The sequence below is a fragment of the Capra hircus genome, chromosome 9 (assembly GCF_001704415.2).
Source record: "Capra hircus breed San Clemente chromosome 9, ASM170441v1, whole genome shotgun sequence".
Taxonomy (NCBI): domain Eukaryota; kingdom Metazoa; phylum Chordata; class Mammalia; order Artiodactyla; family Bovidae; genus Capra; species Capra hircus.
Window position 1 is genome coordinate 21,857,173 of NC_030816.1, and position 144,179 is coordinate 22,001,351.

Here is a 144,179-nt window from a genome sequence, read left to right on the forward strand (position 1 = left end):
AAAAATTACTTTGGCAAAAACTGACAAAGTAATTCCAAAGGAGGTGTGGGGTTTTTATTCAGGCCTCAAAATGCAGGCAGGAGTCTACTGAGAAGGGAAGGAACACCAAGCAAAAGAATGGAAACAGAATCAGAGATGGGAATGAACAAGACCTATTGGAGATACAGTAAGTCTATTTGGCTGAATAGAAGGGTTAATCTAAGGCAGTAATAGAAGGCGGATATTGAAAGAGTACATCTGATAAAGACCGAATAAAGAACAAATTCTTTAGTCTTGAATTCCAAGCTGTATTTTCCAGGCAATGAGGAACTGTTGAAGGTTATTGTGCAGGAGAGTGATTTAAGAAGACTGATGTGGTGGCAGTGTGCTGTAAGGATGAGAAGAGAGTGGTTGTGCAAAGAGGTTTAAGAGGCTGGCAAAGGACTCTAACATTCGGGAGACGATGCATGGAAAGGAGGGGACTAAAAGGCAGCCAAAGCAATCTTGAGAAAGAAGAATGGAACTGGAGGAATCAAGCTGCCTGACTTCAGGCTCTACTACAAAGCCACAGTCATCAAGACAGTATGGTACTGGCACAAAGACAGAAATATAGATCAATGGAACAAAATAGAAAGCCCAGAGATTGGATACCTTATCTTCAACAAAGGAGGCAAGAATATACAGTGGATTAAAGACAATCTCTTTAACAAGTGGTGCTGGGAAAACTGGTCAACAACCACTTGTAAAAGAATGAAACTAGAACACTTTCTAACACCATTCACAAAAATAAACTCAAAATGGATTAAAGAGCTAAACGTAAGACCAGAAACTATAAAACTCCTAGAGGAGAACATAGGCAAAACACTCTCCAACATAAATCACAGCAGGATCCTCTATGACCCACCTCCCAGAATACTAGATATAAAAGCAAAAATAAACAAATGGGATCTAATTAAAATTAAAAGCTTCTGCACAACAAAGGAAACTATAAGCAAGGTGAAAAGACAGCCTTCAGAATGGGAGAAAATAATAGCAAATGAAGCAACTGACAAACAACTAATCTCAAAAATATACAAGCAACTTATGCAGCTCAATTACAGAAAAATAAACGACCCAATCAAAACATAGGCCAAAGAACTAAATAGACATTTCTCCAAAAAAGACATACAGATGGCTAACAAACACATGAAAAGATGCTCAACATCTCTCATTATCAGAGAAATGCAAATCAAAACCACAATGAGGTACCACTTCACACCAGTCAGAATGGCTGCAATCCAAAAGTCTACAAGCAATAAATGCTGGGTGTGGAGAAAAGGGAACCCTCTACACTGTTGGTGGGGATGCAAACTAGTACAGGCACTATGGAGAACAGTGTGGAGATTCCTTTAAAAACTGGAAATAGAACTGCCTTATGACCCAGCAATCCCACTGCTGGGCATACACACCATGGAAACCAGAAATGAAAGAGACACGTATACCCCAGTGTTCATCGCAACACTGTTTATAATAGCCAGGACATGGAAGCAACCTCGATGTCCATCAGCAGATGAATGGATAAGAAAGCTGTGGTACATATACACAATGGAGTATTACTCAGCCATTAAAAATAATACATTTGAATCAGTTCTAATGAGGTGGATGAAACTGGAGCCGATTATACAGAGTGAAGTAAGCCAGAAAGAAAAACACCAATACAGTATACTAACACATATATATGGAATTTAGAAAGATGGTAACGATAACCCTGTATGCGAGATAGCAAAAGAGACACAGATGTATAGAACAGTCTTTTGGATTCTGTGGGAGAGGGAGAGGGTGGGATGATTTGGGAGAATGGCATTGAAACATGTATAATATCATATAAGAAATGAATCGCCAGTCTAGGTTCGATGCAGGATACAGGATGCTCGGGGCTGGTGCACTGGGATGACCCAGAGGGACAGTACAGGGAGGGAGGTGGGAGGGGGTATTCAGGATTGGGAACACATGTACACCCATGGCGGATTCATGTTGATGTATGGCAAAACCAATACAGTATTGTAAAGTAAAAAAATAACAATAATAAAATCCTAAAAGAAAAAAAAAAAAGAAGAAGAAAGTCACTAACGTTCATGCTCCCAGCTCTTTCCACACCCTGGGCTCTCATTTGTGAATACTTGTCAAAGTGTTCATTTTACCACAATGGGTCCTTCCTTGTCCTTTCCTTCCTTCCTTCTTTACCCTCCCCTCTCCCCCACCCCTCTTCCCTCCCTTCTCTCCCTCCCTCCCTCTTTCTTCTTTCCTTCCCTCCTTTCTTTCTACAAATACTTACTGAATATTTACTACTTACAAACTGGACATTGTATAAGGCACTGAAGATTCAGAGAAGGAAAATTCATTCCCTTGGGGAATGCAAACAAGTAAGGAAATCAAGTGGAATTTAATAGGGGATCAGGTAGAAGTGTGTGTGCCAGCTTTTAAGGGCACAGAGAGTAGGGTCCTCTAATCTATTACGGCAGAGAAGATGATACTTTAACTTGCCTGGAAAAATCACCAGGGAAGCAGGTAGAAGAGGGAGCAAAGACGCAGCAGGAAAGGGGACCCTGGGCCTCAGGGGCAGCTGGTGGCTTGGTGAACCTGATCACAGTGTGCCGGAGCAAAGGACCGTGGGGTTCAAGAAATTGCCAGAATCTTGTGTGTTCTGCTAAAGACATTAGATTCTATTCCAAACATGTTTTGGAATAGGATTTTACAAAGAAGATTAGCTTTTTAAAGAGTCATTGAAGGGGCTTCCCAGGTGGTGCAGTGGTAAAGAATTTGCCTGCCAATGCAGGAGACACAGAGACGCAGGAGACGTGTGTTCAATCCCTGGGTCAGGAAGATTCCCCGGAGGAGGAAATGGCAACCCACTGCAGTATTCTTGCCTGGAAAATTCCATGGACAGAGTCTGGCGGGCTACAGTCCATGGGGTCACAAAGAGTCCAACATGACTTAGCAACAAAGCATGCAGGCAAAGAGTCATTGAAACAAAGGAGTTAAAATTTCAGGGCTGGAGTCAGATTGAGACCAGGGTGTTACTCGTGGTTCAGCTACTTGGGGACTGTGTGACCTTGGGCGAGTAACTTAACCTCTCTGCTCTTCATTAAAAAAAGAAAAGAAAAAAGAAAACGCAACAAAAACTACCTTCCTCACAGGTTTTTTTTTTCTTTTTTCTGATAGTTAAATGAATCACCATTTGTAATATTTTTAGCACAGTGCCTGGGGCTGAGAAAGCCCTCAAAACTGATAGCTACTTTTACTAGTACTCATATCGCCTCTGGCATCGTTACTACTACAATAACTGTTCTGGGAGCGGTGTGGAAGATGAGATAAGCTGGAGGAAGGGAGATTTGTCAGGAGGCCTCTGCAATGATCTAGGGAAGAATATTTGTTTTATCCAATACCTAAGTGTCATTCAGAAGGCATACAAAATGTAGAATAAATGAAAAGACGGACAAGTAGAATTTAGTGACTGATTAGCTCAAAGAAACCAAGGAAAGAGTAAAAGATGACTGCAAGGTTTCAAGCTCAGGTGACTGTAGAATTCTGATACTATCTGCACAAGGAAGCTCTTCCTCTTCCCACCATTCCCTCAAGTTTCTCAGGCCACTGCTCGCCTGACATCTTTGGATGGCCAGTTCCTTTTTCAGTTTCATTCACTAGGTCTGTGACTGCTGTGCAGGTCTGCCACTCTGCCTTTTTCTGGAATGCCTTGTCAAAGTCATAACGAAGGCATATTTGAATTTAGAACCTTCAGATTTCCGAAGTGTTAAATTCCACTTAGAAATTGGTTTTGAATAAGGCTTTCTATGCCTGTGTCCTAAGTCGCTTCAGTTGTGTCTGACTCTCTGTGACCCTATGGACTGTAGCTTGCCAGGCTCCTCTGTCCATGGGATTCTCCAGGCAAGAACACTGGAGTAGGTTGCCATGCCCTCCTCCAGGGGGCCTTCCCGACCTAGGGATTGAACCCGTGTTTAATAGACCTCCTGCACTGGCAGCCAGGTTCTTTACCACTAGCGCCACCTGGGAAGCCCATAGATCTCCCTATATATGAGCCCATATATCTCTTTAGTTGCTTCCAAATCTTATTTCATATTCTAGATCATATGTTTCATATTCTAGATATTCTAGATCATGTAACTATCTCTAGAAAGACTTTAACATCTGTGCCTCTGTTTAGAAGCATTAATAGAATTCTATACTTTTTACAATTTACATTGTGTTTGGAACAAAATTTTATTATGGCTTCTTAATATTATATACTCTTTATTTTCTCTTCTGTTTTATATTGGAATTATATTTTTGGTCCCATATCACAAATAAAAAAGCAATCAAACCTGGCTTGGCTTTTGGCTTTTCTCTTTCTGCCAAGTTAGTACTTCTGCTCTGACTCTGAGGGCTTGCCTGGTGGCTCAGTGGTAAAGAACCTACCTGCAAAAAAAAAAAAAAAAAAGAACCTACCTGCAACGCAGGAGACAGGGGTTCAATCCCTAGGTCAGGGAGATCCTCTGGAGTGGGAAATGGCAATCCACTCCAGTATTTTTGCCTGGAAAATTCCACGGACAGACAGCCTGATGGGCTACAGTCCATGCAGTTGCAAACAGTTGGACACAACTGAGCGACTAAGACACAAACACTTATACACACAATCTGACTCTGAAGACAATTGGAGGAATCTGGAAGTATGACATGAGATCTCGTTTTAACCAAATGATCTGTTCATCATGAATGCCTGATTTCGATACAAGGAAATAGGAAGGGAGACTAAGGCCACAGTTTTTTGCTTTCTTTTCTTCTTTGTTCCTCTTTTTCTTGAGTTCAGTTATTCTGATTACTAAAAATGCTTTGCTGTTTGACAAAGAACAGAAATTCTGAGTTTGGATGGGGTTCAGGGATCCAGTAACATTCAGAGAAATTGTTTTTAAGAGAGAAACTTTAAAATAAATGCCTTATACAAAAATAAGTAACACAGCCTAAACAAGTTGGCAGAGTTCTCTGCTAGTGAAAATGGCCTTGTGTTGATCTGTCTAAACTCTCTGCTTAGGTTTCCTGGGATCCAGGGCACCTATCTGTGAGACAGCTGTCCTGAACTAGGGGAAGTAGAACAAAACTCACTGCCTATTGGAATCTCTGTCCAAGATCTTGCCTTCCTTAGTTTCTGAGTTCCTGCCAATGAAGTTAGCAAGAATTAGTGCAGGCTTAGAGGTCAGAGTTCAACAGCAAGCACCTCCACACCAGTTCATATGCAACCCTTGTACTCTTTCTCTCCACTTGTCACCTAGTCTGTGTGTGTGTGTGTGTGTGTGTGTGTGTGTGTGTGTGTATGTGCCCCCGTGTTTCAGAAATAGTACATGAAGGATGGGAAATTGTCTCTGTGGGAAAATGTAGTATTTTGGGTTCTCAGCATTTTAGTCATCTGCTCTTGTATTTTTCCAGACTGTGAACTTATTTTGAGGCTATTAAAATCTATTCACGGTGATTAAAAAAAAGGTAGGGACTCACTGACTCTTTCCCAATTGCCGTTTTGTCTAGCAGCGAATACCCAAATGCTTTGATTTTCCTATTTCCCTTAGTGGTGGCAAAACAATCCTACTCATCTTTAGGAAAGGACCTATCTCTGCCTTTATTTTCTGTGCTGGTAGATCAGCAGGGCAAAACAGTCCCTGGGCTAGCCTGTCTGTCCAGAAGTGAGGATTTTGGCAGCTGCTTCAGGAATTGGCTCCCTGGTGAGGGCGCTGGTCTCCCTTGGGTGTGGGAGAAGAGAGAGGTAGAAGGGACCGGAATCCCATTAAGATCACAGGCACAAAGGAACCAGGAAGTAAGAGGAAATTATTACAGTCTGTTCATTGCTCAGGATGTTAAAGGCAATAGCCTGGGCTGGTTGGTTAGTCATTAGCAGAAAAGAAAGAGCAGTGAGGGTCAGGACTGGTCAAACCTCTGAGACGGACTTGAGGCGGGGAGAGAGCTGCTGGCAAAGGCAAGATGTGGAGACAGACTTACTTGGAGTTCACCTGCTTCTCTTGGTAACTTTTTCCTGGGACAAGAACCAAGATGCCTCTTTTCTGTTCTCAGGCGTTTGTCTAAATAAAGCGTTCTCAAATTTCTTTTTGTGGTGGGAATCCTGAGAAACCTTCCCACCGATCAGCTGCCCACTTTCCACCTGGTTTTGCCTTGGAGCTGGTGAGTCTCTGCAAGCAGGTTGGCCGGACAGCTGTGAACAGGGCTTTGTACACTCTCCCAGAGCCGGCAGGACTGGTGCGGATTGCAAAGTTTCCGGGTGGAGGAAGAGAAAGTGGACCTGCAGAGAGTGAGGGGAGAGGGAGAAGGCCCTCTCCCCCACTCCCCCCGGGGGCGCCATGGGTAACCTCTGCCTGAGGCTCCGGACCTACCTGGATCGTTGTCCCCCCTGCTGGTGGTCTGAGGAGGCGGACAAGCCCGGGGTGATTCAGAACTCATGGGCTGACTGCCCTCCTGATCCTCCCCAGCCGCCGGCTCCAGAGCCCGAGAGAAGCCAGGGCCAGTTCTTTGTGGCTCTATTTGATTACCAGGCTCGGACAGCCGAGGACCTGAGCTTCCACGTGGGTGACAAGCTCCAAGTCCTAGACAAGTCCCACGAGGGCTGGTGGCTGGCCAGGCACTTGGAGAAAAGGGCCGACAGCGCCGGCCAGCAGCTGCAGGGCTACATTCCTTCCAACTACGTGGCTGAAGACAGGAGCCTCCAGGCAGAGCCGTGAGTATCACACACACTGTTTCTCAACTCTCTGAGGGCGGGTAATGGGTTTTTCTTTCTTACGTAGCTGCAAACCCATTAATTTTCAAAGAGCTGCTTAGAAAGTTATGAGGAAGTACTGGAAAGATCCTTCTAATTGAAACCCACCTCCCCTGAGAGGTGAGAGTGAAACTGGAAGGTAATTGTTGAAGTGACTTCCGTTACAGTGGCATACTCCACCTGTCCTAGGGGCAGTTACATCAATGTAAACAAATGGTGTATTTAATACTGTCTCTTTTCTTTGGCTGTAAAAGAAGTCAGGGCTTCCCTGGTGGCTCAGATGGTAAAGAATATGCCTGCAACAGTGCAGGAAACCGGGGCTTGATCCCTGGTTGGGGCCTCTGGAGAAGAGGATGGCAACCCACTCCAGTATTCTTGCCTGGAAAACCCCACGGACGGAGGAGCCTGGCAGGCTACAGTTCACAGGGTCACAAAGAGTCGGATACGACTGAGTAACTAAGCACAAAAGAAGTCATGCCTCACATTAACATAGAACTGGATTTCTTTAGCAGATAGCTCAGTCGGTTAAGAAACTGCCTGCAGTGCAGGAGACCTGGGTTTGATTCTCGGGTTGGGAAGATCCCCTGGAGAAGGGAATGGCAACCCACTCCAGTATTCTTGCCTGGAGAGTCCCATGGACAGAGGAGCCTGGTGGGCTACAGTCCATGCGGTCCAAGAGTCGGACACGACTTAGTGACTCAACCACCACCACCAGCAGTAGCTGTATCATAGGTCTCCCTTAAACCACACTTTCAAACCTCAAGTCCAGCTCTCTCTTTTTCTAAACTCTGAAGCATCAACTCCAGTCCTGATAGACACACAAAGGCTAACGAACGAATTAATAGAAGGTCACATTTAGAAGATGTCACCTTTTCCTAGTAAAATCATGACTGGATGGTCTTCTTTGAATCCCATTTGGTTTTTATTATAATTGGAAATTAGCCAGCTACAGATATTCAAGAGGTTTTAACAAGGAAAATAATGACGTTATTTCTCCAGAGAAGGGGATAGGCTTTACCCTGATATTTGAATAAATCCTATGACTTATAGTGGAACCAAGGAAGAAAATTTTATGTACTTAGGCACTTATCCATCCATCTGTGCACCTATCCATCCATCCATGCAAGTGGCAGGTGGAGTAGTGGCATGGGGAGTTGGGGGAAAGGCAAGGTTATGCTAATGGTGGTTTGAATATAAAATAGAGCAAGGTCTTGACAATGGATACTTGGGGTGTGGTGAGTTGAGAAGCAGGCTCTGACTGTTACTTGCCCAAACTGTTTCTACCTCGTTCCAATGAAACCCAAGACTGGGAATGTTTCTCAGGACTCATTTTAGAGAGTGTATTCTTAGTAGAGGCACCTCTGGGGACTCACTCATTTTCTTATATGTTTTCTCTTTTGATGTGAACTGCAGCATTTTTTTACTGGCCTGGGGAAAAATATTGTAGAAAGAGCTATGGTGCATTGTTGCTGCTTTCCAAACTCAAATTCAAATACAGAGAGGGTTAGGGGACTTTGAGATTTTTTTTCCAACATCAGGGGTCTATGAATGTTAAGCGCCTTATTTTAAGCCTAAATAGAAATGAATTGAAATCTAGACTTCTGACAAATGGAACTGAACTGTTCTCAGATGAGAAAATCACCTATATGAACATTTATTTCTGTGATAATCTATATGAAATGTCTTTATTCACTGAGTACTTAGTTATATGCATTTATAATATGATTTTTTCTACTACATGATTTCCATGTAAGGTATGGCATTATATGTTTTATATTCAGTGTAACATAATATTAATGCTAGTGCTTTGAATTCATAATATACTAGTTTATATATATTCAATTCATTTAACTGGTTAAGGCTCCGTTTCCTCATCTGTAAGTTCTCTGGGGTCTCCTAGACCTCTAGATTTCTCTATTATATAGGAACATGACCTCTTATGTTTCAAATGTAGTGGTTCAACTACATTCATACTTGACAGAACAATAGATGCTGAAGACAGCAAGTGAATTGAAATCAGCATTTCAAAAGCAATAATGTTTTGGGTTAACAGGATCAAACACAGCAGCCTTACTTCTTTAGATTCTTTTTGCCTAACAAAGTAAGACAGTTACATTACCATGGCTGTTTTTCGATTCTCAGGGGTTGTCTGTAGCCAAGAATACTTTTTTCCCTCTGTACGTAACTCCTGACCTTTCCTCTTGGAATTAGTTCTCAGCAGTGTTCCCATGTGTTACTACCATCCTGTATCTTTGTGGTAGGATTTTCTTGGGATCTTCACATCCACTGGCATAAAAACTTGATGCCCAAGAATAGAGACGCAGATGTAGAGAACGAAACTGTGACACAGGGGCAGAAAGAGGGTGGGACAAACTGAGAGTGTAACATTGACATGTATACACTACCATGTGTAAAGTAGCTAGCTAGCAGGAAGCTGCTGCGTAGCACGGGGAGTTCAGCTTGGTGCTCTGTGATGACCTAGAGGGGTGGGGTGAGAGTGGGTGTGCGGGAGGGAGGCTGAAGAGGGAGGAGATACATGTATACATATAGCTGATTCACATTGCCATATGGTAGAAACTAACACAACATTGCAAAGCAATTATACTCCAGTTAGAAAATAATTGAAAAACAAAAACAAAAACAAAAAAACCCTTTGATGCTCAGATACTGCTCTCATGCCTCCTGGTCAGCATGAGCCACTTGTTTCAAGTGTACACCATGACTTTCACCTGTGAACCCAGGTTGCTAATGAGGTTCTTGCAACCAAACAGCTAAATTGCTTCAATGCTTTTTATGCAGGTGGCTGTAGCCTCTAGAATTTCACCCCATTTCAAGTAGAAGCAATTTTAACTTAGTCTTCTAAGTGAAGGTATCCAAGTGACCCACAGTGCCTTAATACCCCAGGGAATTATTATTTTTTTAAAAGCTTATTTTAGTAACTTTCTTATGTGAGTTTTTAAACTTGTATTCCTTATGAATAAATAAATAAACTTCCTCCTTTTCCTTATGATTTCTACGAAAGTTAATGTTTATTTTACAAGGAGCTCAGTATATAGCATTAAGTAAAGATTATTATCTTCACATGTGTGAAATGAGAGGCAGTGGGAAATCAATGAAATTTATCATCCAGTTCCTTTTTAGACTGGTTTAGTGCAATACATTTTAGTATTTATTGTTACTGTCTTAATCCTTGACTTGCATTAATAAGAAGACAGTGCAAATACTTTCGGAGTAATCAGTGGCAGGGCATGTCAGTTAAGTTTCAGTGTTGGTTTGTTCCTTTGTTTAACATTAGGAAATAAAGACGTTAGAAAAAGAACTAGACTAATATTAAAAGACAAACTAATATAATAATTGATGACTAAATTCCACCTAGAAATGCTTTACCTTTTCTGAATACTTTACATTAAATGATATAATAAATTCATTCTTAATGATTTATTTTGTTTCTAGGAAGAATCACTGTTTTATCTTCAATTTTAATTCCTAGATCCTTTCATAGATGAGTGTTTTTCTTCCACATCTTCAACATGGAATCCCTCAAAAATCTTACTCTTAGGCTCTGATTACGCAGAACTCACTGCACCCTTTTAAAATTCAATGTTCTTAGAGACATAGTTAATGTTCTCCCAGAAAATAATGGTATGGAAATTACCTATGAATCTTGAAGCCAAGAACAATGGCTTTAAATTCCATTGCTAAAAAAATTCAAGTGATGAAATATATTGATGAAAAGCAAAAAGATCAGTAATTGTATAATTTCCACAAAGCATCATTCTTCTATGGAGTTTAAAAGTTGTTTCCCTAATTGTTTCTGTGCTTTTGGTGGTTCCCACCTTTGATGTTAAACTGGACTAGACTCAGAAGTACTTTGTGAAAAGATTTTCCTACTCTTATTGCCGTGTAAAGGTAGATTGGGCTTCCTTCATGGCTCAGTGGGAAAGAATCTTCCTGCAGTGCAGGAGATGGGTTTAATTTCTGGGTTGGAAAGATCCCCTGGAGAAGGAAATGGCAACCTACACCAGTATTCTTGCCTGGGAAACCCCATGGGCAGAGGTGCCTGGTGGACTACAGTCCATGGGGTTGCAGAAGAGTTGGACATCGACTTAAGGACCAAACAATAACAACAAAAGGTATATTGTTTACAATTCCTCTCCTATTCACCATGATATAGACGGCCTTGAAAAAGAGCACAAGAATAAATATTTGTGACTTGTAAATTTATTGTTAGTTTATGCTTGTCAGATAAAAGTGTTAGAATTTCATAAAGTTTTAAGATAATAGAATTTCTATTTGTTTAAGGAATATTTTTCTAATCATGCTCCTCTTTAATGTGTCAGACTAAAATTCTGTCAAGATTTTATCTAACTTAAAGTCATTGCTAAGGTCTGAAGAAAGTCATTGCTAAGTCATTGCTCAGGCTTGAAGAAAGTAGCATGGGGAAATAAACTAGAATATGCTCAAAAAGTGAATTCTCTTACACCACTATCTAAAAATACAATTGCAACTTTGCTACTTGGTTATTTGAATACTGTTGAATTTAATAATAATTATCCAATATAAGTTGTACACAATGTTCCTAGTTGTTTTCAGCCTAGATGTCAGTAGATGTCTTTCTCTGCTAGGATATGAAGCCTGCATTTGAATCTTAAAGAGAGAGGAACAATGTGTTTTAAACATTATTTACCATCAATAAATAAAGAAAGAAAAAAGGCATCAGGATATTCACAAATCAATCTAACATATCTACTTTAAGTAGTTGAAATCATTAGAAAGTCACCGATGGGTAAGCAGTTGCATAAATATTCTTAATCCACATCATTTATTTCTTTTCCTTTGTTCTAGTTTTCAGGGAAGACTAAATGCATATGGGTAGAATTGGAAAATAACATATTTTCAATTTCTCTCCTTGAAGACAAAGTATTCTTAGATCTATAGTTTAAAAACGAAGTAAAATGTTTATTTTTATATAAAAGTAAAATGCATTATAAGAATACATGTGGTTATTTATCAAATTAAATGTTTTGGATAATCTCAAGATAAGAATTTGCAGACATAATTTAAATCAACAAAAGCATACTTCTATGCTGAGATTAACTGGAAAACTCTGTAATTAAATGACTGCATTTCTTATAAAATTATGATATAATCTTATTTCTTTATCCTTTGATATAAAATAACAGTGTGATAAATTTATTGCTCAAATACTTTGTAAAAAATTAAAACCCAGCAAAGCCAGAAATAAATAAAATTTAAAAAAAAGAAGTAAAATAGGTACTTTTAAAATTTATTAAAAAATTACATTTCAGGTATAGTATTACATGATTTTTCATATTAATATAATTGTACTACATTTATGTTTATATAACTGTGTTTATGTCCATTATTTACTGCATTATGTATAATTTTCATCATTTTTAAGGAAAATGATAATTAACTGCTACATTAAATACATTTTATAAGAACAATGGCAAAATTACAGAAATGAGGAAAAGAGAAATCAGCAGAACTTCATTAGAATCAAAGTAAAAGTATAAGTGTAATTAATAACAGTTAAAATAGTTGATTAATAGCAGTAAAACTTGATTATAGGCATCTCAAAATATTATTCCTTTGAGAAGCAATGAAGTACCATAGTATGGAATTATTAAAATAAGTCAGGAGTCAGTCATTTAATTGGTAAACTTAATTTGGAAGTTTCAGCTGCAATATGCCATTCAGAACCACTCTCTCTTAATAAAAGTATGGGTTATTTTTTCCTTCTCAGGTTTTCAACAAATTTTTAGTAAGGGGAAACATTATATGTGCGTGGAATATTAATAACTCATACACTACTGTGCTTCAGTCCTAAAGATTAGAACTTAAATTCTAGCTTGATTGAATTCATTCTTTGAAAAAGAAGAAAGATTCTATTGGTTTTTTTTTTTTAAACTGGTTTGATTTTGTTCAAGTGAATTTATTTGAAGGTTTGGTTTGTCTCTGTAGATAGATCCTAGTATTACTTTTTCAAGCATTTCACCAAACTGATATGAAAGTAGACGCAACCTTCTATAGTAAAGTAGGACCATTGTTAAGCAAACACTGTGTCCTATGGACTAGGTCCTGAGGCTTCCCAAAGAGAAGCCTACAAGACTTTGCCTCAACTAAGTGTCTGATTTTCAGCTCAGAAAACTTTGTATTTCGCAACTACCTATACCACAGTGAGAATTTATACAGTAAATAAAAATCAGAGACATTTTTTAGTTCTTCTGGTGGATATTTTAACTTGGTCCCTATGTTAATGGCATAGAATTTTGATTGAGGTATAATGCTGGTTACCCTTTTTGATCTGGCCTGTGGTGTGCTTAAAAACCAGGCTATGGGTCCCAAAGATCTGAATTTGAATCTGGCTCTGTCATGACCAAGCCATGTGACTTTGAGCAACTTACAGTACATAGGAATAAAAATGACCCCTATCTCATTGGATCAACATGTGACATAAATTAATTAGGTTGTCGTGCAGAAAGCATGCACCATAGAGAACCTGACACATAGTCAGGGCTTAAGAAATGTCATCTGTTACTTAGCTGGCCAGCTTTTCCTTTACCTCTGCCTAAATGGATGACACTTTGCACACCCCACTCCAGCCTCAACCCACAATATTCTTTCCCTATTTCAGCATCCACACGATGAGCATCTTTCCATCTTTCTCCCACACTCTCCTTTCCCTGTGGTCTTGAGCTTCCTGGGTGTGCGTGCTCGGTTGCTCAGTCACGTCCGACTCTCTGCGACTCCATGGACTGTGGCCTGTCAGGTTCCTCTGTCCAAGGGATTTTCCAGGCAAGAATACTGGGGTGGGTTGCCATTTCCTTCTGCAGGGGATCTTCCCAACTTATGGACTGAACCTGGGTCTTTTGCATCTTCTGCCTTCTTTACCCCTGCGCAACCTGGGAAACCCCAGGAGTGGGTTATTGCGCTTGCAAACTCTCCCTCTTTTTTTTTCCTGACCAGTTCTCATTCATCCCTCAGGTCTTACCTTGTTTGTTTCTCTCTCCCTGAAGGCTTGGTCTTCCTGCTCAGAGCCTTTATCAGCTTTCATTATTGTTATTTTCTCTAAGGCTCCAAGCTCTGTTTGTGGGAGGTGGGGAGATGAGCTATTGCCTTGGGCTCTGAAACTTCATGTAGTGCCTGTGCAGAATAAACACTCATAAGTGTTGGTTAAGTAAATGAATAATTAAATAGTGATTGCTTATCTATAAATCTCAAGGCTTTTATTGAAATAAGAAGCAGCTGTTTTATGGAAATAAGAATCACCTCTTTTCTTTGACTTTTTCTCTCTGAGTTGCTTTTTTTTAACCTACCAAGAAAATCTACTGAGTTTCCTCATTTTAGGGATAGGCCATTTTGCACTTTTTTCTCAATGAATTGTCCATGCCTTAATTTCTGGTTATACTCTTAGTCATAATAGCATAACTTCCAGGCTCCTAGAAATTTGTGGCTTCATTCTGCCCCTAAGGGAAAAATATTTAGGGGGTTATAGACTGATTTGAATATTCTTTGTAATGTAGAATGAATACCTAAAAGGTATGTATATATGTTGTTTTTAGATATCATTTCAGTGAGATTCACAATCAGTTCCTGGTTTGGTATTCATTGCGACTAAACTGAACTGAACTGAAACTATACTGTGGTTAATTTAAAGTGATCACTGGCCTGAGCTTTTAATGGATGGAAAAGCAAAACCCAATTTACAAAATTAATGTTGTGGGACCAGAGTTATAATTTCAGTTTTATGCTGAACATATACAACTTCAAATTATTATGTGTATGAAATATTTTTCAGTTTGTGCATGCTGAAAGTTTGACTTTTTTTTTTTATACTGAATATTAGGATTGTCACCATTACCTTCTAAAACATTACCAAACAAAATAATTACATCTTTTTTTTTTACTAGCTTTCTTGCTAATTAGCCGTTAATTTCTCTGCAGCATTCTCTGACTCCCAGTTCTTAGAATATCATAGCACTGGAAGGACTTTCTGGGGAAGGTAGTTGTGCAGATTAATTGCAGCTTGAATAATATTTCAGACATCCTAAGGCTATTTCCCTGAAGACTGCAACTTCAGCAGTTAGTCTATGTGGATGTTTCTTTGAAGATGAACATAACAGAAGAATTTTTCTAAAATGCATAGATTCAAACATAGAACATATGATCTGTATTATCCAAATTATTGCTCATTTGGTGAATTTCAGATACTACAATAAACTACCCTTGTGTAATATCTTTGTCATGTCATTTTTTCCCACAAAGTTTTTCAGTTAGATTTTTTTCTATTTAAAAACTGAACTAACTTTAGTGTTAGCCTTTAATTTTTTTCATGTTTTCTTTTTTATTTATATGACATTATTTTATACAGACTTTAAATTCAGAATAAATTTCTCAATTAGAGTTTTTATCCATTAATTTTGTGCCTTCTTAAGGGTAAAGTGAAAATACAATTCAAGAAATATTATTGCTGAGAACTTTTGAACTTTACGAAAAGTGAAAGTGTTGGTTGCTCAGTTATATCTGACTTTGCAACCCATAGACTGTAGCCTGCCAGGATCCTCTGTCCATGGAATTTTCCAGGCAAGAATATTGGAGTGGGTAGTCATTCCCTTCTCCAGGGGCTCCTCTTGACCCAGGGACTGAATCTGGGTCTCCTCTATGGCAGGTGGATTTTTTTTTTTTAACCACTGAACCACTAGGGAAACCCTTGAACTTTATATTAGGTTTCTAATGTGAAGAACATTTAGAATTTTATTTTAAAATAAATCTTTCCACTAACACAAATGTTGCATAACACACTGGCAGTTGATTTGGATGATTCAGGAAAATCCTATATGTGTGCTCAGTTGCTTAGTCATGTTGGACTCTTTATGACCCCACAGACTATAGCCTGCCAGGCTCCTCTGTCCATGGACTCTTCAGGCAAGAATACTGGAGTGGGTTGCCATTTCCGTCTCCAGGGGATCTTCCCAACCCAGGGATTGAACCCAGTCTCTTGTATCTCCTGCACTGACAGGTGGATTCTTTACCACTAATGTCACCTGGGAAGCCTACATAGTTCCAGGGAAAGGCCAGTAATTCGATAGACTACAGTCACTCCAGTATCACATATATCTTTTAGCCATTTCTGAAAATTAGTTACAACATACCAAGATTCCCATAAGGGACACTACTGCAAGCTCCAGAATTGTGCTCCTTGCAAAGTCGCTGCCAGAATGTCATCTCTGGAGGTGCCTATGTTATTTCTGTGAAGTTGGACTCAGGATACTTTCTGCAAATCTTTTCAGCATTTCTAGTCATTGAAGATAGAGTCTACCAGATTCATGTATCCATTGAATACACCTTTTGTGTATATTTACCATGTTAAAGGCATTGTTTTTTGAGATAACAAAATGAATAAGACAGTGCTTTTTCTCCAGATAATTTTACAGTTTCTGGAGGTAAGACTATTAAACCAAGAATGTATGTCAATGCCTATTAGACAAAGACTACCAAGAACATACCTATAGTAGTTTGCTATTCATTACAAGGAAAGAGATGCAACCCATGGACAAGAGTGGAGCATCTCAGTAGGAGTATTAGAACACACGAGAGGATTTGGGGCATTGACTTTGGGGAGAGTTTAGGAAGCAAGACTGCTCTGGATGGATTACTGTCAGGAAGCAGGGTAACGTATGATTTTGTACCTTAGTTAATCTTCTTGAGAAAGAGGGAAAACTCGATCAAGATTAAAGTTATGGTTGGTAAAGAAAGAGCAGTCACTTATGTTAACCAAGATAGGTGGATGCTTGGTCACTTTTGTGCTTGGACAATGTCCATTTTTCTGGTGAGTGTCCAGATATGGTTAAGAGTGAGCTGATCTTGTTTTTGCCTTGATCCGTCATGGTCACAGAGTGGCCTTGTCTGCTGTTGGTGTTTATGTTCAACAGGAGAACTCCCAGGCCTAGTCTGAAGTGCCAGGTAAACTCTTGGGTACCAGGGCTGCTTTTCTCTCTCAGACAGCATAGGGCAGATGCTGATAAATGCCAGACAGTAGCACAACTGTCTGTCACATAGCTTGCACTTCACAATAGTATTTTAAAGGATGTTGAGGAACCAAATACATGGATGAATATGTGCAGAGGTAGAAGAGAGAAATTCTGGTTTTGGGAAAATCACACCTTTCTTCCAGGGTTCCGCTCTCTTGACCCCCTCCCAAGAGTCTTTTTCTAACCTTTATAGAAATAATTCATAGTTTGTTTTCCCCATAATCTCGTATAACTTGTTAGTAGAACAATAATAAATAATGTGAATGCTAAGTCTCTTCAGTTGTGTCTCTTTGTGACCCTACGGACTGTAGTGCCCACACACGTTTCTGTCCATGGGGATTCTCCAAGCAAGAATAACAAAGTGGGTTGCCATGCCCGCCTCCAGAATAATAATTAATAACTGATATTTATTGAGACTTTATCATTATGCTACTCAAAAAATACAAAGTAATTGCACTTGTATTACCTTATATATTACAATCTGCTGAGGTAGCTACTTCCCCTGGTGGCTCAGAAGGTAAAGAATCTGCCGCAATGCAGGAGACCTGGGTTTGATCCCTGGGTTAGGAAGATCCCTTGGAGAAGGGAATGGCAAACCACTCCAGTATTCCTGCCTGGAGAATTCCATGGACAGAGGAGGCCAGCCAGGTATAGTTCATGACGTCATAAAGAATCGGACACAACGGAGTGACTAGCACTACACTTCACAGATGAAGAAATTGAAGCTAGGAGAATTTAAGCAAACTGCTCAAAGCCCACTCCAGTACTCTTGCCTGGAAACTCCCATGGATGGAGGAGCCTGGTGGGCTGCAGTCCATGGGGTCACGAAGAGTCAGACATGACTGAACGACTTCACTTTCACTTTTCACTTTCATGCATTGGAGAAGGAAATGGCAACCCACTCCAGCGTTCTTGCCTGGAGAATCCCAAGGACAGAGGAGCCTGGTGGGCTGCCGTCTATGGGGTCGTCTACTCTGTAGTCGGACATGACTGAAGCAACTTAGCCGCAGCAGCAGCAGCTCAAAGCTACACAGCTAATAAATGATGAAACTGAGGTTTACCTGCCTCCATCCTGCCTCTGGACTCTTTACTTTTATCATATGATGGCTAGTTGCATAACTTATGTCTTTCATATGAGACTGTGAAGTCTTTAGTTCAGTTCAGTTCAGTTGCTCAGTCGTGTCCGACTCTTTGCGACCCCATGAATCGCAGCACGCCAGGCCTCACTGTCCATCACCAACTCCCGAAGTTCACTCAGACTCACGTCCATTGAGTCAGTGATGCCATCCAGCCATCTCATCCTCTGTCGTCCCCTTTTCCTCCTGCCCCCAATCCCTCCCAGCATCAGAGTCTTTTCCAATGAGTCAACTCTTCGCATGAGGTGGCCAAAGTATTGGAGTTTCAGCTTTAGCATCATTCCTTCCAAAGAAATCCCAAGGTTGATCTCCTTCAGAATGGACTGGTTGGATCTCCTTGCAGTCCAAGGGACTCTCAAGAGTCTTCTCCAACACCACAGTTCAAAAGCATCAATTCTTCGGCGCTCAACCTTGTTCACAGTCCAACTCTCACATCCATACATGACCACTGGAAAAACCATAGCCTTGACTAGACAGACCTTAGTCGGCAAACTAATGTCTCTGCTTTTGAATATGCTATCTAGGTTGGTCATAACTTTTCTTCCAAGGAGTAAGCATCTTTTAATTTCATGGCTGCAATCACCATCTGCAGTGATTTTGGAGCCCCCCAAAATAAAGTCTGACACTGTTTCCACTGTTTCCCCTTTTTCCCCATCTATTTCCCATGAAGTGATGGGACTGGATGCCATGATCTTTGTTTTCTTAGAGGGCAGGAAACTTACATTTCCTGCATCATGACTGGAAAACTGTTTAAGACAATGTCTGTGCTCCAGACAATTTGTAATCCCAGGAAGTGAGACTCTCTACTGTGTCCTGAAATTGTAAATTCCCTGTAGTAGAGGCACTGTCTGATTTAATTTTACTCAATGCTTATCCATGAGACAATTCAGTACAAATTGTTGAACTTGGGGGAAAAGAAGTAAAAGTATATTCAGGGAATGGGAAGTTGTATAATTTAACTGAAGTATTTATGGAGACAGCTATGAGAAATAAATCTGGAAAAAGAGGTTGGGACAAGGTTTTGGAAAAGACCGTGTGTGCCAGGTTAAAGACTTTGGGTTTTGTCTGATAAACAGATGAAAAGTCATGCTTTAAAAAGACAGTGATGATGTGGAAATAAAATGGAGAAGAGACAGGCTAGGTGGCGATAGAGAGAAGCTGTACCCAATGTTTCCAGCATGAGTTTATCAGGGTTTAATTTCTAACTGTGGTACTGTTAAAAAAGGAAGAGTAGGAATATAGGAATTTCATGAGTGAAAAATCAAGAGGACTTAGGGGAAGAGAAATAATTAACATTTTTAAGTATCTCTGATGTACTGAACACACAAAACTGTATACATGCGCTAATTTAATCTTTGTAATAGTCCGCAAGGCAAATTTTCTTATCACTGCTTTTAGGACAAGAAAACTGAAACTCAGATTTAAATCAATGCAAGAGCATTCTTATCTGGTAAATACTAGAGGCAAAACAAATTAGAAGAAAAAGAGAGAGGATTTAAAAATATGTTTTTGAGACCACGTGAAATATTAAGAGAAATATACATTTCATAAAGTCCTCTTTTTATCGGGGGCATGGTTGAAACAGTAAGAAAGACAATTCACTTTTAAGAATGTTGAATGTGAAGTACTAATGAGTCATGTCAGTGAAAATGTCCAGGAGAAATGCAGAAATACAAAAATATGGGCAAAAAGAGATCTATTTTATAAAGATAAATATTTGAAGGCATTCACTCCGAGGTGTTATAGATGTTACAGGAATATGAAAACTGCAGGCATTGTAGATTTCAGAACTATAGTGTGAGAGGCTAAGAAACAGGAGAAAGAGTCAAAGATTAACTCTTTAGAAATGCCCATAGTTTAGGTGAGTAGACGTGGTGAGTAGATTGTAATAAAAACTCTGTTGTTCACACCTCCTTGTTACACACTCTTGGGTAATCTCCTCCCATACAAACTCTCAGTTGGCCAAGAAACTTGCTTTGTCCAGTGGAATAGAGATCGAAAAGGGCTTACACATTGGGGCTTGCTTTCTTATTGTCCTTGGAGTTCTGCAACTACTATGAAAAAGCTCAAGCAACCTCCTAGAGGAGGAGGAAGGCTATGTGAAGAGAGGCTCTGTTTGTCCCAGGTGACTCACAAGCTGAGTGGAGACTCATGATCAAGCCCAGCTAAGATCAGTTGAACTCCAAATTGCTCACTTTTAGATTCCTGAGTTAACCAAATATAGTCAGGTCTTCATATCTGCAGATTCTATATCTGTGTATTGGGGTCTCAAAGAGTTGGACAAGACTGAGCAACTGAACTGAACTGAACTGAACTGATTCAACTAAATATGATAGAAAATATTTGGAAAAAAATTTCCAAAAAACTAAACTTGAATTTGTCACATGTTGGCAACAGTTTACATAACCTTTATGTTGTATTAGGTATTATAAACAATCCAGAGATGATTTAAAGCATCTCTAAAGGATATGTGTAGATTGTATGCAAATAATATATGATTTTATAAATATGGGAGACTTGAGCATCCACAGATATTGGTATTCTGGAACCAACCCTCTCCGATAAGGAGGGAAGACTAGCTGTTAGAAAGCAAAACCTAACTAAGAAAGGGAAGAAGAATTCCTGAAGGAAACTGAAGAATTCAAAAAGTAGAAGAAAAACAAACAGCATCTGATCAAAATAAGAAAATGGAATGTCAAGAGGGAGGTTTTGGGTCAAATGCTAAACGAAGGTCAGAGTAATGAGGAAGAAGTAAAGATCATTAGATTTACTGGAAGATTACTGGTGACACTAAAAAGCAGTTTTATCATGTAATTATGGATGATATCATGCAGTGAAGAGTGTAAGCGAGTTATAACAAGGAACTTCATGCTCTGACTGGGACTCTGCACTGGGAGGTATAGGCTGGGTTGAGCCCTAGAGGTTTTGTATGATTGGGCTCTACTCATGGGACTTGGGTCCATCCTGAGAATCAGAGCTGAGGAAAGACAAAATCAAAAAAAGCAGTGGAACTTAGCTGCCTCCATCTCTGAGCAGAGTATTCAGGGCCTTAAGGACTATGTTTGATTGGGATTTTCCAAAAGTTTCACCCTGTTTAGGGCATCAGAGTTGGCGGCTTTGCAACATCCTTCGGTGAGTTAGATATTTGGATTTGGAAGTTAAGGCAGAATGAGGATAAATAAAGGGTTCAGCCTTAGTGCAGTTTGGGCTTCCCAAAACTGTTGGAGAAATTAAAGAATTTTCTCTCAGGTGCTATACTCTCAAGTTTTAGGGTCATGTGGAAAGACTGAGCTTAGTTCAAGGTCTTAAAGTAGAAGCAGCAAATACATAAATAACTTTTAAAGAAGTTTGTCTGTGAAGGAAAAGAAGCATATAGGAAAATAAAGATGGTCCCTAACTTTCAATGGTTTGACTTACGACTTTTCAACTTTATGATGGTGTAAAACCAATCTGCATTTGGCAGAAATCATAATTTGAATTTTGAATTTTTACCTTTTCCTGGGCTAGCGTTACAGGGTCCTATGCTCACTCATGATGTTGGACTGTGGCAGTGAGCCTTGGTTCCCAGTCAGCCATGCAATGGTGAGTTTTTAAACAATCCGTACTCTTAAAATCATCCTGTACCCATACTCCCATCCTGTTTTTCACTTTCAGTACATTATTCAATAAATTACATGAGATATTCATCACTTCATTATAAAATAGCCTTCTATTAGATGGTTTTGCTCAACCGTAGGCTGATGTAAGTGTTGTGAGCACATAAAATGTAGGCTATGCTAAGCTATGATGTTCAGAAGGTTAAGCGTAATAAATGAATTTTTGACTTACAATATTTTCAACTTATGATAAGTTTATTGGGACATAACCTCTATCCTAAGTCTAGGAAGATCTGTGTATTAAATAGGCTTGATGATCAAAACTTAGTTGGAAATACTTAGTCACTTTAAAAGCTCTTTGAAAATACTTCATACTTTATTATAAATCTTCATCTACATTTTTAATCCTTCTTTTTTATGGTATAGCTGTAGTACTATTTTACAAAATAAAAAGAATGAACTCAGATACTCCTGTTGCAGAACAAAAAGGCACTATGTAGTCCTCTGAATAAAAAGGCAATATATAGCCCTAAGCATTTTCTTAGAAGACAAATAGGGCATCTGTTAGGTAAGCCCTGATTATCTCCTATTATGCTGCTGCTGCAGCTAAGTCACTTCAGTTGTGTCCGACTCTATGTGACCCCATAGATGGCAGCCCACCAGGCCCTCCCGTCCCTGGGATTCTCCAGGCAAGAACACTGGAGTGGCTTGCCATTTCCTTCTCCAATGCATGAAAGTGAAAAGTGAAAGTGAAGCCGCTCGGTCATGTCCAACTCTTAGTGACCCCATGGACTGCAGCCCACCAGGCAGACAAGAGTACTGGAGTGGGGTGCCATTGCCTTCTCCGTCTTCTGTTATATACTATAGTTATAGGATACTCCTGGTTTAACTTCAGGGTACTATCATAGAGAGAATAGAATAATGTTTCAGATAAAAACAGTACAAAAGTGATTCAGTTTCTTATATCTGTGTTATGTAATAGTTTATAGGCACCTATTGGTTTTGACGCGAATTACTCTGAACTCTGTATTATCTCTTATCAAAAACTTTACTTTAACAAGCTTTAAGAAAATGGAAAGTCATGCTATTGATTTTGTAGGTCCTGGTAAAGCAGTAGAAAGTGAAACAGTTACATGAGAAATAATGGACATCAAAGGATCTCAATAGATGATTTTTCTCTTATGATAGTTTTGGTGCTTAGTGAAACCACTGATAACTTTTAAAGCATCACGGTTCACTTTATGAAAAATTTAATATTACAAAATATTCCAGTTTACCAATGGCTTTCAAAAAGTTTTATTTAAAAAACACATTTTATAAATACAAAAGAATGTGTGAAACTTAAGGTAAGATTTAAAGCATGATGAATAATGAACATCCATTTTACCAGCCAGCTCATGACCTTGACTGTTACTAACAAATAATCTATGAGTTCTTCCCCTCCCCCTTCTCCATGGTAAATTTAACCTTTTCCTAGGAAATGTAGATAGCAATTCAATTTCTAACAGTGAAAGACTGGAATCAATCCAAATGTCCATTATAAGAGAGGGATAAACTGTGGTTTATTTATTCAATGAAATCTTATACATTAGTGACAATGATGAATTGAGTGGCATGCAACAACATGGGTATGTTTTCAAAGTATAATGTTGAGTGGAAAGAAAATTTTAAGAGATTGCATATAATATGATTCTATTTTCTGAAGTCTTCAAATAAAATCAAATAATATATTGTTTGGGCATATATGTTAGTAAACTATAAAATAAGGTAAGGGAATGACAAACAGCTGTTGGATTTGCTTATCTGAGTGTTGTAGAGTCTATGCTTCTGTTGAACATTTAAAGAAATGAGTAGAAGAGTGATTTTCATGCATCAATCAGGAAAATTAAAGGTAACAATGCTGGCCAAAAGGTCAAATGTAGATATTGTGATTAATCTTATATTGTTCATGACTCTGCCTTTCTCACAATATGGTTTTCACTGAATTATATTGTCCTCCTAATATAAGACAGACCTAAAAATAGAGCTTTTGCAATTACTGTTTTCTTTATCCACTATGACTTTTAAGACAATCCTCCAAACTTTGGTGACAATAATTCTTAACCTATAGACTGTGGATTCCTAAAGGTTCCAGAGAGGGGCTTGAGAGAATTCATGAGCTCTGTGAAGTGGCAGATAAAATTTGTGTGATATGTATTTGTGCATTTTTTAGAACAAGGTGTTATAGGTTTTATCATGTTCTAAAAGGAATCATGTTTTAAAAATATAAGAACCTGCCATTAAATTAGCACACATAGTTTGTTTCTCTTGAGAAACTGATTTACTTCCTTATAGCAGATAGTAAATTCTTAATTTATTACACATCACATTTTTATTCTTAGCTATGAGGAAGCTCAGAGTCCAGTTAAATGCGTGTTCATAATAATTGGACTTGACCTTAAGTCTAACTTATTTTCTTCCTTCTCTTTCTGTTTTTGAATTCTTTTTCTATTTCTACTCTCAAGAACATATATTGAGTTTTGTAGGAGTCTGTAGAAGTCTAGACATGTTTAATGTTTTAGGATCTTGAATTATAAAGAAAATAATTTTATGTCTTAATCTACTCACTGATTAAAGAGTACTTTAAAACACTGTCTTTTTTTGATCTTTGTTGAGAGACTAATTCTAAGCCAAACTAACAGATTGCTTGATAGAATACAATTAAAGTGAAGTCGCTCAGTCGTGTCTGACTCTTTGTGGCCCTGCGGGCTGTAGCCTACCAGGCTCCTCCGTCCATATAATTTTCCAGGCAAGAGTACTAGAGTGGGTAGCCATTTCCTTCTCCAGAGGATCTTCACAACCCAGGGATGAAACCCGGGTCTCCATCATTGTAGGTAGATGCTTTACGGTCTGAGCCACCAACCTTCCACTGCTCCCGTATCTTGCTCCCACTTTGCGTTTCTGGGTCTAACACTAGTTGGTGCTGTCTCTCCTCCCTCATTCTTGTTTGTTTCATTTCTTTTCAGTTTCAACCAGGGGCACATATCTTTGCTGGAGAATTTGACGCAACCTCCCGGCCCTTTCTCCTTGTTTCCAGGATAGCAGTCAGTGTGTTTGTGCACGTGTGTAGGATTCATTCTGGTTATCTCTTGATCAGTAAGGCAAGGCAGAAAAGTGCCCTCCCTAGAGGCTTTAGCCTTCTGTGAGGCCCACATGCTTTAGAGGAGAAACGTACAAAGAGCCAAGAACAAAAGGGAAGGAAGGCACGCAGTGGTTTAAAATGTGGGTAAAAAGGCAGATGATTTTTTTTTTCAACTTCTTATTTTACATTGGGGTATAGCCAATTAACAAACAATGTTGTGACAGTTTTCAGGTGAACAGCAAAGGGACTCAGAAAAAGGGGATGAATTTTTAATAAACCCCATCAGAAGAAACTGAAGATCTCATAAGCTAAAATAAAAGAATATAAAGTAAAACTAATGTTTAAGAAAGACGAAGTGAGAATGTGAGGGATTAGAGAGAATGGGAAAGGGGATTGATGAGTAGACAGGCAATAGCTTGGCTTCCTTTGTAGTTGAGGAAAGACTGGTAAGGATACTTAGTATCTCCCTGCTAAGAATGGAAGGCAGACAAATGTGTGCAAGCAGGGAAGTCCATAATTCTAGGCTTATAGTATGTTAACTGTATTAAAAAATATCCCTGGAGTTTTTGCATTTGTGCTACATAAGTGTTTATACTATGGAGACTATAACCAGGTGTAACATTTCAAAGGCAGGCTTTCTGTTGGGTCCTATAGTGAAGAAAATAAAATGCTAATCGTTGTCTCTGAAAGTGAGTTACATCCTTTTCTTCCCTCATTCTACCTTTTTCTACCATCCAAATGATATGTTACATTTTAGTGCTGATCATCTTTCACAATGTAAAAAGAAAAGAACCCACAAAAATATTCATCATACTGAGAATGAAACGAAATGATTGACTTCAGTGATCCAAGAATGAATGGACCTCCTGCCTTGACTGTGGACAGTTTGGATTAAAGCAACTCAGTAGTGATATAAGAGGTCTTTTGCATTCACTGATGGAAAATTGGCTGTATGGGCCAAGTAGTAAAACAGAAGACTTCTGCAGGGACTTAGAGGAATTAATAGCCTTGCTCATTCCCACTGATTGAGAAGGTCTCACAAAGAAAGTCTGACTGTCTCCATTTAGGCAAACAAGAAGGATTTGTTTGCTGATTTAATAGTCAAATAGTATGTTCATAATAGTAAAACCACTTTTGTTCTGATGACATGTTCACATATAGACTCCAAAATCTCCTTTTGAGGATTTAAAAGAATAGATGGTTGAATATTTATCAGGTCAGGTTTACATAAGCTTCTGCACAATTCCAATGATGACTTTTCACTTTTCATTTACTTTGTTCACCTTACCTATACATTTACATTTGCAGTTAAGACTCATATTTATCTTATAAAGCTAGTTCATTTATATAATGGACAAAATAGTATTTTTTTCCTTTCTGGAACTTTTTCAGTTAATTTGACTTTGAAATTAACTTAATAGAAGCTAATCTTCAAATGCAAAGGAAGAACATCTCCCAGGAATTTTTGCTCAACAGTTCTGGGAATATACAATATTTAGAAAGCATTTTGTTTTAGCATTGTAACTGCATTGTTGCAGCTGATGGAGGTCACTGATTTAGTTTTGTACAGAGGGTATTGCGAGAAGAGTGATCCCAAGTTGTTTTTCAAACCTACGTTCTTATTCATTTGGCATATGTCAGCAACTTGTGGTTGCTACAGTTTTGGGCCATTGTAAAAAAAAGATAGGAGTATAAATAACATATGGTTTAGTTTGATCCAGCAGAAAGTAAGTATATTTGCTAAGTGTAACCCAAGTAATTGGCAAGGTTACTGCATTCCTGGAGTTTACCTTATCTGCTGGATCTTAGTCCCTGCTGAAAGAGGGGAGCAAGCTAATCGTATCACTGGAGGATTTGTCATGAGAGAAGCTTTGTCCAAGCAAAGAAAGTACCTGTTATTACTCCTTAAATTGCAGAGCTATTTTAGAAACCAAGTATTTTGTAAGACAAACTTATTTTAAAAAAAGGCAGATGGATCTCCTACTGCATGTCCCTTTTTCTGTACAGACAATTTTCCTAGAATAAAAAATTGAAATGAAATCATGTTTAATGGAGCCTAGAGGTAGTGGACATTGAGAAAGAGAGTCAGATGAAGAGAAAGAAAATGGAATGAAGATACGATGGAAGAGATGAAGGAGAGGATAAGAAGGCAATACTTAAATTTCTATGACAGAGGAAAGTAACATGTCAAACAACCATTGTGCATGTTCTTCTGTACTGTAAACAGAAACCACAGAAACAGATGTTCACCTGCTCACTATTTATCTGTTAGAAGTTGTTGCAACACAAAAACTCATTACCTGTTAGTTTAGCCACCAATATTGAAAAAAAGTCAGTACAGTGGAGTATTAAGGAAAATCTTTAATAATAACTCTATTAAGAGGTCAATGAGTTGGAAAGCTTGATTGTAAAGAGTGGCTACACAATTTAAATGACAATTTCTTTTGTTTCTACCATTTTTGATTCAGTCATTTGTTACATTTAATTCAAATGAATTAACTATCATGCACAATACTTCGCTAACCAAATACGTTAGCAGATCATAACTTTGAATTTTCAATCAATGTTATTAGGTAGAAGGTTTCTGACAGTATGTTTTTGGTGAATGGATAGGAGTGAATAATGGCTGTGGGCATATTAGAAAAGAATTAGCAAGTTTAGAATGTGCTTGAATCTTCAGCATTCTGTAGGTTCAACTGAAATTGAATCTATGGATATTGATTTCTTATAAAAATTCTAGACCTCTCTTAAGTTCACCGCTATAATTTACATCCCAGTTAGTAAAGAATTAAATTATCTTTCGGAACTAATTTCCTCTTGGAAAGCCATGCAGCAGCAAGCAAATAAAATCAACATTCTTAAATCTTAAAAGCAACCCTTCACTCCTCTCCGCCTCTGGCTATTGCACATTAATCTCCTCTCCTGTACAGCAAACTTTTGAAAAGTTGCCTTTACTTGGAGTCTTTTTCTTTTTCTCTCTCTCAACCATGCTCCTCTTTTAAATGTTTTTACATAGAAAATTTCAAACATTTACAAAGCTATAGAAAACTGTATCGCATGTCTCATCACTCAGCTTCAACAAATTTGTTGATAATCCTTCTTCCAACTCCTACTCCCACCCTACCAATGGTTATTTTGAAGCAAATACTAGGCATCATGGGCTTCCCTGGTGGCTTAAGTGGTAAAGAATCTGCCTACAATGCAGGAGCCACAGGAGACGCAGGTTCAATCCCTGGGTCAGGAGGATCCACTGGAGGAGGAAATGGCAACCCACTCCAGTATTCTTGCCTGGAGAATCCCATGGACAGAGGAGCCTGGTGAGCTACAGTCTATGGGGTCGCAAAGAGTGGGACATGACTGAAGTGACTTAGTATGCACACAGTAGGCATCATATAATTGTATCCATAAATTCTTTTGTAACTATCTCTGAAATATAACACACAAAATACTTTTAAGAAACAAGAAACCAAACATAATTACAATATAATGATCAGTCCTAAAAATATTAAATAACCCTAACATCATCAACTATCCTGTTAATGTGAAACTTCCCAGGTTTATAAATGTATTTTTAATACTTTGAATCTAAATTTTCATGGATTTACTTTGTGATTTGTTCATCAATCCATTTAAAGCCCACATATTACAATTGGTTTATCTCTTTTAATATCTCTTAACATGGATTCTTCTTCTATGTCTATTCCTTGGTATGTATTTCTTTTGCTTCTCAAACTGGATTTTGCTGACTGACTCTTTCTTGGACTGACTGCAGTTAGACTTTTATCGCTCGGGAAGCTGCTCTTATTAAAGTCCAACTCACCCAGAAAGTCCATTGGTCAGGTCTTAGTCCTCAGTTTAGGTATCTTATCAATACTGTTTTTAAAAATTAATTTATTTTAATTGGAGGCTAATTGCTTTACAATATTGTAGTGGTTTTGCCATACATTGACATGAATCAGCCATGGGTGTACATGTGTTCCCCATCCTGAACTCCCCTCCCACCTCTTTCCCCATCCCATCCCTCAGGGTCATCCCAGTGCACCAGCCCTGAGCACCCTGTCTCATGCATCGAACCTGGACTGGCGATCTATTTCACATATGATAATATACATGTTTCAATGCCATTCTCCCATATCATCCCACCTCGCCTTCTCCCATAGAGTCCAAAAGACTGTTCTATACATCTGTGTCTCTTTTGCTGTCTCACATATAGGGTTATCGTTACCATCTTTCTAAATTCCATATATATATGCATTAGTATACTGTATTGGCGTTTTTCTTTCTGGCTTACTTTACTCTGTATAATAGGCTCCAATTTCATCCACCTCATTAGAACTGATTCATATGTATTCTTTTCAACGGCTGAGTAATATTCCATTGTGTATATGTACCATAACTTTCTTATCCATTCATCTGCTGATGGACATCTAGGTTGCTTCCATGTCTTGGCTATTGTAAACAGTGCTGCGATGAACATTGGGGTACACGTGTCTCTTTCATTTCTGGTTCTCTTGATGTGTATGCCCAGCAGTGGGATTTCTGGGTCATATGGCAGTTCTATTTCCAGTTTTTTAAGGAATCTCCACTTGTAAAAGAATGAAACTAGAACACTTTCTAACACCATACACAAAAATAAACTGAAAATGGATTAAAGATCTAAATGTAAGACTAGAAACTGTAAAACTCTTAGAGGAAAAGATAGGCAAAACACTCTGACATAAATCACAGCAGGATCCTCTATGACCCACCTCCCAGAGTAATGGAAATAAAAGCAAAAATAAACAAATGGGACCTAATTAAACTTAAAAGCTTTTGCACAATGAAGGAAACTATAAGCAAGGTGAAAAGACAGCCTTCAGAATGGGAGAAATAATAGCAAACAAAGCAACTGACAAATAATTAATCTCATAAATATACAAGCAATTCCTGCAGCTCAATTCCAGAAAAATAAACGACCCAATTAAAAAGTGGGCCAAAGAACTAAATAGACATTTCTCCAAAGAAGACATACAGATGGCTAACAAACACATGAAAAGATGCTCAACATCACTCATTATCAAAGAAATGCAAATCAAAACCACAATGAGGTACCATTTCACACCGGTCAGAATGGCTGCTATCCAAAAGTCTACAAGCAATAAATGCTGGAGAGGGTGTGGAGAAAAGGGAACCCTCTTACACTGTTGGTGGGAATGCAAACTTATCAATACTATTTAACGCACTTGATAATTCCACTATCTTTGATACATTTCTTTTAATTGATCACAAGGACACCCACTCACCTGGCACCTGGTTGACTCCTGCGTCACTGCCTGAGACATTTGTGCTGGCCCCTTTTCTTCTTCCTGACCACTAAATAGAGGAGTGCTCAGTCCTTTAACTTTGATCTTCTTCTCAATCTGGCCTCATTTTCTGTATCAGCTCATTCAACCTGATGCATGTATATTCAGTGATCTACTTGACATCACTATATCCTCATGGAAGTTTCCAAATTCCAGGCATTTCCAACATTCCAACGTTTCCAAAACTGAGCTTCTGTGTTTCTCCTATGAACCTATCCCACTGTCTTCCCCAGCTCTGTCAACAGCAATCTCTCCATTTACTCAGGCCAAATATCTTGGAATCAATGACTGCCATTTTCCTTTCAGTTCTCACTTCTAGTTAGTCAGAATGTCATTATGCCTCCATCCTCAAGAAATATCCACAAATCAGTACCTCACCAGCCTCTGCCATTATCTGGTCCCACTCACCTTGATCTTTCAGTCTGGCTTACTGTGATAGCATCCTAACTGCCCTCTCTGATTTGACTGTTGCCTTAAATATAGTCTGTGCCCAACCCAGAAGGCAGAGTGACTGTTAAAATGCCAAAAGTTAAAATAACTTCCCTGCTTGAAACTCTCCAGCAATGTCCTATCTCACTCAGAGCTAGTGACCCCAAGTTTCCTTGAAGTGACCCCCCCATGTCCACCTTTGCTTCTCTGACTTCACTCTTCATTTCTCTCCCTTTGGCTTATACTTCTGCCACATGACTTTTTTGGGCCAGTGCGGGCAGGGCGAGTATGGGTCTAGCTGAAAATAATTTTGTAAAGTTTTGTTTACAGGCTGGAATTTGAATTAGTATTGCTCATTAAACCTGTAAGAAATAGGGAAAAATGAAGAACTTTGTAGATGGTCTCACAGATGCAATGTCTTGCTCTACCCTGAGCCGTCGATATGCAAGGTGTGGCTAAATTACTCCCAAATTGTTTGATATTAAGGGAGACATCTTTCTTGGTATTCCATGAATATGTACATTCATCCTAAGAATATTGGAGAACATAACCAGTTTCAGTTGTATTAATTCATGTAGGAAAGATTATTATTTTCACTTAGATTTTCAGAATTGAAGAGTGGCCTTTTAATTAGCTTGTGCTGATGTTTCATCTGTATTTGGCATTTCAAACTGACTCTTATTAATAAGGGGCAGCCTGTAGGCCATTGTACAGTTTTGAGAGCATACTCTTTCTTGTCTGTGGATGCTGAGGGCAAAAAGGGAAAATCTGGGAGTTGAACAAATTGATCCCTTGTACTTCTAACATCAGTGAAAGGCTGTGTTATTAATAAATGGTTATCTAGATTTCAGTCCTAGGCATTTCAAAACCTTTCCTATTGCATTTGCTCTTCTCTTATTTATGTCTTTTATAAGAGAATTTTTCTTAATGGATTCAATGCAATGTATGCACATCTAAAAATAGCTCAACACAAAAATACTATGAGTAATTCTGTGTTGTCATCATGTAAAATTATCCTGCGCATTTCAAATATGTTTCTCCGTCCCCTAAGAAATTAAAGACAGACATGAAATATAAATATGTGTTGGCTGTAATGCTACTTGACATTTTAGTTGTAATTAACAGGACTTCAAATATTAGCCAACATTAATTAACAATGTAAAATACCTTAAACATGAAGAGTTGTAACAATGCTGAGTAGATTAGGCACATTCATCAACATACCTCATGGTTATTAAAGATTTGTTTCTGAGTACTGCATTATTAAACAGGTTTATTATGTCTCCCACATGAATCTTTGGTTTCTGTTGGATTTGTTCTGTAGATATTGCTCCTTCCTGAGGCTATTGTGGTGTTGAGTACAGGCTCCATGGTCTGCGTATGCAGGGTGAGAGGCTGATTTGAGGTGTGGTTTTGGGAGAAGCAAAGCTGCCTTCTGTTTTTGATTTTGATTATGTTAGTATTTTATATTTGTTAAGTCTCAAAGTGAGCGGGGCATGGGAGGGGAGAGCAGAAAGCAGAGAGAATGACCCTTCAGGTGTCCCACAAATGCTATTTCTTTGGGTGTGGTATGCCCAGCCTCTCTATGATAGTGTAAACTTACTTCCAATGAATCCAAGAACTCAGATAAAAGCATTTCCCAGGTGGTGCTACTTGTGGATTCTATTCACTCATAACGTCAATACCATTAGTTTTCATTCAAGGAGCGTGTGTCTAGAATGGCTTTGTGCCTTAGTCACCCATCGTCTCGTGACATTATGTTGCACAGTCCCCGCCTTGGACATTTTTTATGAATATTACAATGATTTTCACTTTACCTTTCTTGTAGATACTGGCTGGCTTCTCCCTTGAGCCCTGATCCTACTTCTGAATAGTTCTTTTTGATTAGTGTCTCCAACTACCATGCCTTACTGCTGTGTGTGTGTGTGTGTGTGTGTGTGTGTGTGTGTGTATAAAGTTGCTCAGTCATGTCCAACTCTTTGCAACCCCATGGACTGTAGCCCAGTAGGCTCCTCTGTCCATGGGATTCTCAGGCAAGAATACTGGAATGCGCTGCCATTTCCTTCTCAAGGGGATCTTCCCAACCGAGGGATTGAACCAGAGTTTCTTAAGTCTCTTGTACTGTCAGGCAAGTTCTTTACCTCTGCGCCCCCTGCCAAGCCCTCTTGCTCCTGTACATTAGCGTGAAAAAAAAAGTCTGAAAGTTCTTGTTTCACTTTTCTTCTAATTGATCTCAATCTTTTTAATCATGTTTTTTTTTCTTCTTTAAGCCATTAACATATTTTTGTTTATTGAATCTGCTGTAGACCTATAATACTGGATTAAAAATCTCCTGTTTTTGCTTTTAATTTCAAATAGTTCTTGCTTTATATTATTTTGATTTATCCTATTATACATATGAACATATTTTAATTTTAACTATAATTTTTTATCAATGATAATGACTTTATTTTGATGCTATTAGAAAACTCCAAACTCTTTTTCTAAATTAATGTTGTCTTTTTGAAATTAAAAAATTTAAGTGGATAAGCATCTAACATTTGACTTTTTATTATTTCTAGGTCTTTCTATCTTTGGTGCCCCAAACAATAAATCATGCAGTTAGGTCTGGTCTTTTAAACTAGTCTAAAATTCTATGACTTGAAGGACCATTTAGGCTGTTTTTATCCATTATTCATTAAATAATATTGATTTGCTTGTATAATATTTATTGTCACTTATCATTCTATTTGACACTTTAAAAATTATAGCTCCTTTTCTTGAGGGTCTTTATTTGAGACTGTTTTATGTTGCTGTACTAACACGATGGATGGAAGTTATTTCATCTTAAAGAATAGAAGTGTTTAAACACTGCTAGATGATTTAAATATGTTTTCTCATTAGTCCCTTTATCATGTGGAGTCATTAATACTTATTATCTTTAACACAGCAGTCAGTTTAGGATGCCCCATGGCCAGCTCTTTAAGGCCTGATCCGAACCCTGCTGTGAGCATATCACTCCGCATAAAGCAAATATGATGGCCATGTGCAATACGTTTTGAGATTTATTACTCCTTATTACCCCTTCCCTGATCCATACCCTTATTTCTTGCCCCATTTGACACATCTCTTCAGGTCCCAAGTCATGCTTCATTTATTATAGGATATGTTTCCCTTCTTCTGGTAAATCAGTTGTAAAGATTCTCTTTCTAATAACTCAGCTTTTGTCTTCTCAAAACCTTTTCTTTCCTGATTACTCTTCTTGGAAGAGTAGCCAGCTTTCTCTAACTTAAGTCCTTAAGAACTTGGCTCCTTGAAGGATGTATTATTCACATTCTCGACACTTTTTCAGTAGTGAAAACAAATCTGATTTCTATTTATTGATCTATCATCTATTAATATTACTTTCTTATACTAACTGATGTTTGATCTACTTTGGCCCCTTTACTGTCTCTGTTATGCTTTTACCATGAATGTGGTAACTATCTAAAGACCAGTAATAACAACACCGAGCTTCCCTGATAGCTCAGTTGGTAAAGAATCTGCCTGCAATGCAGGAGACCCCAGTTTGATTCCTGGGTCAGGAAGATCACCTGGAGAAGGGATTGGCTACCCACTCCAGGATTCTTGGGCTTCCCTTGTGGCTCAGCTGGTAAAGAATCCACCTGCAGTACAGGAGGACCTCAGTTTGATCCCTGGGTTGGGAAGACCCCTGGAGAAGGGAAATGCTACCCACTCCAGTATTCTGGCCTGGAGATTCCATGGACTGTATAGTCCATGGGGTTGCAAAGAATCGGACAAAACTGAGTGACTTTCACTTTCAATTCACTTTCAATAACGTCAAATTTTGGGGCTCTATTACTCAAGAATTGCTCTAGGTACATCTCTTCTTCAATCACTTAGAATTTTCTTACTAATCAATAGGTCTTGTTCATCATCTCACTGACTTCAAACATTTAACTGGAAAACTGGAGCGCAGGAATTGGTGCCCTGTGGCTTTTTCCTTGTCATCTTTCTAGAAGTGGATGTTTATCTTCTCATTGTTTTTTTCTTTACTTTTTTTTTTCCTCTATCGATATATGTTATTTTTGTTTGCTGTTCCAATTTGGTTCATTGAGAACAGTAGCAGATCGATTACAATTAATACTAATAATTTGGATATTTTAAACACAAGACACAGTTGATATTTCAACATCTTGTGCCACAGTAATTTGTAATTGCTACAACTACTCATGCCTGTGGCACAGATGAAATAAACCTGTTTCTTCTTTCTATTAATTTTATTAATTAAACAATTTTATTTATTAAACAATAAAGCACATTGAATTATAAGCAAGTGGGATAACTGATTGCACTCTGAGTTTTAAGAAACTGGGCGATCTGTAAGCATCAGTTTATTTTTTTTAAATTGAAGGATAGTTGATTTACAAGTTGTGCTAATCGCTGCTATACAGTAAAGTGACTCAGTTCTACACATATACACATTAAAAAATATTATTTTCCATTATGGTTTATTCCAGGGGCTTCCCTGGTAGCTCAAGTGGTTAGGAATCTGCCTACAATGCGGGAGACCTGGGTTCAATCCCTGGGTTAGGGAAGATCCCCTGAAAAAGGAAATGGCAATCCACTCCAGTATTCTTTCCTTGAAAATCCCATGGACAGAGGAACTTGGTGCGCTACAGTCCATGGGGTTGCAAAGAGTCAGACATGACTAAATGACTAACACTTTACTTTTTATGGTTTATTCTAGGAGATTGGATATAGTTCCGTGTTCTAACAGTAGGACTTTATTGTTTATCCATTCTAAATGTAGTAGCTATAAATATCAGCTTTTGAGTTAATCATTTTATTCTGAGAGAATGGTAAGCTCATGCGGAGTTGATAGAAGTTATACAGAGATATTTGGTATATCTTTTGCCCTCTTTTCCCTAATGGTAACATTTTTCAAAATTGTACTGTTGGGATTCCCTGGTGGCTCACTGGTAAAGAATCTGCCTATACCAATGTAGGAGACACAGGTTCGATCTCTGATCCAGGAAGATCCCATGAACCTCAGAGCAACTAAGCCCATGAGCCTCAACTGTTGAGTCTGTGCTCTTAGCCCGGGAGATGCAACCACTGAGCCCACATGCTGCCACTGCTGAAACACATGCACCCTAGAGCCCGTGCTCTACAAGAGATGCCACCAGTGGGAAACTTGCACACCACAGTGAACAGTACCTCCACTCACCGCAACTAGAGAAATGCCTGCATAGCCAAGGAAGACTCAGTGCAGTAAAAAAAAAACAAAAACAAAAACAACAAAAACCACCCAAAAAACTGTACTGTTATGTCAGGACCAAGAAATTGATATGGATGCTGTCAAGATTCAGGCAGTTCCCTCACCACAAGAATCCCTCTTACTCTTTTGTGTCTACCACTGCCCTGCTTCTCACCAGTCGTGGCCCTTCCAGCCCCTGGCCCCAACCCCTGAAAGCTATTAACCTCCATTTCCTTAATTTTACTTCAAGAATCTTACATAACTGAAGTTAGACATTTTGAGATTGGATTTTTTTCCTGCCCAGTATAGTTGCCTGGCAATGCATGTAGGTTGTTGCGGGTATTAGTGGTTTGTTCTGTTTCATTACTGAATAGTATTCCATGACGTGGATGCACACAGTTTGTTTAACCATTCACCCACTGAAGGGCATTTGAGTTATTTTCGTATTTTGGCTATTATAAGTAAAGCTTCTATAAACATTCTTGTTCAGGTTTTTGTGAATATAAGTTTTCATTCCTCTAGGAGGCATGCCCAACAGTACAATTGCTAAGCCTATGGTAACTGCATTTTGTCGTTCAGTTGCTAAGTCATGTCTGACCCTTTGTGACCCCATGGACTGCAGCACACCAGGCTTCCCTTCCTTCACTGTTTCCTGAAGTTTCCTCAAACTCATGTCCATCGAGTTGGTGATGCCATCCCACCATCTCATCCTCTATCATCCCCTTCTCCTTCTGCCCTCAATCTTTCCCAGAATCAGGGTCTTTTCCAATGAGTCCGTTCCTCGCATCAGGTGGCCAAAGTATTGGAGCTTCAGCCTTAGCATCAGTCCTTCCAATGAATATTCACTATTGATTTCCTTTAGGATTGACTGGTTTGATCTCCTTGCTGTCCAACCTGCATTTCAGTTTTGCACAAATCAGCCAAACGATTGTCCAGAGTGGCTGTGCCACTTTATGTTCCCACCAGCAATGTATCCAGCTGCTCTGCATCTTCACCAGCATTTAATATTGTCATTACCTTTTATTTCAGCCATTTTGAAAAGTAGTAATATCTTTTGATTTTATTTTGCATTTCCCTAGTGGTTAATGATGTTGAACATCTTTTACTGTGTTTATTTACCCTTTGTATATCCTCTTCCATGAAGTGTCTCTTTATGTGTTTTGCTCATTTCCTTGAGGAACTTTTGTCTACTATTGATTTTAAAGAATTCTTTATACATTCTAGACACTAATCTTTTGTCAGATACAAAGTTTGCCTATATCACACACATTTTCTTTCAGTCTGTAAATTGTCTCCTATCTCCTTAATGGGATCTTTCACAGAGCAAGAGTTTTTAATTTTGCTGAGGTTAATTTTAATATGTGTCATGCTTTTGCTGGAAAGTTTAAGATCTCTTTGTGTAGCCCTAGATTCTGAAGATTTTGTGTTTGATTTTACCTTGAAGTAGTGAAGTAAGTCACTCAGTCGTGTCCAACTCTTTGCAACCCCATGGACACCAGGCTCCTCCGTCTGTGGGATTTTCTAGGCAAGAGTACTGGAGTGGGTTGCCATTTCCTTCTCCAGGGAACTTCCCAACCCAGGGATCGAACCCAGGTCTCCCACATTGTAGAGAGATGCTTTACCATCTGAGCCACCAGGGAAGTTACCTTAAGATTTTACCCTACTGCATTTTAATTGGAGACTTACTTGCTACACATTTCTGAACTGAAATCAGTAGTCTTGATTCCAAAGTCATAAACTATGTAAATGAATACATGGATGAATTAGCCATAGTCTCTATGTTTGCTGGAGTCTTTAAAATATATTTTTGATGGCTCTAGCATTGTAAAGAAATACAGAGTGCCTCAACTGTAGGTATTGTCATGAAGGAAGAAGAGCATGGAAAGTTAGGACCCTTGCTCTCCATGCCTTATAGTGCTATTAGTAGATTACCAGAATAAGGGACATCCAATTGAAATGTTGAGAAGGAAGCTGAGGTCAGAGGTCATACAGCATGTAGAACATATTTATATCCAGAGATTAAATGGAAGACTTTGGACTCCAGCATCAATGGAGAACTTTTAGCTTGTTCTCCTGAGTGTTTACCATCCTGGATTATGAAATCCACATAACATGACTCATAGTATTGACAAAGGATTATGACACATGAATGGTTAGTAATAGCTGAGAACATTGCTGAGAAATAGACTATCAGAGAAAGATGTCATCACATTCGTTGAGTGTTTGGGCCTTCTTATAAGCCTGGTCTTCCCAAAGGTCAAAATTATAAAGGTGTGGCTTGCAGCTTCATTATTTCTAAAAAGGGCTTGATTACTTTGAAAATATGTTTGTGGTTCAGGCATAAGTTTACAATGACATCATCAGTAGGGGTGGTTTCCTTTTAGAACCAAAATTTAAAGTACTTTTTTATAGTTAAATAAACATAGAGTCCATGTATAGATTTTCATATGAAACCTATGGTCATTTTTCAAAGAGTGACAGCAAACGTGTTTTTGTTTACTTCTTGTCCTTGATATTTCCTTTCTAAGAAAAACTAGCTAACCAGAAGCGCAGCTTTGTATGACATATTGAAGATTAGATACCTGCTTTCCTGTCTTCTGGCTTTAAACCCCAGTTTAGTCCCCTGAAAATGTATGTCTATATTGTCATAATCAAAGAAGCGGTGGCAGTCTATGTGGTATCACTTGGCAGATGTTATGAGGCTGCACTAATCCCAACTTTCCTTTACATGGAACCTGGAATTTTTGCTATCCTTTGAATTAAAGCCTTCTTTCCAGAAGACTTTTTTTTTTAACAAAGGAAAATAACTTACCAGGGAAGGAGATATTAATATCTTCAAGAGATTCACATAGCCATACCCAGCCATTTCCCTGAGAATATGACCCTCAGGAAGCACAAGCCAGGACAGTTATATTCATGTGGGGCATCTAAAAAGCGGGGGTTTCTAGAAAGCTGAGCGCTGAAGAATTGATGCTGTTGAACTGTGGTGTTGGAGAAGACTCTTGAGAGTCCCTTGGACTGCAAGGAGTTCCAACCAAGTCTAACCGACTAATGCTGAAGCTGAAACCCAATACTTTGGCCACCTGATGTGAAGAACTGACTCACTAGAAAAGACCCTGATGCTGGGGAAGATTGAAGGCAGGAGGAGAGGGGACAACAGAGGATGAGATGGTTGGATGGCATCACTGACTCAATGGACATGCGTCTGAGTAAGCTCCAGGAGTTTGTGATGGACAGGGAGGCCTGGCATGCTGCAGTCCCTGGCGATGCAAACAGTCGGACACAACTGAGCGGCTGAACTGAACTGAACTGATGGTAGCAAAGGTATACTTTATTAAAGGGAGATTTCTGAGAAGCTCAGACTTTCCAAGTGAATCTTTTTCACAAATGCCAACCTATGTATTTTCAAGTTGAATTAAGGAAGTATTGGCATTATAAAAACTAAATAGTATTGGCTTTTAAAAAAGTAAGTTCTACGAAGTACAGAGTACACACCACAAAATGCACATATCCTAAACTTCAATGAACTTTAATACATGTGTACTTATGCCTGTTCAAACGACACAGCAATTAAGATGTAGAATGTTCCCCTCACCTGAGAAAGACCCCTCATAGTCCTTTTCCAGACAGCTCCCTTCTTTTGTCTCTGGACAAACACTGTTGTGATTTCTTCATTTTGCTGCCTCTTCTGGTCCTCCACATAAATGGAGTCCTATAACCCTTGATTTTTGGGTTCTTGCTTCTTTTGCTCAAGATGATGGTTCTGGGACTCAGCCCTGTTGTTGCATGTATCATTAGTTTGCTTTCTAGCATTAAGTACTAGTTCACTGTATGACTGTACCACAGTGTGCTTTTTCATCCTCTTCTTGATGGATGTTTGGGCTGTTTCCCATCTTTGCCCATTACAAGTAAAACTGCTCTCAGTATGGCCTGTTTATGACCATGTTTTCATTTTTCTAAAGTAAACACCCAAGAGTGGAATGGCTGTGTCATAGGTTTACCCTATGTATGTTTAACTTTATAAGATATTGCCAAATAGGTCTCCAAAGGGTTGTACTCTTACAACAACAGGTGAGAGATGCTTTGTTTCTTGCCTGTGTTTGATATTCTTGGTCTTTTTTTAAAATTTTAGTCTTTCTACTTGTTAGAAATATCTCATGCTAAGTTGCTTCAGTTGTGTCCGGTTCTGTGTGACCCTATGGACTGCAGCCAACCAAGCTCCTCTGTCCACAGAATTCTCCAGGCAAGGATACTGGAGTGGGTTGCCGTTTCCTTCTCCAGGGGATCTTCCCAACCCAGGGATCAAACCTGGGTCTCTTATGTCTCCTGCATTGGCAGCAGGGTTCCTTATTACTAGTATCACTTGAGAAGCCCATGTAGTTGAAATAATCTTCCCGCTCATTAGTAGTAGAAGCGGTAGTGTTAGTTGCTCAGTTGTCTGTGACTCTTTGAGATCACACAGTCTGTAGCCCACCAGGCTCCTCTGTCCATGGGATCCTCCAGGCAAGAATACTGAATTTGGTTGCCATTCCCTTTTCCAGAGGATCTTGCTGACCCAGGGATCAAACTCCGGTCTCCTGCATTGCAGGCAGACTCTTTACAGTCTGAGCTACGGGGAAGCCCCACTCACTGTTGTTTAAATTTGCATTTCCTTAATGACTAATGATGTTGAGCACATTTTCTTGTGTGTGTTGGCCAGTCTTATACCTCCTTTTGTGAAGTGTCTGTTCTTTTTGTCCATTTTTTTTTAACCCAGTATCTAGGCCTACTTGGAGTTCATTTCTATTGACTGCATTTTTTTTTTCTTGAGCGTGAATCACACTTTCCTGTTTCTTTGCAGTACTGCTAACTTTTGAATGAATACAGGACATCCTTGTAGCTACTCCAGATTCTGTCACATTCTTCTGAGAATTAGTGGCATTCTATTTTAGTAGGTAGCTAAACTGACTGGGCTCTAGAGGTAAACTTTGTCTCCTACAAGAAATATAACTGCTTGTATCTTTATTCTGTAAGATATATCTTACTACCACATGGGGTTTATACATAACTACGTAACCTAACCTAATATTGAAGTCCATGGTAAAATCAAAGTGTATATATATATATATATATATATATATATATGAATATATTCTTGGAATTATTTTACCAATATATTTTAAAGGTCCTGCATCTGAGCTAATGAGAAACATTTTTCTTGAAATGTCTTTGATTTTAATACCAGATAATTCTGATCTCATAAAATAAATTGGAAAATATTCTTGTATTTTCTGAAAGGGTTTGTGTATAAGATTGATGTTATTTCTTCCTTAAATTTTCACAGAATTCACCTGAAAGCCTTGGGGATACGGAGTTTTCTTTGTGGGAAGGTTTTAAATTACAAACACAATTTCTTTAATGAATATAAGGTTATTAAGATTTTATGTCTCCTTGCGTTTGTTGGGTAAGATGTTTTTTTATCAAAGGACATGTCTATTTCATCCAAATTGTCAAATTTATTGACATATAGTTGTTAACAATATTCCTTTATTGTTATTTTAATGTCTGTGGGAATTTGTGGTGGTTCCTTCTTTAATTATAGATATTGATAATCTGTTTTTGATTGTTTTCTTGAGCGATATTGCTAGAGGCTTATACCTTTTATTAATCTTTGCAAAAAATCAATTTTTGTCTTGTGAATTTTTTCTATTTTTTGTTTTTCCTACCATTGTTTTTATTATTTCTTTCTGACTGTCTCTTAGGTTTACTTTTTTTTTCTATTATTTTTAAAGTGACTATTTGGTATGATTTTGAAAAAGCACTAGAGAGATATGTATATGTATGCTTAGGAAATTTGTTAAACAGTTTTGCAATCTTATTCTTGTTATCAGGGATTTCTTTTCAAGTGACCTAATTATTGCTGTAAATTTAATTTTAATTAATTAATACAATAGACATGAATATTTACAATAGAGAAATAATAAGGCATAGAGAAATAATAAGGCAGAAAAGGCTTGTGTTTTGTTTGTCAAATCAAACTCCTAAAAATAGCGCTTTAATTTGAAAGTAGGAATATAGTTATGTATTTCAAGCAAGTATACTGCATAGGTCTTTTTTTTTTTCATAGACTCTGCCTTATCAGCCATTATATGTGAAATTTTGTCTGCACCATTGATGTATTGATCATACATGTCACATTATGAAGCACTTTCCCACAATACATTTCTTTTAAGATGTATTTCTCCAATTATCTGACATCACAATGATGTATGATATGGTTAGGTAGCACATATTTTTTGACTTTTTGTCTTTTCATACTGGTATACATGTATGTTTTTCCAGTTATTATGTAAACTTGTAAGTAAGCCTAGTCTTAAAGTAGGTCTCAGTAAATATTTATTGTAATGTTTTTCATTTTAGAGAATTCTCAATGTTTAAAACATTTTAATATCTGCTTGTTTAGTTTCTAAAGAACAAGCAGAATCTGATTTTAAATGTTAGTGGATCATAAAACATCATTTTTAAAAACTAACATAACACCATTGAAGTTTTTGTAGTTATTTTTTTCACTATAATTTTCTTACCGAATTTTGGAAACCATTTGTACTCATATCAGTTAGACATATACAGGCATGTGCAGTGTTGTGCTTAGTCGCTCAGTCGTGTCTGACTCTTTGTGACCCCATGGATTGCAGCCTGCCAGGCTCCTCTGTCCATGGGAGTTCTCCAGGCAAGAATACTGGAGTGGGTTGCCATGGCCTCCTCCAGGGGATCTTTCCAACCCAGGGATTGAACCCAGGTCTCCTGATTTGCAGGCCGATTCCTTACTCACTGAGCCGCTAGGGAAGCCCAAGAATACTGGAGTCGGTAGCCTATCCCTTCTCCAGGGTCTCCAGCATTGCAGGCGGATTCTTTACCAGCTGAGCTACCAGGGAAGCCCCATATACAGGCATACCTTGTTTAAATTTGCTTTGCTTTATTGCATTTTTCACAAATTAGAGTAAGTCTGCTAGGGCCATTTTCCCAACACCTTTTGTTCATTTTATGTCTTTGTCACATTTTTGTAATTCATGCTGTATTTCAAACTTTATTTTTATTAATACATTTGTTATACTGATCTGTGATCAGTGAGCTTTGATGTTACTATTATAATTGTTTTGAGACTCCATGTACCACATACAAAACAGAGAACTTAATTGATAAATATTGGGTGTGTTCTGACAACTTCGCCAATGGGCTTTTCCCTCATCTTCCTGCCTCTCCTCCAGCAGAAACACAACTATAATGAAGTTAACTATAATGAAGTTAAGCCAATTAATGTCCCTACAGTAATCTCTAAGTGTTCAAGTGAAAGGAAGAGGTATATGTCTCTTGCTTTAAGTAAAAAGCTAGAAATGATTAAGCTTAGTGAGGAAAGCATGTTGAAAGCCAAGATAAGCTGAAAGCTGGCCCTCTTGTGCCAAACAGTTAGCCAAGCTATGAACAGAAAGAAAAAGTTCTTGAAGGAAATTAAAAGTACTGCTTCAGTGAGCACATGAATGATAAGGAAACAAAACAGCCTTACTATTCATATGGAGAAAGCTTTAGTGGTCTGGTTGGAAGATCAAACGAGCCACATTTCCTTAAACCAAAGCCTAACTCGGAGCAATGTGCTAACTCTCTTCACTTCTAGAAGGCTGAAAGAGGTGAGGAAGCTGCAGAAGAAACTTTGAAGCTAGCACACGTTAATTCAGGAAGCTTAAGGAAAGAAGTCGTCCATCAGTGTGGCAAGATTTATTGTTGTCTTATTTTAAGAAATTGCCACAACTACCTTCAGTAACCACTGCCGTGATCAGTCAGCAGCCATCAGCATCGTGGCAAGAACTTCCACCAGCAAAAAGATTACAACTCCCTGAAGGCTCAGATGATAGTTAGCATTTTAAAGCAATAAAGTGTTTTTAAATTAAGGAATGTAAATTGTCTTAATTAGGCACAATGCTTATTCTATCCTTTATTGTTGTTTAGTCACTAAGTCATGTCCTACTCTTTCAAGACCCCATGGGCTGCAGCCTGCCAGACTTCTCTGTCCATGGAATTTCCCATGCAAAAATACTGGAGTGGGTTGCCATTTCCTTTTCCAAGGGATCTTCCTGACCCGGGAATCGAACCCATGTCTCCTGCATTGCAGCTGGAGTCTTTACCACTGAGCCGCTAAGGAAGCCCATCACATACTTAATAGGCTACAGTATGTGTAGACATAATTTTATATGCCCTGGGAAATTTAAAAATTCATGTGATTCACTTTATTATTGCAATGAGTGAGTGAGTGAAATTCGCTGTCAGTCCATGGAATTCCCCAGGCCAGAATACTGGAGTGATGGTAGCCTTTCCCTTCTCCAGGGGATCTTCCTGACCCAGTGATCGAACCTAGGTCTCCCACATTGCAGGTGGATTCTTTACCAGCTGAGCCACAAGGGAAGCCCAAGAATACTGGAGTGGATAGCCAATTCCTTCTCCAGGGGATCTTCCCAACCCAGGAATTGAACTGGAGTCTCCTGTGTTGCAGGCAGATTCTTTATTATTGTACGTACACTTTATTATCGTATATACTCTTATTATACACACTTTATTTTGATGGTCTGAAGCCATTGAAAATGCTCAGTGTCTCCAAGGTTTGCCTGCCCTACAAAAACTAAGACTTCAAAAATGTTGATAAAGTTGACAATTGGGTAAAATTAAGTCATTAAACTATTGTTTCTACTTTGAAATATGTCTGAAAATTGCTATAATACTAAGCTTAAAAATTTGTTATGAGTATGAAACCGAAGGAAATGGGAAGCTTGTGTCTTATTGAGATTTTTTTAGAGGAGGAGGTTCTCTTTAAAAAAAGAATTAAGCTCTTCATGTGAAAATGATTTTATAATACCATTTTCTATAGAAATAATAAGTAATAATTTAGTTTTATTTTTGAAATGTCTAATCAGTTTTTTGGGTTGGTAGTATGGAAAATCTGCTTTAAGCTTCATAATTCATTATCTGCAATATCATCTATAATTTTAAGGCTGTTTTACTTATTTAAATATTTATTTGAATCTTATTTTGCTTTCCATTTTCAAATTTTGATCTTTGTGCAGCCAAGTTTACCTCTGAACAACAAACAGGAATTAGTGTTTAACTTTTTAAAAGTATATTCTGTATTCTATGAGAACATTTTTAATAAGTTGATTCATAGTAAGTCTAGGCTATTAAAATTGAACAGTCCTTTGTGTTGTATGTAGTATTTTTTTAGGCAGGATGTCAAAGAAAATAAAAGGTAGATATCCTCATGTGATTTTCTTTTTTTGTAGGAAATCAGTGAAGTTGAAGAGAAATGTAAAAAATGAAAAACAAAAATACATGACTTGTTACTATAGTCCAGTGCGATGGTTCACTCTGTTTAGCACTCTCTCTGGAAGACAGCGTAAGAGATTATGTACTCACAATGAAAGGGATGTATCCCTAAATATCCTGTTTTTTACTAAGACCATATTATGGGGGCAATTTTCTACAAACTTAGGTAAAAATTTTAAAATATCTTTTTATAATATTTTTAACCCCTTTATGCAATCATTTCTTTTTATTTCTGACCCACTCTGTAGAGTAAAATTTTGATTTGTGGACATGTTTCTTACTCTACATTCTGCACAGTATTAGGGAAATTGCACCGAAGTGCTTTGCACATCTGCCAGCACTCTGGCACTGCCTGTTACCTCCATGACTTGACCAGCTTATGCTGTTTCTCTTGGCTCTAGTTTTCTCCTCCACACAATGAGGATATTGAAGCACCTGCTTTGACTCCCCCAAGATTTGCCATGAGAATGAGTGCCATGATGTAGGTTTGATGACACAGTGACTTGTGAAGTGAAATCCAGGTGCTGTCCTTGTGGTGATTGTTGTTATTGTCCCCTTATTTGTAGGGCTGTGATCATCTGATTGGCTATGAGAATGTTAATGACTGATAAAAATCTGACTTACGCTTTTGTTCTCTGTTCAAAACCTTCAGATGATTCTCTCTATATTAATGTCTTATTTTAAAAAGTTATTTGGTTAGTTTTAACTTTGTAGGACTCACTTTAACTCGGTAAGACTCACATCCCCAAATAATCATTTGTTCATTCATTCATGGTCTGTACTGATAGTATGTTTAATACCAGGTGTTGTGGTAGGCTCTGAGCATTGGGGGGATGAGCAGAAAAATAGGGTTTTGCTCTCTTGGCACTTACAAGTATGGTAGGGAAGTGAGAATTAATCAAAAAATATTTTTTTAAAAACCACAAGGAAAGGAATGTGGTGCTCCTATTCACCTGGCTTGCAGACAAGGATTTCTTAGCCTGAGATACTTAAGCTACAATCCAAAGGAAGAGTAGGAGTGAAGTGGGAAGGAGGGGTCTTATATAATAAATCCACCATCACTCAGCCGGGTAAAAACCTCATGCCTATTGAGAGTTCCAATCTTGAAGCTCTTGAGTGTTCCTGTCCTGTGTTGTCATTCCAATAGCAGGTCTTTTCAAATCTATAAGGTTTAAAAATCTTTTCTGTAGCCCTGAAACATATACATTACCGTATGTGAAATAGTAGGTAGTGGAAAGTTGCTGGATAACACAGGAAGCTCAACCTGGTGTTCTGTGATAAAAACTTAGAGGATGGGATGGAGGTTGGGAAGGAGGCTCAAGAGGGAGGGGACATATGTATACTTATAGCTGACTCACACTGTTGTATGACAGAAACCAGGACAACATTGTAAAGCAATTATCCTCCAATTAAAAAAAAAAAATCTCTTTTCTGGGATACAACTGACAGGTCAGAGTTTACTATACTATATATTTCACTGAGTTCTTTAATTAATCCCAGGCTACTAGTGTTTTAGTAGGTGGGAAAATCTTTGTATCACGAAAAGTATGAAATGAAATCTTACTGAATTACAGTTGGTTAATTAGTAAGGTGGCCATCCATGCAGGGCATAGTTCAGCTTCTTAGAACACATGCCAATTTACCAGTGTGTGTGTGCTCACTTGTATTGGACTCTGTGACACCATGGACTGTAGCTTGCCCGTATTCCTCTGTCCATAGAGTTTTCCAGGCAAGAATACTGGAGTGGGTTGCCATTTCCTTCTCCAGGGGATCTTCCCGACCCAGGGATCAAACCTGCACCTCTTTTATCTCCTACCTTGACAGGTGGACTCTTCAACACTGACGCCACCTGGGAACTTGTATACAAAGAGCTTATATGCTATTTATAAATAATATTACATTGTGTATCATTGGAATGTATCCCCTTATTAAGACACTTTGAGAGAGCAAATATTTTAACCTAATTCAAGAAATCCGTTATTTTAATAAAATTGCATTATTTAAAGGATAATTGTAACTGGAAGAAACTCTGCCCCTTCACCCCTAAGCCTGGGTGGGTCCTTGCCCTTGACACAAGAATATGCATAATTACGTGGCCATGCTCTGATATGGCCAGTGGTGGGAGAGCTGCTTGCCTAAGGATTTGATGTGTTGAAGAGAATTCTATTTTCAAAACTCTCACTGTTGGTGTTGATGAGAATCAAGATCTGAAGTGCATAGACCTTTACTGAAAGAATAATTTGATGTCTGTTGGAATCTCCAGGAGGCCCAGACCAAACTGCCTTGCCTACAGTAGCGGGGGGTATTTTATTGAAAAAACTCTGTAAAAGTAGGGCCCTGGATCTGAAGGAAAAGAAGGTGTTGGCAAATTTTCTCTTTAGGGGAAAGGATATTAAAATTTTAAGAACAGAGATTTCTGGTATGTGTGAACTTGCTTTCTATTTTAGATTGTCTCTAAATATTTGCTTTAAATTTATGACTTGTTGGAGGGGTTGAAAATAAGAGAGTGCAGTCCAACATGGAGCAGAGTGGACCACAGAGAACAAAGATTTGAGGTCGAAGATACAGATGTAAGAGAAAGGCTGTCTCCTCAAAGCACAGAGCTGAGCACTGAGCTGAGCTCCCTGTGTTTTATAACAGCTTCCCACTAGCTGTCTATTTTACATGTGTATATAAAGGCTATGGCTTTTCCTGTGGTCATGTATGGATGTGAGAATTGGACTGTGAAGAAGGCTGAGCGCCGAAGAATTGATGCTTTTGAACTGTGGTGTTAGAGAAGACTCTTGAGAGTCCCTTGGACTGCAAGGAGATCCAACCAGTCCATTCTAAAGGAGATCAGCCCTGGGATTTCTTTGGAAGGAATGATGCTAAAGCTGAAGCTCCAGTACTTTGGCCACCTCATGCGAAGAGTTGACTCATTGGAAAAGACTCTGATGCTGGGAGGGATTGGGGGCAGGAGGAGAAGGGGACGACCGAGGATGAGATGGCTGGATGGCATCACTGACTTGATGGACATGAGTCTGAGTGAACTCCAGGAGTTGGTGATGGACAGGGAGGCCTGGCATGCTGCGATTCATGAGGTTGCAAAGAGTCGGACATGACTGAGTGAACTGAACTGAACTGATACATGTCAAGTTGAAACTCCAATACTTTGGCCACCTCATGCAAAGAACTGACTCATTTGAAAAGACCCTGAGGCTGGGAAAGATTGAAGACAGGAGGAGAAGGGGATGACAGAGGATGAGATGGCTGGATGGCATCACCGACTCAATGGACATGAGTTTGAGTGAACTCTGGGAGTTGGTGATGGACAGGGAGGCCTGGTGTGCTGCGGTCCATGGGGTCACAAAAGGTCAGACACGACTGAGCAACTGAACTGAACTGAACTGAGACATGTCATTGCTGCTCTCTCAATTTGTCCCCTCTCCCCCATCCCCCATCCCATGTCCACAAGTTTGTTCTGAAAATTAAAAACCAAAACCTAAACAAGGCTGTAATTTTCAGACCCTAGGTACTTGGCTTCCTGCCTCTGAATTGTGTGCTGCACTTGGGAACTTTCAGCATCCTCAGCTCCACCTCAGCCTGGGGGCATTCGTCTGGTACCTGCTCTGCCTGGCATTCTTATGCAGACTTAGGGGGTTGGAAACTGAGGCCCTGGAGGAAGTTAGGTGGTGCTGGTTGGTGTGTGTGTAGCAGAGTGGGTGTTGAGTGACAGCTTTCATTCTCTCAGACAGCCTTTCCTCCTAACAGTTCCCAGGAGTGAGGTTTTAATACACTTTTGCAACCACCGTTTTCTCTAACTCTAAGCAAAAACAGGCAGAAAACCAATTTTCAGGTTCAGAAACATCCACCAGGGCTGGCGTAGCCTTCCTTTTGTTTCCTGACAAACAGCTTGTTGACACTGAAAACAAAAGGTGTATTTTCTGGCACTGCTTCTGGCTTTCCTTTTGACAAGAACCAGCTGCTGCATGGACTGTTCAGCTTCTAGCATTTCAAAGTCCAGTGGGTGGCATTTATGAAGGTTATAAGCATCAGTTATTTATGCTAGGGTTATTATTGGTAATTGTTAATTATATTCAATTTTAGTGGGTAGCTGGGTACACAGGGTCAGATTATGGAAAGAAAAAGGAAAAGCAATGTTTTTTCTGACCTTTACTGAATTCTTTGTCTCACTCCTTGTCTGCCTGGGAACACCTGTTTCATTTAAATCCCTAAAATGGCAGAGCAATTAGTGCACACCTGATTAATGGTAGCTGCAGACAGATTTCCCCCCCCCACCCACATATTTACACATCCTTTTCCACACATATGTGTGTGTCTTTGTGCCATATATGGGTTAAGACTAGACAGAGATTTAGTTCTTCATTGTATATTTGCCAAATGTGAAAGATAATTTCATTTAAATAGTTTGATTTTATATGGCTTTAAGAGATGTCTATGAATGAATACTACTTTATTCTAGTATAATCAGAAATAGTATTTCTATCTTATGTATAGTTATTTTTCATAAAACAATACTCTTCCCATTAAACAGGTTGCTCACTTTTCTTTGGCTAAAGAGCCACTGCTTCCCAGGAGACCCTTGGGAAGGACCCTTAGCCAAGGACCCTTAGCCAAGGACCCTTAGCCAAGGACCCCAACCAGTTTTTGTGAAAACCTTATATACCCTAAGTGTATGTGCCCAAACCCACCTCCCCAAATTCCCTGAAACTAGTCTGAACAAAGGAAGAGAAAGATACAATCAAAGTTAACCTGTGATTCATATGCCTTAAGCCTAGGTAGTTAACAGTGGACAATTATCAATAGGCCTGTGGTCATACCCCAATAAGCATAGCTCCTGGTGTTTTACATTTTCATAAATGTCACTGATAAACATGAGTGAAGTTGATGGGCATTGTTTGTTCTTTAATTAGAAAAAAAAAATCTGCTAACAGATCTTAGCCAAATTGCAGTTGAAAAATCTGGATATTGGCTTTAGTCCTAGAGTAGATTATGATCCTCACTCGTTTACTCCTCTCAAAGATGCAATTCAGTGTTTCTCCACATCTCCATTTATTTTGATTACTCTGAGTTTAGAAACGCAAGCAAAACCCTCTGGAATTCCACCTGCCACATACTGCTGCCTACTAAGAGTGATTCTAAAAATGCAATCTCCCTCTTCCTTCCTTTGCTTCTTTTTCTTTCTCTTTTGCACATATCGCCTTTGAACACTGTATAATTACTCATGTATTTTGTTTGTTGCTGTCCTTCCCCATTAGTATGCAAGATCCACAGAGGCAGTGTTGTAGCCACACGTTCCAGGAAACAAACTCACTCAGGACAATGCAGATGGTGGAGTGCAGTTTATTACACCGGTGGGCCCAAGGCAGAGTCTCCTCTTAGCCAAGGACCCCAACCAGTTTTTGTGAAAACTTTATATACCCTAAGTGTATGTGCCCAAACCCACCTCTCCAAATTCCCTGAAACTAGTCTGAACAAAGGAAGAGAAAGATACAATCAAAGTTAGCCTGTGATTCATATGCCTTAAGCCTAGGTAGTTAACAGTGGACAATTATCAATAGGCCTGCGGTCATACTCCAATAAGCATAATAGAATTTATGATTCTATTCAGTTACACAGATAATTAGGGTATTCTTTTAGGCAATGGAGAGTCTAGGTATGAGCCCTGGGGTTCTTCCATCCAGGGGGCCTGGTTTACCAGTTGGTATGTCATTTCCATAGATACTGGGCATTTAGCTCAAAGTCCACAGTCTGGCCCTAGATGGAGTCCTGCTTTCGAGATGGAGCCTGCTCTGTCTGTTTCCTCCTTCAGCAGGATTTCATGTTCCTTCCATTCTCAGCTGTAATTCTACCAGCCTGAACTGTGCATGCACAGAGTAGGTGTTTAGATGAATCCTTGTCACTGTTGAGTGAAAAATGAATGAGTGGATGAATTTTATGCTGGTAGACTGTAGCTATAGCTTTGTCAGCAGTTCTTGTGTGAACCTGAAAAAAACCACCTAAACTTATTAAGGAAGATGAGTATTTTCTATCATAGGTATCATGGAGAATTTAAAGAAACGATGGATTCATGTCCCAGAAAAATGCATATATTCATTAAAACACGTTTACAGTGAAGTTCAAAGATTTACTCGTGGACCCACGTAAAAATTTCTTTGCAGCTCTGAACTTCTGATCCACTTTCCTGTGTTCCTCCCACAGAAGAATTCCGTCTTGCTTCCACACTCCATGTTGTCATCTCTTAAATTTGTTCACTAAATAATTTTTAAAGTACAAATCAAAATTTTCTGCCATTTTGCCTCAAACTTAATACTATCTCCCATTTAAAATTTTAAGTGGAATATCTTACCCTCCTAATGAACTTTTAAAATTTTGCTGATGATCTCCCATTGAGTTAGTAGTTTCCACCTGCAATTACCTATAAACATCAAAGAACTGGTTTTCTTGTTTCTTCCTTTAATGGTCCCTCCCCCCTCACTGTTGCCAACCAAACCAACCTGCTCACAGACACCTTGCTGGTTCTTCTGTCGTGCACATGCCCTTGCCCTTCATGTCTTCGGATTTCTCATCTTTCCCAAACCTGTATTCAAAGTGTGTTTTCTTTAAGAAGGCTTCCATCAGTGACTCACTGTTAATTGCTCATATCTCTGACAGCACCCCTTGGTGATTCTATGCTCTTTCGGTTTGATCACTTTCTTTTTGAGTTATTACCCAGTTAAAATGATCTTGTGCCCCTCTGTTGATACTCTAAATTCTCAAAGGAAAAGGAATGCACTCTTTTCCAATTTTGCTTGCATTCATCTGTTCTTCATATGCTTATGAAGTAAATATAACTGATATATTTCAGCATATAAGCGTATAGAAAATTATATCAATATTACCCTGTATGGTAACGAGAAGGTAAAGATACTTTAAAGGTGTTTCCTATCTTTTATATGGAATAAAGAATTCAGTGAAAGTGAGGGATGACACAGCGCATCATTTAGTGTTGAAATGATAAGTACCATGGTTGAAAGTCAAACATGAGCCTCTGGTTTTGCTGGTGTCTGTTCTAATAATGGGTACCTGTGCTGTATCAGTCACAAAATATTTTGAATATAATCTCTGACATTTATAAAAAGGATATATATGCTCCTTTTTTTTTTTTTTTTTTTCTTTTTGTATGAGAAACTTGTTATCCAGAAAATTCAGACTGGCCTGCCAAATCCAATACATGGCTGTATGAACCCATCCAGAGCAGGCGCACACAGGGACCACCCACTGATTAGACTCAAACCTTAGGTCTTGTTTTTTTCCATGAAGATGGTTCTCAAAGAAAAAGTTATTTTGTAGCTTTTTAAAGAATACTCAATGGTTTAAATAAAGTGGGTTGAGATAAATATCATTCATGACACTGGAAATTAAAATTCTATAAAGTTAAGTGAATTAAAAAGTTCCTTGTAGCTTTCTGTCTTGGAGTGAGAAAGAAAATGATTCATGAAGGAAGGTAACTATTTTTGAGGGGTAGGAAACTAAGTCACTCTGAAATTAGTGACCCATATAACCATTAAAAAGAAACCTTAGCACCTCAAAGCTTATTCATGTAAGAAAGAAATGGGAATGAACATGTGTGATGTTTTGTGAAGTAAAGCATTTCCCCAGGAATTACAAAATCAGTTTACTTTCTTTGGGTGTGACAAAGATAGAAACCATTTAATGTTTAATGCTTTCAACTCTAACCCATATTCCTCTAGTTTCTAGGACAAGCATTATCACAAATGTACAAAAACAGAGTACATAGATTAAATTTTTCACTTTTATTTCAGGCTTGATGATTGGAAACACCATCATATATGTACACATTTTGTTTTTATTTTAAAAATATTAACTTTTATTTCCTTTTACTGGAAATGGTTGGGAAGCAAAAACAGTGTGCCTTGAGACTGAAGGCTTGTCTAAACTTTGTTGTATTCTTCCCAAACTTTTTGTGAGGCATTGTGTACTTTTGATGACTAGACTCAGGGAAGTGGATTCAGGTTACAGTCAGATGCTTTCATAAACACGTGGTACTGTACCTTTCTCAGTAGGGAAAGTACCAATTAGTTAACCTTACTTCCTGAGAAAATTCTTTCAAAAGTCCCCTTTCATGATGACTACAAAGGTGAACAATAGCAACAACAAAGCTTTATCAAATGATCCATACAAGGAATTTCCTGGTTTTTCTGTGACTGCAAGTCCTACCTCAGATACCGGATGTGACATTGTGACTTTATCACACACTCTTTTCCTGTGTGCAGCCCTGATATCCCTGAGTTTTGGAGGACAGAAAAGTCAGCTTCATTTTTGGTCTCTACATTCACACAGAACTGTTCCCTTTGGCAGAAGAGAGTGGTTAGATTGAAATCTGTGGTCTTAGCCCAATTAACATTCGAATCTGTGCTGCGACTGGCCCAGAGCAGATAAGGTTTCTTCCTTAAATGCTTTGCCCTCCACGCTCTTTGGCAAGAACAAATAAAAGATTACGTGAAACACAGGCATTAAGTCCAACATTCAGTATAAATCAAAAGACTATATAAAATGCCCACACTGAGATACAATGTGTTAACGGCTTCATCAGCAAGTATTTATTTAACTGTTCCAAAAAGCATATCTGGTGTTATCAGACTCAGTCTTTATGCCAGGGAGGTCTACAGCCTCAGGTGAACACAGGGACTAATCTCAAAAGAAAAAGTAATACTGTGCAGCACTAGCTTTTGTGTGTGTCTTGCCAAACCAGAGGAGTAGTGGCTGAGCGCTGAAGGAACGCTAGGGAGGCAGGTTTTAAGTGATGCTACCACCAATAGTGGGAAGAGGATATATTTAGCTGGAGCAGAATTGATATAGGGAAGATAAGGCTGAAGAACTGGCTAGTGGCCACATGGAGGTGAGTTAATAAAGGTTTCACTCCATGAGCAAAGGGAAGCCTTAAAACATTTTTTACGTGTATGTACTGGTGAGAGGTACCAGGTCGTGTTTTCTGATGGTTAATCTAGTGGTGGTGGTGAGCAAGTGGGAGAGAGACTGAGCTGATGCACATAAACTTGTAGCCACGGTGCTTGGCTCCTTGTGTGTGATCTGGAAGCAGAAGCTATTAAGATTAAAGGTAGCAGTGAAACATTGCCATAGTCCAAATGGTGATGATGCATGGGACAAAGGCTGTGGTGGCGGAAATGGAAAGGAGGGAAAACTAAGAGAATACATTATCAGTATTATTATTATCTTTTTGTCCTTACCATAATAGGAGAGTGGGGAAAAGTGATAGGGTTAATTACTACAAGCCAAGAGGGATGCTGAGCCAAAGGGAAGGGAAGGGGAGGGAAGGGGAAAGGACGTGAAAATTACCTGGACCATAGGGAACTTTGATAGAGGCTTTCCTGGCAATGTTACTGAAGCACAGATTAGTGCAGGCAAGTCATATAGAACCTCCATAGCTTAAGGGGTCATGATTCCAAGCCTTAGGCACCATAAATGGCTAAATGTGATTATGAATGTACCCTGCAAACTGTAGGTATTCTGCAAAAATGTTAGTCTCGCTGACTCTCCCAAACCACACTGGTAGGGACAATGCTGCTGCTGCTGAGTCGCTTCAGTCGTGTCCGACTCTGTGCGACCCCAGAGACGGCAGCCCACCAGGCTCCCCCGTCCCTGGGATTCTCCATCATGAACACTGCAGTGGGTTGTCATTTCCTTCTCCGGTGGGGACAGTAGGTGGTTTTGTATCTATAAAAACCTGTGTTACCGTGATGACAGCAATAAAAACATCCCTAACCTGCATTTCTCCAGGGGAGTCATCCCCGTGTACTTTCCCATTGGTGGCTATGCCAAGTTGATCTACCCACTTTCTTTTTTGCTATTTTTGGGGAGGATACAAGTATTGGTATTAGAAATCTATTTTTTTAGAGTCTAGCTAGCTGTCTTTAGGAGAGGCCAACGGCACCCCACTCCAGTACTCTTGCCATGGACAGAGGAGCCTGGTGGGCTGCAGTCCATGGGGTCGCTAAGAGTCGGACACGACTGAGCGACTTCCCTTTCACTTTTCACTTTCACGCATTGGAGAAGGAAATGGCAACCCACTCCAGTGTTCTTGCCTGGAGAATCCCAGGGATGGCAGAGCCTGGTGGGCTGCCGTCTATGGGGTCGCACAGAGTTGGACACGACTGAAGCAACTTAGCAGCAGCAGCAGCCGTCTTTAGAGTTTAAGGCTAGCCATCTTAGTTGTTAGGGAGACATTGGGAAAAGAAATTATTTGTTGAATTTCTAAACATTAGCCAGAAGTTACTGAGGATGAGTGTCCCCTTTTATAAAGACAGGAGGAAATAACCTCCATCTTATTGGAGTTATGAGTGTCTACTTTGTGCCAGTCCGTGAGGCAGCAGAGTGAATAGAATAAGGCTCTAGTGAATGAAATAAGGAAACATTAATGGAGATACCACAAGTATCCACAGGTTTATTTTCCTAAATTTTGATTGATATCTATGTTATTTAGGTGTTAGTTTTCAGTAGCACTGCATACATTTTGTTTTTTTTTAAAAGATACTTTCTGTCTTTTTTGTAAAATATAGTCCAGTTAATCACACTATAGCTTTAGTTAGCTTTATATATATTTATATAGCTAGCTTTATATATATATATATATATATATATATATATATATAGTTATTGCTTTACTTTCATGTAAAGGTGGGTGCAATAAAGGACAGAAATGGTACGGACCTAACTGAAGCAGAAGATACTAAGAAGAGGTGGCAAGAATATATGGAACTATACAAAAAAGATCTTCATGACCCAGGTAACTATGATGGTGTGATCACTCACCTAGAGCCAGACATCCTGGAATGTGAAGTCAAGTGGCCCTTAGGAAGCATCACTATGAACAAAACTAGTGGAGGTGATGGAATTCCAGTTGAGCTGTTTCAAATCCTGAAAGATGATGCTGTCAAAGTGCTGCACTCACTATGCCAGCAAATCGGGGAAACTCAGCAGTGGCCACAGGACTGAAAAAGGTCAGTTTTCATTCCAGTCCCAAAGAAAGGCAATGCCAAAGAATGTTCAAACTACTGCACAATTGCACTCATCTCACATGCTAGTAAAGTAATGCTCAAAATTCTCCAAGTGAGTCAACAGTATGTGAACCAAGAACTTCCAGATGTTCAAGCTGGATTTAGAAAAGGCAGAGGAACCAGAGATCAAATTGCCAACATCCGCTGGATCATCGAGAAAGCAAGAGAATTCCAGAAAAACATCTACTTCTGCTTCACTGACTACACTAAAGCCTTTGACTGTGTGGATCACAACAAACTGTGGAAAATTCTGAAAGAGATGGAAATACCAGACCACCTTATCTGCTTCCTGAGAAATCTGTTAGGTCAAGAAGCTACAGTTAGAATTGGACATGGACTAATAGACTGGTTCCAAATTGGGAAAGGAGTACATCAAGGCTGTATATTGTCAACCTGCTTATTTAACTCATATACAGAGTACATCATGCAAAATGCCAGACTGGAGGAAGCACAAACTGTAATCAGATATACAGATGACACTACCCTTATGGCAGAAAGTGAAGAAGAACTAAAGAGCTTCTTGATGAAAGTGAAAGAGGAGAGTGAAAAAGCTGGCCTAAAACTCAGCATTTTAAAAACGAAGATCATGGCATCCGGTTCCATCACTTCATGGCAAATAGATGGGGAAGCAATGGAAACAGTGAGAGACTTTATTATCTTGGGCTGTGAAATCACTGCAGATGGTGATGGGAGCCTTAAAATTAAAAAGATGCTTGGTCCTTGGAAGAAAAGCTTTGACAAACCTAGCCAGCATATTAAAAAGCAGAGACATTACTTTGCAGACAAAGCTGCATCTAGTCAAAACTATGGTTTTTCAGTAGTCATGTATGGATGTGAGACTTGGACCATAAAGAAGGCTGAGCACCAAAGAACTGATGCTTTTGAACTGTGTTGGAGTTGGAGTTGGTGTTGGAGAAGACTCTTGAGAGTCTCTTGGCCTGTAAGGAGATCCAACCAATCGTAAAGGAAATCAGTGCTGAATATTCATTGGAAGGACTGATGCTGAAACTGAAGTTCCAATACTTTGGTCACCTGATCTAAGAACTGACTCATTGGAAAAGACCCTGATGCTGGGAAAGATTGAAGGCAGGAGGAGAGGGGACAACACAGGATGAGTTGGTTGGATGGCATCATCGACTCGATGGACATGAATTTGAGCAAGCTCTGGGAGTTGGTGATGGACAGGGAATTCTGGCGTGCTGCAGTCTATGGGGTTGGAAAGAGTCAGACACAACTGAGCAACTGAACTGAACTGAACTGATTGCTGTAGTTCGCTTTTCTGGATTAGTGAAATGGACTACTGCCACCTGGTGGCGGCGTGGCCTAGTTAAGACTGGACAGGCAGACAGAGAAGTCAGTTCAGACCGAGACCTAAGCTCACGTTCACATATCCACTTGTGTTCTATCATTTCCTCCAAGCCACCACGTCTAAAAGCAAATATATAGCTTGTCCCTTCAATCAGTTCTCTTAAAGTAAGTGCTATTTATTAAGTGTGAATGTGGCCAGGCATTGATCACTTTACACACATGATTATCCTTAATCTCAAAACAAGACTGCAGGCTAATGATTATTAGTCCCAGGTACAAATGAGGAAATACAGGCATAACTTCGCAGTGAGATGCTGTAGCTCTTACTTCTCACCACATTCTGCCTTCTGATGTGCTGCGGAGTACGTTGTCCTTCTGTGACGCAGTTTTGATAGCCTGGTGTCATGTGTGATTTTCTGTCTGTTTCACTCTCATCCACTTTCACTCATTCCATACTCCTTTGAGATTTTTCTTGTAGCTTTCAATTTTAACGGCCCAAATTTCTAGTCCAGATCTTTATAACGTGCAGTTTTTTGGTAGTATGTACCTGATTGACTTCTTTCAACATTTTTTGTAAATTAATTGTGAAATGATATAACTGCATCTTATTATAAACATCCAAATGACAAAGAAGAATGCAGAATAAAAATAGAAAGTTCTTTGTCATCATTTTTTATCTGTCCCTAATCTTCAAAGAAGTAAGCACATGTAATTTTTGACTTGTTGGCTTTTGGAATATAAATAAAATTATAATATTCCTAGTACTTTGTAATTTACCCTTTTGTATCCAGCAATATGTCTTACAGATCTTTCTATATCAGGGCTATATAATTTACACACAATAGACACTCAGATGTTTGCAAAATAAATCTTGGATTTCAACTACCTACTCCTTTTGTTTAAAAAAATATTGTATTTTTTCCTCCATTTTCATCTAATTGAAGCATTTTTCTCCAAGGTTATAGGTTACTACGGAGCTCCTCTTCTTTTTGGTTAGTCTTAATCAAGGTCTCTTTCATGGTGGATAAAGCATAGTAATAAAGGTTATTTTCATTAACTATCAATAAAATGCCTATATGTGTGTGTGTAGCGTCATTTTACTGGATAGTTATTCACATGTAAGTGCCAAATCTAGCTTATTCTCGATGGCTTATGTAAATTTCTAACCTCTTTCCTGTTCCTGTACCGCAGTAGTTCTGCCTTTGGTGTGCCTCAGATTTACTGGGGGACAAGTTACTAAAACCCAGGTTGCCGGGCCTCACCTTCAGACTTTCTGATTCAGTAGGTATGATGGAAAGCCTGCAAATTTCTAAGTTTCCATGTGATGCTGACCCACATTTTGAGGATCATGCTCTGTAAGACTCTTCTTTGATGTTTTATAACCTTCGGATTTCTTGATTTCCTCTTGGCACTCACTGTTTGCTGCACATAAGAACTACAGCTTACGGAGAGAACTGAAAATGGCTGCGGTGGATGTACTCTTCCAGAATGCGGCCAGCAAGGGCTCTGAAGGCAGAACCGAGGAGGATGACAGTTCTGCTCGAGGCTCAGACCACAAATTGAGGAACAATTTTCACAAGTGCAGAGGGTGGAACGCACTATCGGTTGCCCATTAGTCTATACAACAGCATACGCTCTAGTGATCACAATCTGTAGCAGAAGCATCATCGTTGAGTATGAAAGATGGCATTATAATGCCACTGCATCCAGAAAGCTAGTTTTATTCATTTTCTTCACTTCTTTAAAATATTTATTTGTTTTTCAGCTGTGGTGGGTCTTCATTGCTGCACAGGGGCTTTCTCTAGTTGTGAGGAGTGGGGGCTTCTCTCCAGTTGTGCTTTCTCATTGCACTGGCTTCCCTTGTTGGGGAGCACGGGCTCTAGAGTGTGTGGGTTCAGTAGTTGCAGCACATGAGCACAGTAGTTGCAGTTTCCAGGCCTTTACAGAACAGGCTCAGTAGTTGTGGCTTGAGGGGTTAGCTGCGCCAATGCACGTGGGATCTTTCCAGACCAGGGATCAAACCGGTGTCCCTTGCATTGTAAGCCAAATTCTTTTGAACCAACAAGGAAGCCCTATTTTCTTCACTTCTTGATGGTAGCTCAATCAAGTCAAATTCCAGATATTAAGTGAGCTGATACATACAGTTAAACATTTAGTTCAGTTCAGTTGCTCAGTCGTGTCCAACTCTTTGCGACCCCTTGAATCGCAGCACACCAGGCCTCCCTGTCCATCACCAACTCCCGGAGTTCACTCAAACTCATCCAGCCATCTCATCCTCTGTCGTCCCCTTCTCCTCCTGCCCCCAATCCCTCCCAGCATCAGAGTCTTTTCCAATGAGTCAGCTCTTCGCATGAGGTGGCCAAAGTACTGGAGTTTCAGCTTTAGCATCAGTCCTCCCAAAGAAATTGGGATGGTCATAAAGTTTGTTTGGGTTTTTCCACAAGATGTTATGGGAAGACCTGAACAAACTTTTATGCCAACTTAATAGTTTCATGTATTTCATTGTTATTATCAATTTTTTACTGGTGTGATTTGCCTTGTAAAGTGATTGTCCAAGAATCCAGAATGGGTGAGACAGAAGTTGCTCTCTGCAAATGGAGTAAAATGACCGTATCTTTAACCATTTGATTTACAGAACTGTTTGCTTTTATGTATATTGGGCAGAGAAAACACATCATTTTATAAACTTGATTATCCAAATTACAAATGTAATGTTTGCATGCAAAACTTACATAATAGAGTGTTTATTCTTTAGAAAAATGAGATATAGGAGATATAGTTGTACTTCTAAGAATTTAATCTGCAAGATAAATTATAATTCTTATAGAGGTTTACATATTTACATTTGGACCAAACATTTTAATGTTGCTGGATAATTAATGCACTAGAAATCAGGAAAATGTATGGGATTGATCAGTATATTTGATGCATGTTGCTTCTTTGCTTGAAATATTTGTCTGAAGAAATTTTGCCATTGCTGGAAATGGAGTCTAAAAAGAAATTGCCTGAATACTTTAACTATCAGTTCAGTTCAGTCACTCAGTTGTGTCTGACTCTTTGCGACCCTATGGACTATAGCACACCAGGCTTCCCTGTCCATCACCAACTCCCGGAGCTTGCTCAAATTCATGTCCATCGAGTCGGTGATGCCATCCAACCAACTCATTCTGTGTTGTCCCCTTCTCCTCCTGCCTTCAATCTTTCCCAGCATCAGGGTCTTTTCCAATGAGTCAGTTCTTCACATCAAGTGGCCAAAGTATTGGAGCTTCAGCTTCAGCATTAGTCCTTCCAATGAATATTCAGCACTGATTTCCTTTACAATTGACTGGTTGGATCTCCTTGCAGTCCAAGGGACTCTCAAGTCTTTAACACCACAGTTCAAAAGCATCAATTCTTTGGTACTCAGCTTGCTTTATAGTCCAACTCTCATATCCATATATGACCAGTGGAAAAACTGTAGCCTTGACTAGAAGGACCTTTGTTGACAAAATAACGTCTCTGCTTTTTAATATGCTGTCTAGCTTGGTCGTAACTTTCCTTCCAAGGAGTAAACGTCTTTTAATTTCATGGCTGCAGTCACCATCTGCAGTGATTTTGAAAGTGAAAGTGAAACCATGGACTGTAGCCTACCAGGCTCCTCCCTCCATGGGATTCTCTAGTCAAGAGTACTGGAGGGGGTTGCTATTTCCTTCTCCAGGGGATCTTCCCTGACCCAGGGATCGAACCCAGGTCTCCCACATTCCAGGCAGACGCTTTAACCTCTGAGCCAACAGGGAGCCCCCCAAAATAAAGTCTGTCACTGTTTCCACTATTTCCTCATCTATTTGCCATGAAGTGATGGGACCGGATGCCACGATCTTAGTTTTCTGAATGTTTAGCTTTAAGCCAACTTTTTCACTCTCCTCTTTCACTTTCACCCAAGAGGTTCTTTAGTTCTTCTTCACTTTCTGCCATAAGGGTGGTGTCATCTGCATATCTGAGGACATTGATATTTCTCCTGGCAATCTTGATTCTAGCTTGTACTTCCTCCAGCCCAGCATTTCTCATGATGTACTCTGCATATAAGTTAAATAAGCAGGGTGACAATATACAGCCTTGACGTACTCCTTTTCCTATTTGGAACCAGTCTGTTGTTCCATGTCCAGTTCTAACTGTTGCTTCCTGACCTGCATATAGGTTTCTCAAGAGGCAGGTCAGGTGGTCTGCTATTCCCATCTCTCTCAGAATTTTCAACATTAGCTGTCACTCAATGGCATTTATCCATAAAAATCTATGTGTTTTTTTAAATGTGTTTGCTTAAACTTTGTATAAATGGCATTATAATGTTATGGATCATTCTTGAACTTCCTTTTGTCCCTCAACAATATATTTGCTTTAACTCCCATATAGTAATCCATTTTATATGCATAATTAAGTTTATATATCAATTGCCCTGAAGTGGACATTTAGGTTGTTTCCAATTTTCAATGTGAGAATTCTTTAGTAAATGTTCTTGTGGTATATTTCCTTGAGCATGTAGAGTATACAACCTAGAAAGGAAATTAAGTAGTATACAAATATTCAGTTTTACCAGGTATTGCCAAATGCTCTCTGAATGAATTGTACCCATTACTTTCCACTAGCATTAGTACTGTATTAAGGTTCTTGTTTCACATTTCCCCCAATGTCTGAATGTGAAAGTTTTCAATTTTGTCCAGCCTGAAAAGTGAAATCACTTCTCATTTTTATATTTAAATATTCTTAATATTCATAATTACTGGCAATAGATAAAAGCTGTACTTCTTTCCTTTTTTTTTTTAAACTGGTTATTAGGTTTTTCTTTTCTGTCATCTATCAAGTATACACTATGTCAATTTTTGTCATAGTATATACTGTGTCTTATTTATTGTTTTAGTGAATATAGATCTCTATATAATCTGAACAGTAATCTTATTCTTGGTTATATGCTGTGCAAGTAACTTTTCTAGGTCTGCGGCTTATTTTTAAATTTTATTTCATGGCAATCTTGGTGTTGTTAGTTTTTAATAGTGATGCAATAATTGTCATCAGTCTTTCTTTCCCCTTAAGGCTTATATGTCTTTTGTCTCTTTTTGTATTGTTGAGGAAAACTTCCCTACTCCAATATCCTCAGAATGTTTTAAAGTTTGCCTTGTATATTAGGTCTTTAATCTATGTAAAATTATTGTGTATGCTGTAAGTAGTATTAATTAATATTTTCATATGGATTATGAATGGTACCAGTATCATTTATTAACTAATCTATACTTTCATCTGGAGAAGGCAGTGGCATCCCACTCCAGTACTCTTGCCTGGCAAATCCCATGGATGGAGGAGCCTGGTATGCTGCAGTTTATGAAGTCGCTAAGAGTCAGACACGACTGAGTGACTTCACTTTCACTTTTCACTTTCATGCATTGGAGAAGGAAATGGCAACCCACTCCAGTGTTCTTGCCTGGAGAAGCCCAGGGACGGGGGAGCCTGGTGGGCTGCCGTCTATGGGGTCGCACAGAGTCGGACACGACTGAAGCGACTTAGCAGCAGCATAGTTTCATCACTAATTTGTATGTTTGGTTCTGTTTGAGTTTTTAATTATGTTCCATTATTCTATTTACTTATTTATGCAGTGATGGAAAAAATAAATTTCTATTTTTCTATGAATTTATTCCATCGCCACCGTGGAACATTTCCAACCAGTTCAGTTCAGTCACTCAGTCGTGTCTGACTCTTTGAGACCCCATGGACTGCTGCATGCCAGGCCTCGTTGTCCATCACCAACTCCCGGAGCGTGTTCAAACTCATGTCCATTGAGTTGGTGATGCCATCAGACCATCTCATTCTCTGTCGTCCCCTTCTCCTCTTGCCTTCAATCTTTCCCAGCATCGGGGTCTTTTCAAATGAGTCAGTTCTTCGCATCAGGTGGCTAAAGTATTAGAGTTTCAACATCAGTCCTTCCAATGAATATTCAGTCCAACTCTCACATCCATACATGACCACTGGAAAAACCATAGCCTTGACTGGATGGACCTTTGTTGGCAAAGTAATGTTTCTGCTTTTTAATATGCTGTCTAGGTTGGAACATTTCCAAGCCTTTTATAATTTCAGTTGGGCAAACAATAGTCTATGGATATTAATTTGGTTCCTGTTATTGAATCAGTGTGGTAGTCATTAGTGTAGTCCACCCAGTGTTTCCAAGTTTTCTGCCTTCGAGGAAATAGCAGGATTGCATTTTCTCTTTGCATTTAGGCATGAACATACAACTTATTTGTCCAGAGGCTCATTCTTGAGCAGAAGCTTTAAATAGAAGCTCCAGAAGCCAGCCTGTGATTTGCCACAGTTTCCAAGCCTGCCCTCCTGGCCAGTCATGGAAGCATGGAGATGGAAATTCTTTGGTAGACACAGAGATGGATGTAGCACAGATGAGCCCAGTGGATGTGCAGCTGAGCACAAAATAAATCTCTGGTGTCTCTAAACCACTGAGACTTTTGGAGTTGTTCATTGCTCTAACATAATCTGGCATTTCCTGGCTGATATAGTTAATATTATATAATTCGAAATTTGATAATTAGGAAAATGGTAAACAAACATCTTACTTTTGTCAGGAGGTAATTATATTTTAATGTCCTTTTTTTCTCAACTTCTTCCACTTCTTCTTTCAATTATATCACCTTAGTGCGCTCATACTCCCTGATACCTGTGATCTCTTCAAACAATTGGAGCCAATTTTGAGGGCCCCTCCCAGCCTGCAGTTCCTCACTCAGCCTGTATCTTTTTCCTCAAGCCTACATTTCCTTTACAGGGCTTATATTTTAAAAGATGATAACCTGGAAAGATAAATGTTTTACCTAACATCTTTAATGATAAAGATCAAAATTATGACCCCATAGTGAAAGTTTATTCATGAAAATCTGGCTATCTCAGTTTCTCTTTATCATATTGGTGTCTACTGACTTGACATAGTCAGTTTCAAGCTGGCTCTGATATTAATATCCTTAATTCTTTGTTGGAGTTGATCACATTCACATTTACTGACTCTTGTAGTTCTAGAATGTAATGGATAAGAGGGTAAAGATAAGAAGTGGAGGGGACACTGAAAAGATACTACCCAGGCAGAAGTATCTTTTCCATATAATCTTTCCATGGATGAAGGGGCTTCCCTCATATCTCAGTTGGTAAAGAATCCACCTGCAATGCAGCAGACCCCAGCTCAATTCCTGGGTGGGAAGATTGGCTGGAGAAGGGACAGGCTACCCAGTCCAGTATTCTTGGGCTTCCTTTGTGGCTTGGCTGGTAAAGAATTCAGCCGCAATGTGGGAGACCTGGGTTCAATCCCTGGGTTGGGACGATCCGCTGGAGAAGGGAAAGGCTACCCACACCAGTATTCTGGCCTGGAGGACTCCATGGACTGTATAATCCATGGGTTGCAAACGGTCAGACACGACTGAGTGACTTTCACTCACTCACTCCATGGATGAAAACTTCCTTCTAAACATGCAAAATCATTTTACATTACTGGAGGAGTTGACAGCGATGGACATGGAGAAAGGTGGAAATTAAAGCTCAGAGAGGGACTTCCCTGGTGGTCCAGTGGTTAAGAATCTTGCCTTGCAATCAGGGGACATGGGTTTGATCCCTGGTTGGGGAACTAAAATCCTGTATCTCATATGCTATGGACAGCTAAGCCTGTGTGCTGCAAAAAGGAATAATAAAAAGAAGCAGCAGCAGAAGAAAAGCTCAGAAAACTACATTTTTGACTCTTCTCTGTTTGATGCGAAGTATATGAATCCCTGGATTGAAATGTTTGCCTCCTAACAGGTGTTAGGAGAGTTAGTGGACAGTCTGATGGTGATGATGAGCAATTTTGGATCATGGAGCATGGCAGACTTAACCATGTGGTGGTAAGCCCACCTTGGAAGCTTTACATTTGACAGAGAGTGAATACAGTATTTCTCAGACAGAATGCATGTGTGAGAAGGGTTGTCATAGCAGACATCACCCGAATTCCTATTTTTTAATGTATAAAAGACTCCTGATGAGGATTGAAGACATCCAGAAAAATCATGTCAAGCATCGAAAGCTACCATTTATACCTGTTACAGTTTCACTGAAGAGTATCAAGCCTCTGTGATATTGAAATACTTTCTTGACAAACTTCTTCCTCCTTAAAAAAAAAGAATGTTGATTGGTTAATTAAAGTTCATCTCTCTCTCTCTTTTTAGATGGTTCTTTGGAGCAATCAAGAGAACAGAGGCTGAAAAACAACTATTATATTCAGAAAATCAGACGGGAGCTTTTCTAATCAGAGAAAGTGAAAGTCAGAAAGGCGATTTCGCCCTTTCAGGTATGGGAATTGTTCTGTGTGAATTAAGTATGGATATGAGAGTCTGTAGTCATGTCCTTCTGTGTGAACATGGACATGTTAATTTTAAGTTTGCCTTATTTATCTTCAGAATAGTACCAACAATAAATGTACTGAACCACTCGAGTAATATAAAAATTAGCAAAAAAAATTCTATCTATGGTTAGAAGTATCTGTAAGTACTTTCAAATACATACTCTCTAGGTATGAAATGACAGCTATATGGATCTGCCTATGTTTTCACACTTTTGCATTATCTACTAGCCTATCCTTCTAGAGAAATGATAAGCAAGAAGCAGAGTCTAAACTTGTCGAATTGATCTTGCCATAATACATTTTTTTTTTTTACATTTCATTTGTATTTGCCTGACAAATAGAAAATGAATTGAAATCCTGAATGCCAATGCACTTAATTAACCCGTGACATGTAACATTTGGTCAAATGTAGTTTTCTGGCTAAGAGTCAAGTATGTATTTACTTTATAATATCTTAGAAGACAAGAAGCGCAGGGGACCTCAGAGTAATCTTTAAGCATTACAGGTGCTTATATATTAGGTAGTCATCAGTCAAAAGCTAGATTAAATGTTTTAGATCCTAGCATTAAAAATATAGAAGAAGATTTCCATGAGGAAAACACAGGAAAAGTAGGATTACTTGAGTCATATCTTTAAATAATTCCCAGACTACAGTGACTGTTCTGAACACTTTCTAAGTAGAATATTATGGAACAAAACAGCTTTATAGGCTTAGAATAAAATTACAAGGATATTGGCTGTTATGTTCTGAGAATACTCTAGCACTTGCCTATGGATTTAGGAAGCTTTGTAGGCTCTACTTGGAGACCAGCATATTATTATAGATTCCTTTCCAATGAAGTCAAGCCATTTAGAGTCTTGCAAACAAATTATCTGATTGCTGTGTATTCACCCGGGGGCAAGTAAAAGCAGACCTTTATGTTCTGCTGAAAGGGAAATTTTCTCATTACCAGAAGGAGGGTGATACAGGAGAAAAATGGGGAAAACTGGTCTTTGATATATCTACGTTCAAACAAACAAATGAGTGAACAAGCCAGTTGCTGACTTTGATTACCACTAACGATCTTCAGGTATATCAGTCATGAATTTATTTCTTAGTGCAGTTGTCTCCTAATCAGTCTGAATTGATGGCCTTCAATTTTGCTGATGGTTGTGCCACTAAAGGAAGGCAAATAATATCCCTTTTCTATCTCTGTCTTTCCCACATGAGTGTTCCTTCGAAGTATTGTCTTTCTTCCTCCGGCGGCAATGGTTCGTAGCTGTCAGAGCAGAGCTTCGTGAGGAAGCGTGATTTATTGGTGCTGGGGCAGGCGCTGAGAAGCAGCAGCCCAAGGCTGGGGTGGGTGCTAATCGGCTCGTTGTGATCCTTGCATGGCTGTCAGCTCTTGTGAGGTCTGCGTTGATCCGGGGAGAGAGTTAGGGCCGTGACACCTCTCATAATGGCATGACACTAATTAGCTGTGAATTAGAGCGGTGCTTTTGGATATTACATATTATATGTGGTAGCCAGAGAATCTGTCTTCATTAGATGCATGACAGGTAGTTTTAGTGGCCTTTACTGTTATTTGTCATTGGTAGAGAGTTGTTTTTTTGATGAAAAATGTAAAATTCGGACTGCATGTCAACTGGTTCGGCTATTTCTTGACTTCAATCAATTACTCTAAAGGAAATGATTATTGTTATTGCCATTAATATTAATTTGATGTTTGGTGTCCCATAAGCATTTATATTATTGTTTAGGGCACACTTTCAGAAAAATACACCTTGAGGAATAAAAAATGACTTTCAGTTGAGTTTTTCAGAGAAAACACTGCGTTGCACATAGTGATTTTACTTTAGGTTAACTCTGCATGGGAAAATCTCTGGAGGAGGAGAGGGAGTTCCAGATTCATCCTCAGTGAAACCCTTTCAAGAGCAGACGATACTAGACTGAAGATAGTTGAAAAATGACCACCCTGAAGACATGAGACAAAGGGTTCATCACCAATATTCAGGTTGATGCATCTAATAGCTGATATCATTTTTTATACCATCTATTTCTGGAACAGACGTTTGAGTGCCTACTCTGTGCCAGGCCTTTGTTAAATCGAGGGCATCAGGGAGAGCAAGGCACTGTCTCAGGAGGGTTATAACACGGCTGTCTCGTCGTGAGACGAGAGGGCCAAGTGTAGGAGATGGCATCGGAAGGGTTCACAGAGGAGGCCGCCTTTGTGTTCAGTTTGCGTCACAAGGTAGCAGAGTGACAGTGATTATTTCTGGCGAGGCCAATGCGCAGAGTTGTGATATGCCTGGTGTTATGTGGAGCGGAGGGGGGGAAGGGGGAAGGATAGAACAGGCGTGTGTGTGTGTGTGTGTGTGCGTGCGTGTGTAAAGCAGTGATGGAGGAGAGCAGGAATGGCCAACAATGAGCCTGAAAAGTTGGAGCTGAACTGTTCAGGGCCTTGTGCGCCAGCATGAGAAGTATGGATCTTTTTCTCTAGCTTCAAATATGGAAGGAGGTGTTGGGTAGAAAACGCCTTGGGCTAAATGTTGGTGGCAGTGTGGAAAGCAGAACAGGCGAACGATTTGTAGGTGATGGTCTGGGGAGAAGGGCTTCCCTGGTGGCTCAGATGGTAAAGAGTCTGCCTGCAGTGCGGGAGACTGGGGTTTGATCCCTGGGTAGGGAAGATCCCCTGGAGAAGGAAATGGCACCCCACTCCGGTATTCATGCCTGGAAAATCCCATGGACGGAGGAGCCTGGTAGGTCATACAGCTCATGCAGTAGCAAAAGTCGGACATGACTGAGCAACTTCATCCACTCTGGGGAGAAATGACAGGTAAACACGGAAGCATCATCGCTGCTGTCTGAAATCACAGGTGTGAGACAGCAGAGTCAGTCAGCATCCCATGGAGTGGGGCCTGGGAATCTACAATTAGCCAGCTGCGCTGCCGCTTTGCTTGTCCCCAGAAGCCGCACGGCCTCTCTGTTACTCTCCTCTTTTTATGGGGCAAGTGCAGGAGTGGCCTTAGGGCTCTCGAGAGCAGCCTGAGTTCGTGGTTGTTGTTCAGTCGCTAGGCCATGTCTGACTCTTTGTGACCCCATGGATTGCAGCACACCAGGCTTCCCTGTCCTTCCCTCCCAGAGTTTGCTCAGACTCATGTCCATTGCATCGGTGATGCCATCCAACCATCTCATCCTCTGTCTCCCCCTTCTTCTCCTGCCCTCAGTCTTTCCCAGCATCAGGGTTTCTTCCAATAAGTCTGTTCTTTGCATGTGGCCAAAGTATTGGAGTGTCAGCTTCAGAATAAGTCCTTCCAAAGAAAATTCAGGGTTGATTTCCTTTAGGATTGACTGGATTGATCTCCTTGCTGTCCAAAGGACTCTCAGGAGTCTTCTCTAGCACCACAGTTTGAAAGCATCAATTCTTCAGTGCTCAGCCTTCTTTATGGTCCAACTCTCACATCCATACATGACTACAGGAAAAACTACAGCTCTGACTATATGGACGTTTGTTGGCAAAGTGATATCTCTGGTCTTTAATATGCTTTCTAGGTTTTTCATAGATTTTCTTCCAAGGAGCAAATGTCTTAATTTCACGGTTGCAGTCACCATCCGCAGTGATTTTGGAGCCCAAGAAAATAAAATCTATCACTGTTTCCACGTTTTCCCCGTCAATTTGCCATGAAGTGATGGGACTGGGTGCCATGATCTTAGTTTTTTAAATGTTGAGTTTTAAGCCAGCTTTTCCACTCCTCTTCTCCTGTGAGCACACCAAAACTGCAACTAGCTGCAACATCCATCAACAGGAGGATGTTGGAACCCACCAAAAAAGATACTCCATGTCCAAGGACATAGGAGAAGCAGCAATGAGATGGTAGGAGGGCGCAATCACATTAAAATCACCCGCCAGGTGGGCAACCAACAAACGGGAAGAACAATAATACCAAATAATTTCTCACACTGTTGCAAATGTTCTAGGCCCCACATCAGACTTCCCAGCCTGAGGATCTGGCAAGGGGACTGGGAGTCCCCGGGGAATCTGACTTTGAAGGACAGTGGGATTTGATTACAGAACTTCCACGGGCCTTGGGGAAACAGAGACTTGTGGAGGGCACAGACGAAACCTTGTGTGCACCAGGAGCCAGGGGAAGGGAGGCTGAGCCAGACCTGCCTGCGAGTGCTTGAGGGTCTCCTTCGGAGGCGTGGGTCAACAGTGGTCTGCTGTGTGGACAGGGGCACCGGCAGCAGCAGCAGACCTGGGAGGCTTGTGTTGGAGAGCTAAAGTCCTCTTTAGCTCTGCCATAGAGCCTGTGGACTCCAGGACTGGTTTGCCTTTCCAGGAATGGGTCGCCTCAAGCCAAACAACTAACAGGGAGGGAGCCCAGGCCCCCCCATCAGCAAACTGGATTAAAAGTTTACTGAGCATGACCCTGCCCATTAGAGCAAGACCATTTTCCCCACAGCCAGTCCCTCTCATCAGGAATCTTGCACAGCCTCCTAGCCTGATTTTAGATATCAGCTATTTGCAGGGTGGTTTGGAAATCCCAGCTCCTCTGGGCTTTGGCACTGCGGGAAATTGTAGCTCCTCTTTTGTGGAAAAGGAAACCATAGGACCTGTCAGAAGTATAATAGAATTCAGGTGCAGCCCTTCTTACTGCTCAAAGGGGGAGGTGGGGGACAGGGCCAGTGGGCCCAGGATCATGCAGTTTAGAAGGAGCTCCTGGGGCTTTTTGCTAGAGAGTCCTGCTTGTCTTTATCAGTGATGGCTTGAGTCAGGGCAGAGGTTTAGCAAATAGAGGATAGGACATGGAGGTGAAAAATTTAAAAGATAAAGCTGACAGGAATTGGTGGCTGATGAGAAATGAGGTAAAATAAGGGAGAATGCATAATCTAGGGTAACTGTGATTGGGGGAAACTAGTCACCTGAGCCATGATGAAGTCCATGAGAAGACATACTTGCAGAGAGGAGAGGGAACCAAAGGAAATTAGTTCAGAGGTGTTTGAAGCAATTGCAGGAGGGCATATCTATTTTTTAACGTGTGTCTGCTGAACTGAGAACTCACTGTGATACATCTCCATTACAATGAACACGTAGGTCCCACGGAATGTGCAGCACTTTTATAACAGTACTTTGTGATTGCTTTGAAGCCTGCTATCTACTCTTGAGAATACAAGGTAGGTCTCTGCAGCCACATAATTTAATTTTTAAAATAAATATGCTAGAATTTTTAGAACTGATGTATCACACAAATAGCAGAACTGCCTTTATAGAAAGGATATCACACATTATGTGAAAGGCCATAGCTGGGGCAATTTAATATGTTAATATGTTCATTAAGGGCAGCTTCAATACTTGGAAGTGGCCAGAATCACTGGAAGAAATTTCTGAATCATATGTTAAATTTCTGATTAACCTGAGTGATACCATAGGCTTCCCTGGTGGCTCAGAGGTTAAAGCGTCTGCCTCCAATGCAGGAGACCTGTGTTCGATCCCTGGGTCGGGAAGATCCTCTGGAGAAGGAAATGGCAATCCACCCCAGTATTCTTGCCTGGAGAATCCCATGGACGGAGAAGCCTAGTAGGTTACAGTCCACGGGGTCGCAAAGAGTTGGACACGACTGAGCGACTTCACCTTACCTTAGTGATACCATGGACTTATAATATGGTAAATACTTCTGCATGCCTTATAAATTGCTTCTGAAGGCAATTAAAAAAATAATGCGAACAACAGCAGCTTCATTAGGGAAGGAGTGTACCCTTTCATGTTGACCTTGTATGTATCCTTCACGTTGAACTTACATATTCAAAGATTCATTTAAATTTATGAATTACTCTTTCAGCATAGGTAAAAATGTGCTTTTCAAACTAGGTTATACACTCCTTGAGCCGAAGCGACATACTTTTATTGCTTCTGTTTCATGCTTCTTCTCTATCTCCACAGTTTCTAGAACAGTTTGTAAAGATGGTAGATGCTCCAATGCTCACGTATTTACCCTGTCATCTACCAGCAGCAAAGATAAGCAAGGCCATTGACATCTTCTTAAACCTCAGAGGTCTGGACCGTGTAAGATCACAAATAATCCTATGTAGCGACTTAGCAGCAGCAGCAGCAGCAGCAGCAGCAGCAGCAGCTGTGTTTCAGACTTCTTTTAGAAAAAAGACAGCATCTTACCTTAACAAATTAGTTGTTTCCAGGTAATAAGACTTGTAGGGAAGACAGAATTGGAGAAGGATGTCATTGGCATTGTGGCCCTGTATCTCTCTGCCTGGCCCAGAATTCATGCCCAAACTGACTTTTCACTAACCGCTGAGATACCACTATTGCTCCCAAACTTTCTAAGACCTGCTGACTCATTCTAATCTGATGCTGACCAATGGTAAAAGGCTGTGTGTTTCATTATCAGTCCCCCCAGCCTCCATGTAGTTTTCATTTAAAATTAATGTGGACATAGTGGCCACAAGAGAATGTCAGGAATTCTGTTACTATTAGCCATGGATATAAATACAATCGTATATCCCAAGGAGGGGCAAGTAATAATTGGTTGGAAAAAAAGTGCTCCTTCAATTTATTATGCAATGAAATGTCTATGGATTCTAGGAGCTTTTTGCTATTGGTTAGAGATGTTTTGCTTTTTAAAAAGTGCACACGTTGCAGAAAGAAAATTCTATGTTAACAATTCCAGTATCTCACATAAAATGTATTAAATTTTAAACATGTTGGTGCCATCTTAGAAAATGCCTTTTAATTAAAATCATAATTTAGTTATGTTCAACTTAATTGCAAATATCATTGCCCATAATAGCAAGTGGTGTTTTTTGGTAAGTAATCATATTATGCCTGCCTTTTCTTAACGTTACCACTGATGAATTATATTTCAGATGTTTTACTCTATAAAGTTAAATTAACATTTTATTATGTAGTACATATATCTGTGTTTATGTCTGTACACACACACACACACACACACACACACACACACACACACACACAGATACACAGGCAAAACCCATTTCTTTCTAGGCACCCAAATTCAATGTGGACTATATTTTTGGATAGTAAGACACTGCCAGACCTGAGGTGTCAAACCAGTTCTTTCTGGATCTTGGGCTTTGATAATATATGAACTTGATGCTCTCAAACTGGGGAAAAGGGGGAAGGATTAGGAGAAGAGTTGAGCAGGGGAATACAAAAGGAGGCATAGATAAGGAAGAACTTTTGAGGCATGCTGCTGAGTTTTTGATTGAACAGGAAACAGATATCTTGACTTTGGAAATGAAAGTCAGAGACTCACAGGCCTTCCAGTTCCTCCTCCTTACCACCAGCCTTGAGAAAGTTAGTTTAGTTTATATCTCAGGGAAATAATCACTAAATAAATGTTGATATTTCAAAGTTACCTGATTCTTCAATAAAGTATCAAGTAATTTCTTTTTGTTACACTAAGTGGAGAAAACGTGTTATTGAAAAAAAAAAAACAACAAAACTGTAACATTAAGCCTAACGAGAACATTTCACACGGTGTTTACACAAACATGGATGTTGTCTACAATGCTGAATGCTGTATGTCTACAGTTATTTTAAAACCAAAACACCATGCCAGCTTGTACTTTGTGGTCCCCCCTCTTTTAAGGGCTTTCAGTCAAGCATGTGCTCCCTCTAGTGGCATGTCAAGAAATAGCATGCCGTTACGGAAACAATAGAGGAGGTTTTTTTAGTTTAGATTTTCTGTTTCCACGACTCATTGGTTTATAGAAAGGGGAAGAAGATCTGATTTTTAGTTGAAAAGAAGTTTCTAATTTTAAAATATCTCTAGCATCTTGTGCTATAAATAAAACCACATCCAACTTGCAGTAATTTTATTAATTTCAAAAAATTGACCAAGCTTTGTATTTTCTTCATGATTCAAGTTATCTATTTTCCATGTCCTGATAGTTACATAAGATGTGTTCAAGATATACAGAGTAAATGAAATAGACACAATCCAATTTAATAAATGAGTAGCTCTAATTTTTAAACTATGTATTTCAAATGATACATGTATATTAGCTACTTTATAACTATTTGTCAGCACTGCATCAATCATGAAATCATTTCTAATGCATCTTAGAAACAAGCTTTGCATCAGGTTATTAGATGCTTTGGCATGGGAACTACAGAGACTAAATTTATTTTCCTATTTGTTTCAGTGGGTCAGGGACCTTCCTTAAATCATCTTCATAGCTATCTCCTTTTCACCCACAGAAACTTTAAAAAATCTTTTGCCAGAAGTAAAAAAGGAGAAAAAAACATGAAAGAAGCAAAAATTATATTTCTATTTTATAATTTTAGTAAGCATCACTTTCTTTATATCTTTTACGTGTATAATCCTGAACAAAATGATGGTCCAAGCCTTAAAGAACTTGTGATTTATTCATTCATTCATCAAATACTTATTTAATGCCTACTATGTGCAGGTGGTATTCAGAAGGCTGGACTACAATGGTAAACAAGACAGTCCCTGCCCTCATGAAGTGTTCCTTCTAGTTGGCAGTGGAGGGGACATGCCAACTAAATAGAAAAGACGCACTTTTATAGGAAAGGTATCTACTTATTTGTTATGTTAACTCTGGTTTTTACAAGACTAAGCAAATAGTTGAAATCAGGGAAAACGTTTTGATTTTCTATACTGAATAATGGTCGATTGGAGTAGAAATGAGGATTGCTTTCTTACGCTGGAATTTGAGAGAAATCTGGAAGCAGAATTTTATTCTGAGGTTATCTAGGTTGGGACAGTGAGGTCAGCTGGATTCTCCCGTCAACAGTGATAAACTCAGCAGCCTGGCTACAGGGGTTTGGCTTTTTTCTCTTAGTAGCAATGTGGCTTTGGGCAAATCACTTAGCCTCTTTGTGCTTCAGGTTCCTCCTTAGCAAGCAAGCAAGAGAGAGTTAGTTGCTCAGTCGTGTCCAGCTCTTTACGACGCCATGGACTGTAACCTGCCAGGCTCCTCTGTCCAAGGGATTCTCCAGGCAAGAATCCTGGAATGGGTTGCCATTTCCTTCTCTGGGGGATCTTTCCAACCCAGGGATCAAACCAGGGTCTCCGGCCTTGCAGGCAGACTCTTTACTGTGTGAGCCACCAGGGAAGCCCTCTTTAGTAAAATGGAGATTAAAGATAGCATCTACCTCCTGGTGGTGTTATTTGGATTAGATGAGTTAGACGAGTTAACGCGTGAAAAGTGCTTAGAACACTGCCTGGCACTAAGCTGGAATGTAAATACATGTTATTGCCATTAAAATTCAAACCTAAGCCTTTGGAGAGCTTGTACCATGATCCTAGCTTAGTGTCATGGCTTAATGATGGGAATCTGAACCTATCAATATGATCATTGCTGACTGGGATGGCAGGAAGAAGATACTGGCTTTTGTTCTTTGCTCTTTGAAATTTGTGCTGTAACTTCAGCACTTTGCTGTGTTTATTTTGGTAGTTTAGGTTGCAAAAAATGAGGGTTGGATACTTTAACGAAGCTGCTATTGCGTGGGAGGGTTGCCCAGAAGACGGGGCAGAATCCTAAGCGTCAAGCAATTTACTCCACATACAGCCCACCGTCTTTCCCCGCAGGTACCTTTGTCATAACGAGTCTTCAGAATTTTCAGATTTCATTTAAATGTTGAAGTTTGTGTCCCAGTTTTCTCTTCTGGAAAGTAGCAGTCATAATTTTTCTCTACCTCATTCGAATGTTATGATGACTATATTTATTTCCTTGTTAGAATGCTAGACATTAGAGAATCTGAACTGGAAAGGACTTTTAAGACACTTATTTTGTAATTGATGGAATTGGAGACAAGACAAAGAAAGTTGTTCATCAAAGGCAACCTGACTAGACCTGAGCACAGCTAGCTCCGGAACTGGATCTTTGGGCAGCTTTGAAATCTTGTTCAGAAGTCACATTGCTTCCTTTAAAATGTCCTGTATCAATCAGATTTTGATCCTGGATCTCAGTGATTTACTCATGTGACATGTTGCTTGGTCACGCTCGGTCAGATTCTGTCCCAGATAGAAAGCCTAGGTTTATTTCCATATAGCTTTAATTCTGGGACTTAGGTCAAAGGAGTAGCCACTGTCCCAGGTATGGCACTCTCCTGGTGGAGAGCAGAAGATTGAAGGGGCAAGGTGGGAGGAGACCTACTCTTCAGAGTCTTTACAGCTTTTGCTGGGAAGTGCCATATGTTGTTTGCCCCCACTCCATAACAAGTCACACACCCACATCCTAAGTCAAAGGGATGGGGAAGAATGCTGCACCTATTAGAAGCCAAGAAAGAATGATTGATTCACTGGCCTCATGTCTCACGTAATTGTGGTATGTGTGCATGCTCAGTCGCTTAGTCATATCCAACTCGTTGCGACTCTATGGACTATAGCCCACCAGGCTCCTCTGTCCCTGGAATTTTCCAGGCAAGAATACTGAAGTGGGTTGCCATTTCCTTCTCCAGGGGATCATCCTGACCCAGGGATTGAACCCATGTCTCTTACATCTCCTGCACTGGCAGGCGAGTTCTTTACCACTGGCGCTTCCAATTAAATGCTATCAAAGGGCTCAAAAGCCAGTAGGAGAGGTCCAGTGTAAATATGCAGGAGCAACACTGTGGAATGAGTTCAATAGCAGAAGTCTACTAACAGTGGGATATGAAGGACCAAGTGAGTCACTCTGCTTGCTCAGGTCTGGAGGCTTAACCGAGGAGGAGAGCCTGAGCTGGACCTTGAAAAATGAACTTGTTTCTAATATGTAAACAGAACAATATTCTAGTTGGAGTAAATAGTTCGTGCAAATGCACAGAAACAGGAAACATCATGGTGCCTTCCAGAAACTACCAGTAAGTGTTTAAACCTTGAGGGTAGGGTGCAGAAGAGAATTCTGTTACGGTATATGACCATTAGGCAATGGGGCACACTTGAAGAGCTTTAAAAAGGAGAATCATAAATTCAGATCTGGGTTTTAGAAGGTGACTCTGGTGACTGTGGAAGATGGACAGAGATGTTGGAGACAGGGAAAGCAGTGGCCCAGAAGAGAGAAACTGAGGGGACATGCCATAGGGTGATGGTGATGGGGAGTACAAATAGATAGGATATAATGCTCAGTTGGAGATGAGAAATCAGGAAGGCAGAGGAGTCAGGGGGTGATCCTTGAATCTCTAGCTTTGCTGTCTGGGTTTCAGGATGGCAATGCTATTCGCTGAGAGAGAATATTCAAGTGGGGAGGAAACTGGGGAATAAGATCATGGGATTTAAAGTTGTGACTTGGTACATCTGAGGTGCCCGCAAGGGTCTGGAAGGTGCATTGGAGAGAGAGTGGGGAGTCATCGCACTTTTAGTCCAGTCAGCTGAAGCTGCGTGTCCGCAGTGTTACCAAGATAGTTGTGAGAGCTGAGGTGGTGGTCCAGGTCAGAACCAACATAGAAGGAGAAGATGTAGGCAGAGACGACTGAGAACTGGTAAGAATAAGACAAGTGAAATCACAGCATTAGATGGAAGAATGTTCATCCTATGTTTCCCTTAAAAGGTGTCAGTTGCAGAAATTGACCTTCTCTGTAGCATATCCTCATCTCAGGATTAAATAGTGCCCATAAGCCTACTTGCTCCCAGAGCTGTGAGCAGTGACTTGCGAGAGTAGCCTAAAAATACTCGCTGTTTGGCAATAGAAGGAGACAGTTGGTGGAGGGATTAAGTGTGTGGTGTGGGATTCAGCATTTCGTTGCCTGGTTTCGACTCACAGAATGAATATTTACCTGCTTTGTATCCAGGGGAAATTTACTTAATCTCCTTTTACTTTGTTTTCTCCTCTGTAAAACAATGAAGAAATATCCGCATCCCTTAGGGTTGGTATGAGAATTAAATAAAATACGACATAAAAAGGCACTTGGCACAGTGCTTGCTTAAGGCGGGTGCTCAATAAAAATCCAATTGGTTTTATGTTTGTGCGTAAAGAGTACTACCTTTTGCACAGGAAGATGAAGGTGTTGACCTCCCTTGCATTGAAACATGTACTTTGAACTCTTTTTCTGGGGATAGTGATGAATCATGGTGAGTATCCGTGGTTGTTCACCTGATTCATACCTGAACTAGTAAGAGGCATTAGGAAGATGGTTGGCCAGCCTTCCAAAAGCAGCCTATGACTAGGAGATGGTTTGTCTTTATGTGACATGTTTAGTTGGGCATGACCAGAGCTGTGTTTACCACCAGCTATGACAAATGAAGCCAAATCTAAACAGACTTGTGTACACTTCACCTAATACTTGTCTGAAATAAACAGCAGGAACACATCTTATCTCAAGGGTCCTCAGTGGGTATGGAGAATGAATGCAAAGGACTAACGAGCAAATGACCAAAAGTTGCCTTGCATATGTGAAAACAATGAAAAATGGAAGGAGACAGTATTCTGCTATGAAAATCAATTAGTTAATACATGAGAAGGTCCTTTGTATTTTCCCAAGGAGGTAGACATTCATTTCAAAGTATTTCAGTTATCCTTCATTACACTTCTCCATGACTTTCATCATTCTGTTCGATATGTCTGCTACTTACTGAGATGGGGTACAAGGAAGGAGAAGAGGGATTCAGGGCTTGAGTTCTCCATCACAGAGAAGGCTTCCTGAGAGTTTGGGGTGAGTTTGGTAGGGAAGATAAAGGTGGTATTCTAAAAGTCCTCAAACATTCTCCTAAGAAATCAGTCAATTATTTCTTGAAAAAAAAAGAGAAACAAAACAAGAAACAGGAAATAAATTGTTAAAGGTTTCTACTATTTCTACTGTCATTAACAGGACACCCTAGATGACTAGACTTGGATTCCAGCCCTGCAAACTACTAGCAGTTTATTTTGAAATTCGAGGTTGATCAGTAAAAGAGGAATTTAGACTCAGTCATACGTAAAATTTCTTGCCATTCACATATCATGTTTTCCTTTTTTTGATAGACTAGTAGAATTTGCAAAAACTGTCTAGACTAATATTGCTTTTTCCAAGAAATCCCTTATAATTTTAACTTTCTAAGTGGAGCATTAAACCTCCCAGAAACCCCAGAGAACCAGCCTGTTCCAGTGTGGAGCAATTCATTTAATTAGAAATTCTTTCTTATGTTTGGCAGATATGCCATTTTATTTGATTATATATCATTTCATTTGATTATATATCATTTCATTTGTGAATGTGTTTACTTCTACAAAAGCTTTCAAGTTGGCTTACATTGCTGAAACAGAGCTAAACATAAAAAAATAAGCAAACATTTAAAAAAAACTGTAAAATACAACTAAACATTAAAAAAGACAAATCAATGAAAAAGAACAGAGAAATAGATCTTGCTGAGCCTCTAATGGGAGATAATTATCACAATTTAGAAATCAGTTTAGCTTGGGGTTCTCTTGCAGTTAAGGCAGAAATGGAAACATATTGTGCTTCTCACTGGGTTATATGAGAAGAGATGCATTATGATTTTAAGTGTCAAGTTGAAAGAGAAATGAGTTCATAGAGGTCTTTATATAAAGAATATCAAGTATCTTAATAGCCAGTCTTGAATAATGTGTGTGGACATTGTCTCAGGTGGTTAATTATGTTGCCTCTCTATAAAGTGGGAAGCATTATGTGTATGCTTTTATTTTAAATTCACTATACTTTTATCACAGTTGGTTTGAAAAAACAGAATGAGTAAAATATTCACAAATCTGCCAATCTAGCACAACTATTATCCTGTTGGCAAATTAAATCATCTTAGCCCTCATGTAATTACGGTTTTCACAAGGAACCTCAGCTGGGTTTCTTCAGCAGGAAAGGACTCCGGGACATAGCAGCAGCCAAATGTATCCTCATGTTTGCAATTATACTCTTAATTTTTTACCCCACTTATTACACTGAACACATTATATATTTTTCTTGTTACTATATAATTTTTATGATTTTATTTTTAATTCTCAATTTTAAGATTTGCTGCAATTTACCAGTCATTTCATGCTATAAAAATGTTGCATAAATATCCTTACACTTATTGCTTTCCCTGTTTTGGATGATGAACAGTGTTTAGTTTCCCATACAATGCTTTCATTGAGTTTCAAGTTGGAAACTGGCTCACCTTAGTGGACAGTCTAATAACGAGCCCTTTGCAATATGTAGATGTATTTAGTCTTAAGAATGTTGACGGTGATATTGCTTATTACATTTTCTGTGTTTTTCTTTATGAGGACTCATGCGAGAAATTTCTCTCATTTCAGTACCAGAAATCATGTGTTTTTTTGAATAAGAATTTATTAATATTTTCTTCAGGGAATCAGGTAACTGAATGATTTTCCCTCATGGCTGTGAGCTGTCAAAAATGCAGAGAGCCAAATCTTTGGTGCATATCTAGCAAACATGAATGGAATGGAAATCTAAAGAATACCTTACATACAGTATACCAGCCTTGTTTCTGGAGTCATCATCCTTTTCTTTCCTTTTTGTCCTATTTCCTTCATCCACTTCCCTTAAATTTTATTCTATTTTGATGATTTATGCAAGCTTTTGGAGCTTTCTGGAACAAAGCAGAGATATAACTAAATAAATACATGTAAATACTTGAATTATTTCCTTAGGGTAAGTTTTGAAAAGTAGTGGCTTTCATGTCACATTAAATCTTAACCCAGTGAAAAATTTTCTGTAGGAAACTGAGATAATATAATCCATGGATGTAAATTCCTGGTGATTTATTGCCGATGTAATACTAAGTGAGAAGTTAGAGTCCTGAGAGGAATAAAGAGTCAAATTGTTTCCCAGAGACTTTCTGTGCAATATCAGTTCAGTTCAATTCAGTTCAGTCGCCCAGTCATGTCTGACTCTGCGACCCCATGGACTGCAGCACGCCTGTCCATCGCCAACAGGCGATGTTGAGCTTACTCAAAGTTTGAGCTGACTCAAACGTTTACTTACAAGTTTGAACTTACTCAAACTCATGTCCATCGAGTCAGTGATGCCATCCAACCATCTCATCCTCTGTCATCCCCTTCTCCTCCCATCTTCAATCTTTCCTAGCATCGGGGTCTTTTCCAATGAGTCATTTCTTCGCATCCGGTGGCCTAAGTATTAGAGTTTCAGCTTCAGCATCATGTCTCTAGCTCTGTGCAATATCAGAGGCTGTGAATGCTCTTTTCATGTGAAACTGTGGTAGATGTTTTTAAATTAAATTATGACAAAACATTGATTGCTATAATTATGTATCAATTAAAGTGATGCTCATCTTCATATGATATCATAGGTATAAACAACAAAATTGATTATTTTGTTCTGAAAGTTTAAGAGCCAGCTTTGACGGGGGATTGGCCTGCCTTTGTAAGGAATTAGACCATGTAGGTCTTGAGGATAAGACCAGTGGTTTTCTCAAAAATATTCTAAGTATTTGGACAGACATGTGATTCAGGCTCATGGATTTCTATGCTATATAATATGGAAGAGGCAGTTGATTTTTGCCTGTAAGTATAATTGTTTAGATTGTCTTTGACCAAAAAGTATGTCAACGGGTTTCCTGGACCAGTAACAATGCTGGAAGACCGCAGGACTCGAGAGCTATCAGATGTATCCTCAAATAGCTTTTTTCAAAAAATTCTTAGTTCAGTTCACTTCAGTCGCTCAGTTGTGTCCGACTCTTTGCGACCCCATGAATCGCAGCACGCCAGGCCTCCCTGTCCATCACCAACTCCCGGAGTTCACTCAGACTCACGTCCATCGAGTCAGTGATGCCATCCAGCCATCTCATCCTCGGTCATCCCCTTCTTCTCCTGCCCCCAATCCCTCCCAGCATCAGAGTCTTTTCCAATGAGTCAACTCTTCCCATGAGGTGGCCAAAGTACTGGAGCTTCAGCTTTAGCATCAGTCCTTCCAAAGAAATCCCAGGGCTGATCTCCTTCAAAATGGACTGGTTGGATCTCCTTGCAGTCCAAGGGACCCTCAAGAGTCTTCTCCAACACCACAGTTCAAACGCATCAATTCTTCAGCACTCAGCTTTCTTCAGAGTCCAGCTCTCACATGCATACATGACCGCAGGAAAAACCATAGCCTTGACTAGAATCCTTAACTGGAGTATAATTGGTTTACAATGTTGTTTTGGCTTCTGCCGTACAACAGCGGGACTCAACCATAAGTATACATATGCCCCGTCCCTCTTGAACCTCCCTCCCGTACCCCACCCTTCAAGTAGCTTTTTTTAGTAAGTTGTTTGAGTCACCTAATATAGATATTCTCTTAAAGAGTCTTCACTTAACCCAACAGTTTAGCAGTCAGGTAGACTGATGTTCATAGCTCACTGAATATGCCTTGCAGGGGCAGGTGACCTTGGGTCACCTGACCACATGCAGTTTTATGCATGAAAAGAGTAAAATCCATTTGTTCTCTTTGGCTTTGGTGGATTTTTTTTTTTCACCAGAAAAGAACATTTCTTCTACCTGATGCCACTTTAATATTTTTAGATAGCTGTATCAATACTTTGTTCTTTCAAAGCTACTCGCCCTGGAATTCTACTCTGTTTGCGCTAGAATAAAATACGGTGCAAAATGGATGTTTGTTTTGGATTCTGTTTTAATGGGCGCATCCCTGATAGCTCAGTTGGTAAAGAATCCGCCTGAAGTGTAGGAGACCCCAGTTCGATTCCTGGGTCGGGAAGATCTGGGGGAGAAGGGATAGGCTACCCACTCCAGTATTCTTGGGCTTCCCCTGTGGCTCAGCTGGTAACGAATCCGCCTGCAATGCGGGAGACCTGGGTTCGATCCCTGGATTGGGAAGATCCCCTGGAGAAGGGAAAGGCTACCTAGGCCAGAATACTGGCCTGGAGAATCCCGTGGACTCTATAGCCCATGGGGTCGCAAAGAGTAGGACATGACTGAGCGACTTACACTTTCACTACTTTCACTTCTGTTTTAACGGGGGATTCAGTATAATGACTCAAATATTATTTACTTACTGGTGTAGAACTATCTTGACATAATTTCTGAAGCAATGGCATAGTAGGTGTTATAATGAGTGTAATAGTTTTGAAAAGTACAAACCAACCTACTAAAGAGAAACCAAATGAACAGGGGTTTACATGTGTAGACGTTCTCTCACATGAATTTATAGCAGTTTCTTTACTTAATATGTTTGGTAGCCACTATGTTCTGTAGTCATTATTGTGCAAAGAGTGGAAAATTTTACTTTGGAAGTGGCTCTCTTTTGTTGACAATGCTATTTGATAATACTGATATTCTAATATAGTACTCACACATTGGACGTTTAGAAATATCTATCATCCTTTGTGAATAATGACACTCAAACTACCCCTGTGGGAGTATATAGATAAGATCATTATTTTCATTTTCTAGATAAGAAAACTGAAATGAAATTCTTTGCCGAGGGTCAAAGAACAAATCACTGGCAGAATAAGATTAGAGGAGTGAGTTCTTGATTTTCAATCATTTGCTCAATCATCTAAGTCACATTGTTTTACTCAGTATGAGAGCAGATTATTATCAGTCAGTAGGAATAAGGCTATGCTCAGATAATGCCAGAAGACCAGCTGAAAAATGAAAATCTGCTCACTCAACCATTTGTTTATCTGCAAAATGCCAAACTGCTCATTATACTGATATTTTTCACGAAGCCTAATAAGTTGTCTTCATGTCTTGCAGACACAGCCTCTAACTTAATGTTTATACTGCATTCTAAAGTTAATTTCTGGGGGCTCTGTCTTTTAAAAACTTAATTTTGGAATATCAGAATTATTTAATATGTTCTGAATATGTTAGTCATGGTAAATTGAGGAAAACTCTTTGAAAGTGTTTTTTGGTGAAATATCACTCCTTTGTGCAGTGGTAAACAAACACCTTTTCTAACATGTGAGACTAAAATAAGATCTCACCATTAGGAGAAAACTGGGCTTCCATAACTGCCACCAACTCCTTGTAAATGCATTTGGGCCTGGCATATGGGACTGAAACCATAAGACTGCATCTATATCACATGGATTTCTGCACAATCAGTTACCTTGGTTGTGAAGGTGGCCAAAAAAAAAAACATATAATCAGGTGACCAGTGTTACGATCTTTACAGAAGGGCGTGGGCAGAAATAGCTGAATTCTTTCAATGTTCAATAAGCCTTTATTGTACTCTGCATACATGCTTACCTGCATCGTGCAATATATCCTAATTCTTGGACATGTTCTGGTAGATAAAACAGTTGACAGGTGAAACATTTTCCCCTGGGTCAAACAGTATATATGCAAGTCAAGATGCAAGCTTGGGATGTCTGGCCTTCTAGTAGCTCAGTTCATTCAATTGTGCTTCTCCTGGGTTTGTTGATGGATGATTCCATTGTATATAGCTAGCCTTGTATGTTTTGCAGTTAAACTACTAAAATACTTTAACTAGTCTGAACTCATAGTAATTCACAATAAGTATGGCATAAGCATTATCATTCACTTATAGCCTGTAGAATGTAGAATAGGTTTGGTTCAATAAAAAAGATCACGGTGAACTAGAACAGAACAGGGATAGAAAATTCATTTTTCCTTGGTTCTGAGATCTTCTGAATTCAATCTTTATTAGGAATGGACAATTTACAAATGTGTGGACCCATTACTAACAAATTAAAACCACTTTAAGAAAACAACATGAATTTTGGATTTGATTACTCAGGACTATAACATTAAAAGTGCTTTCATCCTAACCCAGTGTATTGAATTTACCTTAGGTGGCTTCTGTGATCTAATGTTAAAAAATATATATGCGTGTGTGTATGTATATATATATGCATGTGTGTGTGTATATATATATATATATATATATATATCTTTTAGTCTTGCCTAGACTGAAAGCTTGGATGAACTATACATAAATAATCTGTGATGTTGATCAGAGATGAAGTACATATCCTGTGTTATTGCAAAACTTAAAAAATTAGATATAAACATGAATGATTGTCTTTTAATGGTATTTATACACTGGGGTTAGGTTTGTTTTCCTCTATTTAAAAATAAAATTCTGGGGAAGTCTTGACTTCAAAGTATTGACATGTGTAAAATTTGTTGCTGTTGTTGTTTAGTTACTAAGGCGTGTCTGACCCTGTGCCACCCCACAGACTGCAGCATGCCAGGCTTCCCTGTCCTTCACTATCTCTGGGAGTTTGCTCAAATTCATGTCTGTTGAATCAGTAATGCTAACTATTTAATTTTGCAGCAGACATTTCAGAAGCTTACATTTTATTTCAAATCTAAAAGTTAGTGACATCGTTCATTCAACCAACAAATATTTGTATTAGTTGTTACTCTGTGTCAGGCTCTAAGTAGGTATTAGTTCATGACACAGAGACCCTGTAATTCACAGAGCCAGCTCTACTGAGATAAATCCACCATCACAATTAACCTGGGTGATGTGAGAGAAAGGAGCTGGAGGGGTACATGCAAGAGGGTGATGGGAGGAGACTGGTTCTGAGGATTTAAATTGAGACCCGAAGAAGATCTGGCTTTTAGACAATTCATGGGAAAACCATTCAAGGGGTATTTAAGGTTGTAAGGTGAGAATGACTTTTTCTTTTGGTAATGTGTAGTTTTCACAATTTGTAGTTTTCTGAAAGGACTACAAAAAGAAATGAGAATTCAGAAAGAGAAAGCAACAGTTATTAGAAATGTTGGAACATTAAGGTAGAAACGTTTGGAAATTTTGAAATTTTTTTAAAGCCTGCTCTTTTATTTTAATGTTGAAGAAACGGAGGTTCAGTGACATTGCCGTGTTTTGGTCACATACTAGTTAGCAAATATTGGTTTTTACAGTTGAGAGTTTAAATTTTAAACTATAAATAGTTGGTAAACATTTACTTAGGTTTTCTCTATAATCAATAGCAATTGCCAAAGCCATATCAATCATTGGGATTTGCATCCTTTGTTGAGAAAATCATGAGTATTTTGACCCTTCAGTCATCTGTTGACTTTAGTCTCTGGCTTAGAAGTCACTAGGCCTCTTGTGATGCATTAAAAGATAATTCTTAAGTTTAATTTCCATGTAGTCCATTTTAGTTTGGAGCCAGATATGGTCCATCTTGATTAAAAAAATTTTTTTTAATTGGAAAAAATGGTGACGCTTCCCATCACTTCCAGTTAGAGACATATTGCTTTGCTAGACACTTAAGTTATAATTTATGTACTTTTCTTTTTGATAAATGGCAACTGGAATTTTCAGGCCAATATTTATATAAACTGCAGGTATAATTTATAACGTAGCTACCTACTTCTAATATTTATTATTGCTTTGTGGAGAAATACATTGAGGCTAATATTGTTTACACCTCTCTTTTTTTTTTTGGCTTTTTAATCCATATACAGAAATCTGTATTAGCTTAGTTCTATATCCTAATAAAACCCCTCTATTTGGTCATGATTATATAAGGCAATTGACATTGCCTCGAGAGTTATAGTCAAAGGGAATGGTAACTTGACAGATCAGAGTACAAGAATGTGTTCTAGACACTTAAAAAATTATGATTTAAGAACCTTATGTTATTTTTGGAAGAGCTAAATGTTTGCCTGCCCTTTGCATTTAATATAAAGAACTGAAAGTAAAATATTTTCATGTATGCAGATTATTTGATTTTTTCAGTTTTATTGGGGTTTAATTGGCAAAAAGATATTTAAGTGTACAACATGATGATTTGAAATACATATACATCATGAAAGGATTCCCTCTCCCTGCATCGAGTTAATTAAAATATCTGTCACCTCATATATTTCTCTTTTTTTGGTGAGAACATGTGACAATTACTCTCAGCAAATTTCACCTATGTAATATAGTGTCATCCCCTACCATGTTATATACCAGATTGTTTAGGCCTTATTCATCTTACAGCTGAAATTTTATTCCCTTTTATCAGTTCCTCTCTATTCCTGTTCCTCCCATCCCACCCCCAGGCAGCCATTTGTCTATTTCTATAAGTTCGTTTTTTAAAAATTCCACATATAAATGATGCTATGCAGTGTTTGTCTTCCTCTGTCTTATTTTTCTTAGCACAGTGGCCTCCAGTTTCATTCATTGTAGCAAATGACAGGATTTCCTTTTTTTTAATTTTTAAAGGCTAAATAATGTTTTTCTCTGTCTCTCCTTCCTTCCCTTCCTATGTCTATATCTATATATCTATACATAGATTTTGTTTCCTGAGAGTACTTTTATTTCAGTGTCCATGTAATATAATTTAATGGGAGAAAATTGTCCTTTGTCTCTGTACCAGAAAGAACTGTTTCTAAATATCTTTTGTGATTTTATCTTATGGACACTGTGATTTCTGAAACCATTTTCTTCTTTACATTGCTAGAATAATACAGTCACTTTTATAGCTTGTTTTAAATAAGTATACTAAGCTCAAAGCATAGTTTTTTTTAGTGTTAACCGTACTCTTTTATTTTTATATTTCCTTTAAAATATGATTTTCCCATTCTTTTTTCCTTTTTATTCTGCTATATGCTTTTGTAAGCCTCCTGAAGGCTTTTCTGAAAGAAAAGTTGAGAAATAAATAGAATTTGTTAAAATTTTATTCCATGCATGGAACTATCATCATAAAAAAGATAAAATCTCTTTTGCTTTGGCAAGTTTATTAAAAGGACTTATTCTGGGTTCCAGTTTTAGAAGAAGGGGTTGTGAAACACTACAGAATCAGAAGACTGGATGAAGGGGGCTTTTTCCTCACCCGGAGAAGAACCTTTTCAACATTGAATGAGTTCGTGAGTCACTACACCAAGACAAGTGATGGCCTGTGTGTCAAGCTGGGAAAACCATGCTTAAAGGTGAAATGCTTTCAAGCTGTGTTCCTTACTTTTGAAATTACTTTTTTGCTTCAGATATTGGAGTTTTTTGTCATATATGCTAGCTCAGAAAAAAAAAAAAGGTCATTGAATACCTAAGGCATGGATAGGCAAACGATGGCCTATGAGCCAATACTACCCCACACTTATTAATACTTTTATGAAAGTGTAAAGTGTTTGTTAGTTGCTCAGTCGTGCCTATCTCTTTGTGACCCCATGTACTGCGCCCACCAGGCTTCTTTGTCCATGGGATTTTTCCAGGCAAAGATGCTGGAGTGGGTTGCCATTTTCTACTCCAGGGGCTCTTCCCGACCCAGTGATCGAACCCTGACCTCCTTCTCTTCAGGCAGATTCTTTACTGACTGAGCTACCAGGGAAGCCCCAGTATTTTTATAAATAAATTTTATTGGAACGTAGACACACTCATTCATTTATAGTCTTTGTCTTTTTGCTATAATAGCAGAGTTTGGTAGTTGAAACAGAGACTATATGGCTCACTAAATCTAGAATATTTATGATCTCATCCTTTTCAGAAGAAGTTTGCCAAGTCCTGACCTTAAGCAATCACTGAACACAGAAAATATTCATTCTTTGCACTAAGACACTAATCTAATATCCTGGTACTGGAGCATTTAATGATATGGCTGGAGGAGAAAAAAGTGCTGGAATATAATTCTTACTTAGATGATCTGTATTCAGTAATATTAACATGAAATGAGCAGGTTCATTATCCAGTTGTCTGCATATAATTGGTATCATTTAACTGTTTAACAGTTTATTTGGCCTGGTGTTTGGTGGAATGAGATAACATTTATAGAATTTTTATCTACATCTGCTATTAAACTCCATCGTTCGCATGTGTTACCTAAATGTGTTTAAAGTTAGTGGTCAGTCACCTTAACTGTGCAAACCCACAGCTCCTCATCAGAGTTTAGGCCTCATGAACCTACTCATGTACCTCCTCATCAGACTATAGGTCAATGGTATAGCCAGTCCTGTGGTTTATAATTGGATGACTGCTGAAAGCTTCCTGATGATGCTTGATTAGAATTCTATAGACAAGTAGAAGCAGAAGAATTCTGATCATTATGTAGGGAATTTGTTGAGTTAAATCCTGCCAACTGAATATGTAGTTTTGGTATAAGTATATACATCTTAGGGTATCACAAGTGGCTCAGTGGTAAAGAATCCACCTGCCAGTGCAGGAGACATGGGTTTGATCCCTAGGTTGGGAAGATCCCCTGGAGGAGGAAAATGTAATCCACTCCAGTATTCTTGGCCTAGAAAATCCCATGGACAGAGAATCTTGGTGGGCTGCAATCCATGGTATCACGAAGAGTCAGACATGACTGAGCAACTGAGCATGCATGCATATACATCTTAGATGGTACAGAAATGACCTCACAAGAATAGCTAAGCTTATGATAAGAAATAGCTCACCTGATACCAAGACATGACTTAAAAATACTTAGTTTAACTCATAGTGTTGAATTCAGATAGGGAAAAGATTTACAAAACATAGATGACCTTCTGTGCACTCAAGATGCCAATGACTTAGTGTAGGAAATAAGATAAATGTCTAATGACAGATGACAAGCTAGATTGTGAAGTATGAGAGCAGAAGCCTTGTCTGTTTTGTTTACACAATGAAGCCTAGTTGGTGCTTGAAAAATATGTATTTATTAAGTAAATGAGTGAACAAATAAGTAAATGAAATTGAAAGAAGATGAAATTAATTATGAGAAATTTGATGATACATATGGTAGATGCTATGGGTCAGAGAGTTGGGGAAATAACTGTGGATGAGATGGAACTTCATTTGGCCTTGACCCTTGATTTAGGTAGGATACAGAGAGAATGCACACCAGATAAGTGGGAGGGGGACATTGGGGTTTGGGATGGGACCAATGGACAGCAAGGTGCCTGATGTAGCAGGATTTGGGAGGAGAGCAGCTGGATGAGGTAATAGCACAGATTCTACCACTATTGGTTTTCATTTTAAAGTAATTGGGTCAACCACTTGTAAAAGAATGAAACTAGATCACTTTCTAACACCATACACAAAAATAAACTGAAAATGGATTAAAGAGCTAAACGTAAGACCAGAAACTATAAAACTCCTAGAGGAGAACATAGGCAAAACACTCTCCAACATAAATCACAGCAGGATCCTCTATGACCCACCTCCCAGAATATTGGAAATAAAAGCAAAAATAAATGGGACCTAATTAAACTTAAAAGCTTCTGCACAACAAACAAAACTATAAGCAAGGTGAAAAAAGATAGCCTTCGGAATGGGAGAAAATACTAGCAAATGAAGCAACTGACAAACAACTAATCTCAAAAATATACAAGCAACTCCTGCAGCTCAATTCCAGAAAAATAAACGACCCAATCAAAGAATGGGCCAAAGAACTAAATAGACATTTCTCCAAAGAAGACATACAGATGGCTAACAAACACATGAAAAGATGCTCAACATCACTCATTATCAGAGAAATGCAAATCAAAACCACAATGAGGTACCGTCTCACGCCAGTCAGAATGGCTGCGATCCAAAAGTCTACAAGCATTAAATGCTGGAGAGGGTGTGGAGAAAAGGGAACCCTCTTACACTGTTGGTGGGAATGCAAACTAGTACAGCCACTATGGAGAACAGTGTAGAGATTCCTTAAAAAACTGGAAACAGAACTGCCTTATGACCCAGCAATCCCACTGCTGGGCATACACACCAAGGAAACCAGAATTGAAAGAGACACGTGTACCCCAATGTTCATCGCAGCACTGTTTATAATAGCCAGGACATGGAAGCAACCTAGATGTCCATCAGCAGATGAATGGATAAGAAAGCTGTGGTACATATACACAATGGAGTATTACTCAGCCATTAAAAATAATACATGTGAATCCGTCCTAATGAGGTGGATGAAACTGGAGCCTATTATACAGAGTGAAGTAAGCCAGAAAGAAAAACACCAATATAGTATACTAACACATATATATGGAATTTAGAAAGATGGTAACGATAACCCTGTATGCGAGATAGCAAAAGAGACACGGATGTATAGAACAGTCTTTTGGACTCTGTGGGAGAGGGAGAGGGTGGGATGATTTGGGAGAATGGCATTGAAACATGTATAATATCACATATGAAACGAATCGCCAGTCCAGGTTTGATGCAGGATACAGGATGCTTAGGGCTGGTGCACTGGGATGACCCAGAGGGACGGTACGGGGAGGGAGGAGGGAGGGGGAGGGGGGTTCAGGATGGGGAACATGTGTATGCCTGTGGTGGACTCATGTTGATATATGGCAAAACCAATACAATATTGTAAAGTAATTAACCTCCAATTAAAATAAATAAATTTATATTTAAAAAATAAATAAAAATACATATATTAAGAAAAAATAAAGTAATTGGGAAAAAATTTATAATATTTTGTTTTTAAAAGTGATGTCTCTAAAAGTACCTAGGTTATTTTCAACCAAAAAATGTTAAATATAACTTTTTTCTTACCAGTATTCTAATTATTCTATGAAACAGATACAAGTTCCAGCTCCCTTTGATTTGTCATATAAAACTGTGGACCAGTGGGAGATTGACCGCAGCTCCATACAACTTTTGAAGCGATTAGGATCTGGTCAGTTTGGTGAAGTGTGGGAAGGCCTGTGGAACAATACCACTCCGGTAGCAGTAAAAACATTAAAGCCAGGTATGAGAACCAGAATGGCATACATTGATTTTCATAACCTATTTGCCATTATAAATGTTCAAGAGGTCATGGGACAGCTGGTTTGGACACCAAGCAAGCGTTTTGCTAGGTGACCACAGTACTCGATCCCAGTACCTGAGATTTTCACAGTTACTACAGATGTGTGGTTTTGAATCCTAATCCTGTTGAAAACTGAGACTAACCTTTACTGTCCAATCTTATCATCTTTTTTTCCAAAAAAGAAACAGCTAGCTATCCATTCTAACATCGCTCTCTAAGGAAGGCCTTTCACAGGTCAAAAGAGAACAAAAAAATTAGATTTCTTATATTAAAAAAAAAGCTCCACGATAGTTTTTTCTCCAACAGGAATAATTATTATTGATTTACAGTGTAATAGCAGCAAACAGCTTTGGTGATTGCTTAAATGTCTTCACTTCACTGGGGCCATTAATCAATCTTCTCAGCTATTTATTGCTTAGCAGACTACCATGCAATAAAGACAAGCCTGAAATCAACTCCCACAGTAGCTTTGACAGGCAAAAATTAATATTTAATGTTGCATTGCTAGCTGAGTTGAGATTGGGTCTCTCTTGCTGTGCAGCTGGTCAAGCTTCCCCTGCAGAGGCTCCTGATGTACTGTGGTTCCAGCTCTAGTGGCTGGTCTGATTTGGCAATGATTTAAGCTTCCTTGGTGGCTCAGACAGTAATGAATCTGCCTGCCATGCAGGAAACCTGGTTTTGATCACTGGGTTGGGAAGATCCCCTGGAGAAGGGAATGGCAACCCGCCCCAGTATTCTTGCCTGGATATTTCCATGGATGGAGAAGCCTGGCAGGTTGTAGTCCATGGGGTCACAAAGAGTTGGACACAACTGAGCAACTAAAACATACACATACATAAGTGGCCTGTATTCCATGAATCTGATGACCATCCAAAGCATCAACATAAAAACGTACTGTAGATAAATTGTCTGAATGAAGATCATAATTGATGCTCTCACTGGAAACTTCATGAATCAGATTATTTGGGGGTGGGGGCATGATCCCACTATATATGTAATTGACCATAGTCCAAACTAATTATAACAACCCTAAATGGTCCCTTATTATGGTGTGGGTGCCTCTTTTATGCTTAGCTCCATTTTGCCAGTCTTAAATTAAGTCTTGATTCAAGACTTTAATACTATTTGATTATGCAGAGCAAACCAGTGGTAGAAACTGAAATGAGGGAGCTCAGTAAAAATTGATGGAGAAGAAAATAGGCCAATTCCCCATATTCTTCCTCTGTAAGTCCTTAGTCAGTGAAGAGATATTTATAGTTGATCTGTTTGGTTTTCCTAAGAATATGATTGCTAATAATAGTACAAATATGGTCAACACTCACTGAACACATATGTGCCAGACAGTACTATTACCCTGACATTGATTCTACGATGTCGGTAGAATTATTAGCCATGTTTTAGAGATGAAGAAACTGAAGTTCAGAGATGTTTGGTAATTTGCTCAAGATCACAAAGTGAGGTAGGGCTTGACTGAGCCTGGGTAGTGAACTTCTAGAGTCTTAAATGGCATACCAAAGGATAGATTGCCTCTGTGAAATAGCCTGCAGGTCACAAGTAACTCTTTCTAATGGAATATTAATGAACAAGTCAGAGTGTTAGCTTGGAGTGTCAAAGCTTATCCATGCTTGAGGTTCAAATATTAGCTGTGAAATCTTCAAAATGAGAGAATAAGGAACAAAATGGACTCTCTGAGCATCAGTGAGAATGTTTGCACTATCTACAGGGAACACTGCGAGGCGAAATGACAGTATTCCTTCAATTATATCAGCGACCCTGAAATATCATATTGTATAAGAAATAAAAGATTTTTAAATGACTAATGAAATGTAAACTTCAAGTAGCCTTCTTTCTCTTAAATTCTGTGTGATTGTAACTACTTGGCACTTTGCATGGTGAGTCAGAGTTGAGCCAATATAAGTGCAATTTAACTTAGATGAGTCTTCAAAATAGGCTCCAATGTCTCTCTTATCAAGCTACTAAAACTCCAACTGTGGAGGTATTAATACATGAGAAAATGTGGGATGCCAGTTTCAAGTGGTGAAAAAGAACATTAATTTGGGGGAGGGGCCCATGAATGTTTTCTGCTTGGCCTATACTATATGTCCCTACAGAATTAAAGACACAAACAGGGTAGAATGTCGTTGCTTTCTAGGATGGTTATCCAGCTCTTCCCACAGTGGGCACCAAGGACAGGGCAATGATTAGTCTTTGGATCCTGGACAGAAAACCTTGCTGCAGTAATTAAGCATTCAGTGTCTTCCAGTGTTCATGTTAATAGAAGGTCTTCTCTTTGTGTTCCTAAGATGCCTGCCTTGTTTTATCAATTAGACTGTCAGTCTCTCCTTTTTCCTTCATTTTTCATATGGACCTGAAGCAAACTCTCTTCACCTACAGGTCGTAATACATAAGCTGCACAACCCTGATGCACCAACACACCAGTTATTAGGTTGCCCTGGTTGAACTGATTCTCTTCCTTGATAAATCTGAAGATTTGTGACACCAATGCTCTTACTTTACTGAGAGGCAGGAAGCAATCTCGGTGATTCCCACCAGGCTGCTCTGAGGACAGGAATGCCTCAATAACATAAAGTGATTTTCCCCTCTTCTTGTTTCAGGTTCAATGGATCCAAATGACTTCCTGAGGGAGGCACAGATAATGAAGAACCTAAGACATCCAAAGCTTATCCAGCTTTATGCTGTTTGCACTTTAGAAGATCCAATTTATATTATTACAGAGTTGATGAGACATGGAAGTCTGCAAGAATATCTCCAAAGTAAGCTGAAGACTTAATAAAAGGAAAAAAAAAAGAGGAATTTAGTTTAGCGAATCCTATAAATGTCAATTTAGCAAGCCTTCTATAACCCAAAGGATATTTACTATGGCATATCTGTGACAATGAATGTCTTAACATTGAATTGCTCAACTACTCTTTAATAGGCTGTATGCTGTGTACTCAAAGGGAGGAAAAATATTTATGTAGCGGAAGAACAAATTGTTCACCATAGACATATCAGAGTACTTAAATGTAATGTGAAAAATCAAAGAATAGATGTTTTGCTAGATGCTTTGTTTCCTACAGTAAGTAACTGAACAATATCAGTCATGGGCCAGTATTTTCCATGGCCCAGAATTAGGAGACATAGAATACTTTGGGGGGGAGGGAGGGAAAGTTACCCTCATTTTTGTCTTTGCCAGTTTTTGACAACACTGTGCCTGTTGATATTTAAAATACTTCCAACTGCTAGAAAACATTAGAATATTCAGGCTAAAAAGCAGACATATACCATTACCTGATTTGTACATCTGCTTCCTGTAGTCTGAGAAGACTTAAGGGTGCTGTAGAATTTTGATGTTTATTACAAATGAATAATTTAATAAACAACAATATTATAAGCATTAAAATGAGATGTTCAAAGAAATGGAGATCAAGCACTGAGAGAACAATTCATGCTTAAAGAAGAGGCATTTTCTCTACTTTCTTGACATGCCAGAGTGGGACTGATACAATGTACGAGGTAAAGGGAGGTGAGAATAACAGAACAAAGATATCAGAAAGATAGGAGAGTTTTCTTATTTCAGGGTGACTGCTGAAGCTGGTGATATTAAATTGCAAAACTAGATAAGAACAAAGAGCATAAGACCTGCTAACTGTTGTTAAAAACAAAAAATATACCTAGCTCCCTTGCATAAATGTATCATATTTAACAGTATTGTGTTACCCACCATAGGGAGAATAACCTCAGCACTGACTCCTGTTGCCTTATCCCCAAGGACAAAAGTGTAGGAGCCATCTCAGGTCATCTCCAACATAAATGTTTTGTCAAATGATAAGCCTTCATGCTGTTAAATAGCAACGTCAATTCTCAGTCCTCAAAACTAATAGCAGTGTTCAATTCAATGGATACTCTCTCCTTCTGGAAACATTACCTTCATTTGGCTGCTGGGACACTTCATCCAGTGGCCTCTTCTCCTTTCTTTCTTTCTGGTTTTTCTCAGTTTATGTGATTTCCCTCATCTCCCCTACCTCTGGATATCTTGGGATTTTCCAAAACTCTTTTGCAACATCACTAGATTCCTTGCTAATCTCAACACTCTTATTGTTTAATAACATTTATGTGTTACCAATTGCCCAAATCATATCCCTCCATTACTTCAGAGTCGTATATCCACCTGCCTTTGTAACTTCTTTATGTGAATGCTGTGTCAGTCTGGATGATGTGGGATAATATGGGTATAATGCAGTAATGAACTCCTGCAAATCCTAGAGGCTTGACACAAGTATTTACTCTTGCTCGTGCTACATATGAAAAATAGACTGGCTAGTGTCTTAGGTCTGTTGATCACCTTGTCAGGAGCAGGAAATATGATTAATCTCATTCTTCTCTTAAAGTTTCTGACCAGGAGTGACAGAGGTAACTTCTGTGCCCTGTTCATTTGGTTAAATCAAGTCAAAGGGATAGGTGAGCACAACCCTCTAAAGTGCTTAAGAGCAAGAAAAACCAAAAGTTTATAAATAGCCCTCATTCCTACTACGTATGTCTATTGGATATCCCAAAATAACATGTCCAAAATCCAATCTCTGATATTATCCTCGGTAATCTGCCCCTCTTGAGGTTTTTCCTCCTCTGATAATGCCAACACACAGGCTTACTGTCTCAGTCTTCTCTACTCTCACATCCTATATCAGACCAACCAGCAAATCCCACTGGCTTGTTTTTGAAATATATCCAGGATTTTACCACTTCTCAACACCGCTACTCCAGTGCAAATTATCATCAACCCTCTCCTGGATTCTGCAGTAGCCTTCTAACTGATGTCCCTCTTTAGGCTTGACCCTTTACATTTCTTCTTAACATAGTAGCTGGGGTGCTAAGTCTCTTCAATTGTGTCTGACTCTGTGTAACCCTAGGGACTATAGACTGCCAGTTTCCTCTGTCCATGGGATTCCCCAGGCAAGAATACTGGAATGGGTTGCCATGCCCTCTTCTAGGGATCTTCCCAACCCAAACCTGCATCTCCTAAGTCTCCTGCATTGCAGGTGGATTCTTTACTCACTGAGCCATCTGGGAAGCCCTTACTCATTTTGTAATGAGTGATTTATTTAGACAGCTTATTTTTAGTCTCTTCTAAAATACAACTCAGTTTTAGTGCTTGAACAATGTCAGGGGCACAGAAGGTGTGCACTAATTGTGTGTTGACTAACTGAATGAATAAATGATGAATAGACTAAGTTGGAGCTATTGTGAACTTAATTTGGGACTTGGGGTTACACTTGTTTTAAGACTCTTGATATTCAGCGTGAATGCCAGGTACACTTATGTTATGTTGCAGACTCCTTTGACATTGAGGATTTCTGTGGCCATTGATGTGTTTCACTCAGGGTTGAGCACGAACTCTGTTATCTTCTGGGTTGAGCCATCAGGGTCGAGTTGACAAAGGCCTTCATTTGCCCGGACTCCTGGTAGCCAGGGGGAGTAATGAAGGTGTGCTCATTACAGGCAATTCCTTCCCAATCAAGAGGGTTTCATTTCAACAAAGTCATCTTAAAATGAATCTGCCACTCTTAAACAGCCCATCATGATAAATATTATTAAGCTGAAAGGCTCTTGAGTGATGGAACGTAATGAAAATATTTCCTTGCTGCAGACGTAAATTGTCGCAGGTCTGTGAACCTTTATATCAGTTTTGACATATGGCTGTTGTATCAGAAGTGTGCTCTGAGGTTGTACACATTTCCCCGGCCACTGCACTCTTCAGGGCAGGAAATGTATCACTCAGTTTCCTTCACTATTGTGCTTGTCAGTGAAAACCTTTTTACATCCACTGTAAAAGGATTAGATGTTGTATTTGGTAGTTGAAATAACACATTTTTCTATAGAACCATCTTTGTAGTCCCTAAGCTTGGATGAATATATTTTTTTTTGTAATAAACTTCTCCAAAATGGGAGAAGCCTGTCAAAAAACTTTAGCACTATGGGTAACTGATGCCTGGTATTTCTTATTGAAACTTAAAGAGGATAAATACCTGCATCTTTTTAAGTTTAGTTGGGCTTGTTTGCTTTCCGATAAATACTAGTAGAGCATCTAGTATATGTCAGTATATTTTCTGTTCCTACGAATCAAGCTCCAGCATGTAGTTCATCATTCTTATGGATAGTCCACCTGTCGGATTGATGTGGACAGGAAAGTTTTCACTGAGATACCCATAACTGAGCAAAACTGTATAGCTATTTACTGTTTGTATGAATGGAAGTCTCTTCGTAGCCCCTGACTTTTGGGTGCTCTGGAGTGTAAGGCGGATTTTAGGGAGGCAGTAGAGAATAAATTTATGAGCCATGAAATTTCAGTCTCCATCATATCCTGGATTTGAATCTCTGCAACTTATTACCAGACAACCCCGCTGGTCCAGTGGTTAAGAATCCACTTGCCAGTGCAGGGGACGTGGGTTTGATCCCTGGTTGGGAGGATTCCACATGCAACTACGGCCCTGCACCACGACTACGGAGTCTGTGCTCTGGAACCTGTGAGCCACAACTGCTGAGCCCAAGCACCCAAGGCCTGTGCTCCCCAAGTGAAGCCACCGCAGTGAGAAGCCTGCGCGCCGCAGCTGGAGAGTAGCCACGGCTCATGGCAACCAGAGAGAGCCCACGCGGCAAGGAGGACTCAGGGCAGCCAACAATAAATAAATAAGTAAAATGTTAAAACAATTAGTATCTGTTCCTCTGAGTGCCAGGAATCCCTATCAGACAGGGCAAATTACTTCCTCTAGTTGCTTTGAGTAGTAGATGAGGTGACTTACTGGAAATCAGCCATATGGGATGGTGGTAGGAGAGGAGCACATATTTTTTTTTTTTTTCTTTGAAGAAAACTATATAGCACTTACTCTGTGCCAGGAATGTTTCTAAGTCATACACAAGTATCAGTTTAGTTCATTCTTCTAACAACCTCATGGATTCTTATCATTGTCATCCCCACTTAGCAGTTGAAGAAACTGAGGTATGCAGAGGCTAAGTATAGTAACTTATTCAAGGTGGTTGTGCGAGAATTCAAACCCAGGAAATCTGGCTCCATAATCCATTAAAAAAATAATTTGATTTATTTATTTACTTATGGCAGTGCCGGGTCTTCATTGCTCCCAGGCTTTTCTCTAGTTGTGGCCAGTGGCTTCTCACTACTTGCTGATCACGACTTCTCATTGTGGCGGCTTCTCTTGTTGCAGAGCAAGGCTCTAGGGAATGCAGGTTTCAGTAGTTGTGGCTTCCCAGGGCTCCAGAGCACAGCCTCAGTTGTTGTGGAGCACACGATTAGTTGCTCCGCAGCATGTGGAATCTTCCCGGATCAGGGATCAAGTACGTGTCTCCTGCATTGGCAGGTGGATTCCTTACCACTGAGTCACTAGGGAAGCCCCATGGTCCACGTTTTTAATTGTACACGTAGCACTGATATTATTTTCCCAATATCAACCTTTTATCTATTGCTGCACGACAAATTACTCCAAAACTTGGTAGCTTAAAGCAGCAAACATTTATTTCCTCACAGCTTTTGCAATCAGGAATCCAGGTACAGGTGAGCCAGGTCTCCTGGGTCAGGGTTTCTCGCAAGGCTGCAGTCTTCCTATTTGCTCGTAAACAGGTTGTTTTATTGTTTTCTCTTTCTGATAGTTCATTATTAATGTATAAAAATGTAACAGATTTCTGTATATTAATTTTGTATCCTAAAATTTTACTGAATTTATTTATTAGCTCTAGGCCTATTTTTGATGGGGTCTTTAAGATTTTCTGTTACAGTGTCATGCCATCTGCCAATAGTTAAAGTTTCACTGCTTCTCTTTCAGTTTCTTTCTTTCTCTTGTTGATTGCTCTGGCTTGGACTTCCAATACTGTGTTAAATAGCAGTGGTGAGAGTGGGCATACTTACCTTATTCTGGACCTCAGAGGAAAAACTTTCTGCTTTTCACTATTGAGTATGATGTTAGCTGTAAGTTTGTCATAAGTGACCTTTATTACTCAGATCCTATTTAAATACACTGCTTATATTAAACACACACACACAGTGCTTAGGTCTTTCTCATTTGAAAACTTGCCTTGACTCTATTTAATTTCATTTTCTTAATTATAAAAGATGACAGACATGTAGAAAGGAACATGTATGATTTATGCCCTTTCTACATATATATTTATCATGTAATTGTAAAGTGAGCAAATTAACAACTATGCAGCCAATAGACAAATCAAGAATAAGATACTCAGCATTCCAGAAATTGCTCTAGTACCTTATCAATGACAATCCCTCACTATCATGAACTTCATGATAATTGCTTTCTCTTCCTTGACTTCATTTTTCTGTGCTGGCATTTTGTTATTTTCCCTTTTTGATTAGGTTTTTGGAAACTGATTTCTCCTCTTGCTAGCTCCATGTCCTCAATTCCCATTCAGCCCTTCACCCTTTATACCCCATCTCCAGTGAGGATTTTCTTCCTGTCACCAGTGTCTCCAATGACTTCTTAATTGCTATATTTAAGAAATGCTTTTTAGTTCTTATCTTGCTGGATTTATTTGACACTGGTGGTGACTTTTTCTTCTCAAACTTTTGACTGTTAGGATGTTCTCCTCTGGGTCTTCTCTTGTTCTGTAGGCTGATTCCTCTCGGTTTTCTTGCAGGTTTATTTTTCTATGCCCACTGTAAATGTTGGCATTTCTCATGATTCTATCACCTTGCAGCAATCTCAGCAACTTTTAATGTTTAACTTCCACCCATAAACAATGACCCTTAAATCCATATCTCTAGCTGCATGCTTTCCTTTGAGCTTCCGAACCATATGCTTGTCTTCTTTTAGACATTTTGACTCGGGTAATCCACGTGCATCTCTAGTTTCACAAATCTTAAACTATTTAATTCTGATTAGGCAGCAGCAATGATAGATAATAAGAACAGGTAGACTTTACCGTGTTCTTCCTATGTCAAGTACTATTTTAAGTGCTTTATGTGTATTAATTCATTTTAATTCTCTTTTGACAACTAATCCCATGAGGTAAGGGCTTCCCTGGCAGCTCAGATGGTAAAGAATCCACCTGCAATCTGGAAGATCTGGGTTTGATCCCTGGGTTGGGAAGATCCCCTGGAGCAGGGCATGGCACCCCACTCCAGTATTCTTGCCTGGAGAATCCCATGGACAGAGGAGCCTGGTGAGCTACGGTCCATGGGGTCACAAAGAGTCAGACATGACTGAGCGACTAAGCACACCATGAGGTAATGGTAATTATTGCTGTATATATGGGGAAATTGAGGCACAGGAGTATTAAGGAGCTTTCCCAAAGTCAGGAAGAAATCTAAGGTGGAGCCCTGATTCAAAGCTGGCACTCTAGCTTAAAACCAGGGTTCCTGTCTCTTGTACTGTAATTACCTCTCAAGTCAGGAGTTGTGTGTAAGACTCTTGACCATAAATTCAATGCATTTTTGGTAATGTTTGGCTTATTCAGACAAGGATAATGATAGTTTGGATTTATGTGAGACAAATTTGAAGATATCTATTAACAGTATAGCATCTCAATTATCCAGGGATGGCTGACAGTGTTTCACAAAGTCAATATAACACTAATCTCTCTATAATTATCAGACTGACTCTACTACATAAATTTCCTATACTTCATTATACAGAATCAGCAGTAGGAGAAACTATGTCTATGAAAGGTATACCATGCCTAGAGAGATGAGAAACCTATTCCAAGAATAACAGACTAAGAAAGAAACTTTAACACATGCATCAAACTTGATGGAGTACAAATATAATATACACAGTTTATAACTACACATATAGAGCCTTCACTTTTTTGTGAGCTAGTTTTTAAGAACAATATGATGGAAGAATGAGAACTTTTCATTGGCTCAACCATGCAAATTAGCATTATTTTTAGGTTCAAAGACTAAAGCAAACTATACAATGAAAGAAATCCAGAGGCAACCAAATAGCAATTTCCAGGAAGAGATGAGTCAGTAACATGCGGTATTCAAAATGGCAATAGCTGGACTCTTTCAGATATTTATAGCTATGTTTGGATCATGTGGTACTTTTGCTCCTTTCTCTCAGTAATGTTCATTTAGGGAAGGGAGCAACTCAGCTTTTAAATGTGTTTGAACTCTGAAAATTGCTGCCTCATTAACCCTTCACAGGAAATGGAATGGCTTGTACTGATTATATTTATTTTCTCAACAGATCAGTGCTATGGCACTTAATCCCACTGAGAGCTCACTCATCAGAATGCTTAGAATTTGCTTCAATACTTCAAATGGTCTCCAAATTGAATCTCTTATTTTCTCTTTTTGCCTAGATGATGCTGGATCAAAAGTCCATCTGACGCAGCAGGTAGACATGGCAGCCCAGGTTGCCTCTGGAATGGCCTATTTGGAATCCCAGAACTATATCCATAGAGATCTGGCTGCCAGAAATGTCCTTGTTGGGGAACATAATATCTACAAAGTGGCAGATTTTGGACTTGCAAGAGTTTTCAAGGTGGATTTGGCTTTGTTTTAATTCGTTGGTAATGAGTCAAAAGGCTCACAGGCCAGTAGACTAGTAGTATTCCTGCTGTTTTTCCCCCACAATATTTCTGGGAGTCCTGCGCTCCATAGATCATGTCGGGATACCGAGGCCCTACAGACAAAACTAGCCTCTATTTCTGTTTCTTCACCAATTTGAAAGAAACAGAGAAAACAATGACCAACCATATGGGAAAGTATGTAATTAAGTTTGTGGTTGCATTAATGATCAGTTTTTCATATCAGTCTCTGGTGACTCAGCGGGAAAGACTCTGCCTGCAATGCAGGAGACGTGGGCTCAATCCCTGGGTCGAGAAGATCCTCTGGAGAAAGAAATGGCAAGCCACTTCACTGTTCTTGCCTGGGAAATCCCATGGACAGAGGAGCCTGGTGGGCTATAATCCATGGGATCTCAGAGGAGTTGGACGTGACTTAGCGAGTAAACAATGACAGCCTCTGTCTTCCTTTGTTCATTTATAAGCAGCACACATTGTATAGTTACTATGTGTATTGTTGTTCACTTTGTGCCAGACTAATACGCATGCTGCCAGAACTCTACAGCAATCATTGGTTTTTAAAACACTGCTTTCCCCTGCCTCCCTCAATTTTGTGACATCAGGCCAGAAGACACTGATACGGAAAGTGTAGTGTTAGCTGTTTTTCTCTGAATTTAAATGTTTATTTCTGTATTATATCCTAAAATATGAGGGTGGAGCATGAAACACAAGTATATGATTCTCTTTTGATCGTTATGAAGTTGTCTTTCCTCTTTGTAAATTAATTAAATCCCCAGGGAGTTGATATAGTAATTGAAATCATTTGGATCCTACTTTTCAGTATTAGAAAATGGTTAGATGGTAATTCTCAAAGTCAGTGGCTCTTTAATACCAGCAGTAAATAAAAAACAAACAAACAAGCTTTGTTTTCACTTTTCTTAGTTTGTTAAAGACAAGGTATAAAACCAGTGTCACAGACGAATTTCCCATATGTGATATAATGCTCCTTCCAGTGCTACTGTTAGCACTTAGTAGGATCTCAAAGGGCTTCCCCAGTGGTTCAGCAGTAAAGAATCCACCTGCAGTGCAGGGGCCACAGGAGTCTTGGTTTCCATTGCTGGGTTGGGAAGATCCCCTGGAGGAGGGCACGGCAATGCACTCCAGTGTTATTTCCTGGAGAATCCCGTGGACAGAGGAGCCTGGTGGGCTACAGCCCAGGGAACTGCAAGTCAGGCACGACTGAAGCAACTTAGCACGCACGCACAGGCTCTCTTCCTTGGTGGCTCAGGTGGTAAAGAATCTGACTGCAACGCAAGAGATGGAGATTTGATCCCTGGGTCAGGAAGACCTCCTGGATAAAGGAATGGCTACCCACTCCAGTATTCTTGCCTGGAGAATTTCATGGGCAGAGGAGCCTGGGCACTGTGAAGAGTCAGATGGGACTGAGTCACTAACACTTTCACTTCAGGCTCTCAAATAATGTTTCATTAATGACTAATTTGCTGCTGTACTTATCACCTGAACTAAACTCATTTTGAATCTTTTCCCTCTATATTTTAATGAGAAGTAGATTACAGATGAATGAGGGTGGCCAAAAAAAATACCACTTTAACTTAGCTTGATTCCTTAATGCATTAACAGGTAGAGAATGAAGACATCTATGAATCTAAACATGAAATAAAGCTGCCAGTGAAGTGGACTGCGCCTGAATCCATTCGTACTAATAAATTCAGCATTAAGTCCGATGTGTGGTCATTTGGAATCCTTCTTTATGAAATCATTACTTATGGCAAAATGCCTTATAGTGGTGAGTAATTCTAAAGTGGGCCTTTCTGCTGTAGGTCACTTACTTAGGTGTGACTTTAACTGCTTTGCCCAGACTTAGAGGGCAGAGTTATGAGGCTGACCACACCATGCGCCTGTGGGAGCATAATAGATAAAATTTGATGATAATGATTTGCATTAATGAGGTGCTTTATTGCCTCCTTATCCTTTGCTCTTGAATTGCAGTCTTATAGACAGTACTTGCTGCAGGATTTAGTCTTGACAGCCTGGAAAGAGAATGGGGGACTTCACAGTTTTTCTGAGGAAGTCAATTTGCTTTGTCCTCTAGGGTATCAGTATCTGTGGATTTAAGACTCTGATTTTCAATTTGTTTTTTGTTGGTTCCATTGTATATGTTTTAGGTATGACGGGTGCTCAGGTAATCCAGATGTTGGGTCAAAACTATAGACTCCCTCAACCATCTAACTGTCCATTGCAATTCTACAATATCATGTTGGAGTGCTGGAATGCAGAGCCTAAAGACCGGCCGACATTTGAGACACTGCACTGGAAATTTGAGGATTATTTTGTAACAGATTCTTCATATTCGGATACAAATAACTTTCTATGATGAACACTGAAGAGGAAGAACAAATAGTGAAGCAGCAATAAAACCCAATAATCAGTTCAGCAATACAATCATATTAACCAACTGTAAAAATGAATTTCTCTTCACATATTCAAGTGATCAGGTAAATTTGGCCATATGATATAAAAAAGATTAAATGTGCATTTTACCAACTGGGCAATACTGAAGGACAGTCTAAGATGAAATATCATCTCCCCACTGCCTGGCCAAATCAAACATACTAAACAGAGTTATTTTTCTTTTTAAAAGAGACTTACATTTCTATTTATTGTTTGAAATGCCGATCAAGAGGATCAACAGATGATAGCCAATTTTTACTCGGTGACTGTTGTAGCATTTTCCTGTTTACTGATTAAAGTGGTTATTCATTATTCCTTGGATTGCTGAATCCCATCAGACTGTTATTATGAAGGAATTTGATTGCTTTGCTGCACAGCAGGACCTGTGCTTTGAGATTTTTTTTTTTTCTCATTTAAAATATCCTGTAACTACAATGATGGCAAAGCCGTGTTAAATGACTTGATTGTACTTGGAGTAATTGCACATATTTTTTTCTATGCATAAAAAAATGAAGCAGCTGTTGAGAAAAAGAATTAAAATCTCCCTCATTTTGTAGAAGGAGATGATGGAATTTTTCTATACCTCGATGTGTGTCATCTGAGATTCATCTACATTAGTTTTAGTCTCTTAATGCTAAGAATCAGATTGCAAAGCTGATGACTTATTATCTACAGAAATATGCAAGAAACATCTAATAGCCTGCAAGATCTGAGAAATAAGTATCAAAATAGTTTAGGAAAATGAGAGGAGATCAGTAGGATTGCTTTATGACCTAGGATTTCTGAATAATTAAAACGAAATGTACCTTTGGCGTATAGGCCAGATTTTCAAACTGACTGCAAAACAGGTCAAATTCTGCTTCAGACCTAGAGAGTAAGAATCAGGAACAATAAGGTCTCATAACCTTGGTTTCAAAACTATTTTTTGTCTGGTTAGGCCAAAAGTGTTTTTTACTCATCTTAAGTTTTAATTAACCTTTGCAAGAATCTTATTTCTTTTAAGCAGTTGGTTTATCAAGTTTAGTGCCTCATTAGATAAGTATAGAGAGTCCTCAAAGAAAGTTTCAAAATCAAAATATATATGAAAAGATCTTCTAATGTAAAGCAATATGAATGAAACCATTCATAAGAAAAATTTTGAGTACATTGAGAATATTTTGAGTATATTCTCTCTTCTTTCTTTAAAGGGAAGGAAGAGCATTTCTAAGCAGTTATGGAAGCCCCAACCCCAAGTAGATTAAGCACTAAGTAAATCTGTAACTCTCTAATTGGAAGACAGAAGTTGTTAAAAAGGAGATAACAGGCCCCAGATAGGGAGTCACTTGTGCTAAGCCCCATCTCAGCAAAACTAGACTTAACACTTAACCTAATTGCAGTTTCAGCCTCTCCCAAGAATGTAGCCTTTAACCAACCAGTCAACCTGGAATCACTGGGCCAGCACGAGGGACGTAATCTTCCTGATAGACCCCTTCCATCCCACTTAGGAGGACAACCTTGTCCAAAACAATGCATTCTTGGCTAATAACTTCCTTTCCCCACCCCCGTTTCTGTTTTTAAAAGTCCTTCTTTTTCTATGGCATGGCCTACTTGTTTTCTATTTGTTAAATGAAATGTGGTCTTGATTCAAGAATCACTGAATAAAGCCAATTTGATCTTTAAATTTACTCAGTTGCATTTTTGTTATTTAACAAAGGAGACAGGGTTTCATGAACAATACCATTAGCAATTCAGTGATGCTTTTGTTGTCCAGCTCTTTTGAGGCCCCGTGGACTGTAGCCTACCAATCTCCTCTGTCTATGGGATTTCCCAGGCAAAAACACCAGAGTGGGTTGCCATTTCCTTCTCTGGGGCATCTTCCCGACCCAGAGATCCAACCTGCATCTCCTGCACTGGTGGATTCTTTACTAGTGGCCACCTGGGAATCCCATCAATGGTGTAAACAAAGACTGAATTCCTTTCCCAACCTTCCCTCTGCCATCAGCATTGTTCTCATTCCTATGATCACAGATGGCCATCAGAGCCAACTGGGGTTCCCTTTTCTCCATCCAGCAAGAAAAATGGGAAGTCTCTGTCTTTGCATTTTCAGCTTGTATAAAAATCATTCTTTTTCTTTTCAGGCAAGTTGGGGTCATATGCCCAGCCCTAGACCAATAAGAGACTGTTTTGTGCTGACTTAGAATAAGTTCTAGGCTTCCCTGGTCGTTCAGATGGCAAAGAATCCACCTTCAATGCAGGAGATCTGGGTTCAGTCCCTGGGTTAGGAAGATCCCCTGGTGAAGGAAATGGCTATCGACTCCAGTATTCTTGCCTGGAGAATTTCATGGACAGAGGAGCCTGGAGGGCTAAAGTCCATGGGGTTGCAAAGAGTCAGACACAACTGAGCAACTGACACTTTTGGGTTTTTTTTTTCAGAATATGTTCTGCCACTTAAGCTGGGAATATGGGTACCTTTTCTGGAGACAGGCTGGGAGATTGGCTTATCTGAATAAAATTACAGAAGTCTGGGTAGGCGTCCATTAAGGAGAAAGTCCCCTGGAATGAAGTAGCTATGCAATATACAGATTAGAGTGTGTGTGTATATACACTTAAACTTTTTGAAACTAAAATGGGCCAGGTGGAACAAACAATTATAGAGTCATTTGGTTCCTCTGTGTGTGTGTGTGTGTGTGTGTGTGTGTGTGTGTGTGTGTGTGTGTGTGTGTGTGTGTGTGTGTATGTGTTAGTTGCTCAGTGGTGCCTGACTCTTTGCGATCCCATGGATTGTAGCCTGCCAGGCTCCTCTGTCCATAGAATTCTCCAGGCAAGAATACTGGAGTGGGTTTCCATGCCCTTCTTCAGGGGACTTTCCCAATGCAGGGGTTGAGCCCTGATCTCCCATGTTGCAGGCAGATTCTTTACGGTTTGAGCCACAAGGATTATTGAATAGCAAATATTTGTAAGGGAAGGTCAACACTAATCTTTCTAATTATTTGACTATGTATAAGGCAACTTCAATTACCTAAAGTCAAAGAGTCTAGTGCAAAGAGAAATTAAAAGAAAATAGCTCATTTTCTTTGAGCTTATTTCTAGGAGTTCAATCCTGATTGAACATATACAGAAATGAATTAAAATATTCCCATTTCACTGTGAAAATTCAACTACTATATCATTTTCTTTTTGTAGTAGCTAATAACAATAATTTTTTTTTAGTAAGGTCTGATTTTGAAATGTAAAAAGAAGGTTATCGTTTCTTGTTTTTATATTCCCTGAAACCCTTTTGACTTAACACGTTTGATTCTTGGAGACATTTATGATTATTCTTGTTTTTACCTGATGGATCATAGAGACAAATAATAGATTCAGTTATGAGAAGCAGGAATAGATTTTTAAACTGATATAAATTTCCTTCCCTGTATAGAATAAAAGGATCAGGAACAGATAAGTTGAATTCTCCTACAATGAGCCAGCTCTTGTTAAATTTACCTCCCATAAATTGAAGCAAAGCATTTTCTATGTAATGTTTTATTTATGTAATTCAGTTATTTGGAGGTGGTGGTGAGGGATGTGAGTACATAATTTCATGTGGTATTTCAAATCTCTGTTGACAAAAATCTAAGGATTTTTAAAATAGAAAAAACCCTCAAAATTCCAATAAGCCTCTCCTAAGAAGGTTATGAAGGAAATAGCTTTATGTTGTCTAAGGTCAAAAGAAGCATAAATCTAAGTGACCGGAAATCTGCAAACTGGGCTGTGCAATGGGTTGTCTTAAAGGACACTGAAGCACAAGCCATGGGGAGATATCAGGCCGGGCACATCAGCTCGCATGCTTTGCTCACAGTGTGCATCTGCCTGGTGCCTGCACGGGTGACTGAACTGTAGGGGCCCAAGCTCTTTCCATTCTCTGGTGGCCCAGTGGGAACCACTGCCCTTGGAAGGATGCCGACTATCACCCAGCTGGTGCTTCCTGTGGGAAGCAAGGCTCAGCTGGTGATCTGTGGCCTTGCCAAGCATATGCCCAATCTGCAATCCTGTTTTTCATGGTGAACTCGAGCATGTGGTTTCTGGTCCAAACGGCCTGGTTGGTAGTGTGTTTTTTTGTGACTTTTCAGGACTCTTAACAAAGATATGTGAACTACAATGGTGATAATTTGGATACTTATTCAGATTGTGTGAAAGGCCACTTAAAAAAAGAAAAGTAAATGAGGCTTTTATACATGGGGAGTGGAATTGCCAGTGAATTCATCTGGAAATATTCAGTTTTTGTATTTCCTGGCATCATTACAGAGTTTTGGTCTACAGTCTTCAACATAATCCCCAAATTCCATGGAATCGGATAAAAAAAAGATGGGAGGTTTGATGGAGAATACTTAGAAATCTTTTAAATCCATGACCCCAGAAATATTTTAATTTTCACTGTATCATCCTTTTACTGCCTACATTGCCCTATTAAACGCCTTCAGATTTGCTTTTTTTATATTAAGGAACTGATGGTAAAACTCTTAAATTATTTATGACGTTTAGAAATGAGCTGGAGAATAAAAATAATGTACAAATTTTGAATCTCAGAACTTTAACTAGTTTAGCTTCAGTCTGCACTCAGGTGATACTATTTATATAGGAGTTATAAGATTAAGTCATAAGGAGAGAGACACCCAATTATTTCCTTTTACTTTTCTTGCTGGGTAGTTAATCTATTAGTCATCTAAAGCAACAGACTTCATTCAGTGTAACGTCTTTTTCATTCTCATAGAAAATAGTCAACTCTTTCAGAAAAGGGTAGCAAATCTTGAACATGCCTTAACCATCTAGTTATATGTATTGCTATGCAGGAAATTCAAATCAAATAACATAAGAATCATGGAATTGTATGTTAGGGTGAAGTGGTTAAAAACAACTAAAATTGCTTGGTTTGGAAGGATCTAAACATTGTCTAGTAATAATTTATTGAAATTTTAGAATAGAAGCTTTAATTGTACTAATTGTAAAGGAAAAAGTTGGTTGATATTAGCCAAACTGGATTTAATTGTTATGGTCCGCACAATTTCAGAATAAAATATATCTTAGCTTTCAATTGTTTTTCAAAATCTACATTTAATTATAGATTCAGAAAATGGGAAGCAAAGCAGATTAGCCAGGTTAGTATATTTTAAAGGTATCTCAGTGAGATTTTTTTCTCTAAAAATTGTGTATTTCTATAGGGTGCCCTTTAATAATATTTATGTTGTACAATTACATGTGAATATATTACACATCTCTGTAACTTGTCTATGTAACCAAAGGTTAAAAAAGACCTCTTTTAACTGTACCAACTTGTTATAAAGCTATTACTTGTTGTTGTCCAGTCGCTCAGTGGTGTCTGATTCTTTGCAACCCCATGGACTGCAGCACACTCGGTTTCCCTGTCCTTCACTATCTCCCAGAGCTTGCTCAAACTCCTGTCCACTGAGTGAGTGATGCTGTCCAACCATCTCATCCTCTGTCATCCCCTTCTCCTCCTGCCTTCTATCTTTCCCAACATCAGGATCTTTTCCAATGAATTGGCTCTTCGAATCAGGTGGCCAAAGTATTGGAGCTTTAGTCCTTCCAATGAATATTCAGGACTGATTTCCTTTAGGATTAACTGGTTTTATTCCTTGCTGTCTATTGGACTCTTAAGAGTCTTCTCCAACACCACAGTTTCAAAGCATCAGTTCTTCAGTGCTCAGCCTTCTTTATGGTCCAGCTCTCACATCCATACATGACTGCTGGAAAAACCATAGCTTTGACTAGACGGACTTTTGTTGGCAAAGTAATGTCTCTGCTTTTTAATATGTTGTCTTAATATGTTTGTCATAGCTTTCTTCCAAGGAGCAAGTATCTTTTAATTTCATGGCTGCAGTAACCATCTGCAGTGATTTTGGAGCCCAAGAAAATAAAGTCTCTCACTGTTTCTATTGTTTCCCCATCTATCTGCCATGAAGTGATGGGACCAGATGCCCAGTTTTCTGAATGTTGTTTTAAGCCAGCTTTTTCACTCTCCTTTCACATTTATCAAGAGGTTCTTTAGTCCTCTTTGCTTTCTGCCATAAGGGTGGTGTCATCTGTATATCTGAGGTTATCGATATTTCTCCCGGCAATGTTGATTCCAGCTTGTGATTCATCCAGTCTGGCATTTCACATGATGTTCTCTGCATATAAATTAAGTAACCAGGGTGACAATATACAGCCTTGACACACTCCTTTCCCAATTTTTAATGAATCCTTTGTTCGATGTTCAGTTCTAACTGTTGCTTATTGACTTGTATATTGGATTCTCAGGAGGCAGGTAAGGTGGTCTGATATTCCCATCTTTTAAAGAATTTTCCACAGTTCATTGTGATCCACACAGTCAAAGGCTTTAGTGTAGCCAATGAAGCAGAAGTAGATGTTTTTCTGGAATTCTCTATTTTTTTCTATGACCCCGTGGACGTTGGCAATTTGGTCTCTGGTTCGTCTGTCTTTTCCAAATACAGCTTGAACATCTGGAAGTTCTTGGTTCATGTACTATTAAAATCTAGCTTGGAGGATTTTGAGCATTACCTTGTTAGCATGTTAAATGAATGCAATTACGCCGGAGTTTGAGCATTTTTTGGTATTGCCCTTGTTTGAGATTGGATTGAAAACTGACCTTTTCTAGTCCTTTGGCTGGAGTTTTCCGAATTTGCAGGCATATTGAGTACAGCACTTTAACAGCATCATCTTTTATGATTTGAAATAGTTCAGCTGGAAATCTATAACCTCCACTAGCTTTGTTTGTAGTGATGCTTCCTAAGGCCCATTTGACTTCACACTCCAGGATGTCTGGTTCTAGGTGAATGATCACACCATCATGGTTATATGGGTCATTAAGATCTTTTTTGTATAGCTCTTCTGCGCATTCTTGCCACCTCTTCTTAATATCTTCTGCTTCTGTTAGGTCCATACCATTTCTATGGTTTATTGCGCCTATCTTTGCATGAAATGTTCCCTTGGTATCTCTAATTTTCTTGAAGAGATCTCTAGTCTTTCCCATTCTATTGTTTTCCTCTATTTCTTTGCATTGTTCACTTAGGAAGGCTATCTTATCCCTTCTTGTTGGTCTTTGGAATTCTGCATTCAGATGCTTACCTGTGCAAGTATTAAATTAAAAAAATTAATTGTGTTCCTTAAAATACTAAAGCAAAGTCTTTTCTTAAATGTATATTTTACGCTAAGTGTTCTGTCTTCATTCTCATTGGATTTGTTTATTATGCTAGTTATTTCAAATTAATTATTTTAACTTAACTTTTAAAGTTGATTTTGCTGTTTCAGAGTTCAAGTTTGTTGCGAATTCACTAATGTATTTCATAGCAAGTAAAATGTTTCCTCAGTTGATTATATTAAAATAATTTACATTTGTATGATGGGTAAAGTACATCTGTGAACCTTATGCCACATATTTATAGCAGGCTAGCTGCTTTATGTCACCTTTCTCAGAAACCCAAGCAAATGGAAAAACTACCAGATTCTTATGTTGTTTGTAGCTGTGGCAGTGGGAATGACAATGTTGGTGGGTCTCGTGTTGAGCTTTAAGCCAACTTTTTCACTCTCCTCTTTCACTTTCATCAAGAGGCTTTTTAGTTCCTCTTCACTTTCTGCCATAAGGGTGGTGTCATCTGCACATCTGAGGTTATTGATATTTCTCCCGGCAATCTTGATTCCAGCTTGTGCTTCTTCCAGCCCAGTGTTTCTCGTGATGTACTCTGCATATAAGTTAAATAAGCAGGGTGACAATATACAGCCTTGACGTACTCCTTTTCCTATTTGGAACCAGTCTGTTGTTCCATGTCCAGTTCATGTGAACCTCAACCCATAAACCTATAAGCAATCTTACTTTCTCCTAGTCTCCCTAAGAATTAATTTATTGTCTCCAATCTGCTATCCACTATTCATTCTCTCCTTGCCCCTTAACAACAGAATCGGTGTTCCTGGATCCCAGCCATAAGATCACATTTCTTAGCCTCTTTTTGTAGCTAGGAGTACCTACGAGATGTAAGAGAAAGTTGTTTGGCAAGACTTCTAGGAGTGTGTGGAGTGAGGGGGAGAGGCACAGATTAGGGCTGGCCAGGCAAGTCCTGCCCCAACTGTGGGAGGCCGTGTAGTCCAGGTTAGTAATGGACAGACATTGATAGCCTTTATATTGGTAGCACAATCAAATTTGAACTTTTAAAATATTCTTTTCACTGATCTATGGAGAATGGATATGGGGAGACAATTTAGGAGGACTGACTGGGGGAGCAGTGATAATGGGTCAAGTGAGTGGATTGCAGGAGACAGAGACAGCAAACAAACCCGCACGAGACTCTGGAGGTAGAAGCAATGGTGCTGTTTGTTTCTGCGAATGAGGAATATTTAGGTATCAAGGAGGACCTGCCCTCTAGGAGAAACTAGACATGACATAACAGAAAAGAAGCAAGCAGGGGAGACAATGATCACAGGAGCTAATTAGCTGACTGGTCATCATAAAACATCCAACTTGAGGTGTTAATTAAGGAGTTGAATATTTGCAGCTGGAGTTCAGAAGTGAAGCGTGAAGTATACATTTGGAGGAGTTGGCACAAGAAAATCACATGAGAAAAGGGGGCCGCTGAAGGAGAGGGTGGAGAATAAGGCCCAAAAAGCATCAGCGCTTTTCCCTGGGGAGGCGGACATTTAAATTTGGGTGGAAAAGAAGAAGCCAGAAAAGTGGTGAAAAATCAGAAGTGTTATCACAGAAGCTAAGAATGAAGGAGCAGACATTTGTGTCAAATGTTAATGAGAGGTCAAAGGCTTTGGAAAATGAAAGTTTTCCACTAGCTTTTAGCAAATTGGCCCTCCTGAGGAAGTGCGTTCTTGGTGGAGAATTGAGATCAAAACTGAGACTGGAGTGGGCTGAGGCAGAAGTGAGTGATGAGTGGGGACCACATCTAGGGGCCTGGCAGTTTTTCCCCGTGTGGGGTTGTGAATGTCAGAAAGAGGCAGCAGCTCACAGGGAATGTGGGATTCAAGGTGGGAGGTGTGTTTCTAAAAATCGGGGAGACCAAATCTTGTTTGGATGCCATTAGGATGCTTGTTGGACCTTATTTCAGCTGGAGTAGAGTCTGCAGTGTAGGAACATTTACCGATTCAGATAAATCTGAAAGAATAACTGCTGTCTTGCTCACTGCATTTGTACGAACTATCTAATATGCATATTTTGTTGTTAAACTAAGTATCTTTGCTTCGGGAAACTAATGCCTGAAATCTATAAAAACACATTTTGAATAGATACATCTCTTATTCCAGGACCATTAAGTTTTAAGGCAAATGTCATGGTAAATTTTTCTTAGCTGTTTGCTCAAGATTGATCTAGTTTCCTAACATTCTATAGTAGATAGGTGGCTTTTCTTTGGAAATGTAAGTTTTATCTGGATTAAAGAAATAGGGCCAAAAAAAAAAAAGAATTCAAGTAATTTCAACTCAAGTATCTACTCATTTTCCTTGAATATGGATGTCAGGTCTAATTGTTCAAAATATTACAATAAGGCTCATTGTAGAGGAATTATGAAACCCGTTTAAAGAGGTGATGAGAAAACTGGGATTTTAATATTTCAGGGAGAAGACTTTTGAACTACCCTCAAAGAATATAATTATAAGAAAGGATAAAAGGGAAAAAGAAAGGAAAATAAAGCAAAGAAAGGCAAAGCTGTTTTAAGAAAACCTATCATCAAATCTTAGGAGAAATGGTTCTTCCTTTATTTGGTTATTCGCCGTATGAATAATGCAAAAATGGTCTTATTTGATTTTAACATATGCTTAGTTCAAACTAAGTTTTAGGACCTGCTTCAAACAAGTGATTTTGCAATAAAATCTTTCCTGGGCATTATCTGCATCGATCTATTTTCACAGAATTGCAGAATTTGAGAGCTGGTAGAAACTTTGGAGATCATATTGTCAGTCTCTCAGGAGTTCTCTTTCTTTTGGAGTGAAAACTCAGAAACTAAAATAGTAAAAAGCAAGGGGTATTTAGTCATTTGAGAGAGATGTTTTTTTCAAATAAAACTGCTTCATATACTCCTAAAATCCTTGCAGAATTACTTGAAAATCTTCAGAAAAAGGCTTGGCATAAACAAGATTGTTTCAAGTTAATTATCTCTTCCCTATATTTCTGCTCTTAATTTAGAGAATAGTAAAGATAAAATTCAAGAGTTGATTTTGTGGCTGCACATTACAAATATTTTAAAGCATGCAAAGTGTGCAATGCTGTGCAAATGGGAATGAGTGTCAATCTTGAGTAATAGCAAAAGTCAAAACAACAGGATAAATGAATTCCATAAGTTCTCAAACTGACCAGCAGGTGGGGGCCCAGATTGCTGCCAAAGAGTTTAGAATTAGGAGAGAAAAAGAGACCTTAAAGTATTCTGAAATCCTTATATTTAGTCTATGTGGAAAAAAAAAATTCTGGAAGTAAGCTCACTTGATTGTAAGTACCTCTGCTCAGACCTGCTCCCAGTGTGACACAGTGCTCCCAGTTTTAGAGAAATGCAAGATTACTTAATTCCCTTTTCACCAAACTCTAATTATCAAAGTAACTGAGTGCTCCTCACCAAAGTAGAGTTAATGGTAGAGAGTCCTCATGAATGTTTCTTTTTTGATATACAGTTTCTAGTATTTCAGCTCTTATTTTTATACGTATTTTTATATGCACTCTGATTATCTTCCTACAATGCCCAATTATATTTCCAAAGCACTGAAATATTTTTTATGTATCTTTGCTTGGTTTCTTTGCTTATCCATTCTTTTAACAAAGAAGTATGAAGAGACTTTTGTAAAATTAATTTAAAAAATTACAGGTGTTTAGATGGTTATTAGCACAAAAAGTAAAACATTTTCAATACCAGCTTGCAAAACTGAAAACTAATCATAGTCCATTTTTTCAACCATAGGAGAGTTAAATTACTATTATACCAGTGAAAAATTGAGCAGTTTTCCCTACCGTGGTTTAGAATTTTGAGTTCATGAAACAGTGAAAATGATATGTTGTTTGTGGCATTAAATCTACTTAATTTGGAACCTTAAAATAATTTTGTTTTCTTCCATTAAATCTTTAATGCATTTTCAGCACAAAATTTAAATATATTAATACGTCAAATATTGATTTTGTGTTAACATTTTAAGGCTATCTAAATCACATCGATACTTTTTGGTAGATCTGAAAACAAGTTGATGTGTACTTTACTATCTACTCAATATTATGATTTTAAGTTAATTTGTTGACTGAAGAAAAATTACATGCTTCAAGTTCATTCGATTATGATAATCAGATTTCTAATATTGTGAAAAAGACTTAGTAAGATTCATGCACTTTTTACGAATAAATGATACAATTGTATTGCGCGGGCCAAAAAGTTTGTTCAAGTTTTTCCATAACATCCTATGGAAAAAAAGCTGAATGAATATTTTCTTTTTCACCTTTGAAATTACATGGTTAAATTCTGGTAGTCTCTTCCTCAGTGAGAGGGCTTTAAGAAAGGAAAGCACTACTTGATTAATGCTGGAAAAATGCCAATGAAAGGTTGATTTTGCATCTCATTGGTCTTATTTCCAGGGTAAAATGGATGAAAAAATATAGAATGTTAGAATCCCAGTCTGGTTCTGCAGAATGCTGTGCTAAGAGAAAATTTGCTTTGGGGTCCATTTAAGAAAACACTTGATTTACTTATTTTTTAAAAACTTGTTATTTTGTATTGAGGTACAGCCAATTAGCAAAGTTGTAATAGATTCAGCGGAACAGTGAAGGGACTCAGCCATACATATACTTGTATCCATTCCCCCCAAAGAGTCGGACACAACTGAGTGACTAATATAGACACACATGCAAACTTCCCCCTCATACTACCTTTATAATTACTGAATATTTAGGGAAAAGACATGGGTTCCAGAAAGGGAAAGGGTGATGCTTTCTGAGGAGCTCCGGGATTTTTTTTCTTAATGGATCTGACAAGGGTTGTCCTATTTTCCCTAAACATACTTCCTGCGTTTGGCAAAGAGGGGCTGGGAATGAGATAAGAGGGAAAAGGAGAAAAAGGGAAGTAGAAAGAAGAAAAAAAGTAGTTAGCAAGATGGTGAGCTAGTGGGAGAAAACTAGTTCTCTCTTGAGACTAAGTAGTCAGATTTATAGTATCTATTTCAGTCTTAGCTAGAGGTTTACTGACAGATCTTTGCCAAATCAAATCACTTAATTCTATAAGCCTTTTTTTTGCTCTTGGTGAAATATTATTGTTAGTATTTATGAAATGCAATGAGGATTTTATAAACATAAAGCCATGAATATTTCATGAAGATCTGGAGATATTTGGATCTAAGTATGTGTTATTGAATACAGCCAACTCTCAAATCTCACTTAGTGGGTTATGTGTAGATTTAGTTCAGGACTGATATCCCCTTGCTATGAAGTATATTTCTGAGCTGTTGCCCTTCACAAGTTAGTCAGTGTGTAGTTAAGGAAAGCGATCTAATTTAATTTCAGTCTGGGCAGTAAATCTCCTGCAATGAAGGTTGAGATATAAGGAAGAGGGGGAGTGGAGGAGGAGGAGGAGGAACTAATTTGGGCTTTCATTCAATCATCAATCCAACACTTATTCAGCATCTGCTCCATCTGAGGGACTGGCTTAGAATTGGGAATAAAAATATGAACACTAGAGAAAGCCTGATGTGGTGATGTGGTAAGGCTTTGAGCTAGATTTGCGTTACTAGTCCTTAGCCTTGAGCATGGTACTCAATCTCTTTGACCTGATATCTGTAAAATGAGGATAATACCTAGGTCAAAGAGTTGTTTTGAAAATTAAATGAGAAAAGCATTTTGAGTATGCACTCAGTATATGTTAGCTATGAAAATCAAGTCTCAGGAATCTATGGGAAATCTGGGTAAGTAACTGATGAATATAACATTGTGGTATCACCCAGACACACATGGTCTGTTAGGAAGACTCAGGAGATACACTGAAATCAGACTAGAAGATTAATGCAAATGGAAGAGGATGTTAATACTAGATTTTGAGGAGAATTTCATGCTAAGCCAAGGACCTATATTCCAGTCTGAAAAAACTTTGGTGTAAAATTTACAAGCGTCTAGTCTGAGTTTCAAGCTCAGATGATCTTTGAAAACTTTCCCTTGAGATATGAAAGAACTTAGTTTTACATCTTAAGCTTTTGACTCTTTAGCCCATTAAATATTTGATTTAATTTTTAGGGATCCCTTTATCTGATCAAAATTTTAAAAATCATTTTTACGTTTGACCGATTTTTGTCTACCTTCATTAGCCATATTTTTCAATTTATTCTGTACATTATTTTTTCTATTTTAAAATTAATCTCTTTATTTAGAGGATTTTGGAATTTCTTGGTCCTTGTAAAGTATGTTTATTTGCCTCACAATTTCCTTTCAGTGTGGAATATATTGTAGAAGAGAAAGCAGTGATTTAGGACAGGTGGCTCCAGGGTAGCAATGTAGCATGTAATGAAGTTTGTGGAAGGGAAGTCCTGTTCCCTAACTCTGTCACATCCAGCAGACTAAGCAATCACTCTCAGCCTCATTTTTAAGACTCTTAAATATATGCATATCACATGGGATAATGAATATGAAAATGGCCAGCACACCAAAGATTCTGAACAATCTAGGTTGGTTCTAGTTTGTGCTTGTGGACAGAACTTCCCTTGGAGTTTACAATGATTTCCTTGTCCTCGAGGAAGCTGGCCTCACATTACAGATGGCCAAATCTTAGTATAGCACTGGCATCCAGTAGGCAACCGATATTTAATATTTGCATGAATAAACTAAAAAGTGAGACAATGAAAACCTCCACAACTAAAGCACAGCTTCTGTCTCCCTCGGCAGGTTGCAGGTATATGCTAAGGGCACGCTGGAGGTGGTGTGGCTTGCTTATACCTCGATTAGTTGGTGTCTGGTTGTCCTGTGGTAAAAATTTCTGCTTCTAGTTAAGACATCATGCATTTGGTACCATAGAGCAGATGTGAATAATGGAGCCTGAAAGTCAGGTCAAAAGACATTTTCCACTAGTCACCTACTCACAGTCCTGCTTCTACAAAAAAATTAGGTGATAATAAATCTTTCCTTGAAAGCTTTCTACTAAGAGACACATGAAAGGTTCCTGATACATTCATTAGAATACTTGCTTCCAGAATAAATAGAAACAAAGGTATTAATTCTTTTTTGTTTAGGGTTATATTTTGCAAGGATTCTTTATCTCCATTCCCATCTCTCAATGCGAAATCAAACAAGTTAGCTGTGGTTGGGATCGATAGAATCCAAATTTAGTATAAAAATGGATCATCTCATTTACATAAACTAGATACAAGACGTACTTTTGTTGTTTCTATTTTCCCCCATGCTAAGAAGAAAAGCTAAGTGCTCAGGGAGTCTACCATGGTTGATATGTTTGTCAGGATTGTGACTTAATAATTTGAGGAGACTTGAAAGTCAGAATAGGAAATGGTCTGTCAAATGTTAGACTGAGAAGTTTCCACTCTATGAGCTGGTTCTTAAAAAGAGCTCCCTGAATCATGAAGGAAATTTTCACAAATTTACTGTTATACCTAGATCCCAGGGTGATTCACTGTAAGTGCTTTTCTCCATTCTGAAGACACATGTTTTAGATCAGGTGTGGGCAGGAATCCCTTAGAAGAAATGGAGTAGCCATCATGGTCAACAAAGGAGTCTGAAATGCAGTACTTGGATGTAATCTCAAAAATGACAGAAGGATCTCTGTTCATTTCCAAGGCAAACCATTCAATATCATGGTAATCCAAGTCTATGCCCCAACCAGTAATGCTGAAGAAGCTGAAGTTGAACAGTTCTATGAAGATCTCCAAGACCTTTTAGAACTAACACCCCAAAAAGATGTCCTTTTCATTGTAGGGGACTGGAATGCAAAAGTAGGAAGTCAAGAAACACCTGGAGTAACAGCCAAATTTGGCTTTGGAATAGCAGGGCAAAGGCTAATAGAGTTTTGCCAAGAGAACACACTGGTCATAGCAAACACCCTCTTCCAACAACACAGGAGAAGACTCTACACATGGATATCACCTGATGGTCAACACAGAAATCAGATTGATTATATTCTTTGAAGCTAAAGATGGAGAAGCTCTATACAATAGGCAAATACAAGACTGGGAACCAACTGTGGCTCAGATCATAAACTCCTTATTGCCAAATTCAGACTTAAATTGAAAAAAGTAGGGAAAACCACTAGACCATTCAGGTATGACCTTAATCAAATCCCTTATGATTATACAGTGGAAGTGAGAAACAGATTTAAGGGACTAGATCTGATAGACAGAGTGCCTGATGAACTATGGAATGAGGTTCGTGACATTGTACAGGAGACAGGGATCAAGACCATCCCCATGGAAAAGAAATGCAAAAAAGCAAAATGGCTGTCTGTGGAGGCCTTACAAATAGCTGTGAAAAGAACTGAAAAGCAAAGGAAAAAAGGAAAGATATAAGCATCTGAATGCAGAGTTCCAAAGAATTGCAAGAAGAGATAAGAAAGCCTTCTTCAGCGATCGATGCAAAAAAATAGAGGAAAACAACAGAATGGAAAAGACTAGAGATCTCTTCAAGAAAGTTAGCGATACCAAGGGAAAATTTCACACAAAGATGGACTTGATAAAGGACAAAAATGTTATGGACCTAACAGAAGAAGAAGATATTAAGAAGAGATGGCAAGAATACACAGAAGAACTGTATAAAGAACTGTATAAAAAAGATCTTCATGACCAAGATAATCACGATGGTGTGATCACTCACCTAGAGCCAGACATCCTGGAATGTGAAGTCAAGTGGGCCTTAGAAAGCATCACTATGAACAAAGCTAGAGGAGGTGATGGAATTCCGGTTGAGCTGTTTCAAATCCTGAAAGATGATGCTGTGAAAGTGCTGCACTCAATATGCCAGCACATTTGGAAATTTCAGCAGTGGCCACAGGACTGGAAAAGGTCAGTTTTCATTCCAAAGAAAGGCAATGCCAAAGAATGCTCAAGCTAGTGCACAATTGCACTCATCTCACACGCTAGTAAAGTAATGCTCAAAATTCTCCAAGCCAGGCTTCAGCAATACGTGAACCATGAACTTCCAGATATTCAAGCTGGTTTTAGAAAAGGCAGAGAAACCAGAGATCAAATTGCCAACATCCACTGGATCATCAAAAAAGTAAGAGAGTTCCAGAAAAACATCTATTTCTGCTTTATTGACTATGCCAAAGCCTTTGTGTGGATCAGAATAAACTGTGGAAAATTCTGAAAGAGATGGGAATACCAGACCACCTGACCTGCCTTTTGAGAAACCTATATGCAAGTCAGGAAGCAACAGTTCCTGTCTGTTCCTATTTGGAACAGACTGGTTCCAAATAGGAAAAGGAGTATGTCAAGGCTGTATATTGTCACCTTGCTAATTTAACTTCTATGCAGAGTACATCATGAGAAACGCTGGACTGGAAGAAACACAAGCTGGAATCAAGATTGCCAGGAGAAATATGAATAACCTCAGATGTGCAGATGACACCACCCTTATGGCAGAAATTGAAGAGGAGCTAAAAAGCCTCTTGATGAAAGTGAAAGAGGAAAGTGAAAAAGTTGGCTTAAAGCTCAACATTCAGAAAAGGAAGATCATAGCATCTGGTCCCATCACTTCATGGGAAATAGATGGGGAAACAGTGGAAACAGTGTCAGACTTTATTTTGGGGTCTCCAAAATCACTTCAGATGGTGATTGCAGCCATGAAATTAAAAGACACTTACTCTTGGAAGGAAAGTTATTGCCAACCTAGATAGCATATTGAAAAGCAGAGACATCACTTTGCCAACAAAGGTCCCTCTAGTCAAGGCTATGGTTTTTCCTGTGGTCATGTATGGATGTGAGAGTTGGACTGTGAAGAAAGCTGAGCGCCAAAGAATTGATGCTTTTGAACTGTGGTGTTGAAGTCTCTTGAGAGTCCCTTGTACTTCAGGGAGGTCCAACCAATCCATCCTAAAGGAGATCAGTCCTGGGTGTTCTGTGGAAGGACTGATGCTAAAGCTGAAACTCCAATACTTTGGTCACCTCATGTGAAGAACTGACAAATTGGGAAAGACTCTGACCATGGAAGGAATTGGGGGCAGGAGGAGAAGGGGATGACAGAGGATGAGATGGCTGGATGGCATCACCAACTCGATGGACATGAGTTTGGGGGAATTCTGGGAGTTGGTGATGGACAAGGAGGCCTGGCGTGCTGCAATTCATGGGGTCACAAAGAATCAGACACGACTGAGCAACTGAACTGAACTGAACTGAAAGTGACTGCTCATTCATTCATTTTCTTTCAGCAACTATTTTTTGAGTGCTTATTATATGCCAGGCATTTTCTAGGAATAATGAGGCAAACAAAATAGAGCAAGTCTCTTCCCCATATTCTAGGATGACTTCACCCTTAACCTTACTATGAACCATTATTCCTGACTGAATCTTGCAGTTTACACAATCAGAAGGGTAGTATTATGGGAATACAAGCGTGTGTGTGTGTGTGTGTTGCATCACTTCAGTCATGTTCAACTCTTTGTGATCCTATGGACTGTAGCTTGCCAGGCTCCTGTGTCCATGGGATTCTCTAGGGAAGAATATGGAGTGGGTTGCCATGCCCTCCTGCAGGGAATCTTCCCAGCCTAGGGATCGAACCCGTGTCTCCTGTGGTTCCTGCATTGCAAACGGATTCTTTGAGGCTGAGCCACCAGGGAAGCCCTATATAAGAGTGAAATAGAGCCAAAATGCTTCTAATTATGTGGCTAATCTTCAAAGTTCTAAAAGACTCTGTCTACTCACACTGCATATATAGTTGAGTTTGACCTCAAGCCAAATTCCAAGGGCTTGATGATTGTTTGAAACTGGTATCAACTGTCCTATGTTGGGAAATAGGGAACTGACAATCCCATCTCTTGGTGAAATAAAGATTACTAGACTTTTTTAATCCTATAAAATTTCTAGGAATATTTTAGGCAGAACTCATGAAATGATCTAAGTGCCTACATGTAAAATTTTTGTTTTGTAAAAATGTAATATTTAAGGCTTAGATTATCATAGTGTACAGTAGGGGAGCTACAAGAGGGCACTGTTAGCAATTACACGTCTTTTAATAGAGAAACTGAAAATAAAAATACTGACAAGCATTTCGCTCAGTTTTTCCATAAGGTTCTATCCAAATTTTGTCAGTGTTTGGAGTGTTTCTGCAACTATAACAAAAATAACAATAATTCTGTGTTCTGTTAAACATCTGATCAGTAGACCAGAGCTGAAAAGGGCCTTATAAGACTTCCTGTTGCCAAGAAGCTTAGATCCTGTCTTGAACTCTAGATCTCCAAAACTTTGCTAACATTCTAATTAACTTTGTTGTAGGTATTGTACTCTGAATAGAAATTGGACTCTGTAGGTACAATTCTCTGTAGGTTTGAAATGGAATGCCCTTTTTTGTGTTATCTTTTTCATGATTGTTTGCCCCATGCTTCTCCAGCTTCTCTGATAAAGCAGGACATTTGGATATCTACTTACTTCACCTTTTCCAAGTTTGCTTTTATAGTTAGTGAAACTAATTTGTTTAGTCATATGGTGATTGCAGTCACTTGATTCCCCCCCGCCTCTTTTTTTTTTTTTTTACTACATTTATCTTTTTTTTTTCCTCTCCAGTGGACTCAAAGGCAGAACTTCACATTCTAATAAACAGCACAAGCTTCAAAATGGATGAGAAATGTATCTCAACTGAAATGTGGGATGGGAAAGTTGGTTATTGAAAATACTCAAGGGTAAAATTATAGAATCAGCACATGAAAAATAGTTATGAAAAAATGGGTGACATGCAGCAGATATCACATTCTTTCCTTTAAACTCTTTTTCTTTTCTTGGTCCCTAAATATGGTCATAAGATTTGCTCCTGGATTTTCTGTTCATTTCTAAATACACTTCTGCTAGAATTCTGGCCTATTCTTTTGGCTTTAGTTGTCATCTCTGCATTGACTAAACAACTACTAGTGCTCACTGGACACTGCGCTGGTTATTCTCTAATTGCCCTTGATTTCTTCTCTGCCCTGCTTTGTGCCATGAGGGGCTGATTGCCATAGACTGCATTACCCTGGCTGCTTGCCCTGCCCTCTGGTTGTATGTAGACAATGGAAGGATGGGAGGAAAGTGAATTAGGGTCATCATATCTCTTCCCTCCTCACTGCTGAACCTTGATTCTGGCTTTAGCTCTTGTTGGCAGGTCTCTTCTCTACCACCAGCTCCCGCTGGGCTCAGGCAACATGACTTTCGTCTCCTGCTCCTTTGTATCTGGAGTTAACTGCGGTTTCCTTCTGTTGCTAGTTTGTGTGACTTTCTCTTTTGAGTCCCTAATCCCGCCACACTTTGGATCCTGATAGTGGCTGCTTGTCACTGGGCACCGGGAATCATGTATGTGTTAGAGATTTAATGGTGAACTAAACAGGTTCAGTGGAACTTAACATCCTAGTTTTGTCTCTGTGGAATGTAACATCCTAGTCTGTGGGCATAGTTGATAAGCTAGCAAACTAAAAGTAAGAACAATTGCTACCATTTACTGTAAAATTTATGGTACACCCCCCCCCCCAAAAAAAAAGGTGGTTAAAAAGCAGACAGATGTGAAGATATGGAGGGTGAGCTAATTTAGACATGGAAATATGTTCCCATGGGGGCAATACATGAGGTAAGACATCAGTGATTACAAGTAAGGTAGGCATTGGAAGGGCAGGGGAAATAAATCGGCAAATACGGAGAGCCTGAGGCAGAAGAGAAGTCAATCATACTCCAGTCTATACCTAAGTAGAAGGCCTCATATGCAAAATCTCTTCCCGCATTTGAAGCTGTTTACAGATGTATATTTATACAACAAAGACTTAGATTGTACTTGCCAAGTGCCAGACGCTGTTCCAAGTGCTTAGGATTATCTCATTTAATCTTCAATTATCTCTTAAAAGCCGAGGCTATTTCCCCCACTTTATGGAGGTGGAAACTGTAGCACAGAGAAGACATATCCTATTGTCATCTCAGACTTAGCAGATCCATGACTGATTCGATTATTTCTCCTTTTATCGGACTTACTTATACGAATGGAATTCTCATTATTTCAATCCCATGGCATAGAAACTTTGCTATTTCACTTTTTTTTCTTTCCTCTCATTCCCTTTATCAGGCATGAGCCTCCATAAATTGTTCCTTCAACAGATGTCTTACACATGTCAGTATATTTCCATTCTTAGCAGCAATGCCCTAATGCAAGCCCACTTCTTCCCTGGGTCACTGAATTACCGCAACATCCTCTGATTGTACGCCCTCTCTCCTCCCGCCACACCCCAGAAGGGGATGGTCTGAAGAAGCTACCAGATTATTTCTTCATAGAAAAATCAATCATCATGTTAGCTCCCCTTTAAAAAAAAGCTAATAAAGTCCTCATAGTTTCAAAAAAGGGACCCATTAGAGTGCATTGCAATCTAACCTCATTCTCTTCATCCTTAATCCCTTGTTTTTTCAGTATAGGTCTTCAGTACCTGATTTTCTGATTTTTGTACTATTTTCTGAACATGGAGGAAACAGAAATTCCATGTATATCACTGCCTTCCAGCATAAATCAGGTGAACATGTTAGTTGTAGGGGAAAACGTAACAATTTAGGAATCTTTTGTTATTAGGAAGATTCAACTAATATATATTACAAAAGGATTACACACATGCGACTGGGAACAAATTTACAAATAGGAGAACTGACTCCTTCCTGCATCCACTATGCAGATTAAATAACAAGGTTCAGTTCAGTTCAGTCGCTCAGTTGTGTCTGACTCTTTGTGACCCCATGGACTGCAGCACGCCAGGCCTCCCTGTCCATCACCAACTCCCGGAGCTTACTCAGACTCACGTCCATTGAGTTGGTGATGCCATCTAACCATCTCATTCTCTGTTGTCCCCTTCTCCTCCTGCCTTCAATCTTTCCCAGCATCTGGGTCTTTTCAGCTTCAACATCGGTCCTTCCAATGAATATTCAGGACCGATTTCCTTTAGGATGGACTGGTTGTATCTCCTTGCAGTCCAAGGGACTCTCAAGAGTCTTCTCCAACACTACAGTTCAAAAGCGTCAATTCTTCGGTGCTCAGCTTTCTTTATAGACCAAGTCTCATATCTATACATGACTACCGGAATAATCATAGCTTTGACTAGACGGACTTTGTTGGCAAAGTAATGTCTCTGCTTTTTAATATGCTGTCTAGGTTGATCATAGCTTTTCTTCCAAGCAGCAAGAGTCTTTTAATTTCATGGCTGCAATTACCATCTGCAGTGATTTTGGAGCCCCCAAAATAAAGTCTGACACTGTTTCCACTGTTTTCCCATCTATTTGCCATGAAGTGATGGGACCGGATGCCATGATCTTAGTTTTCTGAATGTTGAGCTTTAAGCCAACTTTTTCACTCTCCTCTTTTTCTTTCATCAAGAGGCTCTTTAGTTCTTCTTCAGTTTCTGCCATAACGGTGGTGCCATCTGCATATCTGAGATAATTGATATTTCTCCCGGCAAACTTGATTCCATCTTGTGCTTCTTCCAGCCTAGAGTTTCTCATGATGTAGTCTGCATATAATTTAAATAAGCAAGGTGATAATATATATACAGCCTTGATGTACTTCTTTCCCTATTTGGAACCAGTTGTTGTTCCATGTCCAGTTCTAACTGTTGCTTCCTGACCTGCATACAGATTTCTCAGGAAGCAGGTCAGGTAGTCTGGTATTGACATCTCTTTCAGAATTTTCCACAGTTTGTTGTGATACACACAGTCAAAGGCTTTGGCATAGTCAAAGATGTTTTTCTGGTAGTGTGTTTTAATTGTGTGTGATTATCACAATTTCATTTTCTTTAGTTAGCAGTGCTTTTGCTAACTTGAATGTTATATTTAACTGGTAGGAATGAATTTAAGGAAATTAAATCTATTTATTTAATATAGCATATTTATTGAGTCATTATTATGTGAAAATTCTGTTTTAAGAGTTGTAAGGAATGGGAGAATAGGATATACTTTTTCCCCTAAAGGAACATATGGACCACCAGAGTCCAAAATGAAGCTTGTAACAGTTCACTTAGCAGGTTACTGGGGAATAGGAAGGAGCCGTTAGATGAACCCAGGCACCAGGTATGTAGAAACCACTCATCAATTGATATGGTATTTGGATTCACCACTTTATAACGGAGTTTGACTTTCTCTCCCTTTAGCCTGAAGCTGCTCTCCGGTTCAGTGCTTAATCTTCACTTATATCTTTTAGCATTAAGAGACTGCCAATATTTGTCTGAAATTAAGGACTGAGAAATCAATGGTTTTAAAAAAGTGCATGGTAACCAATTTCCTTGGGTATTTACTCACTTTCAGAATCACGTCTACTCCAATCAATGCAAAAGCTCTGGATTTATAGTCCTGCCTCGAGAGCTAGTCCCTTTTCCTCAGCATGGCACATTCTTGTGTCTGCCTAACTCACTCTAGAACAAAGCCCCAGGAGTTCTAGTCCGCGGCGGCTTTTGTTGTTCTCTGCACCTCAGGGTAACTAGGGGTCAGGAGAAGGAATCTCGGTATTTCAAATCCTTCAGAATTCACTGGGGTGGTCATGTCCACCCTGATTTCAGTTCTCCTTTGAGGCCTCTCCATTAGTAAAAGGTGTCTATATGCCTCTTAGTTTTTCTCAGCGTCTAAAATAGTTACCATAGGAACACACAGAGTCACTCCCAAAGACCCACATTAGCTCTCATGGACAATACAGCTTCAACGTGGGGGTCCCAAATCCGAATGTGCTGAGGTCAGCCAGGAAGACCAGGTAAGTGTGGGGCACAGTGTTTCAGGGAGAGACGGGGGCTGTGACAACCTCTGCTCGTCTCCGTCTTTCTGTTTCCACATGGGAATGAGGGTCTTCGGTGCTGCCGTGCAATCTGAATTATGTCAAGAGGAGCTAGAAATCCATATTTTCAAAGTAAGTAGAAATACATTTTAAGTATTGTAATGGTTAATTTTATGTGTCACCTTGACTGGGTGCCCAGACATCTAGTCAAACATTATTCTGGGTGTGCTTGTGAGGGGGTTTTTAGATGAGACGGACATTTAAATGAATAGACCGAATAAAGCTGGTTGCCCTCCCTAACATGGATGGGACTCATCCCATTAATTAAAGACCTGACGAGAACAAAAATACTGAATAAGAGGGAATTCTTCCTGCTTGAGTGGTTGAGCTGGGACACTGATGTTTTTAAGCTTTTGGATTCAAACTGAAAAAGTGGCTCTTCTTGGGTCTCAAGATTACTGGATTTAAAGTTGGAACTTACACCATCAGCATCAGCATTTCTGGTTCTCGGGTCTTTAAACTTGGATTGGAACTATACATCCTTGGCTCTCCTGGGTCTCCAGTTGGTCTCACTCACTCTCTCTCTCCCCCACTCTCTCTCTCTATACACACTTACACATATATACACATAGTACTTACTGGCTTTGTTTCAAATAAAACACAATAATGGCATGAAGTCCTATATGATGGCCTGAAGACCAGTGCCATCATTTTGTATTTTATATTAAATACGTAAGAGTACAGGTCAGCATTTCTTGGCTGCTCCATACATTTCAAAGTTCACTGCATCTCGAAATGAAGATATGATCTTGGGTTAATATGTAGAATAGTGTTAGTGTCTTTTCTTTCTTCACCTCCCTTTTCCTTTTAGTGACCTTTCTAGATCTTTCTAAAGCTTTCTAGGAATAAGAACCACTGCATTACTGGGCCATATACTTGTCAGTGACTGTCCTCTTAGTGACACAACAGCAATGCCAAAGCTTACTGGGATCAGTAAATTCTTAGCCCAGAAGTCCCTTCCTCTTTAATGCCCATTAGAGGAGGTATTAGAGAAGCAGGGAATCGAGTTTCACTTTTCCAATTTGGTAAGTAAAGAGGCTTTACTTTGAAACAAACCAAGCCATATACATCAAAAGGTTGTTGATCATCAAAATAGTCTCCTTGAAAAATTATTCTTATTTTAATAAAGATTCTGCCATGTATTCAAAAAATATTTGTTATTCTTTCAGAATTGCCTCCTAAAACAATTTCACAAGAAAATTTTGGACAGTGTAAATTAGTTATTCTTTGCTTTTGACTAAAAAACATGAATAACCAAATCAGAATATTCACCTTTTCAAATAACGTTTGGTTATGAGAGAGTCAATTCCTAGGCAGGTTGATAAGAAGTCCGGGGTCCCTGAGGAGGAGAGAGGAGTCTAGGACTCTTGAAGAGGAGATAGGGGTCTGGAATTCTCAAGGAAGGGGAAAGGACAAATGTATTTTTTTCTCTACATTCCTTAGTTTTAGCCACATAAAACATTTTTTTCTTTAAGCCCAGAACTAATGATTACAGAACAAACAACTCTGTACTAAGGCTTCCCTGGTGGCTTAGAGATTAAAGCATCTGCCTGGAATACGGGAGACTGGGGTTCGATCCCTGGGTCGGGAAGATCCCCTGGAGAAAGAAAATGGCAACCCACTCCAGTACTCTTGCCTGGAGAATCCCATGGAGGGAGGAGCCTGGTAGGCTACAGTCCATGGGGTCACAAAGAGTCAGACACGACTGAGCAAATTCACTTCACTTCACTTCACGGATTATATAACAACAACGTATCCTGCTTGAGGACAGTTTCTCTTTCTTGAAAACCTTCTGACCAATCCTGTTATCTTAAAATGTATAGTATGAAAGTAGGTCTGGTAAGATCTTCTATTATTAGTTCTAATACCATTATCTTAAAATGTAAATTGTGAGAGTGAGTCTAGTAAGATCTTTACAACATTGAGACATTCTTTTGATTTATTGTTAATAACTAATTAAAAAAGTATATAGCTCCCTTGCTAAAGATTAGTGAGGGGGTCACTCTCTGTCCCCTTCTGATATCTATGTCAGAAGCTTTCTCTGTCTCTTTTCATACTTTAATAAAACTCTGCTACACAAAAGCTCTTGAGTGATCAAGACTGGTTCCTGGTCCCAAAGCTAAATCTTCTTCGGAGATCAAGAATCTGATACCCAATCACCATAAGCTATCGGTTAAAAGGTGAATATAAATATCTCCTTAAGGAAAAAAATTGTTACCACTAAGACTACATAAGACTGTGTGGATCACAATAAACTGTGGACAATTCTGAAAGAGATGGGAATACCAGACCACCTAACCTGCCTCTTGAGAAATCTGTATGCAGGTCAGGAAGCAACAGTTAGAACTGGACATGGAACAACAGACTGGTTCCAAATAGGAAAAGGAGTACATCAAGGCTGTATATTGTCATCCTGCTTATTTAACTTATATGCCAAGTACATCATGAGAAACACTGGACTGGAAGAAACACAAGCTGGAATCAAGATTGCCTGGAGAAATATCAATAACCTCAGATATGCAGATGACACCACCCTTATGGCAGAAAGTGAAGAGGAGCTAAAAAGCCTCTTGATGAAAGTGAAAGAGGAGAGTGAAAAGGTTGGCTTAAAGCTCAACATTCAGAAAACAAAGATCATGGCATCTGGTCCCATCACTTCATGGGAAATAGATGGGGAAACAGTGGAAACAGTGTCAGACTTTATTTTTGGGGGCTCCAAAATCACTGCAGATGGTGACTGCAGCCATGAAATTAAAAGACACTTACTCCTTGGAAGAAGAGTTATGACCAATCTAGATAGTATATTCAAAAGCAGAGACATTACTTTGCCGACTAAGGTCCGTATAGTCAAGGCTATGGTTTTTCCTGTGGTCATGTATGGATGTGAGAGTTGGACTGTGAAGAAGGCTGAGCGCCGAAGAATTGATGCTTTTGAAGTGTGGTGTTGGAGAAGACTGTTGAGAGTCTCTTGGGCTGCAAGGAGATCCAACCAGTCCATTCTGAAAGAGATCAGCCCTGGGATTTCTTTGGAAGGAATGATGCTAAAGCTGAAACTCCAGTACTTTGGCCACCTCATGCAAAGAGTTGACTCACTGGAAAAGACTCTGATGCTGGGAGGGATTGGGGGCAGGAGGAGAAGGGGACGACCGAGGATGAGATGGCTGGATGGCATCCCGGACTTGATGGACATGAGTCTGAGTGAACTCGGAGATGGTGATGGACAGGGAGGCCTGGCGTGCTGCGGTTCATGGGGTCGCAAAGAGTCAGACACGACTGAGCGACTGAACTGAACTGAACTGAACTGAAGACTACATAAAAGAATGCACCATAGATGGGTTGCTAAAATATTTTAAGCAATGGCTACATCACTGGGATAAATGCATATTATGCAAAGATGCCCGCTCTGCAAGGGTTCCATGGAATGAGTGGTTTTGGTGTATTTGTTTAGAACTCAGTCTTGTCACCACAAAACAGGGGTTGCAGACTCACTGAGTGACTTGGGCTGGGAATAAGACAGCAGGAAATACGGTGAGTTTGAGAACGAGGCTGTGGCAAGAGCAGGTGGCTGCTATTCAGCAACATCAAATGCTGTAGGGAGGCTCTGAACCATGTGTTCCCACACTGCTGGTATTTCAGCCCCTGTGAAGAATGCAGAGGAGTCCGGTGACATGGGGGTAACTGGTACCCCTGGTGGGTATATTTTAGTCTTGTGGTGGCCAGAATAAGGGGGAGGAGGTAGAAACCCCGTGTGCAGATTGTGCACTTGAATTTGTCTGTAAAAGGAAGAAAATAAATTAGGACATTAGCGAGGTCCAGTGGCTTTTCTTTAAGGTGGACATAAATGGGAAGGAAGGATTCCCAAGGTAGGAGACGAGCAAAGTAAGTGGAGAGGAAAGAGTGGAAATGGCATGGACCGCAGGACTGAGGCAGATGGAACCAGGGACCTCGGAAGGGATTAAAGCAAGGGCTCAGGAAGAAGGGAAGGTGGAGGGGATGAGGAAGGAGATCTCATCCTCTGAAACAGAGATTGATTGTGGTAGAGTGAGATGATCAATTACTTGGCTAAAAATAGAAAACACACTTATCAAATCTGTGCATGCTACCAATCTGTGTGAAGTAGCTAATGTGATTGATAATAGACATAGGATTCAAGAAGTCATGCTGGAATGTGGAAATGATGAATTGAAACAAAATGAAGTTTAGTGGTGATAAATGCAAAATTTTCCCTTGATACCAAAATAAATCATTTAAAGTACAGAAAGGGGAATAAATGACTTATACCATTTCATGTGGAAAAGAGTAGCATTTTACTTGATAAAACGCTTACATACTAGTAATACCAGAAGGGTAACATACTTGCTACAAAGCTAATGCAAACTTAAGTTTAATGAATTGGGAGAATATAGAGTCCACCACAGGAGAGTCTATAATTATGATATGTGAAATGTCTAAAATTGGGGCAGAAGGAGCACTATAATTAGGGCACTAATTAAACAAAAACTATGATACATCCTCAAAATGAAATACTCAGTGGTTCTGAAAAAGAATAAGGAGGCTCTCTGTATCCTAATTGGGAAGGATTTCTAGAATACATTGTTAAGCAAAAGATGAGGTAGCATACCAATAGCATGCTACCTCTTATTTATTAAATAGATAAAATAAGAGTATATAATTTTATTTTTTAAGTTCATATAAAAAATTCCAAAATAATTAAAGAAAGGAATTAAAACAATGTGGAATTAAAATAATAAAGGAATTATAGCCCAGAGCAAGCTGAGTGGGAATAGAGTAGCTAGTGACAGGGTAGGAATAAGGTTTTTCAATGTGCCCTTTTGAATTTAATTTTATTTTGACCATGTTAAAAATATTTGACCAAGCTTAAAAATATTTAAAAGATGAAACTGGTGAAGTGGGTTGTTGAAATTTACAATGGAGTACATAAGCTACAGAGACATCCAAAATTATATTCTTCCTAGTGACAGGGTTTGCACTTCATTTATCTCTTCTTCTGTAGTGTCTTCAATAATACTTGTCAGGTAGAAGCTATCATTAAATATTTGTTGATCAAATGACTAAGGGAATGAGCCCATGAATGATATGGCATGAGACGACATCTCTTCTCAAATGTACAAATGACTCCAGTCAAATAAGACTTAGCCCTGTTTTTAGTTCTGTGTGATTAAACTAGAATGAATGAATGACGGTTGTGGGGAGAAAAAAAAAACAAACACAACAGTTTGTTCTTTCAACGACCATTTTTGAGAGACTATTTTGTAGCAGGTACTGGAATTCTCAAGCAGAAGACGACATGATTTAAGCTTTCAAGTGAGTCCTGGTATAGAATCAAGGTGTCATGCTTAGAGATAATTTTATAACAAAATGGACACAAAATGGTCATAGAAAGTGCTGAATAAACCCGGGATGCAAGTGTAAGTGTGGCTTGGAGGTGGTCCTCATTTGCTTCCTGGAGAGGGCATGTCTGAGCTCCATTGTAAAATAAAGAAAGGAAGGGAAAGAAAAGGGGAAAGAGGGGGTAATCCTTGGAGAAGGAAGGCAAAGGCAGAGACTCAGGACAGAAGAGAGTGGAGCATGCCGTGAGGAACATCAATCAGTTCGTCTCAGTGGGAGCATAGAGATCAGAGCAGGGATGGCAGGATGTGTGACAGGAAAGGGACACAGATAACTCGAACTCAGTGTAATAGAGAGGTTTCCAGCAGGCTGCATCATCCAAAACGGGAATGGTTCTCGGTGCAGGTTTCCATGTTCAAGCCCAGGCAGGCTACAAGCGCTATAGAAAATAAAAGAGCATGGACTCAGAATTTAAAGTAGACTTTCGTCTTTTAAACAAACTGCATCGCAGGATAAAGGAGTGTGGGATGATTACATCTGAGTTCCTTGACACATCAAAATTACCGGTTTTCTTTTTACACAAGTGCTACTTTGAGATCACGTCCCCCACTGCCTGCTGGTTAGCAGGAGGGGAGGGTGTCACGACACCCAGGGAAAGGAGAGGAGACCTTGTGATACTGTGTGATGTGGGGAAGGTGGATCTGGAAGTGAGTAAACCTGAAAAAGATTGTTTGCAAAAGGTGTTGATAACATGCATTTCAGAAAACCTTGAAACCAGTAAAGTATTAAGCACCTATCATTTTGTTGAGGCTTGAACTTTCTCTAAGGACTGTCACATAGAACTGTCTTATTGTGGAGGAGCTGATTTTTTTGTTTTTCTTCAGAAAAGATAGCAAAGAGAAGGAATCAAAAGGTAGTATAAGGGGTTGGACTAGATGGTCATTTACGATACTTCACAGTCCTTTGTTTGGAATGTGAAAGATTGCTGCATTAGGATTGTCTGACCTCATGTCATTTTTAGAAAGAAGCTCCTTGAGAGGAAGGAAGGTTTTTTTTTTTGTTTGTGTTTGCTCCGCAGGACTTAATACAGAAGCCTGCTACCTAGTAGGGCCGTTAAATTTTTTGTTTTTATGAATGGATGGGTTAGAGGCACAACAGTAGTTCTCTGATGTCTTCTATTTTTATGTTAATAGCTAACAGTGCTATCTGCTAAGTCGTTTCTATGAATCTTTAAATACACACACAACACACATGCCCACCTTTTACAGGTGCAAAAGGTGAGGAGTAGCAAGGTTAGGTGGAGAAGGCAATGGCAGCCCACTCCAGTGCTCTTGCCTGGAGAATCCCAGGGATGGAGGAGCCTGGTGGGCCGCCGTCTGCGAGGTCGCACAGAGTCGGACACGACTGAAGTGACTTAGAAGCAGCAGCAGCAAGGTTAGGTAACCTGCCTGAGATCACACAACTGGTCAATGATGGAGCACGTGAGTTTTTCTAACTTCTGAGCTCATGGTCAGAGACTACCATACTGGGAGATTAATTTGGCTTCTTCTATTATTCATTCTTTTCTATGTGTTTTAGATTTTAAATTATTTTCAAAAGCTACAAAAGGGAAACAGGGTGGGATTCTTTCCCCTTAAATTAAACCACAAGGTCCTCGTGCTTGTTAAGAAGGAATCTCAGGATAGCAGACTGCATCCCATGGGGAGCTTGTGTCTGCTTTAGAGATTTGTCCTGTAATTTGAAGAACCGCTGGACACTGACAGTGTAGTGAAAAGGGTACAATCAGCTTCCTGACACGGGAAGAAAGCCTGTTAAGAGGTCAACTCCCTGGAGACTCTGGGTGCCAAGTGTGGGACAACGCTAACAACTTCCAGCGGGAGTTGGGGCCAGCTCTCCCTCTCCAGATGGCTCATTGCAGGATGGTGGGTCCCACAGTGGGGGGCAGTGGAAGGGGCTATCCTGGAGACAGCAGCAAGAGATAACAGTGAAGAACCCTTTCAACACCAACTGGGGCATGCTATCCCTGAAAAAGAAGGATCCAAATGACTGTCGCCTCACACCAGGAAGCTGTCTCTCACACTGCTCAGCTGGACTCACCCTGGCACTCCTTCTGATTGTGAATAATTATAAATACACCAGATACAATCTTGCCTATGTTTCATTCTTTGGCAAAGGTAATTATACTAATTACTAGCATTTTGAGGCTGTGTCATTGTAGCCAGACACTTGAGGTGAATGCTTATTTTTCATCTCATAAGAGAAGCTACAAGACCCTGTACCTGTGGTACTGTGTTAATGAGTCACAGAGAATATAGTTTAACTAATTTGGGCTGTTTTCCTCTTATCTCTGTTATTTTCTTCCTACTCCCCTGAGGGACTGTGCTGCCAAAGTCTGCAGCAAATGGAACCTTGTAGCCATCATTTCTCTAACAAAGAAGAAGAGAATCAAATATAAGTTGGTTTTGCTTCGCAAAGCTATGATTTTCTATCTTCCTCCTCCAACTATGAAACATTACTTTCCAAGAACAGTTTTTAGTCGTTCTAAGATTGTAATCATGAATTCAGTTTTACCTTTGAGTTCTATGCCTAACCTTAAAGACCTACAATTGCTGACATGAAATTGAACAAACCTGGAAACCACTATTTGACTCTCGTTTCATTATTGCTAATTTGTTAAATTGGTAGAACTGTTATATACTTTTTCGTTACCCGGAGGGAAGGCGGGGCCCGCCCCCCACCCCCTCGCTTTCCCGCAGACCTCACTGCCTCCCGAGGTTTTAAGACCCCTGGCCGCTAACTGCATTGAGACTTGGGTAGGTCTGGCCGTGGGGGCTGCACAAAGCCCCCCTCCCCCGCCCCCCCCCCCCCCCAGCCCTCCTGTCACAGGCATGGTGACCCTGGTCCAGCTTCCCAACCCGAATATCTCAGCTACCACTCAGATGACACCCGCCGGCTGAGCCGCAGACCTTGCGCCTTAGGTCTCAAGACCCGCTGAGAAAGAAACCACCTTCTCTTTTTGCAGATGAAAACACTGGGACCAGGAGGTCAAATGACGAACGAAAGTCACAGTGAATGGGCTCAAATACACCCGGGACGGACCAGGTTGGCCGCCTCCGAGGCCCGAAGCCGGGAGGTCCCAAGAGGTCCCGCAGCCCGCCTGTCCCCGAGGGCTGCGAGCGGGGCGCGAGGTCCCAGGTTCCCCACCGCAGAGAGCCAGAGACTCCGAGTCAAGACCCAACGTCAAGGCCGACCCAGAGCAGGCGGTGCAGGCGAAAGGTAGGGGAACCTGAAGGAGTGTCGCAAAAGTGACGCTCCTCACCTCCACCATGATGTTCTTCCAGAGTGAGGCAGAAAGGGACCAACGTTGTATATTTTTAAGACAAACGGTATCTGCTCATTTAAATAATTAGTCCTATTTTATAGCTAGAATCTTGACTCAAGGAAGTTGAGTGACTTGCATTTTGGCAGATGGTAGATGCAAACTGGGCTCTGATTTGATTCCTGTTAGACAAAAATCATCTGAGGAGATTTGTTGTTGTTATTTTTATTTATTTTTAATTGGAGGATGGTTGCTTTAGAATGTGTTGGTTTCTGCTGTACAACAATGGTGAACTAGCTATAAGTGTACATATATCCCCTGCCTCTTTAAAAACATTTTTTTTTTAATGGGTGGAAAATTGCCTTACAATTTTGTGTTGGTTTCTGCAGTAGAACAATGGGGAATCAGTTATGTATGTATATCCCTTTCCTCCTGAGCCTCCTTTTCCTCCCCCCACCCCAGTCCCTAGATCATCATAGACTGCCAGGCTAGGCTCCGTGTGTTATTTAGCAACTTCCCACTGTCTATTTTACGTATGATCGCATATATATGTGAGTGCTACTTTTTCAATTCTTTCCCCTCGCTCTTGAGCACCGTCATCCCATCTCTGGGCAGGAGATTCTTAATTGTAAAGGTCCAGATATCTCAGAGTTACTAAACTTGAGACTTTGCCCACTTTAATAAATTTTATGCTGAAATTTATGGAAAATTTCCACAGAAAGTAGTGTTATTTGTTGTTAAAGTTATCAGTTCAGTAGACAGTAATATGACACATTTTCCTGTTTTTTACTAAAGGAAAATATCCACCATTTGTGAGAGTCAAGCAATTAGGGAAGACTGAGAACAAAATGCCAGGCATGGAGAAAAACTTCAACAAGAAATCAACTGGCTCTATGACTGGGGAAAATGGCTGCTTGGGATCTTTGTGTGAATGTTAAACTTCCCAGGTGGCACTAGTGGTAAAGAATCTGCTTGCCAATGCAGGAGACGCCAGAGATGTGGCTTCAATCTCTGGGTTGGGAAGATCCTGTGGAGAAGGAAATGGCAACCCCCTCCAGCATTCTTGCCTGGGAAATCTCCTGGACAGAGGAGCCTTGTGAGCTACAGTCCATGAGGTAGCAAAGAGTCAGACAGGACTGAGCAGGCCTGCACTTGCTAGTTGTATTACTTGTGAATATTTAAGGCAACAACTGGAGGAAAACCCTAAGTACTTAATACTAGAATTTATGCTATTATTTAAGACTCTCAGGAAGATAAGATTACTAAGAAGAATTACAACTTTACATTAAAACTTCTGTGGCAGAAATTGTTAGCTGTCTATCCAATATCCACTTGCTCTTTTATTTATTCACTAAAAGAAATTTTGTATCAGTGGATGTATGTCTACTCAGTTAAAAACCATTTCCCAGCCTCTCTTTAGATACAAGCCTTAATGAGCTGTAAGCAGGAATTTTTACTAAGGGCACTCATGCAGTGCTAAGTGCATTTTGTGCCTCTTTATCTTTACTGTTACCTGGTGTAGACATGACAGATGGAGAACAGTGGCTGCCTGAGACCACAGATGGCCTTCAGCACTGGGGCCACAGGACTGGTAGGCCACAAGAGAGATGAGCCTAAGGTAGCAATAACACCTTGGAGCTTCCATGCCAGCTTCGGTGTACATTGCATCAGAGAAATTTATCCCATTTATACATATGTGTATTTCATATATCTGTATATATATATATATCATAATCAATTTGTATATTTCATACATATATATGAAAGTGAAAGAGTTACTCAGTTGTGTCCGACTCTTGGTGACCCCATGAACTGTAGCCTGCTAGTCTCCTCTGTCCATGGAATTCTCCAGGCAAGCATATTGGAGTGGGTTTCCATGTCCTCCTCCAGGGGATCTTCCCGACCCAGGGATTGAACTCCAGTCCTGCATTACAGGCAGATTCTTTATTGTCTGAGCCACCAGGGAAGCCAGATACATATACATATATATTGGACTTCCCTGGTGGCTCAGATGGTTAAGCGTCTGTCTACAATGCAAGAGACCTGGGTTCAATCCCTGGGTCGGGAAGATTCCCTGGAGAAGGAAATGGCAACCCACTCCAGTACTCTTGCCTAGAAAATCCCATGGATGAAGGAGCCTGGTGCAGGCTACTGTCCATGGGGTCGCAAAGAGTCGGACACGACTGAGTGACTTCACTTTCACTTTCATACATATATATATATATATATATATATATATATATATGCTAAGTAGTTTCAGAGGTATCTGACTCTTTGTGACCCTGTAGACTGTAGCCTGCCAGACTCTTCTGTCCATGAGCTTCTCCAGGCAAGAATACTAGAGTATTCTCCAGGGAATCTTCTCCAGGGGATCTTTCTGACCCAGGGATCAAACCCATGTCTCTTATGTCTTCTTCATTGGCAGGTGGGTTCTTTACCACTAGTGCCACTTGGGAAGCCTATATATATATATATACACACATTTGGTGGATTTCCTCAATATTTCTTCTCCATCTTTCAGCAGTCTCTGTGACATTACACTGTTCTACTTTTTCTTTTATTTTCTGTACACTTACCGCTTTTTTAGTACTCTACAGTCTTTTGTATTATGTTTATTTTCCATCTCTGTTAAAATATCAGCTCTACTAGGGCAGGGGTCACTGTCTGTTTTGCTCCCTAAAGTATCCTAAGTGCTTAGAACAAAGTCTGGCCCATGGTAGGTGCTTAGGAAATAGTTACTGGATGAATGGATGTGCTTCTGTGTACAAAAAATGTTAGTGAAATACTTGACAACATAAGAATAAAGTATAAATAATAGAGAACATAATCTTCCTTGCATATGTGGAATACATCCCTGGATTTTGTGTGTAATGTTGGTTATTAAAACTTAAGAAAGCATAAGGGATTAGAGAAGGACTACAGAAGGGCGGCTGGAGAGGGCTGGGTATTAAGGTGAACTTCAAAAGATTAGGATTGCATAGTTCAGCCAGCCAAGATGAAAGGAAGATTAGCCAAAGTGCATAAGTTCTGCATGGAGGATTTCTCCACCATGAAGTGTCTCGTTCAGTCTCAGTCGCCCTCTGTCTCCAGCTCCACCAGGCAGAGTTAGAGGCTCCTCCTCTATCCTTTCTACTTTCACAAAATTGCCTGCCTGATAGAACTTTTGAATGTTTCACCTTCTAAAGCATACCCTGTGGAGCTCATGCAAAGAGAAATCATGTAAATAACTCCACAGAAAGTCTAAATACATCATTTTGGATTCTTAATAAGTAATTTAAAAGAGCTAAGGCTTTTTAGCAGAGAAGGCAATGGCACCCCACTCCAGTACTCTTGCCTGGAAAATCCCATGGACGGAGGAGCCTGGTGGGCTGAAGTCTATGGGGTCGCGAAGAGTCAGACACGACTGAGCGACTTCACTTTCACTTTTCACTTTTCACTTTCATGCATTGGAGAAGGAAATGGCAGCCCACTCCAGTGTTCTTGCCTGGAGAATCCCAGGGACGGGGGAGTCTGGTGGGCTGCCATCTACGGGGTCACACAGAGTCAGGCACGACTGAAGCAACTTAGCAGCAGCAGCAGCAAGGCTATTTAGAATATATTGATGACTTTTGGAAGTTAATGCCTATGGAACAATCCTGCCTCTCATAACACTTGTTTTGGAGTCACTCTCAGAGAAGTGTACAAATGTGAAGAACTATGAGTTTATCAATTTTTGTTTTGAAGTTAATAGGTTAAACCACAAAAGAGAAAATACAAAAATTTCCTGTAGAATGTTAGCATTTAGTATCATAATTACTACTAGCTCACTTATTTGTAGTTTTTCTCCTTTGGCTTACTTTTCGTACTTCTGTGAGGAGAATTTGAAAAATTACATTGCTCTATGCCCATTTCTTAATGCCAATAGGGCGCAATGTTTATCTGCACAAGTATTTCACAACATGTCTTGAAGTTTGTTTCTATAAATGCCTTGATTTTGTGTGTGTGTGTGTGTTTTAATAGGCCGTATTCTAAAGGAAGATATTGTGGCATTAATCAACCATTTTTTGAGAAAATATAACATGGTTGCTGTTTTTTTTTGTCACTAAGTCATGTCTGACTCTTTTGTGACCTCATACAGTGTATGTAGCCTACCAGGCTCATCTGTCCATGGGATTTCCCAGGCAAGAATACTGGAGTGTGTTGCCATTTCATTCTCCAGGGAATCTTCCTGATCCAGGGATCGAACCCGCATCTCTTGCATTGCAGGCAAATTCTATACCACTGAGCCACCTAGGAAGCCTCAACATGGTTGGATTTGCATATATGTGCAAAGATTATTTATATAGAAATGGTCTCAGGGAATAATGAATCCATTCTCAGCCATTGAGGTATATTTACCTCAATAAATGTTACTATTAATGATGGGGACCTTTTGGATCCTCATTGGCTACATCCAAGGAATGACTCTGGTTTCTAGGGGTGATAATTTGATGGGGAGTATATTTTCTGCAGATGGTTCTTTGCCAGTATTCTTCAGGATGGTCTTCCTGCAAGGAAGATTGGCCCTACCTATAAACCAGTAAGGTGAAAAATCACTATTAAAAAAAGGAATGGTCCTTTTGCCAGCTAAAGAAACTGATGCTTTTTATCCTCCCCTAGTCACAATGATCAACACATTAATTCACTGTGTACAAAGGGCATGCAGCTCAATTATTTACTAGAGGCATAAATTAAATGCTGAGCATAGTTCAGGAGGCAGAGCATCTTTCTTTCTTGAAAAAGTAAAAGGAGAGAGAAAAGCTTTAGAAGTTTCTAATCTTGCCTGTTCATATTATAGTGAACAAATCAAGTTTAATCCTTTTCAATGTTGAGCTTTAAATTTTTATGTTTTCTACCTGTTATTCAGTAGAAACCGACATGCAGATCAGCCATAGTGCTTGTTTCTTTTTATCAGAACAAATGTCTCCATTCCCACCAAAGGACTTGTGTATTCTTTACCCTTTCTCTTCCAAATGACCTGTCAAAACTCAGAAATGTCATGTTAATGTTTTATGGAAAGACTATCCCAGTTGCTTCAGGAAATGGCAGCATCCCTTCAATAATTTACATGCTGTTTCTGCTCTACTTTTTCTGGCGTCTGTAAAGTTTCAGCAGTGAAAAGCCAGACAGCAGTAGGGCTTCTCGGCAGCGTGTTTGTCTCTAGAGCTTTGTCCATTTCGAATCCTACTTTTTCCTTCTTAAATAAAGTCCAGCAATTTCCGCTTTCTAGTCTAGTAGGAACCCTCAGTCACTTTCATACAGGGACTGTGTTTCAAGTTCATTTTGTGATTCAAGTTTCACACTTGTTTTTCCCTGTTGGATTTAGTAACTGTACTTTGTAATTAGCAACTTACTTTATATTAACTTGTTCATCAATGATTCCATCCATGAATATCTTTGTTTCCTTACCTTGAAGAAAATGTTCTGGCTGAGAAGAGGGTGGATATTTCTTTTGTGTCAGTTTGATTTATTCATCTAAAATCTGGCACATTAAAGACCCGAGTATTTTTCAAGCTTAAAAAATACTATCATGAACAAAATCTGCATTTGGTTTAAATATGGTGTGCTGGAAAGAACAAAGGCTTCACAGTCACGAGGGCTAGAATCAAGTTCTAGTTTTGTCCCTGACCTTTTGGGAATCATAGTCAAGGATCGCTTTTCATCTGTGAGTTGGGAATTCTAATAATTGCCTGATGTCTCCTAGGACCTGCGTGAGGATAAAATGAGATGCTGTATTTAAATGTTTCATAAATAGAGGACCTTTAATCAGATCCTTTCAGTCTGTGAGTCACACATTTGACCTTTGTACCAGCTTTTCCAGGCCTTTGTGTTCTGAGTCAACACAAGTCCAAGTGGGCAGGACTTATTAGAAGTAACATCACCTCCTGGCTTCTGAAGTGTGAAAACACCTCCCAAACTAGAAGGCTGTAGCAGAGTGAGTGCAGTTTGGTGCAGGCTTGCGTCAGAGAGTGTGAAGGTGTTAGTAAAACCATTTCTGCTAATTTCCTCCTAATAGAAGAATGCCCCACACCAAGGCCTGTTCATCTTTTTCTAAACTCTCATTCTGAGGCATTAAACAGCATATACTTTTTTGGGTGAAGAACCTTAAACTTACAGGTCTGTGGTAAATATTTCTTAAATGAAAGAGCATACACTTTTCTTTAGGGATTAATTTCCAGGGCAGGTTAGTTTCTATGCATAATCTAAAGTCTTAGTTTATAGAACAAAAATCTATCATCCATCTAGATTTTCCATTTTGAAAATGTGTATTTGGAATTTTATTTTACATATAGACTTTTAAACATAGCATTAAGTGTCATGACAACTCTATATAAATCTGAATGCATCATCTTATGATATATATATATTAATTTTTATTTTTACTTTATTTTACTTTACAATACTGTATTGGTTTTGCCATACATTGACATATCTTATAATATTTTTAATTGCCCTGTATCTAAATGGTTTGCACATAGTTTTAGAGATTTCCCAACTTTATTTCTAGTATTATCTCCCTTACCAAAATGGGTTATTACCTTGTTATGGGGATAGTAAGTAGAGAGATTTAACTTACATACATAGCATTTATAGTCAGCCTTATTTCTGAGCTTATCTTTCCTTTGATGTAGGGAATTCAATCCTGTTTTTATTAGCTACATAATTACTTGAACATGTTAGCTGATGAATAGATTCTTGTGGAAGGAATAAATAACTGTACTATCTTGACAGAATGATTTTTCTTAGAAGATTTCCGTAATCTTGTCCTTTCAGCACTTTACTATGGCAGACTTTGATAGTCTAAACTCTTGGGCCTGTTCAGTATGAATTCATGAGGCAACTGATTTCGTGTCTCCAGGTAATCAGTGTCCTCACCTATAGAGTGAAGATACTAATGTCGACAGTTCTCGAGTTACCACAAACTGATTCCACTGCTTTTCTTATCACTCGACTCAATGCCAGCTCCCTGATGTAGATGCTGTTACTCCTGCCTGGAATCTCTCATGTGCGTTTGGGCACACACACAATCATATGGAATTAATGACTTTATCATTCTATCTGTGTCAAATTTCCCTAGGTCTTCCTTACACACTTGAAGTAGAAATTAGGTGGAAGGAGGAATGTATGTGTTTGCATGTGTACAGAAATGGGAAAATTGTTGCAAAGATAGACTTTTGTTGTCTGTAGGTAGACTGATTTTTCTTATGTAACAGAAGAAAAGGAAATTAATTTGTTGAATCAATAAAGAATGATTTGCCAAATCCTTAAGAATTCTTCTGCTGCTGCTAAGTCGCTTCAGTCGTGTCCGACTCTGTGTGACCCCATAGATGGCAGCCCACCAGACTCCTCTGTCCCTGGGATTCTCCAGGCGAGAACACTGGAGTGGGTTGCCATTTCCTTCTCCAATGCATGAAAGTGAAAAGTGAAAGTGAAGTCACTCAGTTGTGTCTGACTCTTCACGACCCCATGGACTGCAGCCTACCAGGCTCCTCCATCCTTGGGATTTTCCAGGCAAGAGTGCTGGAGTGGGGTGCCACTGCCTTCTCCAAAGAATTCTCCTACTACCTGCAAATTAGGACAGTGAGACATGGGAGACCTACCACGTCTTGGAGAAGATAGCTGCAGAGAATAGGGAACCTGTGTACAATTTGGGGGGAGGACAGCCTTCTTAAAAATATGTGATGCAAATAATATTGTTTATTCCAAGGCAATGACTTTTACCAGTTAACCTGAATATGTTGCTGAGACTTGCAAGTGCCATAACTTTAAGTTCAACATTTGTATAGTGGAATGTATGATTATAAATGGAGCTGATTATTTTTCACTCATGGTTCTTTTTGCTCCTGTACTCCGTGGCAGTGTCTTATTGCCCACTCTCCCACTCACATTACAGTAGAGAGAAACATATTCCTGGCAGTCATCATGAGGATGTTTATCCTAAGTGTGTGGGTGCCAAGGCTCTTGTGTTGCAGAGTTCCAACTGTTAGCTCTCAATTTTGATCTTGGCTTAAGGAAGGACCACCCCCCATCTGCTACTTGCAGGAAAAAATAAACCACTCTCCATTTCCATTGCTGCTCCATGACTGTGTCAGCAGATGTTACTACTGCCTTTAACGGGGCATGATCCATAACATTTATTTAATGAAACAACTCATGTTGT

At 39.3% G+C, this 144,179-nt stretch overlaps 1 protein-coding gene across 1 annotated transcript; it reads left to right on the forward strand.

The window, feature by feature from the left end:
- FRK (fyn related Src family tyrosine kinase) lies at window positions 5,797–106,042 on the forward strand. The gene is made up of 8 exons (XM_005684546.3): window positions 5,797–6,730; window positions 65,638–65,759; window positions 87,419–87,582; window positions 91,145–91,313; window positions 93,989–94,147; window positions 101,703–101,884; window positions 103,548–103,713; window positions 104,093–106,042. The coding sequence occupies exons 1-8, from the start codon at window positions 6,357–6,359 to the stop codon at window positions 104,299–104,301; spliced, it is 1,545 nt and encodes a 514-aa protein (XP_005684603.2). The 5' UTR covers window positions 5,797–6,356; the 3' UTR covers window positions 104,302–106,042.

What these genes read in the sequence shown, in the direction of transcription:
- FRK (XM_005684546.3), top strand. Translation starts at nt 6,357, where the DNA reads ATGGGTAACCTCTGCCTGAGGCTCCGGACCTACCTGGATCGTTGTCCC. An exon ending in AGGCGATTTCGCCCTTTCAG is followed by an intron (nt 65,760 to 87,418) that starts GTATGGGAATTG and finishes TCTGGGTTCCAG; the next exon opens with TTTTAGAAGAAGGGGTTGTG. An exon ending in AGTAAAAACATTAAAGCCAG is followed by an intron (nt 91,314 to 93,988) that starts GTATGAGAACCA and finishes TTCTTGTTTCAG; the next exon opens with GTTCAATGGATCCAAATGAC.